Below are 142,655 nucleotides of genomic sequence, written 5' to 3' on the forward strand. Positions count from 1 at the left end.
TTCCTTCCTTCTTTCTTTCATTCCTTCCTTCCTGTCTTCCTTCCTTCCACCCTTCCTTCCTTCCATCCTTCCATCCTTCCTTCCTTTCTCTCTTCCTTCCATTAATGATCCCCCACTAGATTTCCATAGGATACTGGACACTTTGCCAGGGCACTGGGGCATAATTTGATTCCTAACCTCAAGGAACTCCTAGCCTGACAAGGGAAACAGAGAGATGATAGTGGTCTTGGGAATATAGAGAAAAAAACATTTTTAAGATGCATACATTTCTGAATTTCCTCATCTATCAAATGTGAATAATAATCCTTGACTTACAGAGTTGTTCTGAAGATGTTGTCTGGCATTTAGTGGTGGCTCAGTAAGCATTTGTTAAATTTAAAATGTGTTGATGTAGGCTGGGTGCGGTGGCTCATGCCTGTAATCCCAGCACTTTGGGAGGCCGAGGCGGGTGGATCACTTGAGGTCAGGAGTTTGAGACCAACCTGGCCAACATGGTGAAACCTGTCTCGACTCTGTCTCAAAAAAATAAATAAAATAAAATAAAATGTATTGATGTAGAATAAACACGACTTAGTGCCTAAGAAAATAGGGGTTTAAGAAAGGAGAGAAATAGAGGATGATTCCTAGGTTTCTGGCTTTGGTAACAACTGGGTTGGTAATGGTACCAGGTGGGGTTAGAGAAAGAGAAGGGGAAGAAGGTTAGGGGCAAGACGATGAAACCAGTATTGGACACACTGAGTTGTGAGAAAGATGATGGGGGAGGGTGTCCAATAGGAACAGGCTAAAAGTGTCCAGATTGCAGGTGAGACATCTGGGCTGGAGACAGAGACGAGTGAGTTAGGAGAACATGATTCAGGCATAGGTGAGACATAGATGAACGGAAGAGGATTGGAGCCCACACCAGCATTTAAAGGGTAGGTGGGAGGAGCACAGGACCCCGAACAAGTATCACAAGGGAAGAAGAGGAGGAGCAGAGAGTGCTATCACAGAAGCTAGGGAAGGAGAGGGTTCCGGGGGAGAGGAGAGGGTCCGTAGGGTCAAGTGTTTCAGACAGGTGGTGAGAAGCCTGCTGATTTTGGGATCAACATCTGTAGGTATGGGCAGCTCTATCAAGAGTGTGGGTGGAAGCCAGACCACACAGTGTTACAGAGACAATGAAGGGGAAGTGTGTCCACGGACTGCAACTATTCTTCCTAGAATCGTGTAAGTGAAGCAAAGGAAAGGATTTGAATGACAGCTTAAGGAGAGGCAAGCCCATTTTGGAATGGAGACAACCTAAGCAAATTTTTTAAGCTAAAGAAGGAATCAGGGCCGGGCACAGTGGCTCACGCCTGTAAAACCAACACTTTGGGAGGCCAAGGCAATAGGATAACTTCAGGTCAGGAGTTCAAAACCAGCCTGGCAACATGCTGAAACCCTGTCTCTACTAAAAATACAAAAATTAGCCGGGCGTGACACTGTGCACCTGTAATCCCAGCTACTCAGGAAGCTGAGGCAGGAGAATCACCTGAACCCGGGAGGCAGAGGTTGCAGTGAGCTGAGATGACGCCACTGCACTTCAGCCTGGGCAACAGAGCCAGATTCCATCTCAGAAAAAAAAAGATTCAGTAGATTGGAAGAAAGATGAGGATACAAGTTGAAGAAAAGTGAAGGGTTGACCAAGAGCTAGATATTTCCAGCCTCCCTTTGGGCATCTCCTTGCCTGTTCTGTGTGCATAGTGAGAAAGCCTAGACCAATTCAGGCTCTGCCTGTGCTAAAAGGGGGCCCCTTTACCTTTGACATAGGCAGATGAGGGCGTGTGAAGGGGTGTGCCTCAGTGTCCAGGTCTACATCATCCACATTTGAGACTATCCACATATACTCTCATTTCCACCCCTAGACTCATATATACCCTTTCTTTTTTAACTTTTTTACTCTTTCAATAGAGACAGGGTCTCACTATGTTGCTCAGGCTCATCTTGAACTCCTGGGCTCAAGCAGTCCTCCCACCTTAGCCTCCTAAAGTGCTAGGACTACAGGTCCCACCTGGGCTTCCCAAAATGCTAGAATTACAGTCATGGGCCGTTGAGCCCAGCCACATATACCCTTTCTAACACACTATTTATAATAGACATCATGAAGGCATGTGGAATTTTATTTTTGAGTTGGAGTTTCACTCTAGTTGCCCAGGCTGGCATGCAGTGGCATGATCTTGGCTCACTGCAACCTCCGCCTCCTGGGTTCAAGCGATTCTCCTGCCTCAGCCTCCCGAATAGCTGGGATTATAGGCATGGGCCACCACACCCTGCTAATTTTGTATTTTTAGTAGAGATGGGGTTTCTCCATGTTGGTCAGGCTGGTCTCGAACTCCCAACCTCAGGTGATCCACCCACCTCGGCCTCCCAAAATGTTGGGATTACAGGCATGAGCCACTGCACCTGGCTGGTATGTGGAATTTTTATAGAATGTTCTCTTCTATATTATTCACAAGGTTGTGAGGATCAAGAAGTATATCTAAATGCTTTGTAAAAATATAAATGATACAAATGTTAAAATTAATATTTATTAATTAATAATTCTTACTATTATTGATAAACAGGCTCCACACCATGTTGGCCAGGCTGACTGTGAACTCCTGACCTGAGTGATCCTATTGCCTCAGCCTCCCAAAGTGCTGGCATTACAGGCCTGACACACACGTAAGCCCAAGAACATACGCAGAGGCTCTCGTACATCCACCTTGCTCATACTGTTTGGCTAGGGCTTGTGTGTCCACATGAGTTCATGAATTCACTAAGACACCCTCACCCACTCCCCTACAGGCCCACACAAATCTTTACAGGCTAACACACTTACACAATGCCCACCACATTCTCAGACCCACACACGTCCAAGTTCACAAACACACTCTCACAAACAAGCATCCTCATACACTGCCATTTAGGCTTATGTGAGTATGTGTGCATGCACACATACCCTCTCACACTCACAGAGGCACATGTGCCCACACAATTAAACTGAGAATATTCCAGCCTAAGGAGGGCTGAGTTGACTGAATATCCATGAGCCAGGGAGAATACCTTGGTTAGCGAGCGAATGATTTCACCGCAGACCTGCAGCTTTGCTCCAGGACGTTTGTTTCAGCAGAGAATCAATGTGTCTGGGGCCAAGGCAGAGACAGAAGGGAGCAGGTTTGAAAGAACAGAACTCTCCTCTCTCCCTCCTGGTCTGCCTCTCTGCAGATGCTCAGGGGCTCCCACGCCCACCCTCCTGAGCAGAAGCTGGGGATCCTCTGACCTTAGACAGCCCTTATCCCTGAGACCAATGCCAGTTATCAAATCGTGTCACAGGATGTCTGCACAAACTCAGCCGCCCCAAGCCCCTTGCCTCCCTTCTCCTGGCTTCTCTGATGCATCCCCCACAGGTGAGCAATACGCAGCTGGGTCCCCACTTGGGTGATCTTAAAAATGAGTTCAGGGAAATGAAGAGCTTTATCCAAGGAGTGGTCTTTCACAAGCCCCCAACAGGTGCCTTGCCATTCCCCATAACAGCTGCTTCATACCCCCACATCTCCAGGCCTGCTGGCATCGCTGTCAGCATACAACCTCACCTTTTTCTGTTTTTGTTTTGTTTTCTGTTCTGAGACAGAGTCTTGCTCTGTCACCCAGGCTGGAGTGCAGTGGCATGAACTCGGCTCACTGCAACCTCCACCTCCCAGGTTCAAGTGATTCTCCTGCCTCAACCTTCCGAGCAGATGGGATTTCAGGCCTGCGCCACCACACCCGGCTACTTTTTGGATTCTTAGTAGAAATGGGGTTTCACCATGTTGGTCAGGCTGGTCTCGAACTCCTGACCTCGTGATCTGCTCACCTTGGCCTCCCAAAGTGCTGAGATTACAGCTGTGAGACAACGTGCCTGGCTAACTTCACCTTTTTCTTTACAGAGAACATAAATAGATTAGGGACCATCAGAAGGAGACCCTTTTAACTTCCTGAGCCACCACCACCATCAGGAGAAGCTACTCACATCTGTCTCATTTTTGTCTTCTCCCATCTCAGAAGGGTGCGGGGCTGACTGCTCACTGATGCTCCACATCCCTCCCCTCCCCCATCGCCTGAAAACTTGCTTCATCAGCAATTGCTCCCCTTTCTCCTGCGTCTTCAGTCTCTTGGTCTCTACTGGATCCTTCCCTTCACATATGGTGCTGTCTCTTCCATCTTAAACAAATGAGTTCTCTTGGCCAGGCACGGTGACTCACATCTGTCATCCCAGCACTTTCAGAGGCCAAGGTGGGAGGATTGCTTGAGTCCAGGAGTTCAAGAGCAGCCTGGGCAGCATAGTGAGGCTCCATTTCTACTAAAATAAACTTTAAAAACTTAGCCGGGCATGGTGGCACACACCTGTAGTCCCAGCTACTCAGGAGGCTGAGGTGGGAGGATCGCTTGAGTCCCATAGGTCAAGGTTGCAGTGAGCTATGATCGCATCACTGCACTCCAGCTCTGTGTTACACAGCATACATAGGTCTTCTTCTATACAGCATTGGCTTCTATCTGCCACTCTCTCTCCTTTCATTCATTGCCAGTTTTCTTAAGAGTTACCTCTACTCCCTCTCTCCTCCTATCACCCCCTCATTCCCCAAATCACTGCAATCTGTCTCCTGCACCCCACCACCCCCCAACACACACAACTGTTCACCAGGGGCCCCAGCTGGACACAATGCTCACTTCTCAGTCCCTGCAGTGGGGACCCCTTAGCAGCACTGAATACTGTTGACCATCTCTTCTACTTGGAACTCTCTCCCCCGGTTGTCTTCTCTCCTGACAAGTCTCGGTTTTCTTGTCCGCTTACCTCTCTGACTACTTCTTATTGCCTCCTTCTTCCTCTGCCCTCTTCCTAGACTTCCTAGATCCAATTAATATTAATTATGTAGCTTCAACCTTCTAAAGAGTTCTTTTTTTTTTTTTTCGAGACGGAGTCTCGCTCTGTTCCCCAGGCTGGAGTGTAGTGGCACAATCTCTGCTCACTGCAGCTTCTGCCTCCCTGATTCAAGCAATTCTCCTGCCTCAGCCTCCTGGGTAGCTGAGATTACAGGCACACACTACCATGCCCAGCTAACTTTTTGTTGTTGTATTTTTAGTAGAGATGGAGTTTCACCATGTTGGCCAGGCTGGACTCGAACTCCTGACCTTGTGATTTGCCCACCTCGGCCTCCCAAAGTGCTGGGATTACAGGCCAAGAGCTCTTAAAGAAGAGAACACTACTTCTCTTTTTTTCAACTGAAACTCTCACTTTGACCTGAAACCAAATAAAAGCCCCGTAACTGGGTTCCCCACATCCACTCCTGCCCTTTTTAACTTACTATCGACACCTCATCTAAATTGTCTTTTAAAAATATAAAACCAGCCAGGAGCAGTGGCTCACACCTGCAATCCCAGCACCTCCCAGGCCGAGGTGGGTGGATCACCTAAGGTTCCAGACCAGCCTGGCCAACATAGTGAAACCTTGTCTCTACTAAAAATACGAAAATTAGCCGGGCGTAGAGGTGGGCACCTGTAATCCCAGCTACTCGGGAGGCTAAGGCAGGAAAATCTCTTGAAACTGGGGGGCAGAAGTTATAGTAAGCTGAGATCAAGTCATTGCACTCTAGCCTGGGCAACAAGAGCGAAATTCCATCTCAAAAACAAAACAAAACAAAACAAACAAAAAAACCCCCACCATAATGCTGAAATGTGGGTGTAGTGAAAACAAAAACAGATGATAGATGATAGCTAGCTGGCTAGCTAGCTAGACAGATGATAGATAAAATACCAATCTAGGCCAGGTGCAGTGGCTCATGCCTATAATCCAAGCACTTTGAGAGACTGAGAAGGGAAGATTGTTTGAAACCAGGAGTTCAAGACTAGCCTGGGCAACATAGGGAGATCTTATTTCTATAACAAATTTTATTTTATTTTATTTTTTGAGACAGGGTTTCACTCTTGTCACCTAGGCTGGAGTGCAGTGGCACACTCTTGGCTCACTACAACATCTATCTCCCAGGCTCAAGTGATCCTCCTGCCTCAGCCTCCCGAGTAACTGGGACTACAGGTGCACACCAACACATCTAGCTAATCTTTGTATTTTTAGTAGAGACAGGGTTTCACCATCCTGCCCAGGCTGGTCTGGAACTCCTGACCTCGAGTGATCCCCCTGCCTCGGCCTCCCAAAGTGCTGGGATTAGAGGTGTGAGCCACCGCACCTGGCCTATAACAAATTTTAAAATTAGCCAGACATGTGGTATGTACCTTTAGTTCTAGCTACTCAGGATCCCAGGAGGTCGAGGCTTTGGTGAGTTATGATTGCACCACTGTACTCCAGCCTGGGTAACAGAGCGAGATCCTGTCCCTAAAAATAAATAAATAAATAGAATACAAATCTGGGCCGGGTTAGGTGGCTCATGCCTGTAATCCCCACTTTAGGAGGCCAAGGCGGGTGGACAACCTGGGGTCAGGAGTTTGAGTCCAGCCTGGCCAACATGATGAAACCCTGTCTCTAGTAAAAATACAAAATTAGCCAAGCGTGCTGGCAGGCGGCTGTAATCCCAGCTACTCGGGAGGCTGAGGCAGGAGAATCGCTTAAGCCTGGGAGGTGGAGGTTGCGGTGAGCTGAGATCGTGCCACTGCACTCCAGCCTGGGCAACAAGAGAGAAACTTTGTCTCAAAAACAAAACAAAACAAAACAAAGCAAACAAACAAAAATAATGCAAATCTGAATGCACCCTTTTGCTATATAAAATCTTTCACTGTCTTCTTTCATTACCTGCCTATAGGATAAGTTCCAAACTCTGAAAGAGGGCTTCCAGGGCCCTCTGTGTCAGACCCCACCTTCTTCTCTAGTTTGTCTCTCACACCTACCCCCTTGCCTTCTCCAAGCCTTTTCCATTCAGCTAAACCCTTTCAGTTCCCCAAACCCAGCACACTATCTCTTGCTTCTGGGCATTTGAACATGGTATTATCTCTGCCCAGAACACCCTCCTGTCCCCGCTGTCCCTCCCTTTATCTAACTCCTACTCATCCTTCAGAGCTCAACTCAGCCATTTCCTCTGCTTACCCTTTGCTCATTTATTCAGAGGTGGCAGCTGCACGTAAACTTTAAGAGCCTCAGAGAGAATGCTCAGTCCGGCCAGGGACCTGCTAGGAAAGGGAAGGAACAGGGGGAAGAGGATTGTAGGGTCTTGTTTTTTTGTTTTTTTTTTTTTGAGACGGAGTCTGGCTCTGTCGCCCAGCCTGGAGTGCAGTGGCCGGATCTCAGCTCATTGCAAGCTCCACCTCCCAGGTTCACGCCATTCTCCTGCCTCAGCCTCCCGAGTAGCTGGGACTACAGGCGCCGCCACCTCGCCCGGCTAATTTTTTGTATTTTTTTAGTAGAGACAGGGTTTCACCGGGTTAGCCAGGATGGTCTCGATCTCTTGACCTCGTGATCCGCCCGTCTCGGCCTCCCAAAGTGCTGGGATTACAGGCTTGAGCCACCGCACCCGGCCTTTAGGATTGTAGGGTCTTAATGGTTTAAAGGGTGGGAGCTGAGCGGCCAAGCTAATGAGAAAATAAGCATTCTCTGAACACAGAGTAATAATATACAGAAAAACGGAAAGTTAATAATGAGAACTTCAGGATTTTTCTCATGTATGTTTAAGTTAAACGTTCTTCTCAGGCGATAATAAACTTACAAAGGGCTTAATAGGGAACACTTGATGACCAGGAAAACGGACTTAATAACAAGTCATTTATTGAGCACTACAGGCACTGAGTGGAGCATGTTATTGTACATGATCTACCACATTGCTAGTAACAAAATAAGCATTGCTCTCACCATTTTGCAGATGAAGAAGATTCAGAGAGTTTAAGCGATTTGCCCAAAGTTCTCACAGTAAATCAGTGCCAGAGTCAAAGTTCGGACTAAATCTATCTGAACCCAAAGCCAACTTCTTGATGTTGACATTCTTTTGCCCACTTTTACTATGGGATGGATTTCAGGGGAGATTCTAATGTGCCAAGAAGATGGGGAGCCCATTGGTAGTCCCCACACTTAATGTCCCCATGACACCCATCCTGTGCACGCTGACAGTTTGACAACTTACACAGCAGCTGGTTTGCTCGGAGGAGATCTCCGTTAATTAAAATAGCACTAAGGGAGCGCAGTGCAAACCATGGCAGTGGGTAATTAATGCAAAGGAGGACCAAGGCATGCAGAAATGCTCAGCCTCTACCTGCCAGAGCCCAGCTTCGCTCATTGCCCCCAGCCTAAAGTTGCCACTTTGTCCCTCTGGCTACGAGCTGCTGCTGCCTGTCCGCCTACTTCCATGGATGGGGAGGAACGACCTGTCCTCTGAGGTCACACCCAGGGCTTCTACTCTTACTGGGCTCTGCACTCTCAGCCCTTTTTGAACTATCTGTCTCTCCCAGGAGATCCAGGAGGACAAGACCAGCCAGAGATCAGCCATTCAGGCCCCAGGGCTTTGGGGGCATCATCTCAGAGGAAGTGTCAATCCTAGCCTGCTCCTGCCCCCATCAAGCTGTCTGTCAGGAGTTGTTGCCTTATGTCTTAGGGCAGGAGCTTGAACCAGTCTGCCTCAGTATCTAGTGTGCTGGGCTGAACTGGACCCAACCTCCTCAATGCCTCTGCCCAGACCTAGGACTTGCTTCCCTGTTGGACCTGGTCCTGAAGCTCACTGCTTTGCTGGGGTCCTGATCCACCTTCCTGTTCCTTCTCTCATTTCATTATCATCATATCTCCAGCAGGTACTCTGCAAAAAGATAGTTCTCCATTTTGCAGATGAACAAACTGAAGTTGAGAGCAGGGAAGTAGCTTGTCTAAGGACAGCAGACATTTCCCTTCTGTTCAGAGGCTGTGTTCTTCTGGGATTCCAGCCTTCAGTTCAGCTGTAACTTGCTGTTCTGTCTTTAATAAACCTTTTGTTTTGGAATAATTCTAGATTTACAAAGAAAGTTATATGGACAGCAAAGAAAGTTCCCTTATACCCTTCGTTCAATGTCTCCATTGTTGACATTTTCTATTACCATGGTACATTTGTCAAAACTGAGAATCTGACATCGTATACTTGATTTTTTTTTTTTTTTTTTTTTTTTTTTTTGAGACGGAATTTCGCTCTGTCGCCCAGGCTGGAGTGCAGCGGCGCCATCTCGGCTCACTGCAAACTCCGCCTCCTGGGTTCACACCATTCTCCTGCCTCAGCTCCCGAGTAGCTGGGACTACAGGCGCCCGCCACCATGCTCAGCTAATTTTTTTGTATTTTTAGTAGAGACGAGGTTTCACCGTGTTAGCCAGGATGGTCTCGATCTTCTGACCTCGTGATCCACCTGCCTCGGCCTCCCAAAGTGCTGGGATTACAGGCGTGAGCCACCGCGCCCGGCCTGTATACTTGATTTTTGAATCAGGAAATTTTTTTTTCCCTCAGGAATGAGCTCCAAATTTCTCTTTTCTGCATCCAAAAGTCCAGTGAGGAGTCTGGATGCATGTAATGTAGCCCCTTCTGCACCATGACACCCACCCTGTGCATTCCTACCTTGCCCAATGTCCCCAACCCCCAAAAACAGAAGGACCATTCAAGGAGGACCAGCTGCAGGCCCAGAGAATCAGATTCCTAGTCAGCATCCTTCAGGTACCTCACTCATCAAGCTCCTCTTTCCATAAGGCTTCAAAGATACCTCTTGCCCACAAACACACTCCTACCCACTAACCTCTAAACTAACTCCACCTTTAATTCTTGTGGACACCCGCCCAATATCAACTCCATCCTCAAAGCTGTCAATAAGATCCAATGAAGCAAATATTTATTGATAACATAGAAATAAATCCAATCCTGTGCTGACCTTAAGCTGCTCCTGGTCCTTTGGAGGAAATAGACACCTTTGTATATGATTAAAGTAGCATGTGGTAAGTGAAGCAGGGTAAACAGTGGTTAAGAGCTTGAGGTCTTCAATCAGAAATTGATGTGACTTTAGCTAGGTGGCATTAATTTCCATGAACATCTGTTTTCTCATCTCTAAAATAAGAGGCTGGGGCTGGGCCTGGTGGCTCACGCCTGTAATCCCAGCACTTTGGGAGAATGACGCAGGCAAATCACTTGAGGTCAGGAGTTCAAGACCAGCCTGGCCAACATGGCAAAACTCTGTCTCTACTAAAAATACAAAAATTAGCCAGGCATGGTGGCACACACTTGTAATCCCAGCTGCTCAGGAGGTTGAGGCAGGAGAATTTCTTGAACTCGGGAAGCAGGGGTTGCACTAAGCCGAGATTGTGCCCCTGCACTCTAGCCTGGGCAACAGAGAGAGACTCTGTCTCTTCCATTGCCTTCTAACATCTATTGTTACTGTTGAAAAGTCTACTGTTAGTCTGATTGTCATTGCTTTTACTTAATATGTCTTTTCTTCTTAATAGCTTTAGATTTCTATTTTTCCTTGATATTCTATAGTTTCAGCTGGGCGTAGTGGCTCATGCTTGTAATCCCAGCACTTTGGGAGGCCGAGGCAGGCAGATCACGAGGTCAGGAGATCGAGACCATCCTGGCTAACATGGTGAAACTCTGTCTCTACTAAAAATGCAAAACATTAGCTGGGCGTGGTGACGGGTACCTGTAGTCCCAGCTACTCGGGAGGCTGAGGCAGGAGAATGGTGTGAACCCAGGAGGCAGAGCTTGCAGTCAGCCAAGATTACACCACTGCACTCCAGCCTGGGTGACAGTGAAACTACGTCTCAAAAAAATAAGTAAATAAATTATATATATATATATTCTGCAGTTTCACTGTGAGGTGCTGGATGTGACTTTATGTTGATTTATCCTGCTTGGGTCATCATGTCTATTTTCTATCTGAGAATTTACATCATTCACCAATTCTGAGACTTATTAACTATCATCTGTCCTAATATTGTCTTTCCCTCATTCTGTCTGTTCTCTCCCTCTGAAATTCCTATTAGTTGTATTTTGAAGGTGTGTCATTTTATTATCCAAGTCTCTTAACTTTTCCCCCCAGATCTTTATCTTGTTGTGCTACATCCTGAGTGATTTTCATACCTCTATATATTAGAATTCAACAATTCTCTCCTCAGTTATATCTAGTTAACTGTTTAGCTCATCCACTGAATTATTTTTTCAAAGGTTACTGTCTTTAAGAATTTACTTCAAATTCATCTAAGTTTTAATAATGTCTTATTTGTCTTATGAATTTGATTATTTTCTTTTTCTTTTAAATATTTTAAAACCCTGTTAGAATCCTCAAAAAAAAAAAAAAAAAAAATAAAAAAACGAATCCAAAACCAGCTAAAAAGTATCATAGGCTGGCGTGCGTTCACCTTCAGCCTGGTGTGGGCCTTTAAACATATAAAAATGGCTTCCAAAAGAGCTCTGGTCATCCTGGCTAAAGGAGCAGAGGAAATGGAGACGGTCATCCCTGTAGATGTCATGAGGCGAGCTGGGATTAAGGTCACCGTTGCAGGTCTGGCTGGAAAAGACCCAGTACAGTGTAGCCGTGATGTGGTCATTTGTCCTGATGCCAGTCTTGAAGATGCAAAAAAAGAGGGACCGTATGATGTGGTGGTTCTACCAGGAGGTAATCTGGGTGCACAGAATTTATCTGAGTCTGCTGCCGTGAAGGAGATACTGAAGGAGCAGGAAAACCAGAAGGGCCTGATAGCCGCCATCTGTGCAGGTCCTACTGCTCTGTTGGCTCATGAAATAGGTTTTGGAAGTAAAGTTACCACACACCCTCTTGCTAAAGACAAAATGATGAATGGAGGTCAATACACCTACTCTGAGAATCGTGTGGAAAAGGACGGCCTGATTCTTACAAGCCGGGCCTGGGACCAGGCTTCAGCCAGCCTCTGCAATTGCTGTGCCCTGAACGGCAAGGGATATGGCGGCTCGGGCGGAAGGCTCCAATTTGTTCTTAAAGACTAGAGCAGCGGGAACTGTGATGATCACTTAGAGAAACAGGCCATTAGGAATCCATTCCTACCATGTCTGCCTCTAAACAAACAATGGTAGGTTAATGTGTCTGTAGCTGCACACACATTGCTTTTATGTGGAAGTATAGCTGTGGAACTCACAATCATACAGAGATTTCAGCCTACAAATTGTGTCTATACATTTCTAAGCCTTTGTTTGCAGAATAAACAGGGCATTTAGCAAAAAAAAAAAAAAAAAAAAAAAAAAAAGAGTATCGTGAGATCCAGTCATGCAGGCTCACGCCTGCAATCCCAACACTTTGGGAGGCCAAGGTGGGCAGATCACTTGAGGCCAGGCGTTTGAGACCAGCCTGGCCAACATCACGAAACCCCATCTCTACTAAAACACACAAAATTAGCTGGTGTAGTGGCTCCATGCCTGTAATCCCAGCTACTCGGGAGGCTGAGGCAGGAGAATCGCTGGAGTCTGGGAGGTGGAGGTGGAGGCTGGCGGGAGCTGGAATGTACCCACTGCACTCAGCCTGGGTGGGATATGAGGAGACTCTGTCAAAAAAAAGAAAAGAAGGAAGGAAAGGAAGGAAGGAAGAAGAAGGAAGGGAAGGAAGGAAGGAAGGAAGGAAAGAAGGAAGGAAGGAAGGAACAAAGAAGAAGATCACTTGGCAAAATTTAACACCTTTTCATGATAAAATATCTGAACAAAGTAGGAATAGAGGCATAATAAAGGCAATATATAGAAAGCCCACAGCTAACATCATATTCAATGGTGAAAAACCAAAAATCTTTTCATGTAAGATCAGAAAAAAGGCAAAGTTGTCCACTGATAGCACTTTTAGTCAACATAGTATTGAGAGCACTGGCCGGGTGCGGGGGCTCATGCCTGTAATCCCAGCACTTTGGGAGGCCGAGGCGAGCAGATCACGAGGTCAGGAGATCAATACCATCCTGGTTAACACGGTGAAACCCCGTCTCTACTAAAAATACAGAAAATTAGCCGGGCGTGGTGGTGGCGGGCGCCTGTAGTCCCAGGTGCTCAGGAGGCTGAGGCAGGAGAATGCAGGACCTGAGGCGGAGCTGCAGGAGCCCAGATGGCACTTGACCCAGCCCAAGGACAGCGTGAGATCTCAGTCCCAAAAAATAAAAGTAATTAACAAGATAAATTAGGAAAGAAAGAGAGAGAGGGAAGGAAACGGAAAAGGAGGAGGAGGAGGAGGGAGGAAGGAAAGAAGAGGAGAGGAGAGGGGAGGGGAGGGAAGGGACAAAGGGAGGAAGGAAAGAAAAAAGGGAAAGAGAGAGAGAAAGAAAGAAAAAGAAAGAAAGGAGAAAGAAAGGAAAGAAAAAAGAAAAGAAAAGAAAGAAAGAAAGAAACGAAAGAAAGAAAGAAAGGTAAGAAAGAGGAGGAAAGAAAGAAAGAGAGAAAGAAAGAAGGAAAAGAAAAGATAGAGAAAGAAGTATTTCCAAATTGGGGGTGGAGGGGGGAAGAAGACGTAAAACTATCTTTGTTTGCAGATAACATTATCTTATTTATTTATTTTTGAGACCAGGTCTTGTTTCAAGCAATTTAGCCTGAATAATAGGGACCACAAGTGTGCCAGCACGCCAGGCTAATTTTTGTATTTTTGGTAGAGATGTGGTTTTGCCATGTTGCTCAGGCTGGTCTCAAACTTCTGTGCTCAAGTGATCCATCCACCTCAGCCTCCCAAAGTGTTGGGATTACAGGTATGAGCCACTGTACCTGGCCCAGATGATCTTACATATAGAAAACCCTAAAGACTCCATTAAAAAAATGTTAGAACTAATAAATAAATTTAGTAAAGTTCCAGGATATAAGATCAACATATAAAAATCAGTTACATTTCTATACACTAACAATAAACTATCTGAAAAGGAAATTAGAAAAACAATCCCATTTACAATTGCACAAAAAAAGAATAAAATACTTAGGAATAAACTTAACTAAGGAGGTGAAAGACTTGTACACTGAAAACAACAAAATACTGATGAAAGAAATTAAACAAGACACCAAAAAAGGGGAAAGACATACCATGTTTATAGATTGGAAGACTTAATATAGTTAAAATGTCCATAGTACCCAAAACCAATGCAATTTCTATCAAAATCCCAAGGACATTTGTTTTACAGAAACAGAAAAAACAATTCTAAACTTACATGGAACCACAAAAGACCACAAATAGCCAAATCAGTCTTGAGAAGAACAAAGCTAGAGGCATCACACTTTCTGATTTCAAACTATGTTACAAAGCTACACTAATTAAAACAGTATAGTGCTGGCATAAAGACAGACATATAAACCAATAGAACAGAATAGAGATCCCTGAGATAAATCCATACATATATAGTCCACTGATATTCAACAACAGTGCCAAGAATACACAAAGGTGAGAGACAGTCTCTTCAACCAATGGTGCCGGGAAAACTGGATATCCCCTGTAAAAGAATGAAACTGCATCCTTATCTTATACTATACACTAAAATAAAATCAAAACATATTAAAGACTTCAACATAAAACCTGAAACTATAAAAATCCTAGAAGAAAACATACAGGAAAAGCTTCATGACATTGATTGTTGCAATTATTTCACAATTGATGATGCACAGGCAAAAACTCCAAAAATGAACAATTAGGATTACATCAAACTAAAAAGTTTTTGCACAGCAAAGGATACAATCACCAGAATAAAAAAGCAACATACAGAATGGAAGAAAATACTTGCAAACCACGTATTTCATAAGGAATTAATCTCCAAAATATATAAGGAACTCCTAAAAAAAAAGTAGTAAAAACACACCACATAACACATTCAAAAAAGATTTGAATGAACATTTCTCCAAAGAAGACATACAAGTGGCAAATAGGTATATGAAAAAATGCTCAAGGTCACTTTTCATTAGGGAAATGCAAATAGAAACCACAACAAGGTATCACTTCACACCTATCAGGATGGCTATTATAAAAAAATGAAAAACAAAGATACACGTTGGTAAAGATCTGCAAAAATTAGAACCCTTGCATGCTGTTGATGGGAATGTAATCTGCTGCAGTGATTATGGAAAACAGCATGGAGGTTCCTCAGAAAACTGAAGTAGAACTACCATATGATCCAGCAATCCCACTTCTGGATATTTATCCAAAAGAATTGAAATCAGGCCGGGTGCAGTGGCTCACACCTGTAATCCCAGCACTTTGGGAGACCCAGGCGGGCGGATCACTTGAGGTCAGGAGTTCGAGACCAACTTGACCAACATGGTGAAACACCATCTCTACTAAAAATACAGTTAGTCAGCTGTGGTGGCACAACCTGTAATCCCAGCTACTTGAGAGGCTGAGGCAGGAGAATTGCTTGAACCCAGGAGGCGAAGGTTGTAGTGAGCTAAGATCACACCATTGCACTCCAGCCTGGGCTACAAGAGCAAAAAAAAGAAAAAAAGAATTGAAATCAGGATCTCAAAGAGATATTAATACTTCTATGTTCATTGCAGCACTATTCATAATAGCCCAGACGTGGAAACAACTTAAATGTTCATCAACAGATGAGTAAATAAAGAAAATATGGTACACACATACAATGGAATACTATTCAGCCTTTAAAAAGAAGGAAATTTGTGGACCTAGGTGAAGGGGCCCAGGCTTGTAGTCCCAGCTACTCAAGAGGCTGAGGCCAGAGGGATCACCTGAGCCCAGGAGTTCAAGGCTGCAGTGAGCTATGACTGTGCCACTGTACTCCATCCTAGGCAACAGAGCAAGACCCAATCTCTGAAAACAAACAAACAAACAAACAAAGTACAAAGAGGAGGAAATTCTGTGTGACAACGTGGCTGAACCTTGAGGACATTATGCTAAGTGAAATTAACTGGTCACAGAATGACAAATACTGCATGATTCTATTTACATGATGTATGTAAAATAGTTAAATTCATAGGATCAAAGAGTGTAATGGTGATTGTCAGGGGCTGGAGGAAAGGGGAAGTGGGGAATTATTAATCAATGAGCATAACTTTTTAGTTAAGCAAGATGAATAATAAGGTCTAGAGATCTGCTATACAACATTGTACCTATAGTCAACAATAATATTGTATACCTAAAAATGTGTTGCCAGGTGTGGTGGCTCACGCCTGTAATCCCAGCACTTTGGGAGGCCGAGGCGGGCGGATCACCTGAGGTCAGGAGTTTGAGACCAGCCTGACCAACATGGAGAAACCCCGTCTCTACTAAAAATACAAAATTAGCCTGGTGTGGTGTCGCATGCCTGTAATCCCAGCTACTAAGGAGGCTGAGGCAGGAGAATCACTTGAACCTGGGAGGTGGAGTTTGCGGTGAGCCGAGATTGTGCCACTGCACTCCAGCCTGGGCGACAGTACAAGATTCTGTCTCAAAAAAACCCTCAAAAAAAACAAACAAAAAAATTTGTTAACAAGGGAAATCATGTTGTGTTCTTACCACAATAAACCACAATAAAATTTTTTAAAATTTTAACCTATTAGATTACACTATTATCTATGATTTGCAGACTGTCTCTCTCTTTTTTTTTTTTTTTTTTAGGCAGAGTCTTGCTCTGTTGCCCAGGCTGAAGTGCAGTGGCACGATCTCAGCTCACTGCAAGCTCCGCCTCCCGGGTTCACACCATTCTCCTGCCTCAGCCTCCCAAGTAGCTGGGACTACAGGCGCCCGCCACTGCGCCCAGCTAATTTTTTGTATTTTTAGTAGAGATGGGGTTTCACCATGTTAGCCAGGATGGTCTCGATCTCCTGACCTCGTGATCTGCCCGCCTTGGCCTCCAAAAGTGCTGAGATTACAGGCGTGAGCCACTGCGCCCAGCCGACTGTCTCTTATAGTATTAGATTTCCTCACTTGTTTTGCAATTTTTTTTTTTTTTTTTTTTTTTTTTTGGTGAGACGGAGATTTACTCTTTTTACCCAGGCTGGAGTGCAGTGGCACGATCTTGGCTCACGGCATCCTCCGCCTCCTGGGTTCAAGCGATTCTCCTGCCTCAGCCTCCCGAGTAGCTGGGATTATAGGCATGTGCCACCACGCCCCGCTAATTTTGTATTTTTAGTAGAGATGGGGTTTCACTATGTTGTCTACGCTGATCTTGAACTCCTGACCTCAGGTGATCTGCCCACCTCGGCCTCCCAAAGTGCTGGGATTACAGGTGTGAGCCACTGTGCCCGGCCACTTGTTTTGTAATTTTTATTTGTGAACATATCTTCTGGGAACTTTTTCTTTACAGGATTCTATTAATTCCTTAGGTTTTGAATTAACTGTGAATTGTTTTGACCAATGTGATTCATTGGCTTTGGATCAATTTTTATCTTGGGCTGGGATTATTTTGATATTGGGGTTTCTATACCAAAAAGATAGTGCAGAATAGTAGCTGTCCAGTCACACATTGCCCAAGACAGAGGTTATGACATCTCAGGACTGACAAGATGGACTGGGCTGAGTGTCCCATTTTCACTTCTGTCCATATTTCCCAGGCAATGAGTAGGTACAGTTTTGTAAGCCAACCTTAACAGACAGGACAGCCCTTTTCCTACCTCCTAGTTTTTTTGCAAGGAGCCCAGTTCTAGCCTGTAGTCTTGACTGCTGCCCTGGCATCTAGTATTAAAAGCTCAGCCCCAGCCATGGCTGTAATCCTAGCAACTTGGGAGGCTGAGTGAAGGATCACTTGTGCCCAGGAGTTCGAGGCTGCAGTGAACTACAGTCATGCCACTGAACTTTAGCCTGGGTGACAGAGCAAGATCTGTCTCTAAAATAAAAAATTTTAAAAAATAAAAACATAAAAAGCCCAGCTCCTTGGCTTAGATCCCAACATCTTTATGGGCTCCATGGCTTCAGTTCCCACTCATTACTGAAGGCATCCACAATGTTGCTTTGGCATCTGAAAATCTGAAATTTTACCATTGTTGCTTTTAGTTCAGCTGTACATTTTTAAAAATTGAACAAAAAAACCCCAAAAACCTTCTATCCTGCATTTCTATGTGTTTGGAGCAAAATACCAGCTCAGTCTGCCATCTTGAGCAGAAGTACGAGGAAGAAATTATTATAAAGATATAACAAAAATGAGCTGGGCATGGTGGTATGCATCTGTAGCCCCAGCTACTCGAGAGGCTGAGCCTGGGAAGTCGAGGCTGCTCATGCCACTGCACTCCAGCCTGGGTAAAAGAAGTGAGACACTGTCTCAAAAAAAAAAAAGATTAAAAAATTAAAAATAAATAAAGATATGATAAGAACATGGAGACAAAGATGTCTCAGAAGACAAGCAAGAAAAAAGTTTCAAGCAAAGGAATCAGGATGGGGCACGGTGGCTTATGCCTGTAATCCCAGCACTTTGAGAGGCCAAGGTGGAAGGATTGGTTGAAGCCAGAAGTTTGTTAGCAGCCTGGGCAACATAGTGAGACTCCGTCTCTACAAAAAATATAAAAAATTAGCGAGGCATGGTGACACACACCTGTAGTCCCAGCTACTCAGGAGCCTGAGGTGGGAGGATTGTGTGTGCCCAAGAGAGGTGGGAGGATTGTGTGTGTCCAAGAGTTGAGGCTGCAGTGAGCTATTATGGTGCCACTGCACTCAGCCTGGGTAATACAGACATGCTGTCTCTAAAAAAAAATTAAAAAAAAAAAAGAAAGAAAAGGAATCTACTGAATTATATAAAAAATTGCATTGTGGGCCAGGCACAGTGGCTCACGCCTATAATCCCAGCACTTTGGAAGGCCAAGAGGTGGGCGGATCACTTGAGGTCAGGAATTCGATACCAGCCTGACCAACATGATGAAACTCTGTCTCTATTGAGAATACAAAAAATTGGGCCAGGTGCGATGGCTCATGCCTGTAATCCCAGCACTTTGGGAGCCTGAGGTGGGCGGATCACAAGTTCAGGAGATCAAGACCATCCTAGCTAACACAGTGAAACTCTGTCTCTACTAAAAATACAAAAAAATTAGCCGGGCGTGGGGGCGGGCGCCTGTAGTCCCAGCAACTCGGGAGGCTGAGGCAGGAGAATGGTGTCAACCCGGGAAAAAAAAAAAAAAGAAAAGAAAATATAAAAAATTAGCCAGGCGTGGTGGTGCACACCTATAGTCCCAGCTACTCAGGAGGCTGAGGCACGAGAATCGCTTGAACCTGGGAGCCAGAGGTTGCAGTGAGCCAAGATCATGCCACTGCACTCTGGCCTGGAGGAAAGACTGAGACTCCATCTCAAAAACAAACAAAAAACAACTGAATGGACATCATTAAATTTGAAGATGTGGAGGGCATCAATTACTCTGGTGAGAGCTGTTTTGTGGAGTAGTGGGAGACAGAAGCCTAACTGAAGAGTGGACAAGAGATGGAGAGAGAGAGGTGGGAAGTCCTCCTTCTGACAAGTGGCTGTGTAGAGAGGAGGCTGGGATGGTGGCAGCAGGACAGGGGTGGGGGAGGTGTCTGTGGGCTGAGGGCAGGGAAGATGCAGGAAGAGTCAGAAGATGCAGAAAGGAAGAGCTGTCCCGCAAAAGCTAGAGATGGCAAGGGTTAGCCACAAAGGAGTTACTGGTTTTTCCCAGAAGGAGAAATCAGAATCCAGGGGGAAAGAAGAAGGATGAGAACAGCACGGAGGTCATTTGAGTTACAGCAGGGGGTGCAAATGAGGGAGTTCACATTCCTGGCCCTGTGGAGTCGGTAGAGCCACGGAATAGCCCTGGTTGAAGGGATGAGGAGGAGCAGAATAGGTAAAGGCTTGAGGAGGGATAGCAGGGAAGGTCTTTAGCAGCTGAGGTGGAAAAGAGGAGAGAGTCTCTCTTTGAAGGCAGAAAGGCCGTGGGAATCCCTCCCACGACCCTGGGCCAGCCTGGAGCAGGTACAAGTCAGGCGGCAGAGGGCCAAGGATGAGGAAATCTGGGCTAAGGGTGAGAAGGCACAGTGGCCCAGGTGAGGCTGGATGGAGTAAATGTTGAGAGAGAGAGAGAAAGAAAGAGAAAGAGAAGGGGAATGGGGAAACCACCCCGTTCAGAGAGAGAGAGAGAAAGAGAAAGAGAAGAGGGATGGGGCAAACCCCCCCGAGAGAGAACGGAAGTAGGAGTGTGAATATTGTGCGAAAGTAGAAGTTTCCAAAAGAGGAGCTTGGGAAATTTTGCTTATATGTAAATTGTTTTGCAGGTCTATTTGACTGGGACTTGATCTGTAAATGAAGCACAAACGAATGAATGCTAGATACAATAGATCAAAGAAAAAGAAAGACAGTGAGAGGACCGGCGCGGTGGCTCACGCCTGTAATCCCAGCACTTTGGGAGGCCGAGGCGGGCAGATCACTTGGGCTCAGGAGTTTGACACCAGCCTGGCCAACGTGGTGAAACCTCATCTCTATTAAAAATACAAAAATTAGCCGGGCGTGGTGGTGGGAGTCTGTAATCCCAGCTACTCGGGAGACTGAGACAGGAGAATCACTTGAACCCAGGAGGCAGAGGTTGCAGTGAGCTGAGATTGCACCATTGTACCCCAGCCTGGGGGACAGAGCAAAACTCCAACTCAAAAAAACAAAGAATAAGAAAAAAATGAAAGCGAGAAGTGGGGCAGAGAGACAGGCAAGTGGGCAGTGGCTAGGTGAATAGATGAACATAAGAACAACTGGACTAGCTGGTCACTGTGGCTCATGCCTGTAATCCTAGCATTCTGGGAGGCTGAGGTGGGAGGATTGCTTGAGGCCAAGAGTTCAGGATCAACCTGGCCAATGTAGTGAGACCCCATTTCTGGGGGAAAAAAAAAAAAAAAGAACAGCTGGACAAACAGACTGACTCCTTACCCCCTAAACTTGGTCCCTCTAAACTCGATTCTTTTTTTTTTTTTTTTTTTTTGAGACATGGTCTCACTCTGTCACCCAGGCTGGAGTGCAATGGGGCTTGATCTCAGCTCACTGAAACCTTGCAACCTCCGCCTCCTGGGTTGGAGCAATTCTCGTGCCTCAGTCTCCCGAGTAGCTGGGATTATAGGTGTGTACCACCATGCCTGGGTATTTTTTGTAGAGACAGGGTTTCACCATGTTGGCCAGGCTGGTCTCGAACTCCTGGTCTCAAGTGATCTGCCTCAGCCTCCCAAGGCGCTGGGATTACAGGCATGAGTCACTGCACCTGGCCTTTCTTTTCTTTGTCTTTTTCTTTTTGAGACAGGGTCTCACTCTGTCACCCAGGCTGAGTGCTGTGGCATGAACACAGCACACTGCAGCCTCGACCTCCCAGGCTCAAGCAATCCTCCCACCTCAGTCTACCACGTAGCTGGGACTACAGGCATGTGCTACCACACCTAGCTAATTTTCGTAGTTTTTGTAGAGACAGGTTATCACTATGTTGCCCAGGCTGGTCTTGAACTCCTGAGCTCAAGTGATCCTCCTGCCTTGGCCTCCCAAAGTGCTGAGATTATAGGCATGAGCCACTGCTCCTGGCCTAGACCCAGTTCGCCTGCCTGCCTGCCTTCCTTCCTTCCTTCCTTCCTTCCTTCCTTCCTTCCTTCCTTCCTTCCTTCCTTCCTTCCTTCCTTTCTTTCCTTTCTTTCTTCTTTCTTTTCTTTTCTTTGAGATGGGGTCTTGCTCTGTCATCCAGGCTGGAGCTGCAGTGGCTTGATCTTGGCTCACTGCAACCTCCACCTTCCAAGCTCAAGCGATCCTCCCACCTCAGCCTCCTAAGTAGTTCAGACTACAGGCACGCACCACCACACCCGGCTAATTTTTTGTATTTTTGGTAGAGTTGGAGTTTGGCCATGTTGCCCAGGCTGGTTTCAAACTCCTGAGCCCAAGTAATCTGCCTGTCTTGGCCTCCCAAAGTGTTGGGATTTCAGGCATGAGCTACCGTGCCCGGCCTACACTCAGTTCTGTTCTCTGCATTTCTCTTCTCTTTCTTCCCTCTGTCTCCTGTTATCAAGGAGCTCAGTGCCAAGACTGAAGTGCAGCTTGGGGGTTATTTTGTGAAGGGCTAGATCTGAGGGCTGGCACTGGGGTGGGACGGGCAGCTTCAAGGGTGCTGGGCCCCTGTATGCAGCTGATGCTGAGGGGGTACGGGGAGACAGAGGTAGGGTGCCCTGGGCATGAAAGCTGCAGAGGTGTCAGAGGTAGAGACTTAATGACAAGCCCTGGGTCCACCTGCACAGATGAGCAGGGCTGGGAGGGAAATTGGAAAAGGGACACGTTCATTTTTCAGCAGAATTCTCTCTCCTTACATACTCTCTCTTTCTCTCAATAAAGAGCTGGAGGCTGTCTCTGTTCTGCCTCTCACTCCATTTCTACAAAGGATCCCTGGAGAGAGGTTGTAAAGACGGCAAAGAGGGGAAGGCATGGGATTGCCTTCTCCACTGGGACTTGCAGCTGTCAACGCAGTTGCCTGGGGGACACCCAGCCAGCCCTGTGGGCTTGGGTCAGCTAGGGTGGGGGCGGGGGAAGGTCGAAGAAGCAGAACAAGGCTGGGAGGCTGCAGGGTGCCCCACACTTGAGCAGGTACTCGGCTGGAACCCTAAGCCTCTGGAGCCCCAGGTTGGCTCCTCAGAGGAGGCCTAGCTGCAGCCCAGAAGACTTCTCAAGAACCCCCCCACCCCAACACACACAGGGCTACAGGAACCCCCACCCCCACACACAGGGCTACAGGAACCCCCCACTAACACACACACAGGGCTACAGGAACCCCCCACCCCCACACACACAGGGCTACAGGAACCCCACCCCCCACACGGGGCCGAGACCCCCCACCCCCACACACACACAGGACCACAGGAACCCCCACCCCACACACAGGGCTCTGTTCCTTCGTTTCCGTTCCTGGGGCCACCACTGGGGCTGGGGCCCCCCATTCCCACTGGGTTCCATTCCATTCCCTGGGCTGGGGCCACCACTGTTCTGGGATTCCCTTCATTCCCACTGGGTTTCCCCCCACAAGGTTCCTGGGCCACCACCTGGAGTTCCAGAACCCCCCACCCCCACACACACAGGGCTACAGGAACCCCCCCACCCCCACACACAGGGCTACAGGAACCCTCCCCACCCACAGACACTCATGAAACCCAGAGCTGTTAACTCCTGCACTGGAGCTTGTGCCTGTAATCCCTGCAACTTTGGAGGCTGAGGCGGGAGGATTGCTTGAGCCCAGGAGTTCCAGACCCACCTGAGCAACATAGGGAGACTCCATCTTTTAAATAAATAAATAAATAAATAAATACTGCTACACTGGGTTCTCCTTCTTCTACTCCAAATCAGGACAGTGGGAGCGCTCAGCTGAACCTCTGGGCCAGGGAGAGGCTGAGTTGCCTCTGAGATCAGCATCTTAGGACGCAATTCCAGGCCTCACAGCCCCAACAAAACTCACATCTGTTCCAGAAGAGTGGCTACATCTAGTCAGAGTTGTCTCAACACTGTTCTAAGAACCAGGGGCATACGGCCAACTCCTGGTACTAGGGAGAAAGCCACTTCCTCCACTCCTCTGCTTGAGTTGGAACTGGCGTTGGTATCCAGTAAATACACACCTGCCCACACAAAAACTGGAGGCTCCCTAACGTAACTACAATCAAATAACAATAATCCCGACCCCAACCCAGAGGTGAAATTGTTGGATCATATGGTAATTCCATGTTTCATTTTTTAAGGAATTGCCATGTCATTTTCTGCAGTTGCTGCACTATTTATATTCCCACCAGCAATGCACAGGGGTTTCAATGCTCCACATTCTTGTCAACACTTGCTATTTTCTGGATTTTTGTTTATTTGTTTTTGGCAATAGCCATCCTAGATTGCCCTAGTAAAGTAGGGCAGTCACTTCTGAATGTGGTCAACATTCACAGTCTTCATTTCCTTAAGTTCTGCTCACTCCATCTGCCTCTCTAATCGGGTTCCCATCTCCATCAGTCTACTGAGCCTTGCCTTGCTGTGATGGATAATGTGCCAACTTGAGTGGACTGTGTGGTTGCTCAGATTAAACATTATTTTCTGCATGTAGCTGTGAGAGTGTTTCCAGATGAGATTAGCATTTGAATCAGTGGATTCCCTAAAGTAGATTGCCCTCCCCAGTGTGACTGGTCATTGTCCACTCACTTGAGAGCCTGAATAAAACAAAAGGCAGAGGAAGGAGGAATTTGTTGCTTTTTTTCCTGCCTCACTGCTTGAGCTCAGTCATCTTGATGGCAGCAGTGGGCCATCTCTGTCCAACGTATTCCGTCTTTCCTTTATGGGCTTCTCTTCTCAGCCCACAGATGGTTGCCATCAGCCTCTGCCTGCTCTGGGAGCCTAAAGCCAGCTTGAGAGAGGTTTAAGGCCAGGCATGATGGCTCACGCCTGTAATCCCAGCATTTTGGGAGCCCAAGGTGGGAGGATCTCTTGAGCCCAGGGGTTTGAGACCAGCCTGGGCAACATGGCAAGACCTCATATCTAAAAATAAAAAAACTGAAAAAATTAGCCAACCGGGTGCAGTGGTTCATGCCTGTAATCCCAGCACTTTGGGAGGCCGAGGCGGGCGGATCCCCTGAGGTCAGGAGTTCAAGACCAGCCTGGCCAACATGGTGAAACAGTCTCTGCTAAAAAAATATATATATATACAAAAATTAGGCCGGGCACGGTGGCTCACACCTGTAATCTCAGCACTTTGGGAGGCTGAGGCAGGCGGATCACGAGGTCAGGAGATCAAGACCATGGTGAAACCCCATCTCTACTAAAAATACAAAAAATTAGCCAGGCGCGCTGGCGGGCGCCTGTAGTCCCAGCTACTCGGGAGACTGAGGCAGGAGAATGGCATGAACCCGGAAGGTGGAGCTTGCAGTGAGCTGAGATCACACCACTGCACTCCAGCCTGGGTGACGGAGAGACACTCCGTCTCAAAAGAAAAAACAAAAAATTAGCCAGGCGTGGCCATGGGCGCCTGTAATCCCAGCTACTTGGGAGGCTGAGGCAAGGAGAATTGCTTGAACCCGGGAGGCAGAGGTTGCAGTGAGCCATGATCGTGCCACGGCACTCCAGCTTGGGTGACAGAGCAAGACTCCGTCTCAAAAAAATAAAAATTAAAAATTAGCCAGGCATGGTGGCACATGCCTGTGGTCCCAAGTACTTGGGAGGCTGAAGTGGGAGGATCACTTGAGCCCAGAAGATTGAGGCTGCAGTGAGCCATGATCATGCCACTGCACTCCAGCCCAGGCAACCCTGTCTTTAAAAAAAGAGACAGAGGTTTAAGCTGAATGATACCGTGATTACAGCCGATATTCTTATCTTCAACAGTATGGCTCTTGGACATGACTGAAATCAAGGTCACCTCCTCATTGCCTACAGGCATTTCCCAAATTCTGACTAGGTCACACTCTGCTAACTGAAGGGCCTAGTGCAGGGAAAGGTGGGACAATCAGTGGCTAGGAGAGACTTTTGGCACAGGCATCATATTCATGAAGAGCCTTCATTTTATACTTTTATTTCCAATTAAATTATACATAGATTCATCTGACTTTTTTTTTTTTTTGAGATGGAGTTTTGCTCTTGTTGCCCAGGCTGGAGTGCAGTGGCGTAATCTCGGCTCACTGAAACCTCTGCCTCCCGGGTTCAAGCGATACTCCTGCCTCAGCCTCCTGAGTAGCTGAGATTACAGGCACCCGCCACCACGCCCGGCTAAGTTTTGTATTTTTAGTAGAGGTAGGGGTTTTACCGTGTTGGCCAGGTTGGTCTTGAACTCCTGACTTCAGGTGATCTACCCACCTCAGCCTCCTAAAGTGCTGGGATTACAGGTGTGAGCCACCACACCCAGCCAATTCGTCTTTTAAAAAATTGTTAAAAGGACTAATTTATTAAGGTGCTATGAACTAAATATTTGTGTCCCTGCAAAATTCATATGTTGAAGCCTAAATCCCCAATGTGATGGTATTTGGAGGGGAGGACTTTGGGGGGCAATAGGTCCATAAGGATAGACCCTCACAAATGGGATTAGTGCCCTTATAAAAAGAGACATGAGAGAGATGAGAGATGATCTGTCTCTGTTCTCTACCACATGAGAACACAGCAAGAAGGCAGCCGTATACAAACCAGGAAGTGGCTTCTTCCCAGACATTGAATCTGCTAATTCCTTGATCTTGGACTTCCCTGCCTCCAGAATTATGAGAAATAAATGTGGTTTAAGCCACCCAGTCTATGGTAATTTGTTACAGCAGCCCAAACTGACTAAGACACAAGGTAAGCATTTAAATTATACCATATTTAAAACACGCTGTTGGCTGGACGTGATGGCTCACTCCTGTAATCCCAGCACTTTGGGAGACAGAGGTGGGTGGATCACCTGAGGTCAGGAGTTCGAGACCAGCCTGGTCAACATGGTGAAACCCCATCTCTACTAAAAATACAAAAATTAGCTGGGCATGGTGGTGCACACCTGTCATCCTAACTACTCGGGAGGCTGAGGAAGGAGAATTGCTTGAACCTGGGAGGTGGAGGTTGCAATGAGCCAAGATCACACCACTGCACTCCAGCCTGGATGAAAAACAAAAACAAAAACAAAAAAACATTGTTTTGGCGTTAGACACTTTTATTATTTTTTTTTTTTGAGACTCTGTCACCAAGGCTGGTGTGCAGTGGCACAATCTTGGTTCATTGCAGCCTAGACCTCCCAGGCTCAAGCGATCCTCCCACCTCAGCCTCTCAAGTAGCTGGCACTATAGGCAAGTGTCACTGGGCTTGGCAACACTTTTTTTTTTGAGATGGAGTCTAGCTCTGTTGCCCAGGCTGGAGTGCAGCGGCCCAGTCTCAGCTCACTGCAACCTCCACCTCCTGGACTCAAGTGATTCTCCTGCCTTAACCTCCCGAGTAGCTGGGATTACAGGAGTGTGCCACCACGCCCAGCTAATTTTTAGTAGAAACGGGGTTTCACCATATTGGCCAGGCTGGTCTTGAACTTCTGACCTCAAGCAATCCGCTCACCTCGGCCTCCCAAAGTGCTGGGATTATAGGCATAAACCACCACACCCAGCCCCAGCAACACTTTTTACATATGCCCTGGACCTTCAAATAAACAAAGGTGGCCTGGGCTCTGACAGCCTACAAGAGGCACTGACTGGCTGCCCCTCCTGAAGACGGCCGCCTCAGTGCTTCACTGTGATTGTCATGCTTCTGCTCCCTCCTCTGCCTGTCCTTCCTTTTCCCACCCCCTAAATTAAAGCCTTCCTTTCCTGAGATGCAGCCTCCACTCTCTGGCTCTTCATCTCCCATTATCTTGCCCACCGCCCCATGTCCACCAACCTTGCTAGGACAAATAATCTCCACATTTCTATCTTCCAAAAACTTTCCTCCCTAGCCTAGGTGTGTATTTCCCAACTGTCTAAAGTTGGTTTTCTGAAAACACTCTTAGGTGGAGACCTGCGGGCAGGAATTTTTTTGAGGAATGCTCTTGGAATCGACACTGTGGGGAGGGAAGAAAGGAGGATTGTGCAGATGAAGTAACTGAATGGTCAGAACAAAAGCCCCCCAAGCAATGCGAAATGAGCTCTGGAAACTGAGTGGCCTTCGGACATGCTTCTCCTTAAGCAAGGGGACCCAGCCTTTATACCCCTACTTCGGTCAGTCACTGGATGTTGATTGCTTGGGAAGGCAGTGTGACCTTGGGCCAGGTGGCTCTCTTCTGCTGAGGGCAAAGGCAGAGGGGCACTCAGCTGAGAACCCTCAGCTACCAACACTCCTAGAAACAGGCAATGAGTGCCTTATCTCTGAAAGGGGGATGTGGGTGAAGTATCACATCATCTCCTACCAGCCACCTGCTGAGCATCTCCACTTGGAAGCCCTCGGGCATCTCGAACTCAGCATGTCCGAGACTGAACTGAATCTGTTCCTTTTCTGTGTTATTTGATGGTAGGACCAATCTCCTAGCCTTGGCAGCTGAGTCAATTATCCTCAACAACTCCTTCTCCTTTACCCTATATCCAACCAAGACTTCATCCCACAGAGGGTATTAGGCTTTGTTTAAACTCCCTTGAATTCATCATCCCCATCTCCTCTTTCCCCACCACTGACCTGGCTCAGCCCTCACCACCTTGTTATGGCATCGTACTTCAATGACCATCTGACAGGTTCAGTGGAAAGAGCCTCTTAGCACGGCACATGCGGAGCAGGTGCTACATGAAAAGTCTGTTGGGATGCCGTAAAAAAAAAAAAAAAAAAATAGAAAGCGTGTGATAATCTCCTAGGAATTAGGAAGGAAGAATAATGATTTTAATAATAAATATTATAATATGTATAACACTACATAGTATGTTTTGTTGTTATATTTATACAATCATGTCTAATAACTATTAATTTTATATTTATTACATTTGCAAGGATGTCTTTGGGAAAATGATTTCACAGTATTTCTCAAGAGCCATAAAGATAGTTTGATCCAGGAATTCTGAGAACCTACCCCAAACAAATAGTTTGAAATATGAGAAAAAATATGAACAAAGATGTTCATTCTGATATTATTCATTATAATCAGCTTAAATATCTAATAGTAGAGAATTAGTTAGATATTTAAGAATGGGTTGTTCAATGAACATTATAAAACTATTAAAAATAATGGTTTCCATGCTATGTAACAGCATGGAAAATTATTGCAATGTTAAGTCAAAAAATTTGGATTAATCATGCTTATGCACTATAATTGCAACTATGTAAAAAGTATTATTAGGGAAAACAATCTGAAAGAAAATGCACCAGCATGCTAAGAGTTGTATTAGAAAAAAAGAAAAGTCATCCCTGGTATCTTCAGTCCCGCTCCCCACAAGGTAATTTTTATCATTGGTCTTTCTCTGATATTGACAACAACGTCTTCTTAGTATGTAAAGCACTGTGAAAGTGCAGCTTCAAGATTCAGTCTTTTAGATCAGGTTGCTATCCCAAGCCCCTCTTATGATCAGAGTAATTCCATTACCCTACTTCTCAAACTTGTAATTGGTGACCTTATAATACTGTTGTGCCCAGACCCTCTGTTCCCCAAAGAAGACCACCAGAGTCCAGAGTCAAAGCCAAGCGGCAAGGATCTTTATGACAAGTTTGAACCTGGTCCCTCCATTACACAGCATACAAGAGGGCCCCGAACAATGCGAGTGTTTGCTTTTTATAGCCCGAAAGTTACAGGGGAACAAAGGAATTCTTTTGGTTCCCGCGCTTTCAGTAAAACTTTGAATGGCTGCCTCCTTATCGGAGACTTTTCCAGGTGGTGTTTGTACTGGGCTCAGGAAGTTTGAGAGATATGTGGTGGGATGGGAGGATGGGATGTGTTTGTACTGGGCTCAGGAAGTTTGTGAGATATATGGCGATATGTGGTGGGATGGGAGGATGGGATGTGTTTGTACTGGGCTTGTTTGTTTTGAGCCCGGGGCTGAGGAATGTGCCCGGCTCCTCTCAATACAACATAACATATAATACATAATATAATTATGATATAATAAATAACATGCCTTAGTATTTCACTTCTTTTTGTTGCTAAATAATATCCTATTTTACGACTTACCACATTTTTTAATCCATTCATCATTTGATGGACATTTGGGTCATTTCCATTTAGGCTATTATAAATAATTCTGCTATGATATCATGCACAAATTTTTGTGTGAATACTGTATATGTTTTTGATTCTTTGGGGTATATATGTACTTAGGAATGGAAATGCTGGGTTCTATGGTAACTCTATGTTTAAACGCTTGAGGAATTGCCAGATTATTTTCCAAAGCAGCTGCACCATTTTACATTCCCACTGGCCAGTTATGAGGGCTCCAATTTCTCCACATCCTCACCAACACTTGTTATTATCTGTTCCTTTGATTATTAACATCCTTGTGGGTGTGAAGGAGTATTTCATTGTGGTTTGATTTGCATTTTCCTGATGGCTAATGATGTTCACTATTGTTCTTTTTTTTTTTTTGAGGCAGAGTCTCACTCTATCACCCAGGCTGGAGTGCAGTGGCACAATCAGCTCACTGCAGCCTCAAACTCCTGAGCTCAAGCAATCCTCTCACCTCGGCCTCCCAAAGTTGAGATTACAGGCATGAGCCACCGCGCCACTGTTATTCATTTTTAACCCAAACCAGTTTGTTTGATTTTTTTTTTTACAAAATAAAGTTTAAATGTTCCCATTATAAAAGTAATTCTTGCATATTATTCTGTATTTGGGGGGAAAGAAACCCGAAAGACTTAAAAAAAATTTAGGCCACACCCAAATAGCACCATCTAGAGCTAACTACCGTAAACATTTCAGTGTATTTCCTTCTAATTTTTTTTTTCTATCCTTTCTAGGATATGGTCGAGGTTATGTGACATTTGCAATTTTGCTTCTGGCTTTTTTACTTCATATAATAAAATAGGAATTCTCCAACCTTTTCCTGAACATTACTGGATATAACAATTTCCTTAGCCATTCCCTTATGAATGGATGCTTGGTTATGTCCAGCTGTATTTAATATTGTGAATAATGCAGTAACATGGCGCTTTGATATTGCTCTTTAATATCTGTGTTCCATTTGTCCAGTAAGGATCAGATCTTTGAAGAATATGTCTTTTCTTCCCTTTCCATCCACCTATATCCTTCCAGGACAATGTTCAGTCCAGAGTAGACTCATTTAAGTCCTTATTATGGTCCTGTTATGAGCATTTGACACATAGCAAAGCATTTAATCCTTGCAACTTCCCTGTGAGGTAGGTAATATTATTATCATCCCTTTTGTCCAAGGTCATTGGCTAATAATGATGCAGAGGCAGAATTTGATTCCATGTAGCCTGGATCCAGAGTCTGAACACTGAACTATCAGTCATCTTGCTTTCCTGTCATGATAGTGGTGGAGGGAATTAAAAATGAGACAGCCAGCCATACCAGCTCTGTGGGTGGATTGGTCCCATATTCAAAACCTATCACCTAAGCTTCATTTGAAAATGGATAAGGGAAGTGATATGGTTTGGCTGAGTCCCCACCCAAATCTCATCTTGAATTCCCACGTGTTGTGAGAGGGACCTGTTGGGAGGTAATTGAATCATGGGGGCAGGTCTTTCCCGTGCTTTTCTCATGATAGTGAGTAAGTCTCACAAGATCTAATGGTTTTATAATGGGGAGTCTCCCTGCACAAGCTCTCTCTTTGCCTGCTGCCATCCATGTAAGATGTGACTTGCTCCTCCTTGCCTTCTGCCATGATTGTGATGAGAGACAGGACTAGCTGGATTTCCTAGGCCAACTAAGAATCCCTAAGCCTAGCTAGGAAGGTGACCGCTTCCACCTTTAAACACGGGTCTTGCAACTTAACCCACACCCGAACAATCAGATAGTAAAGAGCGCTCACTAAAATGCTAATTAGGCAAAAACAGGGAGGTAAAGAAATAGCCAATCATCTGTTGCCTGAGAGCACAGCAGGAGGGACAATGATTGGGATATAAACCCAGGCATTTGAGCCAGCAACGGCTACCCTCTTTGGGTCCCCTTCCTTTGTATGGGAGCTCTGTTTCACTCTATTAAATCTTGCAACTGCACTCTTCTGGTCGGTGTTTTGTTACAGCTCGAGCTGAGTTTTCACTCGTCGTCCACCACTGGTGTTTGCCGCCATCACAGACCCGCCACTGACTTCCATTCCTCTGGATCCCGCAGGGTGTCCGCTGTGCTCCTGATACAGCGAGGTGCCCATTGCAGCTCCCTATTGGGCTAAAGGCTTGCCATTGTTCCTGCATGGCTAAGTGCCTGGGTTTGTCCTAATCGAGCTGAACACTAGTCACTAGGTTCTACGGTTCTCTTCCGTGACCTATGGCTTCTAATAGAGCTATAACACTCACTGCATGGCCCAAGATTCCATTCGTTGGAATCTGTGAGGCCAAGAACCCCAGGTCAGAGAACACGAGCCTTGCCACCACTTTGGAAGTGGCCCGCCACCATCTTGGGAGCTCTGGGAGCAAGGACCCCCGGCCCCCCAACAGTGGGGCATCTCCAATCACGTGGAACTGTAAGTCCATTAAACCTCTTTCTTTTGTAAATTACCCAGTCTTTATCAGCAGGGTGAAAACAAACTAATACAGGAAGTGATAAGGTCAGAAAAGCTGGGGAGTACAGGGCAAGTGATTCAGCTCCAAGCCACAGGATTGGAGCTTCCAACTGTCCCCAGCCTTGCACAGTCCTCTTTTCCCACACAGCACCAGAGAGTTCTTTCTCAAATGCACATCTGGTCCTGTCACTTTCCTGCTTGAGGCTCTCTGTCGTACTCAGGATAAAATCCCCAAACCCATAACTGGCATGCAAGGTCGTCTCTCGCCCCTTCTCTCTCTACTCTTAGCCTGGCTTCTCTCTGCCTCAGTTCTTTCAGGTCCTGCAAACCCCCCACTCTGTTTCATCCCTCTACCTGTTGTGTCTTGGCCTGGAGAGCTTTTCCCTACCTTGCCCCTGCTCACTGTCCTTTGGCCCTGCTCACTCTAAGTCTCTGTTTAAACACTCCTGTCTTCTATCTAGAAAGCCTCATTCAAAGCCCTTGATTGGATTGTGTTCCCTGGTTAAACACATACCTTTCTCTTGACATGAATTACATTTTGTAATTGCTTTTCTTCAAAAATAAAAATTTTTTTATTATGGAAAAATTCAAACATAAGAAAAAAAAGAAGAGTATTCTAATCACCCGACTTCAACAGTTATCAACCCACAGCCAATCTGGTTTCACCTAACCCCCCATCTATTTCCCTCCTCCTGTCTTATTTTTAAACAATAAAACAGATCGTTTTATTTAATCTGTAAATGTTTTATTTAGCAAGTTTCTCTAAAAGATAAGGACTTTCAAAATCATAGTTACAATATCATTATCACGCTTTTTAAAAGGCCAATTATACTTGTTTTTTCTTTTTCAACTTTTTATTTTGAAAATTTTCAAACTTACAGAAAAGTTGCAAGAATAATTCAACAGCCCTAAACCTCTCACCTAATTCACTTATTGTTAACATTTTGCCACATTTGTTCTCTGAGACTAAGTCGCAAATGTTATGATCTTTTATCCTTAAACATTTCCAAATGTATTTCCCCAAAACAAGGAAGTTCTTTGATATAACCAAAATACAGTGATCACATTCAGGAAATTTAAGGTCGATACAATAAAATATCTACAATACAATCCATATTCAAATTTTGCCATATGTCCCAATGATGTCCTTTACAACAGGAGTCCCCAGCACCTGGGCCACAGACTGTATAGGTCAGTGACCTGTTAGGAACCAGGCCGCACAGCAGGAGGTGAGTGGCGGAGAGCAAGTATTACGGCCTGAGCTCCGCCTCCTGTTAGATCAGCCGCAGCATTAGATTATCGTAGAGCCGCGAGCCCTACTGTGAACTGCACATGTGATGGATCTAGGTTGTGTGCTCCTTATGAGAAAGTAATGCCTGATCTTGAGGTAAAACACTTCCTTCCAAAACCAAAAATCCCTCCCCTAGTCCACTGAAAAATTGTCTCCTACAAATACAGTCCCTGGTACCAAAAAGGTTGGGAACCACAGTTTCACAGAATTTTTTTTCTTTTTTTTGAGACAGGGTCTCTCTCTGTCACCCAGGCTGGAGTGCCATGGTGTGATCATAGCTCACTGAAGCCTCTACCTCCCAGGCTCAAGTGATCCTCCCAGCTCAGCCTTCTGAGTAGCCGGGACTATAAGCACATGCTACCACATCCAGCTAATTTAAAAAAAATTTGTTTGTTTGTTTGTTTGTTTTTTTGTAGAGAGAGAGTCTTGCTATGTTGCCAGGGCTGGTCTCAAACTCCTGGGCTCAAACAGTCCTACTGCCTTGGTCTCCCAAAGTGCTGGGATTACAGGTGTGAGCCACCGCGCCCAGCTCTTCACAGAAACTTTTTCCAATCCTCCAGTATCCAACCCAGAATCATGCATTGCATTTAGTTGTCCTGTCTCTCTCTCTCTTTTTTTTTTTTTTTTTGAGACAGGATCTCGCTCTGTCACCTGGACTAAAGTGCTAGGCTTAAGTGATCCTTCACCTCAGCCTCCCAAGTAGCTGGGACTACAGGCACGGGCACCAGACCTGGATAATTATTTTTATTTTTGTAGAGACACGGTCTCGCCATGTTGCCCAGGCTGGTTTCGAACCCCTGGCTTCAACTGATCCTCCTGCCTCAGCCTCTCGAAGTGCTGGGATTACAGGTGTGAGCTACCACGCCCAGCCTCCTGTCTCTTTAGTGTCCTTTAATCTGGAACAGTTCATTCCTCTTTCATGGCACTGATATTTCTGAAGAGCACCTGTCAGCTGTTTTGTAGACCGACCCTGAATTTCAGCTTGCCTGATGGTTTCCTCCTGGTTCTGCATTCCTCAGGTTCCGCATCGTGGGTAGGAGTGGTACCTAGGGGAGTCCTCAAGGCTGCATCGGGAGGCAGATGTCCATTGCTTCATCATGATGAAGCTGATTGCTTAAGGTGTCCTATAATTGCTTTTTAAATTTCAAATGATCTGGGGCTTTTTTTTCTGCTAGACTGTGAGCTCGATGAGGGCAGAAGTCATGTCTGTTATCTCCATCTTTATATTCCTCAAGCATAGCAAGCTTAAACTGGAAAATCGAACCTGCAAATGCATGTGCCAGTTAATACCTCTCCCTTTATTCAGCCTCACAGCAGCCCCAGGAAGGACTAATTGAGATCTCAGCTGGGGAAAAGGAGGCTCAGAAAGGGGCAGGCTCCATTACAGTGCTGTTTTCCCAAACTTTTCCTGCCTGGGCTGTTTCCTCCCTTCTAAGACTCTCCCTTTGGATGGCACCTGGGAAAAACCTCCTCGCCACCACCTCCTCTCCCGACTTCCCCCCGAAGTAACGGTTTCAATGGAAACAGAAATTCCCAGAAAGAAGGAAAGCAAAGCGCATTAGCTGTCCAGAGCCTAGGGGCTGGGGGAGAACGGTGGGAGGCCCTATTTGCATTTTTCCCATTAACAAGCTGGAGTTGAGCTAGCTTGCCTGGGGAGATCATTTGAGAGGAAAATCTTTGCATATTTTATTTAAAAGCACGCTGCGTTAGGCGGGTAATAATGCAGAGGGTGGCGATTAGGTGAGGCCTGCAGGGGGTGGGGGTGGGGTTCTTTCCCTTCCTTCCCTCCACTAACCCACCCTGGAAACTCCCCTCAATCCTGGGAACTAGCCTCCCTAAAGGAACAGCCCTTTGGCCTCAGAGGCAGGTTGAGACTCTAGCCTCAGTAATTCCACTGTTTCTTGCTAAGAGAGCCAGAGAGATAGGAGGAACTGCCCTGGGCAGGAAGAAGGACAGAAGGGGGTGGGACAGTAGACCAGAGACCAGTGTCCAAAGCTGAGACTCCAGCCCCGTGCTTCTAAGTGGTGGGGGTGGCCATGTGGGGAAGTGTGGGGAGATGCTACCCCTATAGGGGGCTTTTAAACATGGGAAAGAGATGTTTTGGTGGTCTCAATAATTGGGTAGGCAGTGCTATTATTAGTATTTCCTGTCTAGGGGACAGGGATGCTAATTGGGACCTTCCATTGCCCAGGACAGGCTCACTCAAAGAATTATCCAAATGCCAAAGGCACTCCCATCGGGCCAGCCCTTCCTGTACAAGTGCAGGAGTGCACACACACTCACACACACAAACCCGCGCACGCGCGCGCGCACACACACGCACAAATCAGACCTTTCCTTTAAGCCCTGCCATTCTGTGTTACCATGGACTTAACAGAGTCCTGGATGGTCAAATAGTTGAATAAACAGGTCCCTGCTTCATCACAAGCTGTTGAGTTTGTGCAATTCATTTATCCTCTCTGAGTCTCTATTTCCCAATTTATAAAATAGACACATTGGCTGAGTGTGGTGGTATGTGGCTCCCAGCACTTTGGGAGGCCCAGGCAGGAGGATTGCTTGAACCCAGGAGTTCAAGACCAGCCTGGGCAACATGGCGAAACCTCGTCTCTAGAAAAAAATACAGAAATCAGCTGGGGATGATGGGACACTCCTGTGGTCCCAGCTACCCGGGAGGCTGAGGTAGGAGGATCACTTGAGTCCAAGAGATTGGTCCCAGGCTGAGGTGGGAGGATGGCTTGAGCCCAGAAGGTTGAATCTGCAGTGAGCTGTGATGGTGCCACTGCACTCCAGCCTAGGTGACAGAGAGAGACTCTGTCTCAAAAAATAAAAATAAAATGAAATAAAATAGACATGTCAATGCCTACGTCTCAGGATAGCCGCTGGAAAACAATGGGATATTAGAGGGAAAGGGGTTTATAAAGCGTAAAACTCTGGGCACAGTGGCTCACGCCTGTAATCCTAGTATTTTGGAAGCTGAGGTGGGCAGATCACTTGAGGCCAGGAGTTTGAGACCAGCCTGGCCAACATGGTGAAATCCCATCTCTACTTAAAAAATACAAAAATTAGCCGGGTGTGGTAGTGCGTGCCTGTAAGCCCAGCTACTGAGCAGGCTGAGGCAGGAGAATCGCTTGAACCTGGGAGGTGGAGGTTGCACTCCAGCCTGGGCAAAAGAGCGAGGCTCCGTCCCAAAAAAAAAAAACAAAACAAAACAAACAAACAAAAAAACTAGTGCACACATAGGGGATGTCATTAGAATGGGGAGCAGAGCCCTAGGCTGCTGGTTTAGTAAGGGGCTCCTGAAGGTAGCTGTCCTCTGTGAGAGGTTTATAAGGCCATGGTGATCCTAACCATTCCTGCCTCACTGGGTGAGGGGCTCATATTCACAAGGTCAGCTTCCACAGTTAATGCTGTTTGACCGTGGCTACACCTTCTCCACTGAAAAACAGGGTTGCACCTACTTTATACCAAAAAAACGGAAGTGAAATTAACTTGGAAAATGTTAAATATGATGAAGAGGCAAGGTACTAGAAAACTCCATAATGTAATTTGTCACTTCCAGATGAACCTGAAGAGTCTCCCATTCTCCTCCCGCTGCCTTAGTCTTCTGTCTGTTGGATGGTTACATATTCACTCTTAACTTCTCCATCTCAAAACGCATATGTGCATGAGCCCACACACAGACAGACAAGCTAGAAAGTCTCGTTAAGAATTAGGGGAGTATCTTAGTGTCTCACGTGAAAGAAGTTTTACGGCGGCCGCGGTGGCTCACACCTGTAATCTCAGCATTTTGGGAGGCTGAGGCGGGCAGATCACTTGAGGCCAGGAGTTTGAGACCAGCCTGACCAACATGGCAAAACTCCGTCTCTACTGAAAATACAAAAATTAGCCATAAATTAGCTGGGCATGGTGGCATGTGCCTGTAATCCCAACTACTCGAGAGGCTGAGGCACGAGAATCGCTTGAACCGGGGAGGCAGAGGTTGCAGTGAGCTGAGATTACGCCACTGCATACCAACCTGGGCGACGGAGTGAGACTCTGCCTCAAAAATAATAATAATAATAAAATAAAAATAAATAAATAAATAAATATGGAGATCAACACAGTGATTGTACCTAAGGCATGCAGGGAGTGGGAGCATCAAGGAAGTCAATTCAGAAGGATCTGCTTCTATCTGGATGAGTATGGGAGTTGGAATAAATTCAGGCTAGGGTGGTTCGTGAGTCCTGGAAAGCTGTATGAGGATTTCACACAACCCAGACACAAGAAGCAGAATAGGTAGCAGCTTCTAGCTATTCTGGGGGGATGTGGAGACACAGAGTAGTGTGTCTGTCCTCCCAGAAATGGAACTCACCTAAAGCAACTTCAGTTTACTCACCTGTAAAATAGGACAATGGAGAAACCGCCTCATGGGATGGTTGCAAGGGCGAAACCGGAAGGCTCTGACACATGTTGTCAATTTTTGTCTTACCCTGTATCCCTTAGCTGCCCCTGTCTCCACCTCATTCCCATCCGCTTCTCCATTCTCAGTTCCCATTCCCATCACATCTTCCTCCCATCCTGTCCTAAAGCATTTTAGGAATGCTCACAATGGCTTTTGGGAAATAAAAGAGGGAATCTAGAGGCAGGACTTCCTGTGGAAAATATTGCCAATTTTGTTAACATAAGCAACTTTTACTTTCTTTTAAATTATTAATAATCACAAATAATAAAGATTACCATTTCAGTGGCCTCCATCAAAATTAGTTTCAAAAGAGCACAAAAGGGCCAGGTGCAGTGGCTCACACCTATAATCCCAGCACTTTGGGAGGCCAAGGTAGTAGGATCCCTTGAGGCCAGGAGTTCAAGACCAGCCTAGGCAAAAAAGCGAGACTCTCATCTCTACCAAAAAAAAAAAAAAAAAAAATTAGCTGGGTGTGTGGCACCTGCCTATAGTCCCATCTACCCAGGACCCAGGAGGCTGAGGCAGGAGGATCACCTGAGCCTAGGAGTTCAAGGTTGCAGTGAGCCATGATTACACCACTGCACTCCAGCCTGGGCAACAGAATGAGACCTTTTTTTTTTTTTTTTTTTTTTTTGAGACGGAGTCTCGCTGTGTCTCCCAGGCTGGAGTGCAGTGGCGTGATCTCGGCTCACTGCAAGCTCCGCCTCCCGGGTTCACGCCATTCTCCCGCCTCAGCCTCCCAAGTAGCTGAGACTACAGGCGCCCGCCACCACGCCCGGCTAGTTTTTTGTATTTTTAGTAGAGACGGGGTTTCACCATGTTAGCCAGGATAGCTTTTTTTTTTTTTTTTTGAGAAGGAGTCTTACTCTGTCACCCAGGCTGGAGTGCAATGGCACAATCTCGGCTCACTGCAATCTCCATCTCCCAGGTTCAAGCGATTCTCCTGCCTCAGCTTCCTGAGTAGCTGGGATTACAGGCGTGCGCCACCACGCCTGGCAATTTTTGTATTTTTAAGTACAGATGGGGTTTCACCATGTTGGCCAGGCTGGTCTCGAACTCCTGACCTCAGGTGATCTGCCCACCTGGGCCTCCCAAAGTGCTAGGATTACAGGCGTGAGCCACCACACCCGGCCTGAGACCCTGTCTTAGAACAAACAAAATCCAAAAGAGCACGAAGTTTGATTCACTGTTTAGAAAATAAATGGTCAATTATTGAAATAAAAATATTTGCTCCTAGAGTGAAAAAAAAATCAAGAAAAAAATAACAAAAAACAACACATTTGGTAGTAAAATATTTTGCAATTTACAAAGCAATTTCAAGAGCAGTATTTATTTAATACTCACATTGCTTCTGTAAAGTAGATGATACTTGCTTTCATTATTCCCTTCTTTCGTGTGTGTGCGTGTGCGTGCCAGAGTCTCGCTCTGTGGCCCAGGCAGGAGTGCAGTGGCGCAATCCTGGCTCTCTGTAACAACCATCTCCCCGGTTCAAGCGATTCTCCTGCCTCAGCCTCCCAAGTAGCTGGGATTACAGGCCTGCGCTACCATGCCCGGCTAATTTTTGTACTTTTAGTAGACGCGGGGTTTCGCCATGTTGGCCAGACAGGTCCCGAACTCCTGAGTTCAAGTGATCCGCCTTCCCCAGCCTCTCAAGGTGGTGGGATTACAGGCGTAAACCACCGCGCCCCGCCACGAAGGCTCTTAAGGAAGGTCTTTGTGGATTTGTGAAACACCAGACCCTGAGGAAGACTGGGCCAGCGGGAATGCAGGAAGCAGTCAGCAAAGCCCTTGCAAGCCAAGCTGAGCAACTTAAGCCCCTAGAGAGCCTTGGAAAGATCTTAAATTGAGGAGGGATGGAGCTGTATTTGCCTTTCAGAAGCCCACTCTAGAGTACTGTGTCCCGTGGATGGGAGCGGGTCAGACGGGAACCGTTCCAGGTGTCCAGATGAGATTTGGCGGTGGCCTGAGCCAAGAGGGCATGAGCAGCAGAGGGGCTGAGGCAGATGGGACAGGGTTTAGCACCTGACTGGCACGGAGTGAGGTGGGAGGGCCTGAGGCTCCCCCCACTCCAGGTGATGAGCAGACTGAGCAGGTTGTGGTTGGGAAGATGAGCTCGGCTTCCAACGTGGGAAGCCTGAGGTGCTTGCGGGTGACGTGGGTGGAGCTGGCCGGTGGGCGGGATGTGCTGCAGGTGGGGCTGACGGCAAAGCCCCTGCTGGAGACGGAGGTTTGGGAGCCCCGACAGTGGGTGAGAACTGAGGCCTGCGGTGGAGGAGGTCCCAGGAGTGTGAAGGGAAGCGGTCCCACGTTAGCTCAGGGAGGCGTCAAGGTCTAGGGAGCGGTCCTCGCCCTGAGAGCTGTCACTGAATGTTGGGGGCCGGTGCTAACTCGCACCACTCAAGAACACACCCACAAACCCAGTCCCATCACCAGGTTCCCACCCCAGCTCCCTACCCCCTACAGCTCCGTGGCCCCACCCCGCCCTGCAGACCCGGGTTAATCCTCCCCTCCCCGCTTTGTCCGCCCTCGCGCCGGAGGCCAAAGCCCTGGGCGGCGTGGGCGCTCCCGGCAGCTGAGGTGGGTGGGGGCGGGGGCCGCGGGGGAGGAGACACAAAAGGGGGAGGGGTCCGGGCTGCAGCTGCCCCGGACCCGCGAGGACAAAGGGCCTGCTGGCGGGCCGGCCCCAGCCGTTTTCATGCTTGTTGGGATTAGGGGCAGTAAAGGGCGCTCGGGACTGTGCGGATCAACAGTCGGTGCGGGGCGGCGCGTGGGGCGGCCTCGGCCCCGCCCGCCCCCGCTTTGTGCGCAGCCCCCGGCCCGCGCCACTGGAGGCGCCGCCGGGCTCCGGGGACGCCGCCCCCTTTGTCTGCGCCTTTCGGGGACAAGCCCCGCCCGGGGAGCGCCGAGCACCAGCTGAGCGCCGCGCTCCCGCCAGCTACCTCTTCCCCGGCGCGGAGGCCTGGAGCCCCCTCCTGGGGCGAGGTCATAGCTCCCCGCCACGCCCGACCCCTTCGGACGGCTCCCATCCCACAGCCCAAGCCCCCTTTCATTCACGGTGAGGAGGCCCTCGGGGGACCCAGCCCTCCCCCGGCTGCGACATCTAAGACCTTAGTAGGATGCACCCCCCTTTCTCCAACGCCACCCTCTCCCCCTTCCGCCGGTCTCCACCCGACGAATCTCTTCTCAAATCTATGGGTGATAAATGAGAATGGAGCGATTAGGGAATCGACTGGTTCAGAGCCTACGGGTTGGGGGCAGGAGTAGGGCTGGGAGGAGGGGGGATCTGGGCAAGGATAAGGTTCGGTTGGAGAAGCTTACAGGGTTGGACTGGAAATGCAGCCGCATTTCTGGCAGTCTGGTGCCAGGGCTGGGGTGCGGAAACCTCCCCAGTCTGGGTCCAGTCATTTCTGCCAGGGCTAGGGAGGAGGAGGGAATATGTATGTGGGTCCGTGTCCCCGAGTGTGCATGTGAGTGTGAACGAACCATGGTGCATGTGTACGTGTGTGAACGGGTGTGGGGGCTGGTGCCTGAGCGTCTGCAGGTGCGTGGTGGGCGTGAGCACGTATACCAGTGTGGATTTGAGGTCTGGCTCAGATCCCAGAACATCCCCATCTCAGGCTCCTCTTCTCACCACCTGCATCCTTTAAACTCCTGGGTCTGGGATTCCAGGCCCTTTAGCAATGCTTTTTAATATAAAGAACAACTGCTCCACCTGTCTCCTACCTCTGAGAGCCTTCTTGTCCTCTCCTAGTCAGATAAAAACAATTCACATTTGTGGACTACTTCCTTTGAGCCAGACAGGCTCAGGTCTAAGTCCTTAACATCTGTGAACTTATTTAACTCTCAGGTAACCTGTAAGATAAGTACTCCCATTGTTCCCATTCTACAGTTGAGAAAAGTGAGGCACAACTAATAAGTGGAGGATCCAAGACACCTGGGTCCACTCTACACTAGAAATCACTATCCTCTTTTGCCTCCACTTCTACTGGGTCTTCAGGCTCCTCTTCCTCCAGGAAGCCTTCCTTGACCAGGGCCTTACAGATCTCGCCTCTCCTGTTCCTGTCACCTGTTAATGCTGTGAGTAGGAGCAAACCTACAGCGTTTCCCGTGAGGCTTGAAGCCCTAAGAGGCAGGAAGACAGGTCACAGGCTGCCACTAGGGGGCATTCAGTCTTCTTAGAGATAGCCATTATACAGAGCCCTAACAATCCAGAGCCCACCTATGATATTCTGAAGCCTTCTTCTGCAGTCCTCTAATGCCTTACTCTCTTACTCAGTTCCCAGTTCATTTCCCGCCTCCCTGCACTCAGGCTTTAACCCCATCTACTCTGACCATGCTTGATGGGGCTAACCTAGTTGGTGTCCCTGGAGAACAAGCAAGTTCTCAGTGGACCCAGCCTCACAGGCCTCTCTGCTAATCCCTTCCATGCTTTTGGTCCTGTACCTGCAGCCTAGTCAGGCCTCTGCTGTGTGCCCTGTGTTGGTCTCTGGGTCTCTGCTCCAGTCTCATCCCTATGTCTCCTACTAAGCAAGACAACTCATGTCACACCCAAAACTTGGGTTAGACTTCCTTGCTCCTGGTCATGGGATTTTATTCTGGTGAGAAAGGTCAAGGGGTGGAGGTAGCTGACTGGCCAAACTCCTACCAAGTGCATGAACCTTTCCTATTCTCCTCACTGTCCCAGAGACTAAGGAATCCCCACCCCAATAACTTTTTTTTTTTTTTTTTGGAGACAGTCTCACTCTGTCACTCAGGCTGCAGTGTAGCGGCACGATCTTGGCTCACTGCAACCTTCGCCTCCCGGGTTCAAGCAATTCTCCTGCCTCAGCCTCCCGAGTAGCTGGGATTACAGGCATGTACCACCATGCCTAGCTAATTTTTGTATTTTTCATAGAGACAGGGTCTCACCATGTTGGCCAAGCTGGTCTCAAACTCCTGACCTCAAATGTTCCACCTGCCATGGCCTCCCAAAGTGCTGGGATTATAGGCATGAGCCACTGTGCCTGGCCCAATGACTTTAAGACAATATCCACATATAGAAGTCCCTGACTGAAAACTAGACAGAAAGCCAGTCCTGCATTTCCCCTCTCCTAGGTTACGAGTGGCTTGTACATTAGGCTTTTGGGGTCTTTTTGTGGGGGAGGGGGTTGAGACAGGGTCTTGCTCTCTCACCCACGCTTCAGGGCAGTGGTGGGATCATAGCTCACTGCAGCTTCAAATTCCTGGGCTGAAGTAATCCTCTAGCCTCAGGCTCCTCAGTGGCTAGGACTATAGGCATATACCACCATGACTACTAATTTTTTTTCCCTTTTTGTAGGGATGGAGTCTCAAATTCTTGGCTCAAGCCATCCTGCTGCCTCAGCCTCCCAAAGTGTTGAGATTACAAGCACGAGCTACTGTGTCCAGCCTGCATTAGGCTTTTGGATGCAAGTCTCATCTACCTGTGCACACCACAGCTGCTCAAAGACAAGAGCAGGCTCCTCAGGGCCTCATGCAGGGAAGGCACACAATCTTCTTAATGCATACAGAGCATCTTCACGTCCATTTCCTCATTCAGCCCTTATAGTTACCACAGGGGAGGAAACTGAGTCTAGAGGGTATAGCTCAGGTCTGCCCATAGGAGGTACTGCAGTCACCTCAGCACTTCCCATGATCAGGCCTCGTGGCCAGTGGACCTGATGGAGAACCACAATTCTTGGCTGAGTTGGTTCAGCCACTGGAGTCCTGCCTCTGTTTCCCTGCCCCAAACTCTGCCATCCTGGCTGTGGCTCTATTTTTTTTTTTTTGAGACTGAGTCTTGCCCTGTCGCCCCAGCTGGAGTGCAGTGGCGCTATCTCGGTTCACTGCAAGCTCTGCCTCCTAGGTTCACGCCATTCTCCTGCCTTAGCCTCCCAAGTAGCTGGGACTATAGGCGCCCGCCACCACGCCCAGCTAATTTTTTTTTGTATTTTTTAGTAGAGACAAAGTTTCACCGTGTTAGCCAGGATGGTCTCCATCTCCTGACCTTGTGATCCACCCGCCTCAGCCTCCGAAAGTGCTGGGATTACAGGCGTGAGCCACCGAGCCTGACCATGTGGCTCTGTTCTTGCCAATCTCCTTCCCAAACCCATCACCCCCCAGGGCGTCCCTGACCTTCAGTGACTGGCAGGGGTCCTGTAAACATATAATTCACCACATATTCCCTTGGTCTCACCTTCATCTTTTTCTCAGCTCAGAGAGCTCTTTTCTGGAAAGAAATATTAGGCAGCTTTATTTTTTAAAAGTCCCCTTTCCCTCTAAAGATGACATTCAAATTTTAGATTCAGCCAGGCGCGGCGGCTTATGTCTGTAATCCCAGCAGGTTGGGAGGCTAAGGTGGATCACTTGAGGCCAGGAGTTAAGAGACCAGCCTGGCCAACATGGTGAAACCCCGTCTTTACTAAAAATACAAAAAAATTAGCCAGGCGTGGTGGTGCATACCTGTAATCCCAGCTACTCGGGAGGTTGAGGCACGAGAATTGCTCAAACCCAGGAGGCGGAGGTTGCAGTGAGCCAAGATCACACCACTGCACTCCAGCCTGGGCGAAAGAGCCAGACCCCGTCTCAAAAAAAGAAAAAAAAATTTTTTAGATTCAAATTTCATACGAAAAAATGTTTTTCTATGAAAAAGTTGTATGTACCATAAAAGTACGATTTATAATAATCATAACTCTTTAATTTACTATGTGACAGGTATGTTCTAAGTCTTCTATATGTTAGATATTTATTTAAGCCTTGCAGCAACCCTGCAAAGTAGTTATTACTATTGTCCCCATTTTTTTTTTTCTTTTGTGAGACGGAGTCTTGCTCTGTCACCAGGCTGGAGTGCAGTGGCGCAATCTTGGCTCACTGCAACCTCCACCTCCCAGGTTCAAGTGATTCTCCTGCCTCAGTCTCCTGAGTAGCTGGGATTACAGGTGCGCACCACTATGCCCGGCTAATTTTTGTATTTTTTAATAGAGATGGAGTTTCACCATTTTGGTTAGGCTGGTCTCGAACTCCTGACCTTGTGATTCGCCCACCTCGGCCTCCCAAAGTGCTGGAATTCCAGGCGTGAGCCACCATGCCTGGCCTATTGTCCCCATTTTAAGATGAGGAAACTAAAGCACAGAAAAATTAATTGACTTGCCCAAGGTCAAGGAAACATAAAACAATGGGGACAAGGTTCAAATCCAGGGTGTCTGGTTTTAGGGTCTCTGTTCTTTACCAGGGGCTGTGCTCAAAAGAGCCCTCACACATTTAGAAAAGGGGCTCCTGGCCGGGCATGGTGGCTCATGTCTGTAATCCCTACACTTTGGGAGGCTGAGGTTGGCCGACTGCCTGAGCTCAGGAGTTTGAGACCAGCCTGGGTAACATGGCAAAAACCCATCTCTACTAAAAATACAAAAAATTAGCCAACCGTGGTGGCATGTGCCTGTAGTCCCAGCTGCTTGGGAGACTGAGGCAGGAGAAAAATCACTTGAACCCAGGAGGTGGAGGTTGCAGGAAGCCAAGATCACACCATTGCAGTCCAGCCTGGGTGACAAAGTGAGACTCTTTCCAAAAAAAAAAAAAAAGGCTTCTTATAAAAATTCACTCTCTTATGCGCTATTTGACAGAAGTCTCATTGTCAGAAATCTCCATTCAAATTTAGCCTTAGCCTTTTGCCAAAACATCTCTTAGTAAGTGGAATTTGCTAAAATTGGTTCAATACTATTTCTGTTTAAGTGTCAAGTGTGGAGATGACAAGAATTATTAACTGTTTCAGTGAGAAGTATACTTTGTGAGGTTTAAAATAAATATGTTGGCCAGGCACAGTGGCTCACGCCTGTAATCCCAGCACTTTGGGAGGCTCAGGTGGGAGGATAGTTTGAAGCCAGGAGTTTGAGACCAGCCTAGGCAATATAGCAAGAAGCCATCACTACAAAAAAACTTAAAAATTAGCTGGGTGTGGTGGCACATGGCTGCAGTCCCAGCTACTCAGAGGCTAAGGTGGGAGGATCACTTGAGCCCAGAAGTTCAAGGGTACGGTAAGCTATGATTGCACCACTACGCTCTAGCTTGGGTGATAGAGTGAGACACTGTCTCCAAAAATAAAGAATCAGCCGGGCCCGGTGGCTCACGCCTGTAATCCCAACACTTTGGAAGGCCAAGGCGGGCGGATCACGAGGTCAGGAGATCGAGACCATCCTGGCTAACATGGTGAAACCCCGTCTCTACTAAAAATACAAAAAATTAGCCAGGCGTGGTGGCGGGCGCCTGTAGTCCCAGCTACTCGGGAGGCTGAGGCAGGAGAATGGCGTGAACCCGGGAGGCGGAGCTTGCAGTGAGCCAAGATAGCACCACTGCAGTGCAGCCTGGGCCACAGAGCGAGACTGCGTCTCAAAAAAAAAATAAAAATAAATAAAAATAAATAAAAAATAAATAAATAAATTCAAATAAAAATAAAATACAGTATTTCAGATCTGTGAATTTTGGTATCCCTGGGGATCCTGGAACCAATCCCCTCAGATAACAAAGGATGACTATATGTTATAATTACATGTGTGTCAAAACCATCTAAGGACCTGAACTCATAGTCATAGAGTGCCCTTCAGGGAAGTGGTAACACAAGGGTACAGTTTTTTGTTTTGTTTTTTTGAGATGGAGTTTCCCCTCGTCGCCAAGCTGGAATGCAGTGGCATGATCTCTGCCCACTGCAACCTCCGCCTCCCAGGTTCAAGTGACTCTCCTGCCTCAGCCTACTGGGTAGCTGGGATTATAGGCACACGGCCCCACACCTGGCTAATTTTTGTATTTCTAGTAGAGATGGGGTTTCACCATGTTGGCCAGGCTGGTCTTAAACTCCTGACCTCAGGTGATCCACCCATCTCAGCCTCCCAAAGTGCTGCGATTTCAGGTGTAAGCCACCGTGCCCTGCCCAGTGTACAGTTGAGTATGTGCGAGTGTGTATGGTATGTGTCCCTCACAATTCATTTAGGCCCAAAGGTGACACAGGACAAGGACAATCCCATTTGGGGCTCTCAGGGTAGAAGTCAAGTCTCCCATGTCACACTGGGAGGCCCCGAGAGACTTCTCCACCCCATCGGGTCGCCAGGCACAGCAGTCTAAATTCTTCAGTGTCTTTCCCCAAAATCACCTCCCTAGCTCCTAGTCCAGGACCCTACTCAAAAGGGGAGCTCAGATGGTATGGAAAAGAGGCCACCAGACAACAGGTAGAAGAAAAACACATACTCAAGAAATTTAATTCTCTGCCCCAGTTTATTTGTCTTGCGTTGGTCCAAAGGCCGGGTTTACACACTCAATATGTAAGAGCTACAGACAAAAAGTCTTCAGGGCCCACCCCTCACCCCCACTCCCTGGATCTTTCACTCATCCACCTGTCAGGGATGAAACTCTTTAGAGATAGACAGGAAGAGCCCCCCACTTTGCCGATAGGGAGACTGAGGGCCAGAGGCTGCATCAGTGACTTCCATGCCACTGTTCACCCACCAGTGTCCCCTCTTCATACCCCTGCTCACCCACCAGGATCTTGCATTCTCTTGGCTCCCAGGAACAAAAGAGAGCTCAGCTACCTTAGTCGTTGGTTCTTTCCAAGGCTCACCCACTCTGTAACTCACGGAGCCTGCCAATCCCTGTTTGAAGGGCCATGCAGTGAAAGAAGGGGTTAAAATTCAGCATCCTAAGCATTTCCAGAGGCTTAGGCTGACACTGCCCCCTTCCCATCCCAGAAAGCCAACCTCTGGCTCCTCCTGACAGTCCGACTTCAGAGAAATGAACCAAACCAATTCGACATCCAATGCTTCTAAAGCCAGAGAGGCACAGCAAGGTAGAGGCAGAGACAGGGAAGCGATATTTTCCTCATCAGCTTTGGAACATCTTGTCTGTTCCTTGCAGGCTTATTAACATACATTGCTTTTCATCAGAAGCTTAAATCAACAGGGTTTGCGACAGCTCCTTTCCCAGTGGAGAGATGGTTTGTTTGGGAACTGGTATTTTAGAATTCCCGTTCTCCTATTCTTCACAGGGTTCCACTATTGTCATCTCCCCTGTCCCCATCTCCCATGTGCCCAAAGGCAGAGTTCAAGAGGGACAGTCCCCTATGTCCTTCTCTGTCCCCACCCCCACCATCATCTCCATCACTACTCCCGGTTCCCCTTCCTGATACCAGTTCTCCACCCACTGCCAGACAAAATTGCAGCCAAAATGCCATGGCAGGCCAGAGCAGCCACTAAACCTCCTACAAGCAAAGCCAACATCAGGGACGATAGCCTCAGCTGAGCAAGTCTGGGTTAAGTGAGGGAAAGGGAAAGAAGAGGTGGCCTGGGAAACCCCAGGAGAATGGGTCAGCCACAACCCTCAGATAAATGATAGCATGCTAGCCCTCTGTCTCCAGGGAACAGTGGGGCCCAGTGGAGAAGAAAGGCTGCGGTAGGCCATGAGGAACACAAGGTGTGGGTGGATACCCCACAGTGCAGCTGGATATGTATTTGCACACACCTGCTCATGAGTCTGCCTGCAAACACACATGCTCCTAACATACACCTCCCATGCCTGCAGCCACACACGTGCACCCCTGCACACACAAGGGCTCCCTCACATACATCCAACACAAGCCTGCACACTCAAACTCACTCATAGACACACACATCTTCTGCATATACATCCTCATGCGCATATACACACACTGCTGGGTACCTGTCTACACACGCACATACAGATTTCCTCATTCTTCTTACATACTACACACATACATGTTCACTCTTACATGCTCACATATAGGTCTGTAGATAAATTAGCTTGTGTGTGCACATGTGCACACAGCACACTTAAGCTCATTTATACATGTTTATTCACACATTCCTATACACACCAGCCTACATGTTAGCACATACACACTCATGCCTACCTGCAATCATGCCAGCAAATAATTATGTACTTACTAGTGCACAACCTCACACATGCCTGCAAATATACACATACACCCTTGCACACTTGTGGAGACACACCCTTAGCCCTGGTCCTGGGGCCTGGATGGTGCTGCCCTCTGCTGGAGACAGCGAATGAGCTCCTTCCGGTTGTCTAGGATGGTGTCGAAGCTCTCCTGTAGTCGGGCCTGCTGGTCAATCAACTGATGCTGCAGGCCCCGGATCCACTGGAGCAGTGCCAGGCGACGGTACATCACCAAGTGCACGTGGTGCTTTTCTTTCTCCTGCTCTTTGTAGCGCTCCTGGGCTTGTAAGTGCTGCACAGCCTGGGCCACTGAGGGCAGAAGAGGATTGGGAGGGCCAAGGCCTTGCGGGGTCCCACAGGCAGGCTCAGGACTGCTGCTAGGGCTGTTGATACTCAGGGAACTGCTGGCATAGCCATTGTCCTCCAGAGGGGAGCAGACTGTGCCAGGACCACCCATCTTCTCAGGCTCAGCCCCGGGAATCTCTGCCCCCTCTGGGGGGCTGCGCACCCCTTCCTCAGGGGATCCAGGGGCCTGGAAGGCCTGGTTGTCAGAGGGCGACTCAGGGGAGCTCCTCCTCAGGATAGGTTCCACTCTGCCTGGCATCCCATGCCAATTCTCATTAGCATCCTTGGCACTTGCCATGAAGTTGGAGTTGTTGTCTGGTTGGAGCTCGGGTTGACATACTCCAGGAGGTGGGTCCCCCAGGAATTGGCCCCCCTCAGCTAGCCCTGGCTGGATGGCGAACATCTGGTCTGTAAAGGGAAAGCAGGAGACTGAGTCACAGTAGGACAGGGTGGGGTGCCTGAAGTCAGGGCAACTTAGCTGCAGGGACAAGGCTGAAAGCAAGAGCCCGACCACTCCCTGTCAAGCCCTTTCTCTTGACTCTGGTGACACTTCCCCTCACGGTTTTCGTCCTCCCTGTCTACCTGTTCATTCTCAGTCTCCTGCAGAGGGTTTTTCCTCAGTCCTCAGAGCCAGGCTGTCTTCTGATTTTGCACATTTCTCTCCAGAGGACCTCATTCTCTGCTGTAGCTTCAAGGACCATCATATGCTGATGACTCTCAGATCTGTCTTCAGCCCAGATCTAACTGCTATCCAACCCTGCAACCAATCATAGGCTCCTCAAATTCTACATAACGAGTCTGGGTGCGGTGGCTCATGCCTGTAATCACAGCACTTTGGGAGGCCGAGGCAGGCAGATCACCTGAGGTCAGAAGTTCGAGACTAGACTGGCCAACATGGTGAAACCCCATCTCTACTAAAAATACAAAAATTAGCCAGGCGTGGTGACAGGCACCTGTAATCCCAGCTATTTGGGAGGCTGAGGCATGGGAAGCGCTTGAACCCAGGAGGCAGAGGTTGTAGTGAACTGAGATTGTGCCACCACACTCCAGCCTGGGTGACAGAGTGAGACTTCATCCCTCTCCACCCCCTGCCCCCACCACCAAAATTCTATATAACCAAACAAGCTCTCCTTCAGTATCCTCAGCAAGATGGCTCCACCCTCCATCCAGAAGGCTAGGAGCATCCTGGGCTCCTCACTCTCCTTCCTTCTCCCATCTCATTGATAACCACATTCTGACCATTCTTCCTCTTCCAAGCCATTTCTGACCTGGATTATTGCCTCGGCCTTTTCACTGGTCTCTCTGCCCCCAGTTACAAATGTAAATTTCACTTGTCACCACTCAGAATGCCCTCCCTGAACTCCTGCTAAACTTCTATGTGGCCTACAAGGCCCTGTTTGATCTGGCCTCTGCTCACCCTTCCATACCTGCCTTTTGCCACTCTGTCCCTCCCATCATAGCAAACTGCCCAGAGATCTCAAAACACACCATTGTTCTTCTTACAGTATTCCTTTGGCCTATAATATCCTTCCTCTCCCCTCCCCTCAAAGCTCCTCCCTTCTCCACCCAGCAAATTCCTTTTTGTACTTCAAAATCAGCTGTAATATCCCCAGATCTCCATGTACCCATGTCTCTGAAGCTGTCTTGATACTGCCGCAATCAATATTACATAAACAAGCACGGTTAGTTATGCCTTCCTCTGGGTCCCCACTGCCCTGGGTACACTGTCTTATCCAACTTTGTGTCTGTCCCTGGCATACATGGTTGACGATCAGTGAATGTCTATTTAACTGGCAGTTTTGGTTTGTGGCAATGATCTTGTAATAGCAGTTTGTAATGTAGCTTGGACCTCCCCTATATATCCTCCATCATATTCCCCAGAGTCAGCCAGCATAGAGCCCGGAACCAGGCTGTCTGTGCATACAGGTACTTGCTAAGCGAGTGAATGGGAGAAGAGACTGCAGTGAATTTCCATGCTCAGGAAGCTACTCCCGACTCCCCCGGGCTGGAAGAGCTGGGTTCAGTTCCCTCTCCTACCCCAGCCAGGGAGCCCAGCCTTCCCCAGTGACAAGCTTTTCTTCTGAGCCTGCCCACTTCCCTCCCAATGCCTCTGGAACACGGCCACTATCTTGTGTCCCTGTCCCTAGCTTGCTCCATCCTGAGGCCCTGGAGGGAGGGCATACCACACCACTCTTCTCTCCTCCATAACCTGCTTCTAACCAAAATTAGGATTTGAATTGACAAAGGAATTCTACTGACCAAACAGCACTGGGATTAGAACAATTTAAGAGCATGAAGAGGAAGGATATTGTAAGTGGAGCCGGCACTGGGAGGCGCTCCATAGGTGGCATGGACCCTCCCCACCCCCAGCAACGGGCAGAAGTCCTGGGGAGAAGGGTGTAGGAACAGTTCCTTTGTAATCGCCCTCTAAGCAAGGCTTGTGGGAAGGTGCCTACAGATCTCCCCTCGCCCCAATTTTTAATTTTTCCTATACTTGGATGGGGCCATGAAGGAAGCTGGGATGGGGTGGGGGTGGCGCTAGGGATCACAGGGTTCTCAGAAATAGTAAAATAGGAACCCCGACACCCCAGGACTAGGTCTCCGCCCAAATAGGAGGCAGCCTCCTTTCCTGGCCTTGCGGGAGTGGGAGACCACCCCAGGAGGCAGAGACCATCCTTCCCTAGTCTCCTCGGAGGCCGCTGTGACTCCCCGCTTCCCGCGGCTGGGCCCCAAGCCCCCCGCCTCCGACTCACGGCCTAGAGGCGCCCGATCCGGCGCGTCTGGCTATGGCTCCGCCCGGCCCTGGTGGTGTCTAGTCCCTGGGCTGGGGGTTCCTCGGCCTGGGCGTCTCCGCGGTCCAAGCGTGGGTGCGGGGCTCCCGGGCAGCGCGCCCAGCCCCAGGTCCGGACTGCGGAGTCAGGCGGCGTCTGCGCGGCGGGGCGGAGCGGCCGGGCCCACGTGGGCCGGTTCGGTTTTCCGTGGAGCCGCGCGCTAGGCTCTGCGCCGGAACCGCCTCGCCCCCGCGCGGGGCCGCGTTGAACCAGGCCTTTCAGGTCCGGTGCTCTCTCCTATTGGCGTTCGCTGGGCCCTTCCCATCAGTTCACCTCACTGCGGACACCGTGCAATTTTCAAGTGAAATCTGATTAGTCACCACCTTCCGGCTTTAAACTCCTCTATGACTTCCCCACAGCCGGGACAACCCCTAAGGCAGCAGCCGCGGGGCTCTGCGCGTCCGGCCCTCCGTCTGCCTCTCCGGCTTTGTCCTCTACCCTCCCTCTCCGTAGCTACCCTCCCGCACGCCCCTTTCCGCCACGCGGCTTTGGCACGCACGGTTCCCTCGGTCTAGCAGTCTCTTCCCCCTCTCGATTTACTCCTATTTCAGCTCTCTTCTCGGAGAAATCTCTGACTCCCTAGATCGCATTCGTTCCCCCTTGTATGTCAGGGCACGTTCCTTTTCTTCATAGCATTTATCACAATTTGGAATTATATATTTCTTTTTGTGCTACTTGACTAAAGTCACGGAGACCGGGCGCGGTGGCTCACGCCTGTAATCCCAGCACTTTGGAAGGCCGAGGCCGGCGGATCACCTGAGGTCAGGAGTTCGAGACCAGCCTGGCCAACATGGTGAAACACCGTCTCTACTAAAATACGAAAATTAGCTGGGCGTGGTGGCGGGCGCCTGTAATCCCAGGTACTCGGGAGGCTGAGGCAGGAGAATCGCTTGAACCTGGGAGGTGGAGGTTGCAGTGAGCCAAGACTGTACCACTACACTCCAGCCTGGGCAACAGAGTGGGACTCTGTCTCAAAAAAAAAAAAAAAAAAGAGAGAGAGAAAGAAGAAGATCCGGCCTGGGACAGGTCCCAGGGCTGATGTCCTGTACCTGGGATGGGGGCTCTCCACAGGACACAGAGCCCGTCCATGACGCCTGTGCAGTGGGCACTAGTGCTTTTGCCCAGGTGAGGAGGAACAAGGTTATAAAAAGGGTCCTGGCTTCCAAACTCCAGTGAATTCTTCTCAGAGCTCCACTCTACTGAAGCTTGATCCCCCTCTTTTGCACCCTGGGGAAATGTGAAGTTGGGGACCCTGTTTGGAATAAAAGAGAACAGAGTTTAGTAATTGCTGACCCTAATATATAAGGTACCCTCTTCCAGTTTCAACTTGATTCCAAGTCACCATTCTGCACCCTAGATACTAATTGGCAAATTGAATCACACCAAGAAATCCTATATGCAAAAACAGGGAAAATGGAAAAGAAATTTTTATGATTATGATGACTATTTTAAGAGGGAAAAGGAAATAAGAAGAAGGCAGAAGTAATTCAAACTTTGCACACTCCTCCAGCTAAGAAAATACAGGTGGAGATGTCAGCCTCATTTCTACATCAGATCCTGTGGCCTAAGTTCTCTCCCTTCCCTTATCCACTTCAGGTTCCCCTGGCCTTCAGCCTGGGGTGACCCAAATCCAAATCCTTACTGTTGGTTTTTTTTTTTTTTTTTTTTTTTTTGAGATGTAGTCTCGCTCTGTCGCCTAGGCTGGAGTGCAGTGGTGCAATCTCGGTTCACCGCAACCTATGCCTCTCAGGTTCAAGTGATTCTCTTGCCTCAGCCTCCCGAGTAGCTGGGATTACAGGTGTATGCATCACGTCAGTTAATTTTTGTATTTTTAGTAGAGATGGGGTTTCACCATGTTGGTCAGGTTGGTCTTGATCTCCTGACCTTGTGATCCACCCACCTCAGCCTCCCAAAGTGCTGGGATTACAGGCGTGAGCCACTATGCCCGGCCCAAATCCTCACTCTTAAAGGCTCTCAGCTTTGGTGATCTAGGGTTATGCAGTTCTCCCCAGACCACAGAGCCATAAAGTCATCAATTGTTTGTTCTGCCCAGAATAGCCTTTCTCTGCCTCTGTTTGGACTCTGTCTCTCCCAGCTTAACCATGTGGGTCAAATGAAAGCCTGAAGAATCAAGGGATAGGAACTCCACTCCAGGTGAGCCAGTCGGAGTCTGGGATCTTCTGAAATGAAATTAAAGGAAGATGAGGCAGGGAAGAAACAGAGATGAGAGACAGAAGTTCTGATAATGTTGCAGACCCTGTTTCCTGAATCTAAATTTATAGTTTTGTGTGCCTTATTTTGCCAAGCCTAACTTGAGTGGAATTCTTTCACCGACAATCAAAAGAATGTTGATTAATACAATAGCACAAAGTGGTGACCCCAGGGTCTCTGGGTTCCACTCACCCACCTCTCAACCCTTATTAGGTAGCAGTAACTCCCTTTCTCCTTGAAAGCCATTATCAGTCCAGTCTACACTGTGACCACCCCCTTCTATTCCTCTAGTACTACCAGGAGCCTGAAATCCAAGAGAATCATCTTTGTGTTTCTTGGTTAGAAACGTTCCTCCCACGATGCTATCACCATCTTTTTTTTTTTTTTTTTTTTTTCCCAAGACAGTTTCACTCTGTCACCCAGGGTGGAGTGCAGTGGCGTGATCTCAGCTCACTGCAACTTCCACCTCCCAGGTTCAAGCCATTCTCCTACCTCAGCCTCCCGAGTAGCTGGGATTACAGGCACGTGCCATCACACCCAGCTAATTTTTGTATTTTTAGCACAGACAGGGTTTCACCATGTTGGTCAGGCTGATCTCGAACTCCTGACCTCAAATGATCCACCCGCCTCGACCTCCCAAAGTGCTGGGATTACAGGCGTGAACCACCATGCTCGGCTGATGCTGTCACCTTCTGACCTGCAATACCCAGAATCTCAGAGACAGGAAGAAAACTCTTAGTCCTTTGGTACAATCATATAAGGTGCCACAACCACCTCTACCTCTTCTTCCTATGCATTCTGGCTGCAAAGGACAAAACATTATATACATTGATTTAAAGCCTATATTGGGCCTGGTGTGGTGGCTCACACCTGTAATCCCAGCACTTTGGGAGGCCGAGGCGGGCGGATCACTTGAGGCTGGGAATTCGAGACCAGCCTGGCCAACATGATGAAACCCCGTTTCTACGAAAAATACAAAAATTAGCCAGGCATGGTGGTGCGCATCTGTAATCCCAGCTATTCAGGAGGCTGAAGCAGGAGAATTGCTTGAACCTGGGAGGTGGAGGTTGCAGTGAGCCAAGATCGTGCCACTGCACTCCAGCCTGGGAGACAGAGCCAGACCCTATCTCAAAAAAAAAAAAAAAAAAAAAAAAAGAATAGACAGAAGAATGGGCTGTAACAATGTAATGGGCCCTGCAACAGAGCCAGGAGGCAAAAGTAGTAAGCCCAAAAAAGGGTAAGGAAAGGCTTCACAGAGGTGACTTTTTTTTTTTTTTTTTTTTCAAAGAGACGGGAGTCTTGCTATGTTACCCAGGCTGATCTCAAACTCCTGACCTTAAGTGATTCTCCCACCTTGGCCTCCCAACATTCTGGGATTACAGGCATGAGCCACTACACCCAGCTAGCACAGGGGTGATATTTGAGCCAGGCCTTGAGGGATGAATAAGAGCTCACTAAGAGAAAGCAAGAGAAGGCACAGGAGACTGCATTTTCAGAGTGAGTTCAGGAAACACCCCATAGGCCAGTGTGGCTGGAGCTCGGTGGGAAGTGGAGGTAAGGTGAGGCTGGAAGATAAAGTTGGCCCAGTTGTGAAAGTTCTTGACCACCATCCAGGGAGCTTGGGCTCTATCCTGCGGGCAGCAGGGAAATAACTGAGGAAGCCCGTAGTTTCCATATCAGAACAAAGCAAAATCCTGGATGACAAACTACGTTGCTAACTTGCTTTCTTCTCTCTTCCTGAGGTCACATCATCTGTCAACTTCCCCACATGGCTTTGGGAACTTAGGCAAATCAAATCATTTTAAGCTTTTTGGGCTAAATAAAATAATATGCCTTAAAAATTGTTCAATAACATAGCAGTGAACGTTGTTACTTGGGCTCCCAAGACCAGGCACAATCCCAGAGGACCTTTGACATGCCAAAGAGCCTTTAAGGCAGATTAGAACGAGAATTATTCCCCAGAATTGGTTCGTCTTGGGAAAGGAAGGCCTAGGAAGCTGGTGGCCTAGTTGTTTTGTTCATCCATGTCTCTACTGCTTCTTAAAGGTAAAGCACCTCTTTAGTCTATCAAGAAATTACTGTGTGTTTACCTTAGGTAAAATATGTCCATTCCCCTATCTTCCATCTTGGCTATTTTCCCAGCTGTAAACTGACAATTAGAAGTTTTAAAGCATTTCTAGATCCTTGAAGTCATTTCTTTTTCCTCAACAAAATCTTTCCAATATATCCAGTTTGAGATCTCTCTTCCCCTAAACGCTCCACCTAAGGGCTCTGAGGGAACTTCAGGGAAGCTTTTAAAGTTCGGCAGGGCACAGCTGCAAATCCACTGCACCAGATGAACCCAGGAAATAAATCCTTCCCCTGTCCCCGACCCTGTTCCCCTTCTCACCCACCCTTTCCAAGGGAAAAGGGAGAAACAGGTCTTTTCGGAGCTGCTGGAAGAATGAAAGGTCATATAAACTCTTTCTCTCCAGTGCACTCAAGCGGTCACCAGGAGACCAGAAAAGCCAAATCCAAGGTCCCAAGGCTCTTGATCATCCAGGGCCCACAACAGAGGGAGTAAGCTAGATGGAGAAGCTGAAGTGAAGGAGGAATGAGAGAAGGGGGTGCCTGTTCCACCCCCTTCCTAGCAGCTGCCTCTGTGGGCTCCGTAATCCCCATGCCCTCTCCCCCACCCCACCCTCCGGCCGCCCACCTCTCCTCCACCCACCCCATTCATCAGTAGGAGGCCACTGTATCAGCACAGCCTTTCAAGGCCTGACAGTTCCTTTCTGGGTGCCCCCCACATGTAACCACTTAACCCCCAGCACAAAGGGCCAGGCTGAATGGGCTTGGAGCCGGTGGCTCGTGCAGAAGGGGAGGCCTCAATAGGATTTGGGGAGCTGGGTGTATAAACCGCTCTGCTCCAGCAGCCCTCAATGGAGGAGCTGGAGTCGGGGCATGTGCCGAGGGGAGGAGCTCGGCAGCTGCATCCCGCCCATGAACAATGATTTATTCATTCTCCTGGCACGCACAGAGAAGACAGGCTGGGGAAACATGGCCCCACAAATCGCCCTCAGCCTCAGCTGATTCCCACAGCAATCACTGCAGTTCAGAGTGCCCCCTCCCACTTGTAATGTTTTGCCTCAAGCTTACCCTTCCTCTTCCTCGTAAGGAAGTAGACTACATTACGGGAGGCCTTAAGTAGCCTTAAGTTCAGGCAAGCTTTGTTCTTTGAGTTGGTTGCACCCAAACTCAACCTCACTTTCTCTGAAAGCTTCCTGGCCAGGTTTTCCTCACACCCATTTCACAGCCACAGAAACAGAAGCAGACAGAAAAAAAAAAAAACAGTGCATAGCAAAGCCTATCTCAGGATGGCCTCCAGCAGGGAGCTGGGGAGCTTAGCCCAGGAGTAACTGACAGGTGATGGGAATGCAGTAAATGTTTGCTGGATGAGTTAGTGGCTGCTAACAAGAGGTAGTGCGCTTGCTGCTCTCACTCCTCTTCCCAGACCCTTTACTCCTTCCTGTAGCCACATCCATCTGGCTCCAATTCCCAGAAGAATCTCTTGGAAATCTTTTGGGATGAGGGGGCAGAATGAAGACAGGTAAGCAAAGATGCTAAAACCTGTAGATAAACAATGCTGGGCCGGAGTGGGGGGGCGGTTTCAAGAAGTCAAATTGTGACAAGAGGAAATTTGTTCTCGCCCTCTTGCCTCCATATGTCGTGTCACCAGGGCCAGATCACACACACACATCATCATCATAAATAAAACTGAAAATCAATACCGTTAGCAGAACAGGGAGAGCCAGAATGAAGTCACCATCCTCAGACTGGCCCCTGGGCCTACTGGCCGCAAGCTCGTAATTACCTTGTCACACAGAAAACAAATCTATTGTGAGGGGTGGTAAGTGTGAGGGATGGGAGATCCCAGGCACGGAGCTTGCCGGCTGGGGAGCAGGGGAAGGGGTGCAGTGCGAAGACGGATTGGCCTTCAGTGCTGGTGGTGCAGGAGCTTGAGACTAACAAACTAAGGCCTGAACAGTTTAAGAAAGTTTGTTGTTTTAGTCGGGAGGGTGGACACCTTAAGTGATCCTGCCCAATACTGGTGCGGGGCATGAAGTAGCCTGGGAAAAGGCTTCAAGCCCACTCCTGGAGCCTCAGGAGAGCAGGTGGCTAGGATGCTGCTGCCCTCTGGTGGGCATAAAGAGACAGTATCCACACCTCCAACACTGGAAATCCATTGCAAAGGAGTCTCCGTTCTTTGTTGTTCTAAAGGCTTGGCCACCAGGACTAGTGCCTTCACAGCTTGGATTTCCCAGGAAGCCAACTCTGAGAATGTTTAATGCGCTGGATGTTTATTAAGAACCTCCTTTGGGATCAACAGCTGTGGAAGAATGAGAATGAGCAGGAGTAGGCAGAGGAAGAAGCTGATCTACAGGACAAGCCTGTGACAGCCTCAGCCAACTGCACAGGGAGCTCTGAAGCTAGAATGGCCCTTGAGAGTTGATTCAAAATAAGCTAAGAAGGCCAGGCCTTTATACACCTGTTGCCATTTGATGTGGGCTATCCTTGACCTTGGACAAGGTGCTTTCTGAGGCAATTCCCACCCTGAAAGGCTGTCTGCATAGTGCTTCCAACAGCTGGGCCAACAAGGTCTTCATGGAAGGGTCCACCCTCCATACCATAAGTCATCAAATATTTCCCAAAGAAACAGCAGGTTTAGATCATGCCTCAGGCTGCAGGCTCAGTTGGGACAGTCTACAAGTCTCAGTTACCGGGGCTGTTATGCACTGATCCTTGGAAACGGTGAGGGGGGCCTTAATGCTCAGATTCATGGATTCATTCATCCAATGAGCATTTGTTGAGATTTACTGTGTGCCAGGCCTTGAGGCAGACACTTTACAAATTTTTTTTATTTAATCCTCACAACTGTGAAGCTAGTATTAACTCAGATTATTCAGATGAGATCAAGTTATTAAGTAGCTTTCACAGTCCAATGACACTTTGAAAAAATGCCACTTACAATGGGACAAGTGCTATTGCTGCCACCAAAGATTTCTTAGGTCAGAAAGGGTCTTGGCTGTCTTCTGTGTGTGTTCCTATGTGTATGAACGGGATGGCTCGCCTTCTGCTTTCAGCCAGAACATTTCCTCTCTGGCAGCCAAGAGCTGTGCCTCAATAGCCTCCTGCTTTAATTCCTGCCTAAAAATGTTGCTGCCCTGGCCGGGCGCGGTGGCTCAAGCCTGTAATCCCAGCACTTTGGGAGGCCGAGGCGGGTGGATCACGAGGTCAGGAGATCGAGACCATCCTGGCTAACATGGTGAAACCCCGTCTCTACTAAAAATACAAAAAACTAGCCGGGCGTGGTGGCGGGCGCCTGTAGTCCCAGCTACTCGGAGGCTGAGGCGGGAGAATGGCGTGAGCCCGGGAGGTGGAGCTTGCAGTGAGCCGAGATCGCGCCACTGCACTCCAGCCTGGGCGACAGAGCGAGACTCCGTCTCAAAAAAAAAAAAAAAAAAATGTTGCTGCCCAAGGTAACAAAACCACAAGCTTTTTTCTTTTTCTTTCTTTTGAGACAGAGTCTCACTATGTCACCCAGGCTAGAGTGCAATGCTGCAGTTTTGGCTCACTGCAGCCACAACCCTCAGGCTCAAGTGATCTTCCTACCTTAGCCTACCAAGTAGTGGGGACTACAGGCACGCACCACCGTGCACAGCTAATTTTTGTATTTTTTGTAGAGATGGGGTTTCACCATTTTGCCCAGGCTGGTCTCAAACCCCTGAGTTCAAGCAATCCCCCCGCCTCAACCTCCCAAAGTGCTGGGATTACAGGCATGTGCCACCATGTCTGGCCCAAAACCACAAGCTTTACAAATTCCTGGTTGTAGCTACAGAGCAAGCCACCATTGCTCAAAAGGAAGCTGGGCTAGCTCCTTCCCTGGAAAGTCAATGGAGAGATAGCCCTGGATCCTCAGTGTTCTTTTAGCCGTCTGATCATCAGAAGGTTGAGACGGTAAGTTCTTCCCTAATGTCTAACCTCCATATTTGCTGCAACTGTTTTGGGACAATAACGCTGAAGGGACAAGAGGCACAGGTTTCTGCTTCAGAAAACTGTCAGTACCCTGTACCTCTCACTAACCTGCCCACTCTGTGTAAGGGGCTGAGGGCTGGAAAGATAGAGAAAACTGTCAGCTGCTGTTCTTCTATAGCCCTGATGGGTTCTCATCCTTGGTCAATTAAGACATCCAGCAACCAACATTAAGATCTTAATTTTCTCATTTAGATTCTAATCATAAATAACCTGAAGGAAAATGAAAGAGGGAGTATGCTTGGAAGTCATGGAACAATTTCTGGGTCTAACTACAGAGACATTCACTCAACCTCACCCTCCCCTCAACCATACACATAGACACACACACACACACACACACACACACACACGCCTTCCCTCCTGGGCCCCCAGAACCTAATTTTTCACGTTTGGAAAACCCAGATGATTTTTGCCTAGGTCCATCTGGTTTTCCAAATAACCTGTCTTTTTGATAAATAACGTAAGTTAAATTAGACAAGACAAACAAACAGAAGGGTGGGCAGTCAGCCTTTTTCCTTCCCTCAGCCTCTGAGAAAAAGAGATGAGGGCTGAAAAACCCAAACCATGGCTCACTCCCAACCCTGCCCCAGCACTTTCTACCCCTTGGACTAGGCAATAATTCTCCAGCCTGGAGCTGGGAGCTGCCTCTTCAGCCCTACCTCTAGCCCACCAGCCATCAAGAATACCACGGACTATGGTTCTCTCTAAAATGAAGGGAAGGAACTCCGGTGTCCAGCCCCATAACCCCTTCCAATCACCCTTAGGCTGTAGCTACTTCAAACTCCCTTTTCCCATTATGAATCCCACCACAGGGAAGAACTAAATCAATAAACTGAAAATGAAAAACCTTTAAGGTGAGAGAATAGAGGACAAAAAGAGGGGATGGGAAGGATGTGGATGATACAGACCAAGACGATACAACTACTGGGGACAGAAACCAGGCACCTTGGTCTCAAAAGGTAAAATCTGAGGTGACACCAGCCATACACAAGCCATGTCTATCTTCCCACTTCACTGGAGAGTCCAAGCATACACGCAGGCCTCCATTTCTACTGCTATAACAAGTCTCAGCACATAGCTAGCCACCAGTGGTGGACTATGGAGCTTTGTTGGGGCTTGGCTTCTCCTTCCCACTCAGCTCTACCCATTCCTCAGCAGTGGGTTAGCCTGCATTAGTGCAGCCTCTGAAATATGCACATTCACTTCACATTAATTTTTACCTTTGATCCTAACCATACCCTGTGAGCTAAACCAAGTCATTTCACATGAGCTCCATTTTCCAGCTGAGGAAAAAAGTTGAGAATGACTTACCCAAAGTCATGATGCTTACAAGCTGCAGAAAGAGCAAGGACTAAAGCTCTCCACCTCTATTCTGTCCTACACTAGAAAGCTCCTCTGTATATAATTCAACTCCATGCTTTTCACCATTAGCTCTTCCAGGTCTCCCATGACTCACTGCTCAGAAAATTCATTGAATTATTTTATGTGCCAGGCATGGTGCTACCCAAAGCATACATTTTTCAACTAAACAGATATGGTCTGTTTTCACAGTGCTTACAGTCTAGCAGGGAAAGCAAGCCTCAACAAACACTAAGGTAACACATCATGATGATAGACCCAAAAGGAAACTTAAGGCTGTGTGAGGTGGCTCACACCTGTAATCCCAGCACTTTGGGAGCCCGAGGTAGGTGGATCACTTGAGGTCAGGAGTTGGAGATCAGCCTGGTCAATGTGGCAAAACCCCGTATCTACTAAAAATACAAAAATTAGCTGGGCACTAAAAATACAAAAATTAGCCAGGTGTGGTGGCGCATACCTGTAACCCCAGGTACTTGGGAGGCTGAGGCAGGAGAATTGACTGCCCGGGAGGCTGAGGTTGCAGTGAGCCAAGATCACATCACTGCACTCCAGCCTGGGTAACAGAGTGAGAATCCGTATTTTTTTTTTTTTTAAAAAAAGGAAACTTAAACAGAGATAGCCTAATTAGAGAAAGGAGTGGTAATGGTCAGAGAAGGCTTCTCTGAAGAAGTTAGACTTAAGCTAACACCTTCCCCGTCTCTATCAAAAATACAAAAATTAGCCGGGCATGGTGGTACATGCCTGTAACCCCAGCTACTTGGGAAGCTGAGGCAGAATTGCTTGAACCGGGGAGACACAGGTTGCAGTGAGCCAAGATCGTGCCACTGCACTCCAGCCTGGGCAACAGAGTGAGAATCCGTCTCAAAAAAAAAAAAAAAAAAAAAAGAGAAAAGAAAAGGAAACTTATACAAAGGTAACCTAATTAAGAAAGGGATGTTAATGGTCAGAGAAGGCTTCTCTGAGGAAATTAGGCTTAAGCTAACACCCTGAAAATTATGCATCAGTCAGACAAAGAGGGAGGATGTAGAGGAGGGCATTCCAGGAAAAGAGGACACTTTAGATGCTCCTGAGGCTGCATGTCATGAGAAAGAAGAGTAGACAGGAGGTTGGGAGGCAGAGCTATATCATGTATCGGCCATGAGGAGTTTGAACTTTGAGTGCAGTGGAAGACATTAAAAGATTTTAAGTAGGGAAGTATCATCTTCCAAATTATATTTATATAAAGGTCACCTCTGGCTGCTGTGCAGACTGGATGGAAGGGAAGCCAAAACAGAAGTGGGGAGGTCAGGAGGCTATAGTAGGACCCTGGAAAGAAATTATGGAATCTTGGACCAGGGTGCTGGCCATAGAGCTGGAAGAAATGAGCTGATTCAAGATGCAGTTTGGAAGTAGGTAGAAATAACAGAACTTGGAGACTGTCTGATTACAGGATTAAGGAAGGGGTCGAGAATGCTCTTCAGGTTTCCAGTCTGAGTGACTAGATATATGGAGGTACCTTTTACTGAAATGGCAAATACAGGAGGAAGAGCAGGTTTTTAGAGAAAATCACATTTTCATGTTAAGTTTGAGATTTTTTTTTTTTTTTTTGAGATGGAGTTTCGCTCTTGTTGCCCAGGCTGGAGTGCAGTGGTGCAATCTCGGCTCACTGCAACCTCTACCTCCCAGGTTCAAGCAATTCTCCTGCCTCAGCCTCCCAAGCAGCTGGAATTACAGGCATGCGCCACCATGCCCGGCTTATTTTGTATTTTTAGTAGAGACGGGGTTTCTCCATGTTGGTCAGGCTGGTCTCGAACTCCTAACCTCAAGTGATTCGCCTGCCTCAGCCTCCCAAAGTGCTGGGATGACAGGTGTGAGCCACCACGCCCGGCCAAGTTCGAGGTATTTGAGAAACAATGGGCCTTTAAGAAGTGGCCTACAAAATATGATATAATTGTGATACTGGTAATTTCTTTCTTTCATTCTCAAAGGAGGTGAATTTCTTTTTTTCTGGGAGCTACTGGCAATTTCTTATGCTTACAGAGTGGCACTTGACATAATGCACTGACATACATTTTCCAAATGAAGCCCCCTAGCAACTCTGAGACAGCCATGACTTACTATCCTCATTTTATAAACAGAGGCTGTGAAAGGTGTAGTGTTATTTATTCAAACTGTGGTAGGCACCACTACATTCCAAACTGTGTGCCAGGCCATGAGTAGGATATAAGGGTAGAAGATACAATACCATCTCAAGGATGACATAATCAAATAGTATCATGGGAACACTCCTCCCAGAAATACTCTTCTCTATCCTTAGGTGCACAAATCTCAGGACAGGATGCCCCAAGAGTGATGAGACAACCCTAGGAGATAAAAACCAAAAACACTCCCTAAAAAGTCTTTCAGCCTGAGCATTAGAAACTCTCAAAGTGAGCAGAAGTTTGTAGAGAAGCAGTTGAGGAAATGAGGGATGCCAGAGATCTGAGCACCTTGTCTCTAGAGCTTTGGTGAATAAAATCTTACGGTTTATGGAAGAGACCCTAGTATGGCTGTGCAATTGTGAATTAATAAGATGAAATTAGAGACCCGTTTAAAGAGGTTAATACCATGTATCCCTACTCAAGCGTATGGAACAAGGAAGAAACAAAAAGATTGACTGACACTGAGCATACCCTATCTCCCATCCTCATGGGCTCTGATCCTACCAAATATGTAATTTCCAAGCTAGTGGAGCTGAGTCCTCCTGCGAGCCATAGTGTCAGGTCCTGGGGCTTCAATTTCATTAAAACATAGCTGATACTGCCGGCTCAGTGCTTTGGGCAAAGGGCATAAGGGTCAGATCAAAACTGTCCATTTCAATGCTGTTATCAAGATCAAGGCTTAGCTTACTTTATAGCAGCCATCCTGGCATAAGGAAAAGTAACCCAGAGTTTAAGGCTCAAGTTTTCTTTCTCCAAAGAGGGCTTTCTCCCAGGAGCCTCAATCAGAAACCATTTTCTTTCTTCCTTTTTTTTTTTTTTTTGGGGGGGGTTCTCACTCTGTTCATGCTGGAGTGGCGCGATCTCAGCTCACTGCAACCTCCACCTCAAAGGTTCAAGCAATTCTCCTGTCTCAGCATCCCAAGTAGCTGGGACTACAGGCGCCTGCCACCACCACGCCTGGCTAATTTTTGTATTTGTAGTAGAGATGGGGTTTCACCTTGTTGGTCAGTCTGGTCTCCAACTCCTGACCTCAGGTGATCCAGCCACCTCGGCCTCCCAAAGTTCTGGGATTACAGATGTGAGCCACCACGCCAGGCCCAGGAACCATTTTCTCCCTGGATTTCTCAGGCACAAATTTTCTTTCTTCCCTTTCTTTCCTTTCTTTCTTCCTTTCTTTCTTTCCCTCCCTCCCTCCCTCCCTTTCCTTTTTTTTATAGAGTCAGGGTTTCACCATGTTGCCCAGGCTGGTCTCGAACTCCTGAGTTTAAGCAATGCACCCACCTCAGTCTCCTAAAGTGCTGGGATTACCGGCGTGAGCCATCGCCACCTGGCTGAATTTTCTTATCCTCAGTTGTCAATTCCAATTGTCTTTTCCATCTCTCCCTAAAAGACATGTAGGGAAACAAGAGGGGAGAAATATCTAGCCTTCCTGCTCAGTTCTCTTTGGCCCAGCAAAGGCCACCTTGCCTTGGGCACTGTTTAGAGAGTTCAAAGAAAGAGGCAAAAACACTTATCTTGAACCCATGGATAAAATGAAGTACACACAAACTCAGTTAAAGAGAAAGGCCAATCAAAGCTATAACAGGCTGGGCATGGTGGCTGAGCCTGTGACCCCAGCATTTTGGGAGGCCAAGGTGGGAGGATTACTTGAGGCCAGGAGCTCAAGATCAGCTGGGGCAACACAGCAAGACCCTGTCTCTACTAAAATAAAATAATTAACTGGGCATGGTGGCATGTGCCTGTAATGTGGCCCGGCTCTTCCAAAGGTTGAGGAAGGAGGATGCTGAAGCCCAGGAGTTCAAGGGTACAGTGAGTTATGATTGTGCCATTGCACTCTAACCTGGGCAACAGAATGAGACTGTCTCTAAAATTTTTTTTTTTTTTAAAGAGTTATAATAGAAGGTACCATTTATATAAACTCAATTATCCTCTTCACCTGAGCTGAACCCAAACCACTTGGTAAGTTAACTTGATCAATTCACTAAGACTGAGAATCCAGTGAGGGGACAATTGCAGCAGCCTCTCACTTTAGACCCAGAGGGTTTCCCTGGGATGGAGATAACCTGAAAATGAAATGCTCTTCAAGGTTAGATAGGCACTGACCTAAGAATGAACATTGAAGCTGGACAGCAAATCTTCAAGGCATTAAGATTTATTGAAAAACTACATACATATTAAAACATCTTTATACACATTTCCCCCATTATAAGATTACAAATATACAAACATAAGTATTGTCAAAGTCAACATCTTGAGTATTAGAAAACTGGCTGGGTGCGGTGGCTCACACCTGTAATCCCAGCCCTTTGGGAGGCTGAGACGGGTGGATCACCTCAGGTCAGGAGCTCAAGACCAGCCTGACCAACATGGCGAAACCCCATCTCTACTGAAAATACACAAAATTAGCTGCGTGTGGTGGTGGACACCTGTAATCCCAGCTACTCGGGAGGCCAAGGCAGGAGAATTGCTGGAACCTGGGTAGCCTAGGAGACAGAGCCAGCCTATGTTGAAAAGAAAAGAAAAAGAAAAAGAAAAGAAAAGAGGAAAGAAGAAAGAAAAGAAAAACTGTAGAAAACCTACAACCTAATTGCATCAATTAAATTGGTGTTCCCATCTCCCAATAAAATACTGGCACACTCTCTTCCACCTTCCCAAGTCCAGGTCCTGACACTGAAACCACAGTATTCACATGGAATGTTTTTCGAAAGCAGCATTGATGCTCAGTTCTGAGGGGAAAAACATTTGTCTAAAATTCTAAGAAGCTTGTGGTAGTTCAGGGCAAATGGAGAATGATGGCAATTCTCTTCAATAATATTTTTTTTAATTCCATGGTGGTCTTCTCTCAAAATTAGTAATGAAATACTGAAATGTCGATTGACTAGTGAGGGCAATGTATGTAAGCCAGGAGAATGCAATAAATAATGGTTATGTTTCTTCTTGTCAGACCCAGAAGGGAGGTCTTTGAACAACAGTGCTTCAAATTGAGAATTCAGTCCCAGAGAAGGTCTCTCTGCCTCATAGACTGTGGTGGACAAACACTGGATGTAACGCTTTATCTTCATCCCCAAGCTCCAGAAAATTAGAGCCAGTCTTTCTGACTTGGGTACCAGTTTAAGTCCTTATTAAGCAGCAAAAATTAATTCAAAATGTGATGCTGGCTTGGGAAGAAGCATACAGGAAAATGAAAGGGGTAAGAATAACACAGCAGCCCATCTATTGGTTCCTAGGTCCTCTGTCTAATAAATCTTGCTTTTGGCTGGGCACAGTGTGGTTCATGCCTGTAATCTCAGCACTTTGGGAGGCTGAGGCAGCTGGATCACTTGAGGTCAGGAGTTCGAGACCAGCCTGGCCAACATGGCCAGATCTCAACCTGTCTCTACGAAAAATACAAAAATTAGCCGGGTGTGGTAGCATGCGCCTGTAGTCTCAGCTACTTGGGAGGCTGAGACAGGAGAATCACTTGAACCCGGGAGGCAGAGGCTGCCATGAGCCAAAATGTGCCACTGCATTCCAGACTAGGCAACAAAGTGAGACTGTCTCAAAAAAAAAGAAAAGAAATCTTTCTTTCACTGAACCCTGGTCATCATGGTACATATATCATGGGTGTAAAGGAGTCATTGTGGAACTGGTTTTCACTGTTTAATCTGTAAGGTCACACTTTTCCCTACTCTTCCTCTTCCAACCACTTCTATCACAAAGAGATATTAACCCAGAAAGCTGCTAGGATAAAATGTCAAATGTTTAATGGAAGAAGTGAAACCTAACCCAAGGCCAGGTGTGGTGATTCATGCCTGTAATCTCAGCATTTTGCGGGGCCGAAGCGGGTGGATCATTTGAGGTCAGGAGTTCAAGACCAGCCTGGCCAACATAGTGAAACCCTGTCTCTACTAAAAATACAAAAACTAGCTGGGCATATTGGCACATGCCTGTAATGCCAGCTACTTGGGAGGCTGAGGCAGGAGAATTGCTTGAACCTGGGAGGCGGAGGTTGCGGTGAGCCGAGATCATGCCACTGCACTCCAGCCTGGGCAACAGAGTGAGACTCCATCTTAAAAAAAAAAACAAACCTCACCCAAGTATTCCATGAGTTGTTGATGTTGTAAATACTGCAGAACTGAGATCAGTGGCCAATCCAGGGAATAATACTAGGAAAAGAGATGTCCAGAGCTGTGCAGTAGAAAGAACAGGAATTTCTGTCTGCAATCTTATTGCATTGATTATGAAGGAAGGAAGGATCGTTGGCTTGAGTGTCAATTCCAACTTTCAGTGCTAGGAACTTCTCAAAGCAGTCTCAATGTAGATTTTGGCAACTTTGATGGTGTTAGCTCTCCAAGTATTTGAAGATGCTTCGCTTCAATCCTGAAGTGCTATCTTCTGTTTTGAGGCGCTTAGGTGAAGGAGAAGCCATGAAAGATGGACCCCTTCTCTTTACCTAGAGAGCAGAGGGAGTCAGAGCCAGCTTAAGACCTTCATACAAGTACTTACCTTCAATTAGCTCTCAAGCAACTCATAAATTGTGGATGATTAACAACAGAAAAAAAGAAAGATAAACTTTCTAGGCAAGTTTAAAAGTTGATTACCTACTAGGGGTAGCAATTCTCTTGTACCTTATCGGGGAGTGCAAAATTTCAACATTGCAGCATAAAGAGGTTAAGCCAGAATTTTTGTTTTTAAATGTAAATAAATAAATAAATTCTGGTTTGGAAAGCCACCATATTAGTTCTCAAATTCCATACCTGAGACTTAGACGATTCCTTTGCCGCCTCAGCCTTGACAGGAGAAAGTGTATGAAAGACAAAGTTTCTTGAATTTCGAGGAGCACTGGGGTTACGGTCAGAGAGAGCAGCCAGTTTCTGAAGCACAGCTTTGGGCTGGTTTAGCAGTGAGCCTGTCTTCACCTGAGGAAAGAAGAGTCATCTGGTATCAAATCCCAAGTGCCAACTAAAGAATGAAAAGTCTTTCCCTCCCTGCTTCCCCCTAGATATTGAGGGTACATATTCCTACCCTATTCAAATAGAAAAGAAATAGCAGACTCTTTGACATTAACTCTTTCCCTGCAGCCACCTCCTTCCTCTAATGACAGAGGCTATTCCCTAAGCTGGACCTGGGCGTTTATAACCTGTAGACTATGATGTCAGATTAACAAGGTTCCCAACCAACCTGTTGAGCACTTCCCGGTCTGATGGCTTCAAAAGGATTTCTGAGCAAAGACTTTGATTCCTGAATAACCATAGGGCGACTGGCTGGAAAGAAAAGACAGAGAGGCCTATTCTGGGAAAAGCTGATTAGAATTACTTTTAACTCTAAACAAGTTAAGAAATCTTATAACTAAATCAATATGCTAAAGCCATGGGAACTCTGTTCTATATAATGGTGACTTTGAAACTCTAATAATTGGCTCCAAGAAGAGACACAACTAAGTTGAACAGTAATCATTTAAGAAAAACAGAAGTGGTAAGTGTATGGAATAGTGAAGAGCTTTTTGGAGTTAAATATTCCTGGATTCAAATCCCACCTCTAACACTTGGGTATACAATCCTGGACAACTAAATAGAGAAAGCCAGAATTAACTACTCTGAGCCTTAGAACATAAAGTAAAACCAGCCACATATACTCACAAATACAGTCTCTACTGCCCAATAGTCTAAGGTCTAAGTACACGGTCTCCCACCACCTCTGAGAAACCTCTTTAAGACAGTATTAGACACAAGCTTATGATTAAGCTGCAATAGCTCCTGAAGGTTACAGTCACCTCCAAAGCTCTACCACTAACAATCCAGGGGGCTAGACCCTAAGGAGAAACAAGAGCTCACCATTCTTCTGCAGTGCTTTGGCTGTAACTTTCTTGGCCAGTATCATAAACTGACTGTCCTCCCCAATTTCTTCTTCTTCTTCAGCTGTAATTTTCCCCTGCTGTGCCTGAAAAAAAAAATTATACAGCATTTAAAAAAGTCTATAGCCTTCCTAAATAGTATGGCCTGGATTGTGAATCTAGAGTTCCTGGGATATTTGTTTTCCTTTTTGCAGCCTTTGCTGCTTTAGACAAAAAAAATTAATCTTAGACAAACACGAAGAGAACTGTCCATGGTATAGCCTTCTCAAAACACAAAAGATAGCTCGAGGATTAAAAAAGATAGCAATATGTTGCCTAAGATTTTGAAACTATCATGACAAGCTAAGTGACAGTCTCATAAACTAGGGTCAGAGTAGATGAACTCCTACCATGTCCCGAAGCCACTGCTCTCGTTCAATTCGCTCCTTCCTCCACCTGGCTTCTGACTCATCAAGCTGTTCTTCAGTCTGATCATCATCAGAGTCTCTGTGGAACAAGTCCATCTGGGAAGCATCATCTAAACAAAGAGTGAAGGTAATCAGCATTCGGCAGTCCTCACAGGAGAGGGTGCTTGGACAGACAAAAAATAAACCCTTATCATTTACTACATAATGATGTAAACTTTTCCCATCCTCTAACAGAAAACAGCAGTTACAACTAGGTCTTCACATAGCCTGTTATAGTTTTGCTTGCCATTTGCCATCTGAAACTGGACAAATGTGAATTATAACTGTTTGCCTTTTTTTTTTTTTTTTTTTTTTTGGGATGGAGTCTCGCTCTGTCACCCAGGCTGGAGTGCAATGGTGTGATCTCCACTCACTGCAACCTCTGTCTCCCAGGTTCATGCAATTCTCCTGCCTCAGCCTCCTGAGTAGCTGGGATTACAGGTGCATGCCATCACATCTGGCTAATTTTTGTTACTTTTAGTAGAGATGGGGTTTCACCATGTTTTTCAGGCTGGTCTTGAACTCCTGACCTTGTGATCTGCCCACCTCTGCCTCCCAAAGTGTTGGGATTACAGGCGTGAGCCACCACACCCGGCCCATAACTGATTGCTTTTAAAGACAACAACCAGGATACCTATGTTTTTCCATCGAAACTTTCTCATTCGCCCAGGACCATCGCTGTGCAGATCCCCATCAGCAAGGTACCTCTCTTGGTATAAACGTAGCTGTCGCTTATCATCATCCAACATAGTTTTCCTGCAACAGAAGAAATAGGGTGCTCAAAACAAGGACCATTCTGGCTGGTTATAGGGCTTGTCTTAAGATGTACCCTATTACTCAGAAGGGCTTGTTGGGATACTGACATGTGTATTTTCTTGATTTGACTTTGTAGTTCCTCATCAGAAGGAAGTACTTCATCAATTACGTCCTCTTCATATTCATCAATTTCTTCCCCATCATACTCATCTTCACTTCCCACATCACTTCCTGACACCTCTGCCTCATCCTCCAGGTATTTCCTCAACCTCCTAGAAAGCAATTTTGAGGATTAGAAAATGCAACAATGAATATACTCACAGAATATGGAAGCAGAGAAAAGCAGAACACAGAGCCACTTCTAATAATAATAAACATAATACATTTGATAATATTTAAATTTTTTTGGTAATAGTGTCCTACTTATGATGGTTTGACTTGATGATTTTTCAACTTTACGATGACATGAATGTGATATGCACTTAGTATGCTTCTCAATTTACGATGGAGTTACAGCTAGATAAGCTGAAAGTGCATTTTCAACTTAGGATGGATTAATCAGGATATAGCCCATTGTAAGATGTGGAGCATCTGTATTTAAAAGTTGATCACTTAATATGTCTTGTGTGCTAATAACTGTGCTTTACAGGCATTAACATATTATCTTAGGAATGGATACTATTATTCTCTTCATTTTACAGTTGAGGGAATTGAGCCTCTGAAAGATTAAATTTACCCAAGGTCACATAGCTAGAAGGTAGCAGAGCCTGGATTCAACTTAGATTGGGTGATTTGAAAGCCAGAAAACTCTTGATCTCTTCTACATGTATTAGAATACCTGCTGGAAGGTTCAAACTATTTTGTTTTGCATTTGAGCACACCAGCTTTACGAGACAAACTAGAGATGGTGTGGTGTAGAAAGGTAATAAACTGGGACCTTCTTACAGCCTAACAAATCTTGACCCCCACATCAGAAGGAAGACTGAGGCTCAGAGCTCCTGGTAATCAAAACGACTACTAGTTACTTCTTTTGACTTCAGCTCCCCCTGAGAACAAATCTGTTGTCACCCTGGATTCAAAGTCATCTTGGTCCCATGTGGTCCAAAATGGCAGAAGTTTGGTGGCTTTCTAAAAACTGATTTTTATCAAAGACCTATACTTATACTGTATTTTTTTTTTTTTTTTTTGAGATGAAGTCTTGCTCTGTCGCCCAGGCTAGAGTGCAGAGACGCCATCTCGACTCACTGCAACCTCCACCTCCTGGGTTCAAGCGATTCTCATGCCTCAACCTCCCAAGTAGCTGGGATTACAGGTACGTGCCACCATGCCTGGCTAATTTTTGTTTTTTTTAGTAGAGACGGGTTTCACCATGTCGGCCAGGGTGGTCCTGAACTCCTGATCTCAGGTGATCTGTCCGCCTCAGCCTTCCAAAGTGCTGGGATTACAGGCGTGAGCCACCACGCCCAGCCTACACTGTATTTTCTTAAAGCTAAGTTGTTCTAAATCCTAGGGTTCCTGGAAAATTCCTTCAGGGGCCACTAGTCACTAAGTTTCCCAAACTTCCCACTTACTGTCTTTGAACAGTTCAACTTTCATCTGTTATTCTTTAAAAGATTTTATTTGAACAAACAGCTCTGCAGATAAGAACCACTACCTTAGAAAAATCTATGGATGACCTAAAGCTGTATGAGAGTTAATTTGGCAGGTGACAAATTAGAACCCAAAGTGAATCTTAACAGAATGAAATTATGGGATAAAAGCAACCATATAAATCTAATAGGGATCAATATGATGTCCTATATGTGAATTCCAAATCATTCACATATAATATTAAATACCTATAAGAATTGTCTTTATAAAACTTTTTAACATCATAGGAAAATGTTTCTGGATATGCTAATTAGAAAAAAATGCAAAATTATACACATAAAAAGACTGTACAAATCTCAACTATATAAAAATATATGCATAAAAAAGATTAAGAGGAACTAACTAACTTTCATTTATATCCTGGATGGTGGACATGGATAACTTTTTATTTATATCTCTCTGTATTCTTTTTTTTGGGGGGGTTGGGAGGGAATGGAGTTTCTCTCGTCGCCCAGGCTGGAATGCAATGGCACAATATCAGTTCACTGCACCCTCCAACTCCCAGTTCAAGCGATTCTCCAGCCTTGCCTCCTGGGATTACAGGCACTGGCCACCACGCTTGGCTAATTTTGTATTTTTAGTAGAAATGGGTTCTCGCCATGTGGGCCAGGCTGGTCTCGAACTCTTGACCTCAGGTGATCCACCTGCCTCCAAAGTGCTGAGATTGTAGGCGTGGGCTACCGCACCTGGTTTGTATTCTTTTAAATATCCTAAAATAAATATTTTACTTTCATGACCAGAACAACATATCAAAAAAATAAGCTGGGCCGGCTGGGTGGGGTGGCTCACGCCTGTAATCCCAGCACTTTGGGAGGCCAAGGCGGGCAGATTGTGAGGTCAAGAGATCGAGACCATCCTGACCAACATAGTGAAACCCCGTCTCTACTAAATATACAAAAATTAGCTGGGTGTGGTGGCACGCGCCTATAGGCTCAGCTACTCGGGAGGCTGAGGCAGGAGAATCACTTGAACCCAGGAAGCGGAGGTTGCAGTGAGCCGAGATCATGCCACTGCTCTCCAGCCTGGAGAGCAAGACTCCGTCTCAAAAAAAAAAGGCTGGGCCTGGTGGCTCATGCCTGTAATCCCAGACTTTGGGAAGCTGAGGCAGGAGCATCACTTGAGGCCAGGAGTTTAAGACCAGCCTGGGAACAAAGCAAGGCCCCATCTCTACAAAAAGTAAAAAGAATTAGCCAGGTGTGGTGGCACATGCCTGTAGTCCCAGCTACTTGGGAAGCTGAGACAGGAGGATTTAAGTTAAAAAGTGTCAAACTGGCCGGGCGCGGTGGCTCACGCCTGTAATCCCAGCACTTTGGGAGGCCGAGACGGGTGGATCACGAGGTCAGGAGATCGAGACCATCCTGGCTAACACGGTGAAACCCTGTCTCTACTAAAAATACAAAAATTAGCCGGGCGCGGTGGCGGGCACCTGTAGTCCCAACTATGTAGGAGGCTGAGGCAGGAGAATGGTGTGAACCTGGGAGGCGAAGCTTGCAGTGAGTGGAGATCGCGCCACTGCGCTCCAGCCTGGGCAACAGAGCAAGACTCCGTCTCAAAAAAAAAAAGTGGTAAACTATTAACTTGACTGTTAGGGGAGATTTTACCTAATCTAAGTTGAATCCAGGCTCTGCTACCTTCTAGCTATGTGATCTTGGGTAAATTTAGTCTTTCTGAGGCTCAGTTCCTTCAACTGTAAAATGAGGAGAATAGTACTCACTCATAATTTTTTTTTTTTTGAGATGGAGTCTTGCTGTATTACCCAGGCTGGAGTGCAATGGGGCAATCTTAGCTCACTGTAACCTCCGCCTCCCGGATTCAAGCAATTCTCCTGCCTCAGCCTCCCAAGTAGCTGGCACTACAGGCGCCTGGAACCATACCTGGCTAATTTTTGTATTTTATTTTGTATTTTGTATTTTTAGTAGAGAGGGTTTCACCATGTTGGTCACGCTGGTCTCAAACTCCTGACCTCAAGTGATACGCCTGCCTTGGCCTCCCAAAGTTCTGGGATTACAGGCCTGAGCCACTGCACCCAGCATAAGATAATATGTTAATGACTGTAAAGCACAGTTATTAGCACACAGGACATATTAAGGGATCAACTATTTTTTTTTTTTTTTTTTTTTTGAGACAGAGTCTTGCTCTGTCACCCAGGCTGAAATGCAGTGGTGCAATCTCGGCTCACTGCAACCTCCGCCTCCTGGGTTCAAGCAATTCTCTCTGCCTCAGCTTCCCGAGTAGCTGGGACTACAGGCGCCTGCCATCACATCTTGCTAATTTTTATATTTTTTAGTAGAGACAGGGTTTCACCATGTTGGCCAGGCTGGTCTTGAACTGCTGACCTCAGGTGATCCGCCTGCCTCAGCCTCCCAAAGTGCTGGGATTACAGGCGCAAGCCACCATGCCTGGCCTAGTGACCAACTTTTAAATACACCTGAAGGAATGGACATATTAATAACACCTACATTTGCCTTTTCAACTTCTCAGATCGATTCAGGAGTTCTTCTTCATCATCATCTTCATGGTCTTCCAGTGCCAGGTCTTCATTACCAGAGTCACTGTGTTCATCCTACAAAATCAGCATCATATCCAAATTAAGCAGAATAAAATGTGTCCTCCATGAAAAAAGGATTTATAAACATCTGCCCAAACACCTCATTCTACGAAATTGTTTCTGATAAGATGCCAAATTTAGAATTCTCAAGAACTGAGGGGAAAAAAACACTTGAGGGCAGCAATACATGGAGTTCAGTTGTGATTACTTTGTTCCCTTCATACTCACCTCATCAGTATCAAACTCATTATCATTTGAGACGAGCTGGAAGTCTCCAAATTCCTCCTCCTCGTCTTCCTCTTCCCTAAAATGTAAATCAATGAATCAATAAATAAGTTGTTGAAAGCAAACTACAAGTAGTCAGCCAAGTTAGGAATTTTTAAAAATTTTGTGTAATTTTTTTTTTTTTCCCTCTGAGACAGTCTTGGTCTCTTACACCACCTGGAGTACAGTGGCACCATCTCAGTTCACTGTAACCTCCACCTCCGGGGCTCAAGTGATCCTCCCACATCAGCCTCCTGAGTAGCTGGGACTAGAGGTACAAAGCCACCATGCTCAGCTAATTTTTGTATTTTCTGTAGAGATAGATTTCACCATGTTGCTCAGGTTCGTCTTGAATTCTGGGCTCAAGCAATCTGCTCGACTTGGGCTCCCAAAGTACTGGGATTCTAGGTATGAGACACCTCATCTGGCCAAATTTAAAACTTCTATTATCACCAAAAATCTCTTCAAGAAACAGGAAGAAAATTTTTTAAATTTTCAATTGTAGTAAAATACACATAATATAAAATTTGCCTTTTTAACGATCTTTCTATGGTTCAGTAGTATTAAGTACATTCATATTGTTAAGTAATCTCCAGAACTCTTTTCGGCTTGCAAAACTAAAACTGTATACCCATTAAACTGTCCATTTCCCCATACCCTCAGTCTGTGGCAACCACCATTCTACCTTCTGTCTCTATGCATTTGACTGCTCTAAGTACCTCATGAGTAAGTGGACTCATACAGTATTTGTCTTTTGGTGACCGGCTTATTTCTTTTAGCATAACATCCTAAGGTTCATCCATGTTGTAGCAAGTGTCAGAACTTCCTTTTTTTTTGAGACAGGGTCTTGCTCTGATGCCCAGAGTGCAGTGGCACAATCATGTTATAGGGATGGGGTTTTGCCATATTATCCAGGCTGCTCTCAAACTCCTAAGCTCAAGTGATACACCCACCTCAGCCTCCCAAAGTGTTGGGATTACAGGTGTGAGCCACCATGCCCAGCCAGCATTTCCATTTTAAGGTTGAATATTCCATTGCATATATATATATATATATACCGCATTTTGTTTACCCATTCATCTGTCAATAAACATAGGTTGCTTTCATGTTTTGACTACTTACTGTGAATAATGCTGCTTTGAACATGGGGGTGCAAATATCTGTTCAAGTCCTGCTTTCACTTTTTTGGGGTATAGACTAAGAAGTGAAATTGCTGGATCATATGGTCATTCTATTTTTATTTTATTTATTTATTTATTTATTTTGAGACACAGTTTTGCTCTTATTATCTAGGTTGGAGTGCAATGGCATGACCTTGGCTCACTACAACCTCTGCCTCCCGGGTTCTAGCAATTCTCTTGCTTCAGCCTCCCAAGTAGCTGGGATTACAGGCATGTGCCACCATGCCCAGCTAATTTTTTGTATTTAGTAGAGACAGGGTTTCACCATGTTGGTCAGGCTGGTCTCAAACTCCTGACCTCAGGTGATCCACCGCACCTGGCCTCTATTTTTAATTTTTGAGAAGCCATCATACTTTCCCTAGCAGCTGCACTATTTTACATTCTCACCAATAGTACACAAGGTTTCCAATTTCTCCACATTCTCACTAACACTCTTTAGGTTTTTTGATTAAAGTCATCTTAATGGGTGTCTCACTGTGGTTTTAATTGGTATTTCCCTATTAATGATATTAAATATCTTTCATGTTCTTGCCTTTTTTACCCTGTTCTACACCAAAGCATTATAATTTGCTTACTAGGCATATATGAGACTCAAATCCACTGCAAGATTCTCAGAAAAGGTGCAAAGCCCTTAAGATGATCAGTTATTTTGATTTTATCAAAAGGCCAGGCCTTCCCAAGTTCCCAGCAATCTGAGACTTACTTGTCTGTTGGAAAAGAGCCTGAGCAAAGAGCAAGTGCTTCTTCCATTGGATCACCCATGCTGCTCTCCTTCTCCTGCTTATTTAACTCTGATGAGGCCGGAGTGGAGGCATCTAAATCACAACGAGGAAAAAATGTGTCACCAAGGAATGATAGCTTTATACTCTTTTCGCAGCCATCTAAAGTCATGCCAGCTCGATACGGTTCTAAGGTAAGCTTGCCAAGAAGAACCTACCATCTATTCATTCAACAAATCCTTATTTAGTGCTTACTATGTGCCATATGTGCCAGGCCACCAGGGATACAGTAATGAACAAACCACTATCCCAGATCTCATAGAGCTTATGTTCAGTCTAGCAGTTGTGTGCGTTGGGGGCAGGGGACAGGAAGTAAGTTAACATTTATGTGAAATTTATTATACATCAGACACTGTTCTAAACTTTGTACATACATTAATCATAAATGATATATCATATGGGCAAAGCTAAAGCAGTCTTTTTTTTTTGAGACAGAGTCTCTCTCTGTTGCCCAGGCTGGAGTGCAGTGGCACGATCTCAGCTCACTGCAACCTCTGCCTCTGGGGTTCAAGCAATTCTTCTGTCTCAGCCTCCCAAGTAGCTGGGATTACAGGCACGGGCCACTGCGCCCAGATAATTTTTTGTATTTTAGTAGAGACAGGGTTTCACCTTGCTACCCAGGCTGGTCGCAAACTCCTGAGTTCAGGCAATCCACCCGCCTTGGCCTCCCAAAGTGCTGGGATTACAGGCATGAGCCACCGTGTATGGCCTAAAGTAGTCTTAAGTTGATACTTTACCACTCTAAGAAAGTAAAATTTCTAAATGTCAGGGCACTAAGCAGTGAATTCAATTTATATAGATTCCATCACAGTCCTGTTTTCTGTGAACTTTTCACCTGAGGTTAAGGGGCTTCTTTTCTTTCTTTCTTTTTTTCTATTTTTAGGCAGGGTCTCTGCCACCCAGGCTGGAGTGCAGTGGTGTGATCTCGGCTCACTGCAACCTTCACCTCCCAGGCTCAAGAGATCCTCCTAAGTAGCTAGGACCACAGGCACGTGCCACCATGCGTAGCTAATTTTTTTTTTTTTCCCGTACAGATGGGGATTTGCCATGTTGCCCAGGCTGGTCTCAAACTTCTGAGCTCAAGCGATCCATCCAACTCAGCCTCCCAAAGTTCTAGGATTACAGGCGTGAGCCACCCCACCCGCCCAGGGAATTCTTTTCAAGGACACTGATACTTGGGTGTGGTAAGCCTGATGCTCTCTGTTGGATATTTACCCTGAGAAGTGAATTTTCCTGAACAAAGGTTCAGAAGTTCCTCCATGTTCTCTTTCTTGTCACTCTTCCTGGGTAGATGTTTTTCAGTCTGAGATGTAAACTTTCCAGTACACAAATCCAACAGCTCATCCATGTTGGCATCCATGGCATTCTCATCCATACTGGCCAATGGCAATCGAGTCTTCAAAGCTTGGTACTGATCCCTGTGGTTTCTAACATTTAAGAACCTAAGAGCCAATGAGCACAACGAATAGTGTAAAAAATTCCTCAGAGAAATGGCAAAGTAGGGGGTGAAAAACCTCTGAATTCATTTCCAACACCAGTTAAAAGCTGAATCTCAAACCAGAAAGCAAAAGATTCAAACTTTAGGCTTGTGTTAATCTAAAGAGGGAGGGAAAAGTTTTGTGAAAGAATAAAATGTTACTCAGAAGGTAAAGTGTAAAGGATAACTTTTAGCTTCAGATGTTAGAGCAGGGCTTGGCATTATGTCCTGTAATGTGCCACCAGTCTGTGAATTCTCAGCCTTACCCAACAATAATAACATAGCAGGATGGATACAGGGAAATTTGATGACCTTACAATACAAGACCTATGCATTTCAAGTAAGACAGAAATTGAAGGACCAGAATGTTAGCAAGAGCTATTTATGTTTATTTTCTGGACAGACTTTGTTCAAACTTATAGAATGTAATACTAATGGTCTGTACACCTTCTCTTTCTCAGAAGAGAAAGCACAGATGGAGTGACAGAAGCTTACTTATTTTTAAACAAAATTAAGCAGTACCCAGAACCATTCCCGCCCACAGAAACACAAAACTACCTACCCATCTGCATCCAACAGTTGGCTCTGAGTGTCATCTTCTAAACAGAACTGGAAGTCTCCTGCTCCTAGGAAAAGTGTCTTAGGCTCTGGGGAGGCGTTATACAGATCCTGGGAATCCTCTATGGGAAGTGAAGGCTCAGACAGTTTCCCTGAACTCTGGCACCCAAACAAAAACAAACAATAACAAAACATTTTACAAGTGTCATTCATTGTCATGACAACAACAGAAGTTGCTATTTGCAATATTTAAGCTACTCTCAGGAAACTGCAATTGAGGAGGACAATACACAGCCATGAGAAGCATAAAGAAAAATACCTCCAAGAAAGTAAGAATACTGGATGAAGCTTGTTTTTAATACACAAAGGGGGTGGATTTTTTAAACTGAACACACATAAGCTCAGTACCAAAGTGGTGGGAGTTGGTTGGCTGGGACAAACTTTATTTAGCAATGTGGGAAGCAAAGAGAGGAGGAGATTAGAAAAACCATTACCATCTTACCTTAGAAGCTGAGCTGACCAAACTGCCTCGAAATAGCCCAGGGGAAGGAGATCTGAATCCTCCTGCTGTAGGGAAAAAACTGGTCCCACGGCCTGTTTGTCTGTTGCAAGGCTGATAGGATGGAATCGTGGAGCCAATCAGCTCAAAGCTGCTATTGTGGCTGCTCTCCTTCGTTAGCAATGAACATGAATCATCCTCATCTAAAGAAAGAGAAACACCTTTTAAGTCCATGATTACAGAAATAAGGTGGATTTGTTTAGGAAAAAGAGTTGAGGATGAAACTGTCAGATAAAATTCATAGGCAAACCCCTCAAGTTATATGTTCCAAAACATTAAGTTAAAGGTAAATTACAGTACTAAGATAGCATTATATAATCAGGGCTTATTACTCTGAGCTAAGTGACACTTGAAAGTTCTTTTTTTTTTTTTGAGATGGAGTCTCGCTCGGTCGCCCCAGATGGAGTGCAGTGGCGCGAATTCGGCTCACTGCAACCTCTGCCTCCTGGGTTCAAGCGATTCTCCTGCCTCAGCCTCCCAAGTAGCTGGGACTACAGGTGCATGCCACCACACCCGGCTAATTTTTTGTATTTTTAGTAGAGACAGGGTTTCACCATGTTAGCCAGGCTGGTCTCGATCTCCTGACTCATGATCCGCCTGCCTCAGCCTCCCAAAGTGCTGGGATTACAGGTGTGAGCCACTGCGCCCAGCAGAAAGTTCTCTTCTTTCTCTTATCCTTCCTAATGCCTATGATCACACTCTTTATTATCCAATTAATTATTATTATTATTATTTTTTTTTTTTTTTTTTTTTTGAGACGGAGTCTCGCTGTTGCCCAGGCTGGAGTGCAGTAGCGCGATCTCGTATCACTGCAAGCTCTGCCTCCTGGGTTCACGCCATTCTCCTGCCTCAGTCTCCCAAGTAGCTGGGGACTACAGGCGCCTACCACCATGCCTGGCTAATTTTTTGTATTTTTAGTAGAGATGGGGTTTCATGTTAGCCAGGATGGTCTTAATCTCCTGACCTCGTGATCCGCCCACCTCAGCCTCCCAAAGTGCTGAGATTACAGGCATGAGCCACCGCGCCCAGCCTATCCAATCAATTATACATCTTCCTTTGATCTACATATAGAAATATTTCATTGCTCACTCAATCAACACACATTCACTAAGGCCATTATGTGCCACCGTCTACTATAAATAAACTGCAAGTAAGTTTTCAAAAAATAGACCAAGAAAAATATTCTAATTCATAAACCCCTTTCACTGCCACATATGAAACTGGGAAGTGACCAGATTTTAAAAAATGGGAACTTACAGTACTGCAGTCCTTAAATATCAAAGCTGAGGGACAAAAGAAATGTCAAGTTCTGCACAAGAATCACTACTTACCCAGTTTGCTAGGCTGTTTGCCTGAGTTTTCATCTGTTTCTGATTTTTCTTCAATAGGAAAGTAACTATAAAATAAGAAAGTAAATTGGTTCAGTATCTGTTCCTAGTTTTTACAGGAGGGGCAAATCCAAGGCAATTTTAAATTTTCTTAGAGAGAATCACTTACCCCATCTTGGAAGAGCTGTCCTTAAATAGAAGTAAAGTAGAATCTGATGAGAGAGACTTGGGAACAGAGAGAAAGCCAACTGCCTTGCCAATTTCACTACTGCCATCATTATTTTCTTTATCCATTTCTTTTTCATCTTTGGTTTCTATTTCTTCACTACTAAGAAGGAATTCTGCAGTCTTTACCAATCATGCCACCACAAAACAAAATAATACAAGTCAAAAACTTTAAAAGCAAATACAATGTTAGCTTGAAATATGGCTGATTGGTTACTGATAACATCTTAAATTCAAAAAGGCAAACTTGAAGGAAGTTCCATATGACCATTATCAACATAATTTTCCCTGACACTTCTAGAACTTTTTTGTATTTTTTTTATCCTTTACCCTCCCAAAATTGCTAAGATTATAAAGGACGACTGGATTATCATTTTACTGAGGCAATAAGAGGTTAATTAATCACTCTAAGATTGCAGGATGACTACTGATCTCAAACCAAGCACAGACTGAGACAGTCTATATAGCTCAGCCATTGTTTTCTTTCTCCTTTACCCAAAACTAAATATTAACTCAAGTTTCTGGGCGTGGTGGCTCATGCCTGTAATCCCAGCACCTTGGGAGGCCACAATGATGGGAGGATCACTTGAAGCCAGGAGTTCGAGACCAGTCTGGTCAACATAGTGAGACCCTCATCTCAAAAAACTTTAAATAAATAAAATAAAATAAGTGATCCCAGCATACAAAAAGGAAAGCTTTTTTCTTTTCTTTTTTTGAGATGGAGTCTCACTCTGTCACTCAGGCTAGAGTATAGTGGCGCAATCTTGGCTCACTGCAACCTCTACTGCCCGAGTTCAAGCAATTCTCCTGCCTGAGTAGCTGGGATTACAGGTGTGCCACCACACACAGCTAATCTTTGTATTTTTAGTAGGGATGGATTTTTACAATGTTGGCTAGGCTGTTCTCAAACTCCTGACCTCAGGTGATCCGCCCACCTCAGCCTCCCAAAGTGCTAGGATTACAGGCATGAGCCACCCTGCCCGGCCCAAAAAGGAAAGCTTTTTAATACTTAACAATCGTATCATCACCTGTTTTCCCTAGGCAGAAAACAATACTATGGAACAAGGGCAAGAGGCCCCTCTACAAATGCCTTCTTCAACAAAAAATGAAAATAACTCAAAAGGTCTCTGCCTCCCTGAGAATTTACTCCAGACCTCGATCTAGCCAAGGTTAGGACTGCTTTTTAATCTGATAGAGAAACCTAAATAAACAACAAACATAAAATTTCCTACAAATACAAAGCCATTTTTAATATTAGCATTATTATATTAAAATATAAACAAACAGGTGGAAGCCCAGGCAATGGTATTCTGTCAGTACCACTGAATATCTGTATTCAGATACATAATGATGATCTACGGATATTCAGTGGTACTGACAGAACTGAAGATACTAAGATTTAGGGATATGTGGGGTAGTTACCCTTACCATGCCCTTAAAACCTCTTATACAATTGAACATGCTTATGCTTTTATATAAGTCTGACTTTTTCTCTCATATTCACCATGACAAGGTAATAAAACAACATAATTGCCAGAAACCTCCTGATTTCCATCTTCTTCCTCTTCTTTCTCCTCCTCTTCCTCTAGTTCTTCCTCTTCTTCCTCTTCTTTCACTGCCTCCTCTTCTCCATCTTCCTCAGACTCATCTGTCATTTCTTCCTCTTCCTCCTCCTCTTCCTCAAATCCATCTTCATTATCTAATTTAAACAGTGCTTGGCGCTTCTGGCGCTCCTCAAACCTTCGGAGTTTCATCGCCTCTTGCAGTTTAGCTTTTAACACCTGAAGCTTTTCACCTGAACAGAAATATGTAGAAATGCTTTAGACGTAATACAATAATTAGGTATGCATTTCAGGTAACTCCAGAAGTATTCTAGTCACATCCCAAAAGGAAAATCTGAGACTCTAGTATTTCTGGGCCTTTTTGTTATTTGAACACAAGAGTATTATTATTAATTGAAGTATCGAAGAGAATTTCTGCACCCTGGATAGTATACTCCTCAGGGATTATAAAATAATTGTTCAAAAGAGAGAAAAGAGGGGTAGGGAGTAAAGCTTCGAAAGTCTGTGGCTCAAAAGCCTATACTAAAGAAAAATAGGCCATGCATGGTGGCTCACTCCTGTAATCCCAGCACTTTGGGAAGCTGAGGCGGGTGGATCACAAGGTCAGGAGATCAAGACCATTCTGGCTAACACAGTGAAACCCCGTCTCCACTAAAAATACAAAAAATTAGCCACGCATGGTGGCGGGCACCCGTAGTCCCAGCTACTCGGGAGGCTGAGGCAGGAGAATGGAGTGAACCCGGGAGGTGGAGCTTGCAGTGAGCCAAGATCACACCACTGCACTCCAGCCTGGGCAACAGAGCGAGACTCCATCTCAAAAAAAAAAGAAAGAAAAAAAGAGAAACAACTCAAAAGTAAAATGAGCTAATGATATGAACTGCCAGTTCACAGAAAAATAAAAATACATTGTTAATAAACAAATTAAAAGTAATGCTTAACCTCACTTCTAATTAAAGAGCTACAAATCAAAATAATAAGATACATTTTCAACATGTTAGTTTGGCAAAAATTAGGAGGTTTGATAATACCTATTATTGAGAGGAAACAGGAACTCATACACTGTGATTCAGAGTGGTACAACCATTCTGAAAGACAACTGGATGATATATATCAAAATGTGATATATATCATGACAATTCCACTGCAAGGAATTTTGCATCTAATATACCACCATATATCTGGCACTATAATATAATATAACACTGTATGCAACAGCAACAACTGGAACAAACATCAGTCAATAAGAGTATGGTTTAATGAGTCATGTTGTATTCATTCAATGGAATATTATGCAGTCATTTTAAAAAAAGCCTCAAGGCCGGGCGCAGTGGCTCATGCCTGTAATCCCAGCACTTTGGGGGGCCAAGGCGGGTGAATCACGAGGTCAGAAGTTCGAGACCAGCCTGGCCAACATAGTGAAACCCCATCTCTACTAACAATACAAAAATTAGCTAGGCATGGTGGTGGGAACCTGTAATCCCAGCTATTCGGGAGGCTGAGGCAGGAGAATTGCTTCAACCCAGGAGGTGGAGGTTACAGCGAGCTAAGATTGTGCCACTGCACTCCAGCCAGGGCAACAGTGCAAGGCTCTTTATTAAAATTTAAAAAAAAAGCCTCAAAAGCAATATAAAGTAGATCCTGAGCTCTGGAGTTAGGTGGTCTGGATTAGACCACTGGTCTTACCATTTATTAGCTATGTGAACTTGAGCAAGTGGCTTAAGTGCTCTGCATATCAGTTTCTTCACATACAAAATAAGGATACTAATGTTATTTACCTCATAGGGTTGTAAGGATTAAATAAGATAAAACATATAAAGAACCTAGAGCAATGCCTGACAGGGAGTAAATGTTCAATGTCACAGACATTCACAAAAAATGGTATATGGATAAAAATACTCCTATAAGGACATAGAAGAAATTGTTAATAGTTATCTTTGGGAAGACTAATTTTTCATTTGATAGCTTTTTTCAGTGTTTAAAACTGTTTTCCAAGTGATATATTACTTGTGATTTCAAGGGGGGGGCGGTGAGAGCTGTCCTTAATACATTTCTAAAACACAAAGCAGAATGCATGTTATGATCACATTATTAGGTGGGTTGTTTTGTTTTGAGACAGGGTCTCACTCTCTCGCCTAGGCTGGAGTGCAGTGCCACAATCATGACTCATTGCAACCTCAACCTCCTGGCTCAAATGATCTTCCTGTCTCAGCCTCCCAAGTATATGGGGCCACGGTGCATGCCACCATGCCTGGATAATTTTTTTTTTTGGTAGAGATTAGGGCTCACTATGTTGCCCAGGCTGGTCTCCAACTCCAGAGCTCAAGAGATCCTTCTGCCTTGGCCTTCCAAAGTGCTCGGATTACAGGCCTGTGCCACTGCACCTGGCCCTGTTTTTGTTTAAATACATATACATATGTGCAAAGAAGAGAGTTTAAAAGGATACACAATATGGTTATAGAACCTGTCTCTGATAGAAGATTAAATTTTTCATTTATTCTATATATTTTTCTATAATGGGTATTTGTTTTTTATAATAAGACAAATGATAATTTTTAAAAAATAAAGCCAGCTTGTCCACCCCACACCTCTAGGTGTGCTACACGTGAATCATGCCAGAGATACTGCTGTCCAAAGTCTCCAAGGAAAAAGATTCTACGACTTTTCATTATAAGGTTTTCAATAGCCTTGAAGATCTGTTAGAATACAAAGCAAAAAGCAAAAAACAAAACCTGTGGGCTCAAATACCTGGTTTTGTGTGGCTTGCTCCATCCAACTTCTTAGGTGCTAAAGTCACAGGTACCACATCTGCTTTTAGCTCTTCCTTTCCATCAGTGCCCACGTCTTTCACTATGACGTTCACATTCACTGTGTGACCAGCCCTGGGTTTGGCTGCTGGATTAGCATGCTTCCAGAAACGCTGCTTCAAGGCTTCCAGTTCTAAACCCAAACGCCAACCAGTGTGTCAGTTTGCCATGTTCAAAACTCTTTCCTTTAAGACTTATAAGCTAAGTTTTTTTTAGCTCAACAATGATGAGGAAAACCACACACAGAGAAACGAAAAACCCCTTGCTATTAACTCCTGAGTCAAATTCATACAACCTAACCCAAACTAATGGACTGCCACAACTATTCTTCCTCAACGTTTCAAAAATCAGACTTTAAAAAATCAGACAGAAAGGTATACCTGAAATTTCTAAATATGTGCAATTCTTTTGAACATTCTTTAAAAATTCTCTAAAAGTATTAAACTGGTAGGAAAAAAGATTATAATCTCATCTATTCAAGGGCTAAATTTTTCATGGGTTTCCGTCTTTTTAAAATTCCCTATTTGTTATTGCTGTTTTTTGTTTTTGTTTTGAGACGGAGTCTCACTCTATTGCCCAGGCTGGAGTGCAACGATGCAATCTCAGCTCACTGCAACCTCCATCTCCTGGGTTCAAGTGATTCTCCTACCTCAGTCTCTTGAGTAGCTGAGATTACAGATGAGCACCACCATGCCCAGCTAATTTTTTTTTTTTTTTTTGGAGACGGAGTCTCGCCGTCTCCCAGTCTGGAATGCAGTGGTGTGATCTCCTCAACTTTGGGAGATTGCCAGGCTCCACTTAGGTTCACTCTGTACGCGTTGTGGCCTGGAAACTCTCCAGAAGGTAAGCTGGGGCAATGATAGGACTCACCTCATTTGTTTCTCTTCTCTCAGAGCTTACTGTTCTATTTTGCCTGTTAAATGCCTGAAAAATTTACTTCATATATTTTGTCTGACCTTTTAGTTGTTTAAGGCAGGAAGGCAAATCCAGTCTCTGTTACTTCATAATAGCCGAAAAGTTTCGTTTTTGTTGTCTGAGCTCAGCTTCTATAACAAGGGTCAGCAAGCTGTAGCTCACAGGCCAAATTCTAGCTGGTAGCCTGTTTTTGTATTATCCACAAGCTAAAAATGGCTCTTGCTTTTTTATTTTTAAAAATTTTTTTTGAGACAGGGCCTTGTTATGTTACTCAAGCCGGGGTGCAGTAGCACCATCACAGCTCACTGCAGCCTTGACTCCTGGGCTCAATAGATCCTCCTGCCTCAGCCTCTGGAGAGGCTGTGACTGTAGGCCTGTGCCAGCAGACTGGCTAATTTGACCTTTTTTTTTTTTTTTTGAGATGGAGTCTAGCTCTGTTGCCCAGGCTGGAGTGCAGTGGCGCAATCTCAGCTCACAGAAAGCTCCGCCTCCCGGGTTCACGCCATTCTCCTGCCTCAACTTCCCGAGTAGCTGGGACTACAGGTGCCCGCCACCATGCCCGGCTAATTTTTTGTATTTTTAGTAGAGACGGGGTTTCACTGTGTTAGCCAGGCTGGTCTCAAACTCCTGACCTCAAATGATCAGCCCACCTTGGCCTCCCAAAGTGCTGGGATCAAATTCCCTATTTTGAACGTTTCATTATTGGCAATCTTACCAAATATAGGCAAGGTCAAATTTTTTTTTTTTTTTTTGAGACGGAGTCTCTCGCTTTGTCGCCCAGGCTGGAGTGCAGTGGCCGGATCTCAGCTCACTACAAGCTCCGCCTCCCAGGTTCACGCCATTCTCCTGCCTCAGCCTCCCGAGTAGCTGGGACTACAGGCGCCCGCCACCTCGCCCGGCTAGTTTTTTGTATTTTTTAGTAGAGACGGGGTTTCACCGTGTTAGCCAGGATGGTCTCAATCTCCTGACCTCGTGATCCACCCGTCTCGGCAAGGTCAATTTTTTTAAAGAAGGGAAAATAAAATGACAATCCAGTCAGTGATACAATTAAGCAGCACGACAGTAATAAGTTTTTTGGTGAAAACTGTTACACTAGTACAATTGGTACAATGAGAAAGGAAATATTGTAGCCCCAGTACCACATGCTCAACTTGTATACAAAGTTTAGCAATCCAACAGTGATATAAATTTACCCCTCTTCCCCACTGCAATATCTTAGAATTTCCTTCTTTCTCCCTCAGCCAGCTGTTACCTCTCTGCTTAACACTTCATATCGTAATGGAATCTGTGATGATAGCTGGCAGTTACAAGGAGAAAGTTCCTTTGGAGTTGATGCACACTGGATATTTTCAGGTGGCCTTCTCATCCATGATAAAATCGTTTTTTTTTTTTTTTTTTTTTTTTTTGAGACGGAGTCTCGCTCTGTCACCCGGGCTGGAGCGCACTGGCCGGATCTCAGCTCACTGCAAGCTCCGCCTCCTGGGTTTACGCCATTCTCCTGCCTCAGCCTCCTGAGTAGCTGGGACTACAGGCGTCCGCCACCACGCCCGGCTAGTTTTTTGTATTTTTTTTAGTAGAGACGGGGTTTCACCGTGTTAGCCAGGATGGTCTCGATCTCCTGACCTCATGATCCACCCGTCTCGGCCTCCCAAAGTGCTGGGATTACAGGCTTGAGCCACCGCGCCCGGCCCAAAATCGTTTATTTTTAAATGGAGTCTTGTTCTGTCACCCAGGCTGGAGTGCAGTGGTGCAACCTTGGCTCTCACTGTAGCCTCAATCTCTCCAAGCTTAGAGGTGATCCTCTCACCTCAACCTCCTGAGAGTAGCCAGGACTATAGGCATGTACCACCACCCCTAGCTAACTTTTTTTTTTTTTTTTTTGAGACGGAGTCTCACTCTGTTGCCCAGGCCAAAGTGCAGTGGCACGATCTCAGCTCACTGTAACCTCCATCTCCTGGGTTCAACCAATTCTCCTGCCTCAGCCTCTCTAGAAGCTAGGATTACAGGCGTGCATCACAACACCCAGCTAATTTTTTATTTTTATTTTTAGTACAGATGGGGTTTCGCCATGTTGGCCTGGCTGGTCTTGAACTCCTGACCTCAGATGATCCGCCCACCTCGGCCTCCCAAAGTGCTGGGATTATAGGAGTGAGCCACTGCACCTGGCCAATTTTTGTATTTTTTGTAGAGATGGGTTTTGCCGTGTTGTCCAGGCTGGTCTTGAACCCCTGGACTGAAGTGATCCACCCTCCTCAGCCTCCCAAAGTGCTAGGGTTACAGGTGTGAGCCACTGTGCCCGGCCACTTTTCATTCTTCTTTTTAGAGACGGGGTCTTGCTCTGTTGCTCAGGCTGGAGTGCAGTGGTGTGCGATCACAGCTCACTGCAACCTTGACCTCCTGGATTTAAGCATTCCTTCTACCTCACCCTCCCAAGTAGCTAGGACTACAGGTGCATGTCACCACATCTGGGTTTTTTATTTTTGTAAAGACAAGAACTCACTATGTTGCCCAAGCTGTTCTCAAACGCCTGGCCTCAAAGCGATCTTCCCACCTTAGTCTCCCAAAGTGCTGGGACTTTAGGCATGAAACTTTGGTTAATTTTCTAAAATGTACTCAAATCATACTTCAGTATTTTTGTGACTAGCATCTAGATGTGTGTTTTTTTTTCCCCTAGATGGTCTTACTAGAAAAAGAGAAAAATGAAGGAAATATTTTTATCCTGAGCCCCCAACATTATTAGCAGCAAAAACCCAACTCTAAAGGATGCTATGTTTACATTGCAAACAAAAGAGTAGAGAGACAAGCTTTAAGTCTGCCTCCTATTTTGCAGTGGTTCAGTAAAGCTAAAAGCAACAGGTAGTGGCAGGGAAAAGGGAACAGAAATAGGCAGGTTATTATGGATGCCACTAGAGCAAGAGAAATGGTTGGGTGGGAAGATTACCTGGGACTTAAAATAGCAGTCAGCATGAGAACTGTTCTCATTCACATTACTCTTGTCCAGAAAGTAGAATTAGAGGCAGGGATTATTCCATATGCTATTGCAAGCAACAGAAGTAATGTATTTCTGATGTCACAAAATTTAAATTTACATGCATTTTTTCATGGAAACCTTATCCTATATGAGGTAAGGAAACTGAGCTGTTCCCACTGTTTTTACTCTTAAACCCTTCCAATGCATCCACCACACCAGGTACCAGATTTAACTTCCTAAAGTGAGTATCTGATTGAACATTTCCTTTGCTGAAAACGTTTCAATGGTCCTCTACTTACAAAGAGCTAAAGTCCAAGCTCCTAGCATGGCATAAAAACCCTGAATGATCTGGGCAATGATCACCAATGTCCTTGCTATCTTCACTTCAGCCAGGTAGAACACTCTGTGCTTTTTATTGTCTCTGACATCTGCAGGTTCAACCCCTCCACCAAAATAGTCCTCCCTCACCTCTCTGCCTTGGTATCTCTACTGAGCTCCTTTCAGAAACTTCCTTGACTTCTAGGCTCCAAGTAAGGTACCCTTCCTCTAGGTTCCCAATGCACCCTCAATTACATACCTTGATTGCAGCACTTACCATCCAGTATTGTAATGGTCTGTTTGCCTGCCTATCACTCCTATTATATTTTAATTTCTTTAAGAGCAGGGAGTGTTTTACGTGTATACACAGCACCAAACACAGTGCTAAATACAATTTATTGCATGAATGAATGAATGTTGATTCTAACTTCATGTATATTATGGCTGGTCTGGAAACCCGAATTTCACGTCAATTATTTCTAAAGGAAAACATGTTCCAAGTTAAAAAGTAAGTGCTCACCATATGCCAGCCACTATGTAGGTCCCTTTATAAGCCAAGTATAATGCTGGAAAAATTACCTAACCTCTCTGAGCCTCAGTCTCTTCATTTTGCAAAATAATACCTCGCGCTATGAAAATTAAGAAAGACAACTAACAAAGAATGTACCAGTGTCTAATATAGTTGGTACTCAAAAAACGTTTCTCCCTTTCCTATCAGTCTAGGACTGTTTAGGTAACTTTTAGTCCCATAGAACAGAAACTTTCCCTCAGTGTTCCAGACAACAGCTTATTCTCATGCTTCTTTGCTAATGGAGCTGTGCTAGTTCTGTTACACACCTCTGCCACCTCAACCTCCAGCCCTGGTCAAACTGACTTTCACATCTTCCCAATATGCACTACCATGCAGAGCTCTTTCTATCCTTCTCCTCATCTCCAAAGTCAACCCATTCAGTTATCAAACTCACTGAGCATATTTTACACACCAGATACAGTGGCTGACATAGCACCTACCAACAATAAGCTGTTTAATGAAAGAGAATCTTTGTGTGTGTGTGTGTTTTTTTTTTTAATGAGACAAGGTGCTCTTTCTATCCTCTCCATCTCCAAAGTCAACTCATTCAATTAACAGACTCACTGAGCATATTTTACACACCAGATATAGTGGCTGACATAGCACCTGCCAACAATGAGCTGTTTAATGAAAGGTAATTTTGTGTGTGTGTGTGTGTGTGTGTGTTTATGAGACAGGGTCTCATTCTGTCTCCCAGACTAGAGTGCAGTAGTGCAATTTCAGCTCACAACTCACTGCAGCTTTGACGCCCCAGGCTCACACAATCCTCCCACCTCCGCCTCCTAAAGTGCTAGAATTACAGGCATAAGCCACTGACTGTGCCCGGTTTAATGAAAGAGTCTTGATCGAGTGTAGTGGCTCACACCTGTAATCCCAGCACTTTGGGAGGTCAAGGCAGGCAGATCACCTAAGGTCAGGAGTTCAAGACTAGCCTGGCCAACATGGTGAAACCCCCATCTCTACTAAAAATACAAAAATTAGCTGGGTGTGGTGGCGGGCACCTGTAATCCCAGCTACTTGAGAGGCTGAGGCAGGAGAATTGCTTGAACCCAGGAGGCAGAGGCTGCAGTGAGCTGAGATCGCAGCATTGCACTCCAGTCTGGGTGACAAGAGTAAGTGAAAGTCCATCTCAAAAAAAAAAAAGTCTTGATGTGAACCATTTCACTAATAATAGTAGAAGCAGCAACAACTTTTTGAGTGCTTCTTTAAACTATCCATTTGCATGCATTATTTCAACACATCTTCACCATAGCCCACAAGCCATAAAGCACTTTTTTCTTTCTTTATTTTTTCTTTTTTTTTGAGACGGGATTTCATATGCTGCCCAGGATGGCCTTAAACTCCTGGGCTCAAGTGACCCTCTTGTGCCTCAGCCTCCCCAGTAGCCGGAACTACAGGTGCACACCACTGTGCCTGGTTTTCTTCTCTTTTTAAAAAAAAAGATGCTTGAAGAGGTCAAATGACATATACAATGTTAAACAATTACTATGATAGTCCAGATTCAAATCCTGGTCTTGCTACAAAGTCTAAGCTCTTTTTTTTTTTGAGACGGAGTCTCACTCTATCGCCCAGGCTGGAGTGCAGTGGTGCGATCTCAGCTCACTGCAAACTCGGCCTCCCGGGTTCACGCCATTCTCCTGCCTCAGCCTCCTGAGTAGCTGGGACTACAGGCGCCCGCCACCGCGCCTGGCTAATTTTTTGTATTTTTAGTAGAGACGGGGTTTCACTGTGTTAGCCAGGATGGTCTCGATCTCCCGACCTCGCGATCCACCCGCCTCAGCCTCCCAAAGTGCTGGGATTACAGGTGTAAGCCACCGCGTCTGGCCACAAAGTCTAAGCTCTTAACCACCATGCCATACTGCCTCAAGGCAGAGTGGGGAGCATCAAACTCTATCTAAGGGTCAGGAAATTTATTCAACATGGTAATACTTGAGTTCAGTGTTGAGAGATCATTCATTCATTTGATAAATACAAGTGCCTACAATGTGTCATCCACTGAGGAAGCACTAGGGATAGAGTAGGGAACAAGGCAGGAGATCCCAACTCACAGTATAAAGGGAAGGCAGTGAACAAGTAATTACATCCACCTATTCTTCAAGCTGTCCTCTAACCATTCATTGGAAGAAATTTATCCCTCTCTGAATTCCTACAGTATTTTATTCTAAATGTTCTTTAAGAAAATAATACTTTTCCTTTTTCATGTTATTTATTTTCCAATTATCAATGACATATTCATTATCAAAGACATCATTTACCATTTTCTCCTTTGTACTTCTTATTTGCATACTTCTTATCTCCCCCATTAGAGTAAAAGCATCTTAAGTATACCTTAAATATCAGATTTATGTTGGTATGCCCCATAGCAACTTACTCATAGTAGATACTTTAATATTCGTTGAATGAGTGAAAACAAAAGAAATTCAGTTTCACAGATAATTTAAGTGAACCAAAATGTTTCTCTTTAGCAGTAAAAAATTAAACAATGTTTTCATCAATGTCTTAAGATTTGACTCAGGCCAGGCACGGTGGCTCACGCCTGTAATCCCAGCACTCTGGGAGGCCGAGGCGGGCGGATCATGAGGTCAGGAGATCGAGACCATCCTGGCTAACACAGTGGAAACCCCATCTCTACTAAAAAATACAGAAAATTAGCTGGGCGTAGTGGCGGGCGCCTGTAGTCCCAGCTAGTAGGGAGGCTGAGGCAGGAGAGTAGTGTGAACCTAGGAGGCGAAGCTTGCAGTGAGCCAAGATCGCACCACTGCACTCCAGCCTGGGCGACAGAGCGAGACTCCATCTCAAAAAAAAAAAAGGAAAAAAAAAAAGATTTGACTCAGGATTATAGAAAAAACTTAATTTCAGATTGGAAAGGCAGAAATAATAAATTCCTAAATACCATAACACAATAGCAATGTACCTCCTTTTTATATTAACTATCAACAAGCTTTTTTTTTTTTTTTTTTTTTTTTTTTGCGAGGGCTTTTTCTTTTTCCCCCCCTGGTGTGGGGTGGTGCGCTCTCCGCTCACTGCAACCTCTGTCTCCCGGGTTCAAGTAATTCTCCTGCCCCAGCCTCCCAAGTAGCTAGGACTACAGATGCATGCCACCATGCCGGGCTAATTTTTGTATTTTTAGTACAGACAGGTTTCACTATATTGGCCAGGCTGGTCTCAAACTCCTGACCTCATGATCTGCCCGCCTTAGCCTCCCAAAGTGCTGGGATTACAGGCGTTAGCCACTACACCTGGCCAACAGACTTCCATTTTAAACATGGCTTAGATCATTCTGATACCCTGCCAAATTTCTCTAAAAGGGATTCTGCCCATATCTGGAACAACTGCAGGATAAGATCACATGTGGTTATTGGTTTCTCCTATGTTCTCTCTCCTCAACAGTCGTCAATAATCAAAAGCTACCAGGATAATCACACCAGGGAGACGCCCCACAGTTTAAAGGATTACCTCTGTTGGTTTCAGGTTCATCAAGTATCACAAAGGAATCTTCATCAGCACCTAGCCGTGGTTTAATGGAAACATCTACTCCCAGTTGCTTAAGTCTATCCAGAGTAAACCTTCTCACTTTTTCAGGTGGCACAACTGCTGATGATTTATTTTGCTGCCCAGGCTCTTCCACTTTCTCATCTGTTTCTTCTGGATTTTGGGGGTCTTCACCCTCCAGGGCATGAGGTTCAAATGCTACAAGCCCTCCAACCTGACATTCCTCACTGTGATTGTTCCCAAGGAAGTTGGATTCCTGTTGCACCACCGAGCTGTCCCCAGGTGAAGGTCTAATGTCACTCTGCTTCTGTTTCTCCTGAATTTCTAGCTCTTCATTTTTTACCAAATCCTTCCCGGAAGACTCATCTGATCCAGTAATGATCTGGGTTTCCTTTGAAACCACAGGGAGTGCATTAATTTCCACTTCATTTTCTGCACCCGTTGTCTGCTCAGAACTTTTACTGTGGTGATAACTGTTCATTTCAGTGGTATTTGCAGTGTCTGTGATTTCTTTGTGATGGCTTGACTGATATTTAGATGACCTAGAGAAGAGAAAATGAGCTGGAGTTGAAAATTATCCTAAATGTGAAACATTCTCATCCCTTAGTATACATCAGTTAAATCAGTTTTAAGGGAGTGAGAAATCTGAACTTTTCATGCCAGATGTTTGCTACAAAACTAAATGTTCATGAAAATAATAATAATAATTTAATATAATAACAAGAGTGTTCTTACTTCAATAGTGCCATGGCATTTCCCTGGCAAGTGGGCCGGGGTTTACGTTTGAAGAAATCGTGAATGGTTTTATTCTCAGGCATATGATATGGAAGGTTAAGTGCAGACTCTATAAAACAGAATAAAACAAGCAAATATATATACTGTATATTCTGAAATGTCACTTCATATTCAGTTAACCAAACATAATAACCAACGCCATCACTAGAAATAGAAAACTCCCCTTTAACAAAGGCAGAGGAGCTAAGTACAAAAGAGTTCCCTGAAGACCAATGGCTTTTAAACCTAGATGTGAAATCAAAATGATCCAGAAAGTTTTTTAGAAATACAGATTCTTGGATCCCATTTCAAACCTACTGAATCAGAATCTCTGTGGGGCCTAAAAATTTATATACAGTAGTCCCTGCTTATCCACAGGGATACATTCCAACACCTGCAGTGGATGCCTGAAACTGCAGATAGTACTAAACCATGCAGTGTTTTTTTCATCTGATAACTGAGAGGGCTACTAACTGACTAACAGGCAGGTAACGTATACAGTGTGATACACTGGACAAAGGGATGTTTTTTTTAAATTCCATGGACCATGGCTGACCACAGGTAACCAAAACTGCAAATAAAGAGGGACTACTACCTCTCCAAAGAATCCTAACAGAATCAGTCCACAGACAACCATTAAATTTCCTCCTTACCCGCATTACAATTCTGAAAATTTCTTCAGTTTATACTAATGGTTCCAAGGGCTTTAGAACAATGGCCTTTCACCAAGATAAATTCTAAACTTGATATTATAACCTGAGTTCACATTAGAAGTGTTAAAAAAATAAAAGTCCTCAACATCCAAGTTGAGCTTACCAAGAAACATTGTGATTTTGCCTCAAAGTTTACTGGGTTGCATTACCTCGAATAAGGCGCTGAGTCTCACTATGCAGTTGTTTTAATGCTTCTTTACTTAATTTGGCTGCCTTTCTTTCCTTCAAGAAAACAAAAAGTGAGACTACATTAATTACATGAATATCCAGAAAGATAGATATTCATCCCTCAAGAGTTTGTTCTCTCCAAGAAAAGAGGAAAGGAAATAGTAAGCCAAATGCAGTGTAAACTCAAGGAATTCATTTAAAGTCTTAGAGAATACATTTGAGTCTCAGAGAATTCGTTCAATCCAATCCATATTTTGTTCCTACTATGTACAAAGCAATATGATGGGTAACAGAAAAATATGATAGACAAAATAAAATATTTATTCCTAAGCAATCCATAAACTCCTGTGTAAAGAGATCAATGTGACTAATATACAGGGCTCTACCTCACCTTCCTCGTGGTTCCTTTTGATAACTCACTTTCTTCCTCAAATGAATAGACCTCACTCTCCAAAGATGGTTCCGTTTTCTAAAAGAAATGGCATGTTGATTATTAGGACAAAAACAAAATTCAAATAAGAGGATGATTTAGTTGAAGTCTACTTTTGTTGTCCAACACCACATCATGCTACATTAATAAATCAATAATCATCGAATAGAAATTATTAAACACACAGCATCCTATTATGCTTAGAAAACAAATTAGATACCTCAAATGGAGTTTGGAACCTTATTTCTTTTACCTCTGCTTACATCTTTCCCTAAAGAGGGATAATAACTCGCAGGAAGCTAAAAAAAAAATCTTAGGAAGAAAAATTATGCTTCCAAATACTCGGGACAACAATGTTTTGACTGATGCCTCTCTTTGATACCCTTCCTGAAACGCTATAGGGTTCATTTCTCAAAGGCTATAGGACTGCAAAATTTACATCTCTTCCCTATTATTTACCTGCATCTTACTACACCGTCAAGTATCTTAGTCTTTTTTTTCAGCATTCCTAAAAGGGTAATAACAAAGAACTAGTTTCCAAATAAGTTAGCACGTCTATCACTTGTACTGCAAGTCTCCAAAATTAACAGCTGAAAACTTAAGTCAATTGACACGTTTTTCTTCAGTTAAAAAAAGAAAAAATTAAGGTTCCAACAGTAAATTAAAAATATAGCAAAGGTCAGAGGCAGTTGGTTAACTCTTACTGCAATCATGTTTTACTTGCCTTGTGCTTTTTTACTTTGTTTTTTACAGCTGCTCTTATTGATTCTATTGACTCTTCATCTTCCAATGGAGAGTTATTTTCATCCTCCAACCCAGTTTCAAAAAGGTCTTTATCCATAATAAGACAGCCACTGTCATTAAATGGCTGTTCTACATCATCTTCCTAGATAATACATAAACAAAAAGCATAATCCAATCATTTAAAAATCCAATATTTCACAACATCATATGGCAATTTGGATCAGGCCAGAAAAAGCCCATGTTTCATCAACAGACAAGCATATAAAATCTAGAACATCCTCACTGGTTCCTAACTCACACTTATCCTTTGAAGTCCAAGTTGTGATTTTATGCAACTGTCTAAAACTAACTTAATAAGCAGTAAATTTTTTTTGAAAAGTCGAATACTTGTTAAGCAACTAGTTTATAAATCTGAGGATGGTTTTTCTAGTTAGCAAACAAGACTTCTGACTGACAGATGCATTAAAAAGCCTTCTTTCAGTTAATATTCATCAGCTCAGAGACAGCAAAGAATTACTCCATGTGCTCATAAAGAAAATAAGAAACCCATTTATTTGGAAATGTCCTCTGCATACCCAAAATAGAATAAGACCAATAAGTTTTATTTTTTTGTTTTGTTTTGTTTTGTTTTTGAGACAGGGTCTCACTCTGTCATCCCCGCTGGAATGCAGTGGTACAATTACAGCTTATTGCAGCCTCGACCTCCTGGGCTCCAGTGATTCTCCCACCTCACCCTCTCAAGTAGCTGAAACTACAGCTGGGACTACGGCCACCACACCCAACTAATTTTTAAGTTTTTTGTAGAGACGGGATCTCACTCTATTGCCTAGGCTGGTCTTGAACTCCTGGGCTTAAGTGACCCTCTGGCCTCAGCCTCCCAAAGTGCTGGGATTAGAGGTATGCACCTCTGCACCTGGCCAAGACCAGTTAGTTTTAAATAACATACCCTATTATTCTCAACACAAAATAGTCAATTCAAAGCAATATTTGGAAAGCAGAAACAACCTCAAGTACTAACAGCAACCTTTTCTAAAATGTTAACCTACCCAAGCAATAGCAAATTATTCTTTTTTTTTTTTTTTTTTTTGAGACAGAGTCTCCCTCTGTAGCCCAGGCTGGAGTGCGGTGGCCGGATCTCAGCTCACTGCAAGCTCCGCCTCCCGGGTTCACGCCATTCTCCGGCCTCAGCCTCCCAAGTAGCTGGGACTACAGGCGCCCGCCACCTCGCCCGGCTAGTTTTTTGTATTTCTTAGTAGAGACGGGGTTTCACTGTGTTAGCCAGGATGGTCTCGATCTCCTGACCTCGTGATCCGCCCGTGTCGGCCTCCCAAAGTGCTGGGATTACAGGCTTGAGCCACCGCGCCCGGCCAGCAAATTATTCTTTAAAATGTACCTGGTTTTTTGTTTCCTTCTTTTTCAGCTGTCTAATTTTTTCCATTTTTCTCTCCTCTTTCTCAAGTCTTCTTTTCGATTTTACTTTTGCTTTTCCTGCAGTTCCTTCTTTATCATTTGTGTGCTTTTTAGAACTCTTTCTGTCAATGGTAAAGTCCGTAGAGTTTCCAGACTGAAGACTCAGCTCTAAGCAAGGTTTCACTTGTGCTTCGAGATTTTCCTGATACAAAGACTTCTCCATGTAACTTTTATCACTGTCTGCCAGAGTTTTGTAAATCCTTTTGACTTTTGTATTTTTCCCAGCATAAAAATTCTCTTTATTTTCCTCCTCGGCACCGTCATAGGTAGTTTTCTCTGGAGAGGCATTTGTGTCCTCTGTTTCGGAATCACTGTCTTGTAGAACCTTCCTGTTTTTCAACTTCTTACTTACAAATATCTCTTCATCTGAATCTGGAAGAAACAATTTTCTTTTAATTATACCATCATTTGATCTTCCTCCTAGTCCCACTACTCCTCAAAAATATATTCAGTTATACAAGTGATATATTACATTGTGAAATTATATAACTACTATTAAGAACTAATTGTAGCAAAGCAAATCTAAAAATACATTTTGAAAAACATTTTCCCTGGGAAAAATGTCTCTTACTGGGAAATGTAATTTTATGTATATTTACAATGTGTGAAGTTGTTCTAATCCTCTGGCAGGTGTTAAAATTCCTTTTATTATAGGATGGATGCAATTAACCAGGCAATGTGGTAGCTATTAGACAATCAACAATATAACATAGTTTCAAAAAGGTACAAGCACTGTTATTTTGCTTTTATCATAAAACAAACAATAAGGATGGGGCATTAATGTAATAAATCAAGAGAATAATGAAATTAATCCAATCTACTTACAACTGAGGCTCCTGCATACTATTCCTAAAAATAAAATTACTATTACAAACCTCCTTCACTCAAGGGTCCAATTGTTTCACAGCTGCCCTGTCCACTATCTGAAGGACTATCTGCTTCCTCTTGTGAAATGACTTTTGGATCATTGATTTCCAGCTGAACCTAGAAAATGACAATATACTTTGTATTAACCAGCAGGTGACCGAAAGCTCCAAGTACATAATGACACACAAATCATGGGATCATCCACCTGAACTAAGGAAAGAACCAAATACGATGGTTCCTTGAAGGGATGACATTTAGAATTACTGGACAACAAACAAACAAAAGTTCATTTTTCACCTTTGAAGGATGCTAACAGAACCAACTCCTTTAGTAATGGTAAAAGAATGAAAAGAATCAAGCACTTATTATGCCTTTTCTGTGTGAACTGTTCCCCATATATCCATATGATTGATGAGGGGAAGTTTCTATTTAGAGAAATATCTTAATGAATTAACAAATGATAGAATTAGATTATCACAGTTTTATCAACCCTCAATTAAAAACAGACCTCGGCAATTATCATTAATGGCTGCTAACATTACCAAAAGAGAAACAACCAGACATTATGTGCTGCCTAATAGAAGTACCCAATACTAGCTATAAAGTATTCCTGACAGAACAATCAAATTTGAATCCTATCAAGTCTCTAGATCTAACTACCAAGTTACAGGAAATAGAGTGAATAGGGGAACATGTTGAATAATACCACAGAGATGCAACCTAGATGTGGGAAACTCCACAAGTCAAACTGGGTGGTTTCTTTCTTTCTTTCTTTTTTTGAGATAGGATCTTGCTCTGTCACCCAGGCTGGAGTGCAGTGGCACAATCTCTGCTCACTGCAACCTCTGCCTCCTGGGTTCAGTCGATTCTCCTCCTAAGTAGCTGGGATTACAAGCGCACACCACCATGCCCAGCTAATTTTTTGTATTTTAATAGAGACAAGTTTTCCCCATGCTGGCCAGGCTGGTTGCAAACTCCTGACCTCAGGTGATCTGCCCGCCTTGGCCTCTCAAAGTGCTGGGATTACAGGTATGAGCAACTGCACCTGGCCTTTGCAATATATTGCAAAGAAAAAAAAAGAGGGAGAGAAACCTATAAAGTTAGTTAATACATAAGTAAATGAATATACATGTGTACGTATGTATATTTCCATATATTTATACATGTATGTATATTTCTATATGCTATATTTCTTTTTCTTTTTTTTGAGACGGAGTTTTGCTCTTGTTGCCCAAGCTGGAGTGCAATGGCACGATCTTGGCTCCCTACAACCTCTGCCTCCTGGGTTCAAGCGATTCTCCTGCCTCAGCCTCCCGAGTAGCTGGGATTACAGGTGCGTGCCACCATGCCCGGCTAATTTTTTGTATTTTTAGTAGAAATGGGGCTGGGCGCGGTGGCTCAAGCCTGTAATCCCAGCACTTTGGGAGGCCAAGACGGGTGGATCACGATGTCAGGAGATCGAGACCATCCTGGCTAACACGGTGAAACCCCGTCTCTACTAAAAAATACAAAAAACTAGCCGGGTGAGGTGGCAGGCGCCTGTAGTCCCAGCTACTCGGGAGGCTGAGGCAGGAGAATGGCGTGAACCTGGGAGGCGGAGCTTGCAGTGAGCTGAGATCCTGCACTCCAGCCTGGGCAACAGAGCGAGACTCTGTCTCAAAAAAAAAAAAAAAAAAAAAGAAATGGGGTTTCACCATGTTAGCCAGGCTGGTGTTGAACTCCTGACCTCAGGTGATCCGCCTGCCTCAGCCTCCCAAAATGCTGGAATTACAGGCGTAAGCCACCACACCTGGCCCTGTATATTTCTATATACATAAATGTATGCCTTATATATGTATGTATATCTTAAAATACATACATATATGTATATACACACATATATAAGTATGCTTTATATATGTATATATACACATATATAATATAAACAATTGCAATATGCAACTTCTGATGATGATTCAAAAAAATGTAAATAATTATGCTAAAGTGACATATAAAAATAAATGAAATATCCATGAGTCAAAGAAATCTGAACACTGACTAGATACTTCTTAGGTGTGGTAATAATATTGTAGTTATCTTTTTTTGGAAAGCCCTTGTCTGTTAGATAGGCACACTAAAATATTTATGGTTCAAATAATATGATATCTGGGATTTTCCTCCAAATAATCCCGTGAGAGGAAAAATGGGTAGTAGTATGAATAAAACAAGATTGGCCATGATTTGATAATACAGGTTGAACATCTCTAATCTGAACCTGAAATACTCCCAAATCCAAAATATTTTAGCACTGACATGATGTCACTAGATGAAAATCCCACACCTGGCCTCATATGATGAGCTGCAATAAAACCTTTGCTTCATGCACGGAATTATTTTAAAATGCTGTATAAAATTACCTTCAGACTATGTGTGTAAGGTATATATGAAATATAACTGAATTTCATGTTTAGACTTGGGTCCCTCCCCCAAGACATCTCATTAAGTGTATGCAAATATTCCAAAACCCAAAATGAATCTGAAATTCAAAACCCTTCTGGTCCCAAGCATTTCAGACAAGACATATTCAAACGGTAGTTGAAGTAAGGTGATGGGTTCATTATACCATCCTTTCTACGGTTATATAGGTTTGAAAATTTCTAAATAAGACAGTTTAAAAAGTCGCAAATAAAAACCTAAGGAGAGGTGTGTTAGGTGACTTGATCAGTTAGTAACCAAGCTAATCCCAGATGCCAAGTCTGCCTCCTTGGAGTTCTCAGGGCTCTGAATCAACTTATTAATAAAGGGAGAAATATGAACATCAGTAATGTAACAGGGTACAAGGCCTCACCCGAGTGGTTCCTCAAAAAATCATTAAATTGGCCAGGCATGGTGGCTCACGCCTGTAATCCCAGCACTTTGGGAGGCCGAGGCAGGTGGATCACGAGGTCAGGAGTTCGAGACCAGCCTGGCCAATATGGTGAAACCCCGTCTCTACTAAAAATACAAAAATTAGCTGGGCATGGTGGTGTGTGCCTGTAGTCCCGGCTGCTCAGGAGGCCGAGGCAGGAGAATCACTTGAACCCGGGAGACAGAGGTTGCAGTGAGCCGAGATTGCGCCACTGCACTCCAGCCTGGGCAACAGAGCAAGACTCCATCTCGGAAAAAAAAAACATATCTATATATATATATAAAAAATTAATTTGGATGCTTGGCAAAATTTTTTTTTTTTTTTTTTTTTTTGATACAGCATCTCACTCTGTCACCCAGGTTAGAGTGCAGTGGCAGGATCATGGCTCATTGCAGCCTTGACCTCCAGGCCCAAAGGATCCTCTCACCTCAGCCTCCCCAGTAGCTGGGACTAGGGGCGACGCCCGGCTAATTTTTTTTTTTTTTTTTTGTAGAGGCGGGGTTTTGCCACGTTTTCTACGCAGGCTGGTTTCCAAATCTTGAGCTCAAGCAATCTGCTGGCCTTGGCCTCCCAAAGTGCTGGGATTGCTGAGAATTAATATGTATGCACTGACGATCCTTTCAACAATCCAAAGCACTGAAACTGTTACTTCTGTTTGTGAATGTGGAAACCGAATTTAGGTAACCAGACAGCTCAAGGAATAGGGCTGCTTTGAATGACGATTCTCTTCTAGGCAATTTGCAGCAACATCAAAGGGCAGGGTGACATTTGACGTTGGGGTGGGGTGAGGTCTCAAAAAATTCAGTAATCAAAATAAATAACATATTAATGCAATATTTTTTAAAAAATTAAATCAATAATCTACGGCTCATGAGGTAAATAATACACCCGCTTTTGTAGATAAAGTTTATTGGAACCAGGGACGAGATTAGGGTGAGGTGAGTAAGGCAAGGTCGTGCAAATGACTGGTCAGATCTTGTCTCTGTTTAAACGTCTGATATTTTGTTCAATATCAAATCATAAAAATTTTTTGCATTAATTTCGGTTTTTTTAAAAAAATTGCATTAAAATATGAGTTCGATGATTGAGTGTTTTGGCGCCCCTTTAAATTTTGCTCCTAAGGCGAGAGTGCCTTGCCCGAATCTGGCCCCAGAAAGGACATAGGTCTGGAAACATCTATTTTTTACGCCCAATTTCGCCAGGGAGGTGCGAGCCACCAGCCAGGAGCCCCAACGGTGACTTCCCACTCGGGGCCCCGTAGGAAAACGCAAAGGGCCTCCGCGCGATGTCCTCCAGGACCCCTCCCAGGCCCAATGTGGAACCCCCTAACACCCTCGTCCTCTCTTTGCGGAGAATCCCGCCCCGCACCCCTGCAGCCCGGTTCGGCCAGAGCCTCCTGGCTTTCAGGGCACCCTGAGGGGAGGAGCTTCCGCGACAGGAAACGCGCCAAAGGGGAGGGCTGGCGGCAGGAACCGGCTGAGGAGGGGCTGGGCTGCCGGCAGCGCGCGCCGCAGAGACCTGGAGCTCCCCGGCCACGGAGCCCGAAGCGCGGGAAGCCCGGCGGCGGGACGGGACGCCCGGTCGGAAGCCATCCCGACCGAGTCTCGAGGCTGCGGGAGCCGACGCGGTGAACGCCGGGAGCCGCAGTCCTCCCGCCCGGGCGCCCCGGGTCAGCGGGGTCTACCCCGGCCCACCTAATCCCTCGGTGCCGGGCCTTCGCAGCCCCGGTGGGGGGCGTGTGCGTAAACTCACCTCAGAACCCACCTCGCCCGTCATGACTCCTGCCTCCCCGGTGCTCCGTTAGGGACGGAGCTGTCTCTGGTTCCCTCAGCCGGAGAGCAGCGGCTCCCGCCGTCTCCAGCCCGGCAGCGCTGTTCGAGCTTTCCCGCCCAGCCAGAGTGGAGGTCCCACCCCCATGGTTTGCACCAATCCAGAGGGGATTTTCCAGCGAGTCCCCGCCCCATTCCGACCCACCAATCACGCAGCGCCTCCGGCCGACCTCAAATAACCCAGGCTGGGTCGCAGCTGCTGGTAGCGGCGCCTCGGGGAGCTGGAGGTACACTGGGGCGGGCAGTAGGTACCAGGCGAGCAGTGGTCTTTGACCATTGACACTTGCCAAAGCAGGAAGTGCGGTTGGAGGGGTGAGTCTTCGGGGGGAAGTGAGCTGGGAAACGGTTCCTGGGCACCTGGGAGTGTCCTGTACCTGAACCTTTTTAAAGGGATTCCAAGGTCCCCGTGGGATTTTCTCCACTGACTTCATTTCTGGAGCAGCTAGATCCTGTCTGCCTTTTGTACACGACACTTACCACTGAATATATATATACACACACACACACATATATACACTCTCACACATATACACACATAGACACACACACATATATGTACACACGTATATATGCACACACACACATATATATGTATACACACACACTTTTTTTTTTTTTTTTTTTTTTTTTGAGACGGAGCCTCCCTCTGTTAGCCAGGATGGAATGCAATGGCGCGATCTCGGCTCACTGCAACCTCCGCCTCCCGGGTTCAAGAGATTCTCGTGCCTCAGCCTCCCGAGTAGCTAGGATTACAGGCACCCGCCACCAATGCCTGACTAATTTTTGTATTTTTAGTAGAGACGGGGTTTCACCATGTTGGCCAGGCTGGTCTCGAACTCCTGACCTCAAATGATCCGCCCCGCCTCGGCCTCCCAAAGTGCTGGGATTACAGGCGTGAGTCACCGCGCCTGGCCCACTTTTATTTATTAAAGACCTTTAGTCTTTAAAAACTAAAGTGCAATGACCTGATATTGGCTTATCGCAACCTCCGCCTCCCAGGTTCAAGCCATTCTCCTGCCTCAGGCTCCTGAGTAGCTGGAATTACAGGTATATGCCACCACACCCAGCTATTTTTTTTTATCTTTAGTAGAGATGAGGTTTCACCGTGTTGGCCAGGCTGATCTCGAACTCCTGACCTCGTGATCCGCCCGTCTCAGCCTCCCAAAGTACTGGGATTACAGGCATGAGCCACCGCACCTGGCCTATCCCAAACAATTCTAATCCCAGTTTTGCCACTGTGCTGGCCATTATTTTTTGCCCCTCCAGGTTAATTCTCTGTCCTTCCTTTACCCTGTTTTGTGTTAAGGCAAGGCTGACTTCTCTAGACTGTATTATCCCAGCTCCCTTGCCCTCTGGCTTCTGGTTGGGTCAGGCCCCTGTAAAGGCACTTTATAAGGTGACTGTAAGGAGATGAGAGACCACCAGGAAAGAAAGATCAGAGTATTTATTGCTCACTTCACCCTCCATGGTCATATCCACTGCCAGCCCAGCTTGCCCAGGACTTTCCTAGTTTTAGCACTGAAAGTCCTGCATCCTGAGAACCTCCTCAGTCACAGGCATACCAAATAGTTGGTTCATCACCCAATCCACTGGCCTCCTCTTCCAAATTTCCAGCTTTAGCTGGGTTCAGAAAAAAGCTCCCTTTCCACATCTTAATTTCTTTACCTCCCCATCATCTCTCAACCCACTTCTGCCCCCACCACCAAAAACAGCCCATCATCCATCCTCTTCTCTTTTTGTGTCCTGGTTTATCCACCTTTTCATCCACTTTACTATTAATTTCTACATCAATGACTCCCAAATATACATCTATGGCACTCCCCATCAAATGTGGAGGGCTAATGTTTGTTGAAGCCTTACTCAGTGACAGAAACAGTTGCAAGGATTTTATAAGTGTTATCTTATTTAATCTTCAGAGTAAACTTGTAGGTAATATTATTATCTCTTTCTTAGAAGATGAGAAAACCAAACTTTTAAAAGGCTAGAAACTGGTAGAGCTAATTTTCAGACTCGAGGTGACTTCAGAGTTCATACCCCTCAGAGAGACCCTGCCTGAGCATCCTCTGTGTTCTCCCTCCTCCTGTGCTGCTTTCCCTGCTAACACTTCCCTTTGCCTGAAATTTTATTTATATCTATTTGTCTGTTGTTATTCCAAGAGGACAGGCACTTTGTTTTCTTTGCCTCTGTATCTTTGCAACCTAGAATTATCTTTCTTAAACTTGAGCATGCATCAGAATAATCTGAAAGGCTGGTAAAAACAGCGATTGTTGGGTCCTAGTGCCAAAGTTTCTGATTCAGTATATCTGAAGTGGGGTCCAGGAATGTATACTTCTTTCTTTCCTTTTTTTCTCGCTGAGTGCAGTGGAATGATCACAGCTCATTGCAGCCTCAACCTCCCAGGCTCAAGCAGCGCTTCCACCTCAGCCTCCCAAGTGGCTGGGACTATAGGTGTGCACCACCATGCCCAGCTAATTTTTTATTTTGTAGAAAAGGGGTGTTACCATGTTGCCCAAGCTGGTCTCAGACTCTTGGACTCAAGCAATCTGCATGTCTCAGCCTCGCAAAGTGCTGGGATTATGGGCATGAACCACCATGCCCCACAGGAATGTATATTTCTAACAAATTCCCTGGTGATGCTGGTGTTGCTGATCTGGAGACCACACTTTGAGAACAAAGGGCTTAGAACATCCCAGGTTCAAGGTAGGAAAACTGATGAATATTTGTTGAACTAATTAATTCATTCACTTGACAACCTTTTTTTTTGAGACGGAGTCTCACCCTGTCGCCCAGGCTGGAGGGCAGTGGCACAATCTCAGCTCACTGCAAGCTCCGCCTCCCGGGTTCATGCCATTCTTCTGCCTCAGCCTCCCGAGTAGCTGGGACCACAAGCGACCACCACCACACCCGGCTAATTTTTTGTATTTTTAGTAGAGATGGGGTTTCACTGTGTTCGCCAGGATGGTCTCGATCTCCTGACCTCGTGATCCGCCCGCTACAGCCTCCCAAAGTGCTGGGGTTACAGGCGTGAGCCACCACTCCTAGCCAACAATTTGACAACTTCTTGAGCTCCCTCTGAAAGTGAATAAATAAATAACATTCCTTATATTAGTATTTTAAAATATCTTTGGGGAGCACCTCTTCACTCATCACAGAAGCTAAGAGAGAAAGCTCCAATTTGAACAATGGGTGGACAGGGGTAAGCTAGGAAAGGAAAACCTTTTATTCATTTTTTATTGTGATAAAACATATATAACAGAAAATTTACAATCTTAATCATTTTAAAGTATGGAGTTCAGAAGTACATTCAAATTATTATGTAACCATTCTTCAGAATTCTTTTCTTTTTTTCTTTCTTTTTTTTTTTTTTTTTTTTGAGACGGAGTCTGGCTCTGTCGCCCAGGCTGGAGTGCAGTGGCCGGATCTCAGCTCACTGCAAGCCCCGCCTCCCGGGTTCACGCCATTCTCCTGCCTCAGCCTCCCTTTTTTTTTTTTTTTTTAAATGGAGTTTTGCTCTTGTTGCCTAGGCTGGAGTGCAGTGGTGCTATCTTGGCCCACTGCAACCTCTGCCTCCTGGGTTCAAGCAATTATCCTGCCTCAGCCTTCCAAGTAGCTGGGATTACAGGCTCCCACCACCATGCTCGGCTACTTTTTTGTATTTTTAGGAGAGATGGGGTTTCACCATGTTGGCCAGGCTGGTCTCGCATTCCTACCTCAAGTGATCCACCCACCTCGGCCTCCCAAAGCGCTGAGATTACAGCTGTGACCTAACGTGCCTGGCCTAGAACTCTTTTCATCTTGCAAAACTGAAACTCTATGCCCATTAAACAACAATTTCTCATTCCTCCCATCCCCAGGAAACCTTTTATTTTACACATTTTACACATTAACTTGTGCCAAGATAAAGTGAGTCGGTATTTAGAATTAGCAACCTGTATTCTCAATTTTGGTGAATGGAACCATAATCTACTCACCAGTTCAGAAACCTGTGAATCACCTTGACCTCTCTGTCCTTTCATTATTGTAGTCATCCAACAATCCTTGTTTATCAAGTTGATAAGTGGCAACCAAGGAAACATCTGGAGTGCTGGCTTTACGGGGATTAGTCTGAACCTGTCCCATAGAGGGCTTCATGAACTTAAGTAAGCAATGTAGTTTCTCAGAAACTTGTTCTTTTTTGGAGGTTGGGCACAGTGGCTCATGCCTGTAATCCCAGCATTTAGGGAGACCGAGGCAGTCAGATCACTTGAGGCCAGAAATTCAAGACCAGCCTGGCCAACGTGGTGAAACCCTGACTCTACTAAAAATACAAAAATTAGCTGGGCGTGGTGGCAGGCACCTGTCGTCCCAGCTACTTGGGAGGCTGAGGCAGGAGAATTGGTTGGACTTAGGAGGCGGAGGTTGCAGTGAGCTCAGATCATGCCACTGCACTCCAGCCTGGGTGAGAGAGTGAGACTCTGTTTCAGAAAAAGAAAAGAAACTTGTTCTTCTTTTTTGTAACTAGAAAACACTGGATGAGAGCATGATTCTCAAGTAGGTTTAATGGGCAGGGCACCAGGAAGTATAGCACTTCATAGGAAGCATTTTGCAATACTGATGCTATTAATCTGGTCGTTCGAATGAGGAAACATTTTAACTAGTAGGATATATTATTATATCACAAAAAGAAAGTTAAAAAGCAATTCTCACATTACAAGTCTGGGGAAAAATCAGCCATGGAACTTAACATGCTCAGCCAATTCTAAAAGTGCTCTATTTATACGTGCTCCTTGGCAGACAAAAGCAGAAACCAAAGGCTTAAGAAAGTTTGGAGGAAGATAATTGACTGAATTGTGTCTTTTATTTCTTTTTCTGCAAATTGAGGAAGGATACCATGTTACATTTTTAGTACTGCTATTCCTCTGGAGTAAAGTTTGAGAACTACCTGCTTTTCCAAAGTCCTGGGCCTCCAAATTACCTTTGTCCCTGGAGAAACACTGCCACTGTGTGGTAGACCTTGGTTATGCCACTCTATCCTAAAACCATTTGAGACGTAGGGGTCATTTTAAGATTTATTCAAGTTATTTAAATGTTCCTATGGTAGGGTAAAATAGCCGCATCTCCCAATATCTTATTTTAAAAATAATTTTGGCCAGGTGCGGTGGCTCACGCCTGTAATCCCAGCACTTTGGGAGGCCGAGGCTGGTAGATTGTCTGTGGTCAGGAGTTCGCGACCAGCCTGGGCAACACAGTGAAACCCCGTCTCTACTAAAAATACAAAAAGAAAATTAGCCGGGCGTGTCAGCGTGGCGGCTGAGGCAGGAAAATCGCTTGAACCCGTGAGGCAGAGGTTGCAGTGAGCCGAGATCGCGCCACTGCACTCCAGCCTGGGCGACGGAGTGAGACTGTCTCAAAAAAAAAAAAAAAAAAGTCATTCCATACAGTTATGAAGCTTCTCTTAGAGAGTACCCTGCTTGAAGGTCAGAGCTGTTTTTCTTGTTTATCATAGTAGCCTCTGACTTTTAAAATGGTACAGGGCCTCGGTGCAGTGGCTCAGCTTGTAATCCCAGCACTTTGGGAAGGCTGAGGCAGGTGGATCACTTGAGGCCAGGAGTTCAACCAGAATAAGAGGAGTTAGACCACTTGTTTAAGTGGGAGATTATGGGAACCTGAACTAGATCAATGGTAGTAACAATGGAGAGAAGAGGATGGTGAAACTCTGTCTCTACCAAAAATGCGAACATTAGTCCAGTGTGGCGGCACACGCCTGTAATCCCAGCTACCCTGGAGGCTGACAGGCAAGAATCACTTGAACCCAGGAGTCAGAGGTTGCAGTGAGCCAAGATTGCGCCACTGCACTCCAGCCTGGGCAACAGACTGAAACTCTGTCTCAAAAAATAAAAATACACTGGGCACGGTGGTTCATGCCTGTTATCCCAGCACTTTGGGAGGCCGAGCAGGTGGATCACTTGAGGCCAGGAGTTTGAAACCAGCCTGGCCAACATGGTGAAACCCCGTCTCTGCTAAAAGTACAAAAATTAGCCGGGTGTGGTAGCAGGCACCTGTAATCCCAGTTACTTGGGGAGTCTGAGGCAGGAGAATCGCTTGAACCTGGGAGGCAGAGGCTGCAGTAAGCCGAGATATCGCCACTGCACTCCAGCCTGCGTAGCAGAGTGAGACTTGGTCTCAAAAAAAAAAAAAAAAAAGAAAGAAAGAAAAGAAAAAGAAAAGAAATATAATAATAGAATAAAGTAAAATGGCACAAGGCTGGGCACAATGGCTCATGCCTGTAATTCCAGCACTTTGGGAGGCTGAGACAGGAGGATGACTTGATCTCAGAAGTTCAAGACCAGCCTGAGCAACATAGTGAGACCTCATCGTTACTAAAAAAATTTTTTTTTAAATTAGCTTAAGGCCGAGGTGGGCGGATCACGAGGTCAGGAAATCCAGATTATCCTGGCCAAAACGGTGAAACCCCATCTCTGCTGAAAATACAAAAAATTAGCTGGGCGTGGTGGCACACGCCTGTAATCCCAGCTACTCAGGAGGCTGAGGCAGGAGAATCGCTTGAACCCCGGAGGTGGAGGTTGCAGTGAGCCAAGATCATGCCACTGCACTCCAGCCTGGGCAACAGAGTGAGACTCCGTCTCAAAAAAAAAAAAAAAAAAAATTAGCTGAGAGTGGTGACGAGCGCCTGTGGTCCCAGCCACTCAGGAAGCTGAAGTGGGAAGATCGCTTGAGCCTGAGGCTGTAATGAGCCATGATCGCACCACTGCAGTCCAGCCTGGGCAACAGCAGAGCGAGACCCTGACTCAATTTTTTTTTAAAAGGTATATGGCCTGAAATATAGTGGGTGCTTAATAAATAATTGTTGAAGCCAAGTGCAGTGGCTCACACCTGTAATCCCAGCACTTTGGGAGGCCAAGGCAGGTGGATCCCAAGGTCAGGAGTTCAAGATCAACCTAGCCAAGGTGGTGAAACTCCGTCTCTACTAAAAATACAAAAAATTAGCCAGGCATGGTGGTGGGCACCTGTAATCCCAGCTACTTGGGAGGCTGAGGCAGAGAATTGCTTGAACCCGGGAGGCAGAGGTTGCCAAGATCACACCACAGCACTCCAGCCTGGGCAATAGAGTGAGATTCGTCTTAAAAAAGGAATAATTAAATAATAAATAATTGTTGAATAAGTGGTTAAAATACTGGGGACTAAAAAACAAAAAAAATGCTAAGACCTTTTCCCAAGGTATAACAGCACATGCACACACCATCAGCTAGTCTGTGTGCAGAAGCTCCCTTACCACGACACTGGGCAAATCTGAAGTATCTATAAAATATTGATCCACTTGAGCACCTATTTTAAGCCTGTACTAGATACAAAGAATATAAAGACAAATAAAATACAATCTTGTTCTCAGAGAGCTTCCCACTGCAGTCAGAGACAGGCAAGCAAACAAGCACGTGCGACATGGAAGTGTGTACAGGTAGCTGTGGGAGGGAGCTACTTGTCCTTGAGGGAGGGACAACTGACCATGCCTGGGGTAAGTCAGTGGGGAGATGACTCCTAAACTGAGTTTCTAAGATGAATTGAAGTTCTCCAGGCTGGTACAGGGAGGAGAAGGCATTCCAGGTATGTGAAGGGGCTTGAAAAAACATGTTGTGTTTGAGAAACTAAAAGTAGGTCAGTGTGACAAGAGCATGGTGTGGAGGTGTGGCCAGAATAAAGGCTAAACATGTTATGAAGAGGTTAGGTAATGAAGGTTAAACCAGGAACAAAAGGTCTGGAATGCTATGCCTAAAATTTTAGCTTTTAGACAGTATGAACGGAACAGATGGGGTGTGGGGAGGGGTTTTGTTAAGGAGAGTGATATGACCAGATATATGCCTGAGAAAGATTATTCTAGCAGCATATGAAGCATGGATTGGAAAGGGATTAGACTGGAGGCAGGAAGACCAGTTGTCTAAGTGGGAGATTATGGAAACCTGAACTAGGTCAATGGTAGTAACAATGGAGAGGAGAGGATGGATTGGAAAAAGAGGCAAAGTTGACAGAGCTTGATGGATGATTAACCTCGAGGGGAGCGGGACAGTGGAGCCGATGTGACTCCAGTGACACCCACATTTCTGGACTGGTGAGTGATGGATTGTGATGCCATTCACCAAAATTAAGAGTGCAGGTCACTAATTCCAAATACAGACTCACTTTAACTTGGTGCAAATTAATGTGTAGAATGAAAGATTTCTCCTTCCTCACTCTCCCCTGTCTACTCATTGTCCAAATTGGAGTCACTTCTGGTGACTAAAGAGGTGGTCCCCAGGCTCAGCCTTTCTCTCCATTCTGTTTCCAAACTGCTATCCCTACAGCACCCCAAACCCGAACTCTTTTGTATTCCATTCACATATTTTCTTTTCTTTCTTTTTTTTTGTTGTTGTTGAGACAGTGTCTCGCTCTGTTGCCCAGGCTGGAGTACAGTGGTGCGATTTCAGCTCACTGCAACTTCTGGCTCCTGGGTTCAAGCGATTCTCCTGCCTCAGCATCCTGAATAGCTGGGACTACAGGTGCCCGACACCACGCCCAGCTAATTTTTTGTATTTTTATAGAGACAGGGTTTCACCATGTTAGCTAGGATGATCTCGATCTCCTGACCTTGTGATCTGCCCGCCTTGGCCTCCCAAAGTGCTGGGATTACAGGCGTGAGCCACGGCGCCCGGCCTCTATTCACATATTTTCTCTTCAATTCGCCTTTTCGCTACCTACCCAGGAAAAGTGAATACGAGAAATTCTTCTACCCTGCTGTGTTCATTTTTTTTTCTCAAGCTTTTTACTTCAGTTTTTGTAAAAACCCAAGTGTTTTCACGACTCCCACCTCCATTAAAGAAAGTTAATGGCTTGGTGGTGACAGTAGTGTTTATTTAGACATTAGCATCCCTAGCACTTGTCAATTATACTTCAATTACATATGCCTCAACCAGTCTTAAGAGACTATTCATTTATGTATGGTTGGGGAAAAAAAATTCTACCACATAAGGACAAACTGAGTCTGGTCCATTCCTACTTTTTTTTTTTTTTTTTTTTCCGAGACAGAGTTTCATGCTGTCGCCCAGGCTGGAGTGCAGTGGCGCGATCTCGGCTCACTGCAACCTTCGCCTGCCGGATTCTCCCGCCTCTGCCTCCCGAGTAGCTGGGACTACAGGCCCTGCCACCACACCCGGCTAATTTTTGTATTTTTAGTAGAGATGGGGTTTTGCCATATTGGCCAGGCTGGTCTTGAACGCCTGACCTCAGGTGACCTGCCCACCTCAGCCTCCCAAAGTGCTGGGATTACAGATGTGAGCTACCACGCCAGGCCCATTCCTACTGCTATTGCATTTCAGCTCCTGCTTATAGATTGGCTAATATTTGACCCCCTTCAGGAATGCCAGATAATTCAACTATACCTAGAAAGGTAGAGCCTTATGAGAATACAGTAACTCCTTCAAACACAATATAGTTGGGATAGAGGAACACTTAGGAACTTCTAAGACAGGAGGTGTTATTGGACAGACAATATAATTTTGTGCTTACTGTAGGCCCAAAGGATGGTTTTACCAGTGGTATTCAACCAGGGGATTTATCATGATTGTCAGAATGGCCCAGACTCTATTGGCATTTTTGTGTAAGACCAAGGTTGCTAAATGTCAGCGAGAAACATTACAATAGGCAAAGAGGAAAAGGATAAGTATTTTAGGCAGAGAAAATAGAATGCATAAAAGCATGGAGACAGGAATGATACTAAGATACTAAGGGAGGTGTCCAACTAATGACTTTAGTGGGGACTAGTAGATGATGATGGTAAGGAAAGTAGGGAATAAGATCTAAAGATTGTTTGTTTAAATCCAACTCAATAAGCATCTACAGAGTGTCTATTTGGAGCCTGAATATCTGCTAGACTCATGAGATATCAGAGAAAACAAGACAAGTTACTTTTCTCTGAGGATAAAATATCATTACAAATAAATAAATTGTGGAGTAGATTGTGATGAGTGTTATAGAAAAGATATGAGGTACTTGCTCCGGAAGCAGGATCATAGCAGACCTTGAATATGAAGAATAGAACTATAAGACATACAGTCATTCATTCACCACACAAACTTTTACTGAACATTGTAGTAGACTGAGAGAATAATCATGGCTGTGTCCTCTCCCTTTTTCAATGTGATTTTGCTGTACCTCCCATCTAATTCAACATCTCTTAAATCTGGGCTGTCCTAGTTACTTGCATTAATAACAGAATAGGCTGAGTACAGTTGCTCATGCCTGTAAATCCAATACTTTAGGAGGCTGAGGTAGGTGGATAGCTTGAGCCCAGGAGTTCAAGACCAGTCTGGGCAACATAGCAAAACCCTATCTCTACAAAAAATACAAAATTTAGCTGGGGCTGGTGGTGCATGCCTGTGGCCCCAGCTACTCAGAAGGGTGAGGTAGGAGGATCACCTGAGCCCGGTGAGGTCCAGCTACAGTAAGCCATGATTGCACCACTGCACTCCAGCCTAGGCAACACAGCAAGACCCTCTCTCCCACTCCCCGACCCCCCAAAATCAACAGAATGTATTGCAAGTAGCTTTGTACTGGGCACAGTGGCTCACGCCTGTAATCCCAGCTACTCAGGAGGCTGAGGTGGGAGGATCACTTGAGCCCAGGAGGTCAAGGAGCAGTGAGCTGTGATCACACCACTGCACTGCAGCCTGGGCTACAGAGTGAGACTGTCTCAACAATAACAACAACAACAAAAAGAAGGTAGCATTGTATAGTTTCTGAGGCTAAACCTTAAGGGATTTTGCAGCTTTCAGTTTCATTATCTTAGAGCACTGCGGCCATTAATTTTTTTTTTTTTTTTTTTTTTGAGATGGAGTTTTGCTCTTGTTGCCCAGGCTGGAGTGTAATGGCACGATCTCGGCTCACCGCAACCTCTGCCTCCTGAGTCCAAGCGATTCTCCTGCTTCAGCCTCCCAGGTAGCTGGAATTACAGGCATGTGCCACCACGTCTGGCTAATTTTGTATTTTTAGTAGAGATGGGGTTTCTCCATGTTGGTCAGGCTGGTCTCGAACTCCCAACCTCAGGCGATCTGCCCACCTCAGCCTCCCAAAGTGATGGGATTACAGGAGTGAGCCACCACGCCTGGCCTGTGGCCACTATTTAAGAAACCAAGTTATCCCACTGAATGGGCCACATGGAAAAGAATCAAGACACCTCAGCCAACAGCTAATTGCCAGACATGACCATCCTGGATGACCCAGCCCCATTTAGCCACCAGATAAATACAACCATGTGAGTGACCAAACATGAGACCAGGAGAACAATCAACCAGCTAAGCCCAGCCAAATTACAGAATCATGGGCCGGGTTCTGTGGCCCACACCTGTAATCCCAGCACTTGGGAGGCCGAGGCGGGCAGAACACTTGAGGTCAGGAGTTCGAGACCAGCCTAGCCAACATGGGGAAACCCTGTCTCTACTAAAAATACAAAAATGAGCTGAGCGTGGTGGCACATGCCTATAGTCCCGGCTACTTGGGAAGCTGAGGCAGGAAAATTGCTTGAACCTGGGAGTTGAAGGTTGCGGTGAGCCAAGACAGCGCCACTGCACTCCAGCCTGGGTGACAGAGCAAGACTCCATCTCAAAAAAAAAAATAAATAAATTACAGAATTACGGGCTAATAAATGATTGTTTGTTGTTTAGTATGGTTTGTTATGCAGTAATGCATAATTAAAAGAAGCTCCTATCAGGGGTTAGACATTGTTTGAATGAAGCCTTCCAAAAGTATTATTTAGCTGACACAAGAAACCTATAGAATGGGTAACTGTTATTATCCCTGTTTTTATAAATGGAAGCTGAGACCCAGAGTAGGAGAGAGGGTTTATTATTCAGAATCACAGAGCTAACTAATAGCTTAGCTGGGATTTGAATCTCATCTCTCTAACTCCAAGTCCAATGCTCTTTTCACTGCTCCAGGATGCTGCTTTGCTGTAATTACAGATGCATGACCCTATTATCTTCTTAAAAGATAGATATCAACTCTTGTTAGGAATGCCAAGTTTTAGAAGGGTGTTGGATATAAGAGTTCCCAATATAAGAATATGTATTTGATCAATAAGCCCAGATGCTACTAGTAATACTCAGAAAATCACCAAATGTAATGCCTGACACAATGATGCTATAATTTTTCCTTCTAATGGAACCAGATGAGACTTACATATTGTGACCATTAAATACGGTATGGTTATCACAGCCCCTCTGCCATTTCTTATATCTACATGTCTGTATTGAGAGAGACAGATAAACAAATGCAAATGTCCTTCTTTTTTTCATTTTTTTCTTTTTGAGACAGGGTTGCCCAGGCTGTAGTGCAGTGGCACGATGTCGGCTCACTACAACCTCCGCCTCCTGGGCTCAAGCCTGCCTCCCGCCTCAGCCTCCCAAGTAGCTGGGACTACAGGCATGCACCACTACATCTGACTAATTTTTGTGTTTTTTGTAGAGACGGGTGCTTACCATGTTGCCCAGACTGGTCTCAAACTCTGAAGCTCAAGGGATCCTTCTCCCTCGGCCTCCCAAAATGCTGGGATTACAGCATGAGCCACTGCAATTGGCCGCAAATGCCCTCCTTAAAGTTTCTTTATTTGGAAATCCTTCTTGCTTGTTTTGTTTTGTTGTTGTTTGTTTTTTTCCCCCAATATGAAAATCTTGTTTAATTGGGGTGCTTGGTCCATTTCCATTTCCATTTCCATTTAATACAATGTGCTTGGGTTTGTCTATCATAATATTTTTAAAAACCTTTTCTTTTTGATTTTTTTTTTGAGATGGAGTTTCGCTCTTCTTTTCCAGGCTGGAGTGCAATGGTGCGATCTCAGCTCACCGCAACCTCTGCCTCCCGGGTTCAAGTGATTCTCCTGCCTCAGCCTCCTGAGTAGCTGGGATTACAGGCATGAACTACCACACCCAGCTAATTTTGTATTATTATTATTTTTTTTTTTTGAGATGTTGTTTTGCTCTTGTTGCTGAGGCTGGAGTGCAATGGCACGATCTTAGCTTACCTCAACCTCTGCCTCCTGGGTTCAAGCAATTCTCCTGCCTCAGCCTCCAAGTAGCTGGGATTGCAGGCATGCACCACCATGCCCAGCTAATTTTGTACTTTTAGTAGAGACGAGGTTTCTCCATATTGGTGAGGCTGGTCTTGAACTCCCAACCGCAGGTAATCCGCCTGCCTTGGCCTCCTAAAGTTCTGGGATTACAGGCGTGAGCCACCACACCCGGCTAAGTTTGCATTTTTAGTAGACACGGGGTTTCTCCATGTTGGTCAGGCTGGTCTTGAACTCCCAAACTCAGGTGATCTGCCTGCCTCGGCCTCCCAAAGTGCTGGGATTACAGGCATGAGCCACCGCACCCAGACTTTTTCTTTTTGATTTTTATGAATACATAATAGTTGTACATATTTATGGAGTACATGTGATATTTTGAGACAAGACTACAATGCGTAATAATCAAATCAGGATAATTAAGTCTATCTTCTTGGTATTTGTCTTCTCTTTGTTTCATCTGTTTCTCCTTTCCTGCCTTTTTTGGGTGAACTTAATATTCCACATATTTTCTCTATTGATTCTTAGCTACACTTTTTTTGTTTTGTTTTGTTTTGTTTTGTTTTGTTTTGTTTTGTTTGAAACAGAGTCTCATTCTCTTGCCCAGGCTAAGCATAATCCTGGCTCACTGCAGCCTCAACTTTCTGGGCTCAAGTGATCATCTTGGTTTAGCCTCCCAAAGTGCTGAGATTGCAGGTGTGAACCACCACATCCGGCCTTACACCTCTTATAATAGCCATTTTAATTTATCATAGTCGGCTGGACGCAGTGGCTCACACCTGTAATCCCAGAACTTTGGGAGGCTGAGGCAGGAGGATCACTTGAGCCCAGGAGTTTGAGACCAGCCTGAGCAACATAGCTAGACCCTTTCTCTATGAAAAAAAAAAAAAAAACTTGCCACAGTCTACTTTCAAATAATACTGTGCTCCTTTATGAATAATATAAGAAACCTTACAGTGGTATTTTATTTACCTACCTCCTGTCCTTTGAATCCTTGTTATATATTTATTCTGTAAATCTCACAATATGTTATATACATATATAAATACATAAGATATACTTTATTAAAGATCATTTTTGAAAAGGTCTTTTATATTTATTCAGATATTCACCATTTCAAGTTTTCATTTCTTCCTGCAAATCTGAACTTTCATCCGGTATCATTTCCTATCAGGTTCTAGAACTTACTTTAGCATTGCTTATAATACAAGTCTGCCTGGAACAAATTCTCTTAGCTTTTGTCTACCTGCAAATATTTTTATTTTATTTTTGAAGGATATATGTATATTTTTTTTCTTCTAGTACTTTAAAGGTGTCATCCAGGCTGGGCACGGTGGCTTACACCTGTAATCCCAGCACTTTGGGAGGCCAAGGCGGGCAGATCACCTGAGGCCAGGAGTTCAAGACCAGCCTGGCCAACATGGCAAAACCCCATCTCTACTAAAAATACAAAAAATTAGCCAGGCGTGGTGGCGGGCACCTGTAATGCCAGCTATTGGGAGGCTGAGGTGGAAGAATCACTTGAACCCGGGAGGTGGAGGTTGCAGTGAGCTGAGATCGCACCACTGCACTCCAGCCTGAGCGACAGAGCGAGACTCTGTCTCAAATAAAATAAAAAAAATAAAAGTGTCATCCATTGTCCTCTGGTCTCCCTTGTTTTTTCCTCTGCCTCCCTTCCTCCCAGACCCCAGTTTTCTGGTCTCCATTTCTGATGTCATTCATTCTTTGTATCGTTGTTTTCCTATAGGCACTATGTCCATTTTCACTGGCTACTTTAAAAATGTTATTTTTAATCTTTGGTTTCAGTAGTTTGACTATATGTCTAGGTGTGGTTTTATATGCAGTTATCCTGCTTAGGATTTGCTAAGCTTCTTAGATCTGTGCATTCTGTCTTTCATCTATTTTAGAAAAATCTCAGCCATTATCTCTTTAAATACTTCTTTTGCTGATTTTTCTCTCTCCATCTGGGACTCCAATTACACATATGTTAGAATGCTTAATATTGTCTCCATTCTTGGACACTCTGTTCCATATTTTCACTCTTTTTTTTTCTCTTTGTACCTTAGTTTGGATAATTTATACTGACCTGTCTTCAAGCATATTGATTCTTCCCTCTGCTGTGTTCAGTCTGCTAAGCCCATTGAAAAACATTTCATTTCTTATTTTTCATTTCTAGCTCTTCCATTTGGTTCTTTTTTATAGTTTCTACCTATTTGCTGAAATTCCATCTGTTCATGCATTTTATCCACCTTTTCCACTAGAACCTCTACATATTTATCAGAGCTATTTCAAAGTCGTTGTCTGATCATTTGAAATCTCAGCTATCACTTCATCTGCTTCTAGTACTGCTTTCTCTCTTGACATGGCCATACTTTTTTTGTCCTTTGTGCGTCTTTGTGTGTTCTTTGTGTTTTTTATTATATGCTGGGATATTTTATGTAAAAGAACTGTAGAAACTAACAAAAATTTTAAAAAAGGGGAAGCCCCTTTTTGTCAGCTCACTATTGTGGGGGAAGTTAGTCAATGCGATCTGTAGTGGAGCTGGATCTGAGCTTTGTCGTAGCTTTAGTTAGATTCAGTTCACCATTGACTTCACATGTTTTGAGGGTATATGAGGACTCCTTTCAGCATGGCTTAGACTCTGAGCACCAGCAATATTCTAGTAAACTCTTTATGCTTTAAAGTGGGTTGCCTGTGTGGGAGGATGGCTTGAGGCCAGGAGTTTAAGACCAGCTGGGCAACATAGTGAGACCCCATCTCTACAAAAAATTTTATAAAATTAGCCAGGTGTGGTGGCACGAGCCTGCAGTCCTAGCTTGTTGGGAGGCTGAGGCAGGAGGATCTCTGGAGCCCAGGCGTTTGAAGTTACAGTGAGCTATAATCACACCACTGCATTCCAGCCTGGGTGACAGAGGAGATCCTGTGCCTAAAAAAAAAAAAAAAAAAAAAAAAAATAGGGCCGGACGCAGTTGGCTCATACCTGTAATCCCAGCACCTTGGGAGGACGAGGCGGGTAGATCACCCAAGGTTAGGAGTTCAAGACCAGCCTGGCCTACATGGAAAAACCCTGTCTCTACTAAAAATACAAAAATTAGCCAGGTGTGGTGGCATGCACCTGTAATTCCAGCTACTTAGGAGGCTGAGGCATGAGAATCACTTGAACCTGGGAGGCAGAGGTTACAGTGAGCCAAGATTATGACACTGCACTCCAGCCTGGGTGACAGAGTGACAGAGTGAGACTGTTTCAAAACAAAACAGCAACAACAAAAAACAAACCAAACAAACAAACAAAAAACAACCGGCCGCCAACTTTCTGAACTGCAGAAGGTCTTTTTCTATTTTACAGCTCAGCTGCTAAATTTGGGGATCATCTGAGATTTATTCTCACCCCTGATTTTCTGTGCCTCAGGACATCTCTCTCCACCTTGCTGCCCTGTGTCTAGCTTTTGCAAGGCGGCTTCTGTACCCCTGGCTAATGCCTGCAGTGTCCCTACTGTTTTATTTTATATTTTATTTTATTTTGATTTTTTGAGCCAGAGTCTTGCTCTGTTGCCCAGATTAGAGTGCAGTGGCACAATCTCTGCTCACTGTAGCTTCCACCTTCCAGGTTCAAGTGATTCTCCTGCCTCAGCCTCCCGAGTAGCTGGGACTAGAGGCGCACGCCACCATGCCAGGCCAGTTTTTGTATTTTTAGTAGAAACAGGGTTTCACCACATTGGTCAAGCTGGTCTCGAACTTCTGACCTCAAGTGATCCGCCTACCTTGGCCTCCCAAAGTGCTAGATTTGCAGGCGTGAGCCACCATGCCCAGCCTCACCTTTTATTTTATTTTATTTTATTTATTTTATTTAGGACAGAGTCTTGCTCTGTTGCCAAGGCTGGAGTGCAGTGGCACGATCTCGGCTCACTGCAACCTCCACCTACCAGGTTCAAGCAATTCTCCTGCCTTAGCCTCCTGAGTAGCTGGGATTACAGACGCCTGCCACCACGCCTGGCTCATTTTTGTATTTTTAGTAGAGACAGGGTTTCACCATGTTGGTCAGGCTGGTCTCAAACTCTTGACCTCAGGTGATCCACCCACCTCAGCCTCCGAAAGTGCTGGGATTACAGGCATAAGCCACTGTGCCTGGGCACCTTTTATTTTTTAACAGATACATACATAAGTAGATTAAGACTTTTTCCTTCATATCCCCAATAAGAAAAAAAGGAAATTGTAATAGAATTTACTATGGACCCACAGACTTTGTCCACTGGGAAAATCATGAAAATGAGAATGACCCTTCCTTCTAGTTGGTACCACAACTCAGACCAAGCGTTCAAGTACTCAGAGACTCTGCTGCAAGGGTGCAGGCACCTCTATCACTAACCCCAACTACAGAGAAGCAACACGACCTCTGGGATTCAGAACTATTCAGATGGTGGAAGAATCTCATTTTTAAACAAAGGGCTAAAATCAGTGAGGGTACTATCAAGATATGGTTTAGGTGTTAAATATATAGAATATAAATAGTATATAAAAGCCTTTGGTTGGTTTCTGAGACTTGGTATCCTAAAATTTTCATCTTATGAATTAGACAAAACAAAATGCAACCTAAGAAGAGAGGCAGCATAGATTAGGGGTTGTGCACATGGACTCTGGAGTGACAGCCCCTTGCCCTAGGCTTATATTTAACTCCTTTGCGCTTTGGTTTCTTTAGCCATAAATTGAAGATAATGGCAGTACCTCCTTCATAAGGTTATTGAAGATTATATAGTTAACATGTAATTATTTATTTTATAAATTAATAGACAAGCATGTAGAATATTACTGGCTTATAACAAGCATTATGAAAATGTTTTAAATTATTATCAGCACTAACTTTGGCAGATTTAGAAACACCAGGATGTGTATATAATAATGTAAGTTAAGATTTGGGGCCCAGTGCCGGGCACAGTGGCTCATGCCTACAATCCCAGCACTTTGGGAGGCCGAGGTGGGCAGATCACTTGAGGTCAGGAGTTCAAGACCAGCCTGGGCAATGTGGCAAAACCCCATCTCTACAAAAAATACAAAAATTAGCCAGGTGTTGTAGTGCATGCCTCTAGTCCCAGCTACCTGGGAGGCTGAGGTGGAAGATCACTTGACCCTGGGGGGCGGAGGTTGTAGGAGCTGAGATCACAACACTGCACTCCAGTGTGGGTGACAGAGAGGGACCTTGTCTCAAAAAAAAAAAAACCTTCGTGGCCCAAATTGCCTTCACCCACTCTATACACATGTTCTCAGCCCAAAGTTTCCAAATATTTTATCCATATAACTTAAAGATGCCTTTTCCTAACTACCCTCACTTTAAGGACTTAATACAATTGTACATATATTTCTGCTATATGGATCTCAGACACTTAAGGCTTGGCAACAGGGAGGAGACAACCTCAGTTGGCTCCTTGGGAAGTAGGACATGCCTCCATAGTCAGATAGCTGGAAAACAGATGGATGGACTAGGCAGAAATGCTTCTGGACCATTTCTAGCCTCTGGGGAAAAAAAAAAACAAGGAATACTCTGGAACTCCAGAGGTACCAAGAACTCCAAGGAATGTGCTTTTATAGGGAAGAACTTATATCTTTCCTGAAATTGTGATCCCAGAACTTTAAAAATTGCTGGACATTTGATAATCTCAAAATACCCCTGTTAAGGAGGAACAATGGTGGTTTGAACACATATGTTTATCTCCTCTTTTTCCTGGAGCGCCAGAAAAAATGAGAGCAAATGAATAAAACCAGAATAAACCCACGAGAATAAAGAGAGTGGGAGAAAAACATCGGAGGATGAGAAGATGGAAAGCTAAGTGGAAAAATTAGCTGTGGCAGGAAAGCTATATACCAGGTGTCTGCAGAGGTGGTGCTCATGAGAAGCTAGCCATTTCCTGCCACAGAACTCCAGCTAGGCTCAGATACTAGGGGATCCAGGAACCCAGGAAGAAGAATGGATGGAAGACAAGAGGACTGGTTGAAAGTCTCTATAAGGATTACTTAGCCTCTACAGCCCTCTAGGACCTAGCACCTATCAGGAGTCTGGCAGGAGTCTAGAGGTTTAGTCTGTGGAGCAACCGAACCAAAGGGGAGCCTTGAGAGAAAGAGGGAGTGAGTCACAGGAAGTCTACATACTGAACCATGAGACACACCCTTCTCTGCCCATTCCTACCCCAGCCCCCACAGTCTCCTTATCCTGGTGGCTAGGCTGCTCCCTCCCTAGGCATGCACATGGGGAATTCTCTGGAGAAACTAACAGCCCCAGAGAAATGACCTAAAGTTGGAGCTTCCATTATGAAAAGCTACCAACGGACAAACCTCATACATAGATACCTAATTCAAATCAGTCTTTTAATACCTGACTCTTTGATGCGAATGGACAAAAAGGACATTTAAGGAAAGCCCGAAAATAAATGAGGGAGACGAAGACAAACAAAAAGAAAAATATACTATTAGAACATGTAACTCTCTTTGTTTCTGGGGTTTCACACACTTTTCTCTGCTTTCTACCTCCCTGACTGATCCTCTCCAATCTCCTTTGCTGGATCTTCCTCACCTCCTTGATCTTTACATGTTGCAATGCCCAGGACACAAGGACCTCTTCTTTTCTCCATCTACACTCAGTCTTTTAGTGAGCTCATCAGCCTCATGGCTCTAAATATTCTTTATATGCCGTTGACTCTCAAATGTATATTTTTAGACCAATTTATCCTCTGACTCCAGACTGTATATCTCTATGCCTACTCAGCTTCTCCACTTGGTGACCTTACAGGCACCTCAATACTTTTTTTTTTTTTTTTTTTTTTTTTGAGACAGAGTCTGGCTCTGTTGCCCAGGCTGGAGTGCAGTGGCGGGATCTCAGCTCACTGCAAGCCCCGCCTCCCGGGTTCATGCCATTCTCCTGCCTCAGCCTCCCAAGTAGCTGGGAGTACAGGCGCCCGCCACCTCGCCTGGCTAATTTTTTTTGTATTTTAGTAGAGACGGGGTTTCACCGTGTTAGCCAGGATGGTCTTGATCTCCTGACCTCGTGATCCGCCTGTCTCGGCCTCCACAAAGTGCTGGGATTACAGGCTTGAGCCACCGTGCCCGGCCGGCACCTCAATACTAATGTGTTCAAAATATATTACCGGCTGGGAGTGGTGGTTCATGTCTGTAATCAATTCCAGCATTTTGGGAGGCCAATGTGGGCAGATCACCTGAGGTCAAGAGTTTGACACCCGTCTGGCCAACATGGTGAAACTCCATCTCTACTAAAAATACAGAAATTAGCCCAGTGTGGTGGTGCATACCTTTAATCCCAGATACTTGGGGGGCTGAGGCAGGAGAATCACTTGAACTTGGGAGGCAGAAGTTGCAGTGAGCTGAGATCATGCCACTACACTCTAGCCTGGGTGCCAAAGTGATACTCTGTCTCAAAACAAAACCCAAAGTATATTACCGATCTTCTCCCTAAGAATCTGTGTCTACTAAAGTCTCCCTCATCTTAATAAATGTCAACTTATTAATAATTTTTTTTTTGTTTTGTTTTGAGACAGAGTCTCTCTCTGTCCCCTAGGCTAGAGTGCAGTGGCACAATCTCGGCTCACTGCAACTTCCGCCTCCCGGGTTCAGGCAATTCTCCTGCCTCAGCCTCCTGAGAAGCTGGGATTTACAGGCACACAGCACTACGCCTGGCTAATTTTTTTGTATTTTTAGTAGAGATGGGGTTTCACCATGTTGGCCAGGCTGGTCTCGAACTCCTAACCTTGTGATCTGTCCACCTCGGCCTCCCCAAGTACTGGGATTACAGGCGTGAGCCACCGCGCCTGACCAATAAATAAATATTAATAAATATCTTTCCAGTCGCTCAAGTGAAAAATGTTATGTATTAGTTTGTTCCCCCAAAAGTGTTCAAGTACAAGCAATTTATTTTAGAAGTAGGAGAGTGGGAAATGACATGTGGAAGGGACAGCAGCCAATAAAGGGTATGTTATTAAGCTAGCTACCACTGATTGACTGGATCTCAATCCTTCAGGGAAACTCTAGGAAATAGTGTAGAACAGGTGGCTCACAATTATCCCACCTGAGGGAGAAGAGAGCCAGGAGTATTTATACCCCAGCTCCTGAGAATCACTGGTTGAGGGCTTCCCCCAGGCAGGATAATTTCTCAACACTTTCAGTCTAAGGTAAGAACTGTTAGAGTGGCATTCCTTTTGCTCTTCTGGGAAAGGCCTCAGGCTCAGAAATGCAGATATCTGGGGCACTGATAGCACTGAAATTTTTGAATTATCTTTTTTTTTTTTCTTTTTTTTTGAGACAGAGTCTCACTCTGTTGCCCAGGCTGGAATGCAGTGGCCGGATCTCAGCTCACTGCGAGCTCCGCCTCCCGGGTTTACACCAGTCTCCTGCCTCAGCCTCCCGAGTAGCTGGGACTACAGGTGCCCGCCACCTCGCCCGGCTACTTTTTTTTATTTTTTAGTAGAGACGGGGTTTCACCGTGTTAGCCAGGATGGTCTCGATCTCCTGACCTCATGATCTGCCCGTCTCAGCCTCCCAAAGTGCTGGAATTGCAGGCTTGAGCCACCGCACCCGGCCCTGAATTATTTTTAATACCTCTCCTTTTCTCACACCCCGTATTTGGTCTGTTGTCAAATTCTACCTTCAAAATGTAGTCAGATCCATAGTGATGACCTTCACTCAGGCCACCAGCAACGCTGACCTGAAGCCAAGCACTAGTCTGCCTCGTGTGTCTCCCTGCTCTCACTCTCGCTCCCTGATAGTTTCCTAGGACTGTATAACAAAGTACCAAAAACTGGGTGGCTTAAAACAACAGAAATATATTGTCAGGCCGGGTGCTGTGGCTCACGCCTATAATTCCAGCACTTTGGGAGGCCGAGGTGGGAGGATCACCTGAGGTCGGGAGTTCGAGACTAGCCTGAGCAACATAGAGAAACCCTGTTTTAGAAACCCTAAAAATACAAAATTAGGCAGGGCGCAGTGGCCCACACCTGTAATCCCAGCACTTTGGAAGGCCGAGGCAGGCAGATCATGAGGTGAGGAGATTGGAACCATCATGGCAAACATGGTGAAACACCGTCTCTACTAAAAATACAAAAAATTAATTAGGCACAGTGGCGCACACCTGTAGTCCCAACTACTTGGGAGGCTGAGTCAGGAGAATCGCTTGAACCCCAGAGGCGGAGGTTGCAGTGAGCAGAGATTGCACCACTGCACTCCAGCCTGACGACAGACTCCACCTCAAACAAACAAACAAACAAAAAAATTAGCCAGTCAGGGTGGCGTGTACCTGTAGTCCCAGCGACTAGGCAAGCTGAAGCAAGAGAATCACTTGAACCGGGGAGGCAGAGGTTGCAGTGAACCGAGATTGCGCCACTGCCCTTTGGCCTGGGCCACAGAGGGAGACTCCATCTCAAAAAAAAATGTTTTGTCTCACGGTTCTGGAGGCTAGAAGTCTGAAATGAAGGCGCTGGCAAAGCCATGCTCCCTCTGAAACCTCTAGAGAAATCCTTGCCTCTTCCTAGCTTCTGGTGGTTTGCCGGCAAACTTTGGTGCTCCTTGGTTGATAGATGTTATTCCAATCATCTGTCTTTACATGGTGATCTCCTTCTGTGTCCTTACGTAAGTCTTCCCTCCATGCATGCCTATGTCTGTGTCCATATTTCCCATTTTTATAAGGACATCAGTCCTACTGGATTAAGGCTTATTCTAATGACCTCATCTTGACTACATCTGCAAAGACCCTATTTCCAAATAAAATCACATTCTGAAGTACAGGAGGCTAGGACTTCAGCCTATCTCTGTTTAGGTACACAATTTAACCCATGACACTCCTACCCCCCATAATCTATTGTGGTCCTTTTAAAGCTCAAGTAAGGTTATGTTACCCCTGCTCAAAACCCTCTAGTGGTTTCCTAACTCAGAGAAGAATTCCTAATTCCTAAAATGGTCTACAAGGCCCTAATTGTCAGCATAACCATCATCTTCTCTCTGACTTCCTCTCTTATCATTCTCCTTGTTCAGTGTCAGTCCACTGTCCTTACTGTTCCTGTTAATCCCATAGTGAACCACCATCAAACAGAGAGTTAAGTGAAAGTCTATATATTGAGTGATGATACCCTCAGCCGTCTTCCCTCACTTACTTCTGACAATGCTACCAGCCAAGTTTGTATCTTCAATGTAGAGATTGGAGGATCTTTACCTACGGAAACTTACTAGGCTAAGAGAAATGCGTACAAACTCAGATAGCTGAGAGTCCTCCAACGATAGTATCCAAACAGATAATCTTATGAATGAAGCCCACCAGAAAATAAGCCATTCTCCAGTCGACTTTTTTTTTTTTTTTTTTTTTTGAAACAAGGTTAGGCTGGAGTCCAGTGGTATGATCACAGCTCACTATAGCCTCGACCTCCTGGATTCAAGTGATCCTTGAACCCCCACACACAGCCTCCCATATAGCTGGGACTAGAGATGCACCACCATGCCCAGCTAGTTGTTGGTTTTGTTTTGTTTTGTTTTTTTGTTTTGTTTTTTTTTGAGATGGAGTTTCACTCTTGTTGCCCAGGCTGGAGTGCAATGGCACTATCTCGGCTCACTGCAAACTCTGCCTCCCGAGTTCAAGTGATTTTCCTGCCTCAGCCTCCCAAGTAGCTGGGATTATAGGCATGTGCCACCATGCCTGGCTAATTTTGTGTTTTTAGTAGACAGGGTTTCATCATGTTGCCCAGGCTGGTCTTGAACTCCTGACAGGGTCTCACTCTGTCGCCCAGGCCAGATGCCTCACTGCAGCCTCTACCTCCCTGACTTAAGTGATTCTCCCACCTCATCCTCCTGAGTAGTTGAGACTACAGGCATGTGCTACCAAACCCAGTTAATTCACAATGTATTTATTTTATTTACTTATTTTTTGAGTCAAGGTGTGGCTCTATCTCCTAGGTTGGAGTGCAGTGGTGTGATCTCGGCTCACTGCAACCTCTGCCTCCTGGGCTCAAGCTATCCTTCCACTTCAGTCTCCCGAGTAACTGGGACTACAGGAGTGTGTCACCACGCCCAGCTAATCTTTGTATTTTTTGTAAAGACAGGGTTTTGCCACGTTGCCCATGCTGGTCTCAGACTCATCAGCTCAAGAGATTCACCCACCTCAGCCTCCCAAAATGCTGGGATTACAGGTGTGAACACCCAGCCTGATTATCTTTTTTTTTTTTTTTTTTTTGAGACGGAGTCTCCCTCTGTCACCCAGGCTGGAGCGCAGTGGCGCGATCTGGGCTCACTGCAAGCTCCGCCTCCTGGGTTCATGCCATTCTCCTGCCTCAGCCTCCAGAGTAGCTGGGACTACAGGCACCCGCCACCACGCCCGGCTAATTTTTTTTTGTATTTTTAGTAGAAATGGGGTTTCACCGTGTTAGCCAGTATGGTCTCGATGTCCTGACCTCATGATCTGCTCACCTTGGCCTCCCAAAGTGCTGGGATTACAGGTGTAAGCCACCGCGCCTGGCCCAGTCTGATTATCTTGATATGAAAATATGAATGTTTCAGATAATAACCTAAGTATTTGTACCAATGGACTTCAGTTTTACTTTCATTTCTGTTGCACAAATTTGTACTTACTGCCTTTAATCTATATTATGCAGTCTAGTAATAACACCTCCATACATACCAAATAAATCTAGATATAATCAGTTGTAAAAATATTTTTAAGCCAGGCGCAGTGGCTCACACCTGAAATCCTAGCACTTTGGGAAGCCAAGTTGGGCCAATGGATTGAGCCTAGGAGTTCAAGATCAGCCTGGGCAATGTGGTGAAACCTCATCTCTACAAAAATGCAAAAAATTAGCCAGGCATGGTGGTGCATGCTTGTGGTCCCAGCTACTTGGGAGGCTGAGGTGAGAGGATCATTTGAGCAGGGAGATAGAGGCTGCAGTGAGCCGTTATCATGCTACTGCACTCCAGTCTAGGTGACAGAGTGAGACCCTGTCTTAAAAAATAAAAAAGTAGGCTGGATGTGGTGAGTCATGCCTATAATCCCAGCACTTTGGGAAGCCAAGGCAGGTGGATGACTTGAGGTCAGGAGTTCGAGACCAGCCTGGCCAACATGGTGAAACCCTATCTCTACTAAAAATACAAAAATTAGCCAGGCCTGGTGGTGGGCACCTATAATCCCAGCTCAGGCACAAGGATAGCTTGAACCTGGGAGGCGGAGGTTGCAATGAGCCGAGATTGGACAATAGACTTTTTTAAAGTGTCATTTTTGTTCTTTGTAGTTTTCATTGCTGATTGCACACCTTTTCATGTCTTCTTATGTGAATTCTCATTTTTTCTACTGGATTGTTAATCTCTTACTATGGAACTTGTAGTAACTCTTTATAGTTAATTTTATGATGGTTTTTGTGAGAAGTTTTAATTTTTCATGTAACTAGAATATCAGTTTTTTTTATGGTTTCTAAATTTTAGGTCTTGTTCAAAAATGCCTCTCCTTTCCCTACCCCCAACTTGAAAATATTCTATATTTTCTACTATTATTTTATTATTTTGTTATTTTATTATTATTTTATTATTTTGTTTTTGTTTAATCAAACTGGAATTTATTTTGTGTATGATATAAAGAATGATTGGAACATATCATTTTTTCCAAACGGATAACCAGTTGTCCCAACAATATTTGCTATAGTCATTCTTTTCCTTTCTAATGTGAAATGCCATGTTTATCATGTACTAAAGTCCACCAGGAAGGTAGGTAGGTAGTAGCTAGATAGATGGACAGATAGATAATCTGGATTTGGAGATTTTACTGTTTTTTTTTGTTTGTTTGTTTTTTTGAGACCGAGTCACGCTCTGTCACCTAGGCTGGAGTGCAGTGGTGCAATCTCGGCTCACTGCAATCTCCGCCTCCCAAGGTCAAGCAATTCTCCTGCCTCAGCCTCCTGAGTATCTGGGATTACAGGTGCCCACCACCATGCCCAACTAATTTTTGTATTTTCAGTAGAGACAGGTGTTTCACCATGTTGGCCAGGCTGGTCTCGAACTCCTGACCTCAGGTGATCCACCCACCTCCATCTCTCAAAGTGCTGAGATTATAAGCATGAGCCACCATGCCCGGCCACACTATTGATTTTTTATATGGTAATTTTATACGTAATCATTGTATTAATTCTCATTCATTCTAGTAATTTTCAGTTGGTTTGTTTGGATTTTTTCTTTTTTCTTTTCTTTTCTTTTTCTTTTTTTTTTTTTTTTGTTTTTTTTTTTTTTGTTTTTTTGAGATAGGGTCACCGCAGCTTCTACCTTCCAAGCTCAAACAATCCTCCTGCCTCAGCCTCCTGAGCAGCTGGGACTATAGGTGTGTGCCATCATGCCCAACTGATTTTTGTAGAGATGGGGGTCTCACTGTTGCCCAGCCTGATATCAAACTCCTGGGCTCAAATGATCCTCCCATCTTGGCCCCCCAAAGTGCTGGGATTACAGGCATGAGTCACTGTACCTGGCCTCTTTTTCTTTTCTTTTCTTTTTCTTTTCTTTTCTTTTTTTTTTTTTTTTGAGACAGGGTCTTACTTAGTCACCCAGGCTGGAGTGCAGTAGCACGATCATAGCTCACTGCAGCCTTGAACTCTTGGGCTCAAGTGATCCTCCAGCTTCAGCCTTCTGAGTAGCTTGGACTATAGGAGTGCACCACTAAGGCTGGCTAAATTTTAAAAAGAGGGTGCAGACAGAGTTTCACTCTCTGTGCCCATGCTGGAGTGGGTCTGATAAGTGCGATCGGCTCCACCGCAACCTCCAGCCTCCCAGGTTCAAAGTGATTCTCCTGCCCTAAAGCCTCCCTGAAGTAACAGGATTACAGGTATGTGCCACCAAAATGCTATTTTTTTTTTTTGTATTTTTAGGTAGAGGCCAAGGGTTTCTCTCCATGTGTGTCAAGGCTGGTCTCGAGACTCCTGACCCCTCCAGGTGATCTCCGCTCACGGCCTCCCAAAGGTCACTGGGATTGGGCGCTTGAGGCTATGCCCGGCCTTTTTTTTTTAAGCTCTATACAAAGCTTGGGCTGGAGTGCAGTGGCCAGATCTCAGCTCACTGCAAGCTCCGCCTCCTGGGTTCATGCCATTCTCCTGCCTCAGCCTCCCGAGTAGCTGGGACTACAGGCGCCCACCACCTCGCCCTGCTAGTTTTTTGTATTTTTTTAGTAGAGACGGGGTTTCACCGTGTTAGCCAGGATGGTCTCGATCTCCCGACCTCGTGATCCGCCCGTCTCGGCCTCCCAAAGTGCTGGGATTACAGGCTTGAGCCACCGCGCCCGGCCACTATGCCCGGCCTTTTTAAAAATTTTTTTATAGAGACAGAGTCTTGCTGTGTTGCTCAGATTTGCTTGGATTTTCTAAGTAACATCTTTAATCTTCAAGTGCAGCTACTGGGGACTTGTATCATCTCTTTTCAAAAATATTTATACCTCTTCTTTTTCTTGTCCTTATTCAATATAATGTTGACTAGCAGAGATGAAAAATTGGCATGCCTTTCTTGTTCTTTATTTTAGTGAGGTTTGTGGTTTGCCATTTTTATTATAACAATTTGGAGGATTGACCCTCATTCACAAGAAGCATGCATGTGTTATCTAACCAAGCTGTTTACTTAGAGATGCCTCATTCAGCAGATGGCAAGACATCATGGAAGAGATATTCTTGGTCCCATACAAATGTCCTGGTCAGGTGACCAAGATGTTAACAGTTTATATGAGGTGAGTTTCATGGAGACTAAGGGGCTGCCCAAATACTTTCTCAGTTACCCCTTATACCTTGTCCTTGCATGGGTAGGACAGCTTGTGCATATTACAGTAACATGTGCAACTTAGCAGGATGCATCTGTATTTAATGTAAAATATTTAATTTAATAGAATACATCTGTATTTAACATTTAGATACTTATTTAACCCTGAATTATTGCCTTTGTGGGATTCACAGTGTGGGCATTCCCTTATGGGAGACCTCCACTACAAACATAATGTTCGCTTTTGGTTTCTGGTAGATACTTTTTATTTTGTTTTGTTTATGTACTTATTTTTTTATTTACTTTTTTTTTTTTTTTTAATTGAGACAGAGTCTCACTTTGTTGCCCAGGTTGAAGTGCAGTGGCATGAACTCAGCTCACGCCTTCCTCTTTTTCAGACAGAGTCTTGCCCTGTTGCCCAGGCTGGAGCGCAATGGCACGATCTTGACTCACTGCAACCTCCACCTCCTGGGTTGAAGCGATTCTCCTGCCTCAGTCTCCCCGGTAGCTGGGACTACAGGCACGCGCCACCACACCCAGCTAATTTTTGTATTTTTAGTAGAGACAGAGTTTCACTATGTTAGCCAGGCTGGTTTTGAACTCCTGACCCCAGGTGACCTTCCCACCTTGGCCTCCCAAAGTGTTGACATTACAGGCATTAGCCACTGCGCCTGGCCTTTTTTTTTTTTTTTTTTGAGATTGAGTTTCCCTCTGTCGCCCAGGCTGGAATGCAGTGGCATGATCTCGGCTCACTGCAACCTCTGTCTCTGTTCAAGCGATTCTCGTGCCTCAGCCTCCCGAGTAGCTGGGATTACAGGCACCTGCCACCATGCCCGGCTAATTTTTGTATTTTTAGTAGAGAGGGGGTTTCACCATGTTGGCCAGGCTGGTCTCAAACTCCTGACCCCAACTGATCCACTCGCCTTGGCCTCCTAAAGTGCTGGGATTACAGGTGTGAGCCACGGTGCCCGCCCCCCTCTGCCTCTCCTTTTTTTTTTAAGATAAGGTTTCACTCTGTTGCCCAGGCCAGAGTGCAGTGGTGTGATCATGACTTACTGCAACTTCTGACTCCCGGGCTTATGTGATTCTTCCTGCTCAGTTTTCCAAGTAGCTGGGACTACAGGCACATGCCATGATGCTGGGCTAATTTTTGTAATTTTAGTAGAGATGGGGTTTCACCATGTTGGCCAGGCTGGTCTCAAACTCCTGACCTCAAGTAATCCACCCACCTCAGCCTCCCAAAGTGCTGGGATTACAGGCGTAAGCCACCGTGCCCGGTCTTTACCTCATCTTCCTCCACCTCTAACAACATTTCTGATCTGCTTCAAGATCCATATTGTCTGGTTTTACCCCGAATCCTCTCTGTCTCACTGCTTTGGTATCATGGGGACTCCTATTCCTTCACCTCCTCTTCTTCTTTACCCTCCTCATCAACCTTTTTTGTTATCCTTTCCATCTCCTCCTGCTCTGCTTTCTCATTGCCTTCCTTCGTCTCCTCCTCTTTACACCTTTAAGTCATGTTTTCACTCATTTATACTTGCAGGAGGGCGATGCAGGACTGGGAAAGGAAAGAAAAATAAAGTGTTTTGTTTGCTGTTATAGTTATCTATTGCTGGGTATCAAATTACTCTCAAAGCTTAGTGGCACAAAGGAACAACCATTTTATTTTGCTCATGGATTCTGGGAGTCAGAAATTCAGAAAAAGAACAGTTGAGGCCAGGTGCAGTGGCTCGTGGCCATAATCCCATCACTGTGGGAGGCCAAGGCAGATGCATCACGAGGTCAGAAGTTTGAGACCAGCCTGGCCAACATGGTGAAACTCTGTCTTTACTAAAAATACAAAAAAAAATTATCTGGGAGTGGTGGTGCACCCCTGTAATCCCAGCTACTCGGGAGGCTGAGGCAGGAGAATTGTTTGAACCCAGGAGGTGGAGGTTGCAGTGAGTCAAGATCGTGCCATTGCACTCCAGCCTGGGCAACAGGGCAAGACTCTGTCTGAAAAAGAGGAAGAAGGAGAAGGAGAAGGAGAAGGAGAAGAGGAAGAGGGAGAAGGAGAAGGAGAAGAAGAAGAAGAAGAAGAAGAAGGAGGAGGAGGAGGAGGAGGAGGAGGAGGAGGAGGAGGAGAAGAAGAAGAAGAAGAAGAAGAAGGCAGAGGCCGGCGCGGTGGCTCGCTTCCGTAATCCCAGCATCTTCTTTGGGAGGCCGAAAGACGGCGACTGAGGTCAGGAGATCGAGACCATCCTGGCTAACACGGTGAAACCTCGTCTCTACTAAAAAATACAAAAAACTAGCCGGGCGAGGTGGCAGGCGCCTGTAGTCCCAGCTACTCGGGAGGCTGAGGCAGGAGAATGGCGTGAACCCGAGAGGAGGAGCTTGCAGTGAGCTGAGATCCAGCCACTGCACTCCAGCCTGGGTGACAGGGTGAGACTCCGTCTCAAAAAAAAAAAAGAAGAAGAAGAAGAAGGAGAAGGAGAAGAAGAAGGAGAAGGAGAAGGAGAAGGAGAAGGAGAAGGAGAAGGAGAAGAAAAAGAGTAGTAGTAGTTGATATGGTTTGTCTGTGCTCTGAAACATTTGGGGCTTCAGCTAGCAAGACTCAAGTAGATGAGGGTAACTCAACTGGGTGGTGGCTGGAATCATCTGGAGGCTTTTTTATTCACATGTCTGGCCCTTAATCAGGGAGAGCTGGAAAGCAGGGCTCAGCTGGGACAGTTGACTGGATCACCTACACATGGCCTGTCCAACGTGGTGGCCTCAGGGTAGTCAGCCTCCCGAGTAGCTGGGATTATAGGCATGCGGCACCACGCCTGGCTAATTTCGTATTTTTAGTAGAGACGGGGTTTCTCCATGTTGGTCAGGCTGGTCTTGAATTCCTGACCTCAGGTGATCCACCCACCTCGACCTCCCAGAATGCTGGGATTACAGGCATGAGCCACTGTGCCCAGCAGTCAGACTTCTTACATGACAGCTCAGGGTTCCCCAAGAGAGTGCTCTACTGAGCAAGGTAAAGCACTAGATGGCCTTTTATCACCTAGCCTTGGACATCACATAGCATCAATTCTGCCATTCTCCATTGGTCAAAGTGGTCATAAACCCATCCATATAAAAGGAGGACATAGACCCTACCTCCTGATGGGTGAAATGTCAAATAATTTGTGGCCCTGTTTTATAAACACTAGAAGTGCTCAGTTCAAATCAGTGATACAGCCTGCCTATATCAGAGAGGCAATCCCTTTCTACTTTTTCTAAAATTGCCTCCCCTGGGTAAACTCTCTCATTTAGTTTATTTCTGCTACAATGCTCATCACACTTTGTAGTGATCTTATTCCTTTGTTTTGGTTTGTTTGCCTTTTATTGTTAGTCTCATTCAAGATTGTGAACTCCCGGAGGACAGGAACCCTGCTTCTCTTGCTCACCCTTGGATTCCCATTACTTAGCACGGGGTCTGGCACATGGTAGATACTCAATAAATAGTTGCTGAAAAAACAGAATAACACATTAGTCAATAAATATCTTCACACAACTTAATAGATTCTATGGGACCACAAACATCATCTGACTTTACCTTTTCATCATCTCAAGCACTCCAAACATAATCTCAAACCCCTCAAACATCATGCTTGAACACCCCCTAAACTTGGAGCCCACTACTTCCCAAGACCTCTTCCTTCTTTGAATCACTCTGGATATTAGAAAGGTCTTTTTAAAATTATAGCTGGGTGCAGTGGCTCACACCTGTAATCCCAGCACTTTAGGAGACCTAAGCAGGAGGATCATTTGTGCCCAAACAAAAATTAGCTGGGCGTGGTGATGCAGCCTATAGTCCCAGCTACTTGGGAGGCTGAGGTAGGAGGATGACCTGAGTCAGGGTGTCGAGGTTACACGAGCTGTGATCACGCCACTGCACTTTAGCCTCGGTGACAGAGTAAGATCCTGTCTCAAAAAAAATAATAATAAATAAATAAATATTAGTCATTTTTCCCAACCTACAGATAAAAGAGGTTTGTTCAGCACTAGGGAGGAAGTGAAAAGGATTGGGCACTTTCTGAGCCCTTTCAAAGTCCCAGGCACTCTGTTAGATGCTTTCCATTCATTATCTCCTTTAATCCTTTCAATAACCCTATGAAATGACTGGTGTCATCTCCATTTTACAGTTGAGGAAGTTGAGGTTCAGACAGGTGGAGACACAACTTAAAGTAACATGGCCTATAAAATGGAAATTGGAGAATTAGAATATAAATCGGAATTTGAATGCAGGCTTATCTCATTTCATAATTCATTTCCTTTACTTCATCTTAAAGAAGAGACAGAAAAATAAATTGGTGTGGTTAAAAAGTGTATAGAAATAAAGGCTGAAAGTAAAAGCAAACATATTCATTGATTGTTTGTCAATGCCCGAGGCATTGCTCTCCTTGCCAGCTATGCCATCTCATTGACAAAGATGGTAAAATCAAATACAGTTGCCAAGTCTCTTTATTCCTGGTGTTTAGACTATGAATATGCAGAAAGCTGCCTATGAAATACAAAAGAAACATTTCTATTCAACCTTGTACTGTAGGGTAATTAAGCAAGAAAATTTTTTTTGAAGTATCCATTTTGAAAAGGAAGAAGTGAAACTATCTCTATCTCTATTTGCAGTTGACATGATTGTTTAATATATATACTTTAAGTTCTGGGATACAAGTGCAGAATGTGCAGGTTTGTTATATAGGTATACATGTGGCATGGTGGTTTGCTGCACCCATCAACCCGCCATCAACCTGTCAATTTGCTGAGAATGGTGGTTATCAGCTTCATCCATATCCCTGCGAAGGACATGAACTGATTATTTTTTGTGGCTGAATAGTATTCCATGGTGTATATGTGCCACATTTTCTTTATCCAGTCTATCATTGATGGGCATGTGGGTTGGTTCCAAGTCTTTGCTATTGTGATTTTTTTTTTTTTTTTTTTTAAGACAGAGTTTCACTCCTGTTGCCTAGGCTGGAGTGCAGTGGCGCCATCTTGGCTCACTGAAGTGTCAACTTCCTAAGCTCAAGTGATTCTCCTGCCTCAGCCTCCCAAGTAGCTGGGACTACAGGCATGCACCCCCATACCTGGCTAATTTTTTGTGTTTTTAGGAGATAGAGGGTTTCACCATGTTGCCTAGGCTGGTCTTGAGCTCCTGGGCTCAAGCAATCCGCTCACCTCAGCCTCCCAAAGTGCAGGAGTTCGAGACCAGCCTGGCCAACACAGTGAAACCCATCTCTACCAAAAATACAAAAATTAGCTGGGCATGGTGGCGGGTGCACATAATCCCAGCTACTTCTTGGGAGGCTGAGGCAGGAGAATCACTTGAACCTGGAGGCGGAGGTTGCAGTGAGCCAAGATCTCACTACTGCACTCCAACCTGGGCGACATAGCTATACTCCATCCCCACCTACCCACTCCCCCAAAAATAAACCCACACTAAAAACCTATTAGAGGTAATCAGTGAGTGCACTGAATCCTAACTAGTAGACTACCAGGGAGCATCATGTTAGATGTAATAAATGAGTTCATTAAGGTTGCAGATGCAAGTTTAATATAAAAAAATCAGTTGCATAATATTTCTAAACACTAGCAATGAATAATCCTAAAATGAAATTAAGAAAACAATTCTATTTACAATAGCATCAAAAAGAAGAAAATATTTAGAAATAAATTTCACCAAAGAATTTTTTTTTTTTTTTTTTTTTTCCTTTGAGAGACGGAGTCTCACTCTGTCGGCCAGGCTGGAGTGTAGTGGCTCACTGCAAGCTCCGCCTCCAGGGTTCACGCCATTCTCTTGCCTCAGCCTCCCGAGTAGCTGGGACTACAGGCAAGTGCCACCACGCCCGGCTAATTTTTTGTATTTTTAGTAGAGACAGGGTTTCACCGTGTTAGCCAGGATGGTCTTGATCTCTTGACCTCGTGATCCACCAACCTCTGCCTCCCAATGTGCTGGGATTACAGGCGTGAGCCACTGCGCCCTGCAGGTTTTCTTTTTTAACACTGAAAATTATAAAACATTGTTGAAAGAAGTTAAAGAATACATAAATAAATGGAAAGATATCCTGTGTTCATGAATTCCAATAAATATTGTCAAGATGGCAATACTCTCCAAATTGATTTACAGATTCAACGTAATTCGTATCAAAATTCCAACAAAAAGGCCGGGCGCAGTGGCTCACGCCTGTAATCCTAGCAGTTTGGGAGGTTGAGGTGGGTGGATCACCTGAGGTCAGGAGTTCAAGACCAGCCTGGCCAACATGGCGAAACACCGTCTCTACTAAAAATACAAAAAATTAGCTAGGCATGGTGGCATGTGCCTGTAATCCCAGCTACTTGGAAGGCTGAGGCATGAGAATCACTTGAACCCGGGAGATGGAGGTTGCAGTGAGCTGAGATCATGAGATGGCGCCACTGCACTCCAGGCTGAACCAGAGAGTGAGACTGTTGCAAAAAAAAAAAAAGAAAAGAAAAGAAAAGAAAACCACACACACACACAAGTTCCAACTGCCTTTCTTGCAGAAATGGACAAGCATATCCTAAAACTCATATGGAAATGCAAGGGACCCAGAATAGCCAAAACAATCTTGAAAAAGAAGAACGAAGTTGGATGACTTGCACTTCCTGATTTCAAAATTTACTACAAAGTTACAGTAATTAAGGCAATGCGATACTGGCATAAGGATAGACATAAGATTGATGGGATAGAATTAACAGTCTAGAAATAAACCCTTACGTGTATAGTCAACTGACTTTCTTTTTTATTTATTTATTTTTTTGGAGACACAGTCTTACTCTGTCACCCAGGCTGGAGTGCAGTGGCGTGATCCTGGCTCACTGCAAGCTCCGCCTGCCAGGTTCAAGCAATTCTCCTGCCTCAGCCTCCCAAGTAGCTGGGATTACAGGTGCCCGCCACCACGCCCAGCTAATTTTGTATTTTTAGTAGAGACAAGGTTTCACCATGTTGGCCAGGCTGGTATCGAGCTCCCAACCTCAGGTGATGCCCCTGCCTCAGCCTCCCAAAGTCCTGGGATTACAGGCGTGAGCCACCACGCCCAGCAGTCAACTAATTTTCAACAACGGTGCCACACCCTGGGCGTGGTGGCTCACGCCTGCTAATCGGGAGGCTGAGGCAGGAGATTGGCGTGAACCCGGGAGGCGAAGCTTGCAGTGAGCCGAGATCGCGCCACTGCACTCCAGCCTGGGTGACAGAGCGAGACTCCATCTCAAAAAAAAAAAAAAAAAAAAAAAAGGAAAGTGAAATATCCAGCAGAATGTTGGAAAGTTTTGCAAATCACCTTATAAGGGACTGGTATCAAGGATGTGTAAAGGACTCCTGCAGCTCAATAACAAAAGAGATAAATTATCCAATTTTTAATTTCTCCAAAGAAGACATACAAATGGCCAGTAAGTACATGGTGTTCAACATCATTAGTTCTTAGGAAAATGCAAACCACAAGGCGATACCACCTCACACCCAGAAAAATGGCTATAATTTTTTAAATCTAAAAATAAGTGTAGGCAAGGTGCAGTGGTTTACACCCATAATCCCAGCACTTTGGGAGGCCAAGGCAGGAGGATCAGTTGAGCCCAGGAGTTCAAGACCAACCTGGGCAACAGAATGAGATTCTGTCTCTACAAAAAATAAAAAATTAGCTGAGTGTGGTGGTGCATGCCTGTAGTCCCAGCTACTTGGGAGGATGAACCGGGAGGATTGCTTGAGCTGGGGAGGTTGAGGCTACAGTAAGCCATGATTGTGTCACTGCACTCCAGCCTGGGAAACAGAGGGTGACCCTGTCTCAAAGTAAATAAATAAATAAAATTAAGTGTTGGCAAGAATATGGGAAAATTAGAACCCTTATACATTGCTGGTAGAAATGTAAAATGATACAGCTACTGAGGAAAAACAGTTTGGCAGTTTGTCAAAAGTTAAACATAGAGTTACCATATGACCCAGGAATTTTACCTCTAGGATTATATCCAAAAGAACTGAAAATGTATGTCCACACGAAAACTTGTACATGAATGTTCATAGCAGTATTATTATAGCCAAAGAGTGAAACAACCCAAATGTCAACCAACTGATGAATGGATAAATAAAATGTGGCATATCCATACAGTGAAATATTATTCAGCCACAAAAAGCAATGAAGGCCAGGAAAGGTGGCTCATGCCTGTAATCCCAGCACTTTGGGAGGCCAAGGCAGGAGGATCACTTGAGCCCAGGAGTCTGAGACCAGCCTGGGCAACATGGTGAGACCCCGTCTCTTAAAAGAAAGATGCAAAAGAGCAAAGCTGCCAATTGAATAGGAGCAGGTGGGCTGAGATTCTATTCAGATGCCAGGTGGTGGCTCGTGGCGAGCTGGTCTAGTTCAGTAGTGTTCAATGCAAGTCTCTGCCCATCTCTAACAAAGTGGCTCCACTTCAATTTATATTGAAGATTTTTATTTGAATAAGGGGTTCCCCTGCTAAAGAAGAATTAAAGCCCCTGGCCCAATTGATAAACCAAAGAAGCTCCTCCTCAACTCCTAAGCTCCAGACTTTGAGGAAAGCTGGCGTGAGGAAAGGCTGGGGAGTCAAAGCACTGACAGAGGCCAGTGGCCCAGAGTGCCCCATGCAGCACTGGTGGCTGGAGCCCTGATTTCTAGCACAGCATCCACTAGTAAGGCTCCCTCTGGCACAGCCTAGCTTCAGGGGAGCATTGATATATTCAAGAAGTTCAGTTCCACTTATATACCTTGATCAAGGATGTTCTTTGTGCCTGGCTCTCACTCCAGAGGGGTGAGCCAAGGCCCTGTCTTCAGGTGGCTCAGGCACAAGACATGTAAACATACTCAGTTCTTGAGGGCTCTGCTCTCCTTTTTTTTTTTTTTTTTTTTGAGATGGAGTCTCACTCTGTCACCTAGGCTGGAGTGCAGTGGCACGATCTCAGCTCACTGCAACTTCCACCTACCGGGTTCAAGTGATCCTCCTGCCTCAGCCTCCTGAGTAGCTGGGATTACAGGCACCCACCACCAAGCCCAGCTAATTTTTTTTTTTTTTTTTTTGAGATAGAGTCTCACTCTGTCACCCAGACTGGAGTGCAGTGGTGTGATCTCGGCTCACTGCAAGCTCTGCCTCCCAGGTTCATGCCATTCTCCTGCCTCAGCCTCCCAACTAGCTGGGACTACAGGCACCCGCCACCGCGCCCGGCTAATTTTTTGTATTTTTAGTAGAGACCGGGTTTCACTGTGTTAGCCAGGATGGTCTCGATCTCCTGACCTCGTGATCCATCCACCTCAGCCTCCCAAAGTGCTGCGATTACAGGCGTGAGCTACCGCGCCCAGCCCGCCCAGCTAATTTTTGTATTTTTAGTAGAGACAAGGTTTCGTCATGTTGGCCCCGCAGGTCTTAAATTCCTGACCTCAGGTGATCCGCCCACCTTGGTGTCCCAAAGTGCTGGGATTACAGGCTGCTTTCCTCTTTTGACTCAGCTGAGATCTTGAGCTCAGTATCTCTCAAAGGACAGCATCACAGCAGCATGGGAGAAGAGGGACATCCCATTGTGACTTTTTGCAGGGGGAACAGTAGGAAGGAAGGAGAACTAGTAACTATCTCTGTGCCAGACACACAGGAGCAGGCACATATATAATTTAACTTCCTCTTCAAGACATCCTTAAGCAGTAGATGATGAGACATACCTGAGACACTCAGAGCGTGTACATTGAGGAACTGGGATTTACACCCAGGACCATGTGATTTGAAAATCTGTGCTCTAGAGAAGCTGGCACCTCACCCAGAGTTTTTCACCTTGGCCCCTCTACTGGACCATTTTTAGCTTCCACAATTTACACATTCACTTATTGATTCATTCACTCCATAAATGTCCACAAATAGACATTTGGTGCCTGGTAGGTTGATAGACAAAGAGAACAAACCTGAATACTTGAATGAGCCCTGCCCTCAAGGATTTTCACTATCATGGGAGCCAGGCCTGGAATGAAACCTAACACCAAAAGTTGAGTTAATTACATCCCCAAAGGAGGCTCTGTGATGGTGTGGCCAGTTGGCAAACGGTATTTATTTATTTATTTATTTTTAATTTTTTTTTTTTTTTTTTTTGAGACTGAGTCTTGCTCTGTCGCCCAGGCTGGAGTGCAGTGGCCAGATCTCAGATCACTGCAATCTCCGCCTCCCAGGTTTACACCATTCTCCTGCCTCAGCCTCCCGAGCAGCTGGGGCTACAGGTGCCCGCCACCTCGCCCAGCTAGTTTTTTGTATTTTTTAGTAGAGACGGGGTTTCACCGTGTTAGCCAGGATGGTCTCGATCTCCTGACCTCGTGATCTGCCCATCTTGGCCTCCCAGAGTGCTGGGATTACAGGCGTGAGCTACCGAGCCTGGCCGGTATTTATTTATTTATTTATTTGAGACGGAGTCTCACTCTGTCACCCAGGCTGGAGTGCAGTGGCGTGATCTCAGCTCATACCGCAATCTCCGCCTCTGGGATTCAAGCGATTATCCTGCTTCAGCCTCCCAAGTAGCTGGGACTACAGGTGCGTGTCACCACGCTTGGCTGTTTTTTTTGTATTTTTAGTAGAGACGGGGTTTCACCGTGTTAGCCAGGATGGTCTTAATCTCCTGACCTCGTGATCCGCCTGCCTCAGCCTCCCAGAGTGCTGGGATTACAGGTGTGAGCCACCGTGCCCGTCCGGCAAATGGTTTTAATATGAACATAAGGATTCAAAGTTTCGTATGATGGGGGCAAATATATTGTCAATTATTCATTCATGCCCTACCCTGTCCTGGAGGCATGTGGGATGTGGAAGAATGAGCAACCACCATCAGAGAGAGCTGCAGGGGAAGTGGCATTCTGGGTCATGGCTTCTTCTCAGCCATAGCAGGAAGTGGAGGGAGGACTTGCTGAGCCGGCCGAGGTTTAGAGGAGTTTATTGACTGCAGAAATTTGGTTTGGGAGGGTTCTGTAGGAATAGTTTTTGGAAAAGGAACAGTGGGTGTCTGAGTGAGAGTGAGTTTTGAAATGAGAAGGTAGATGATCAGAGTAATCAAGAATCACTCTGTTGAGTGAGACATTTCGGTCCCAACTGGAAC

General features: G+C 45.3%; 2 protein-coding genes and 1 pseudogene across 7 annotated transcripts; 1 reads left to right on the forward strand and 2 right to left on the reverse strand.

Moving 5' to 3' along the window:
- Window positions 1-11,312: 11,312 nt before the first annotated feature.
- LOC116275229 lies at window positions 11,313-12,016 on the forward strand (annotated as a pseudogene). The gene has a single exon (XR_004184160.1). The product of XR_004184160.1 is annotated as a protein/nucleic acid deglycase DJ-1 pseudogene (transcript).
- A 34,875-nt stretch (window positions 12,017-46,891) lies between these two features.
- Window positions 46,892-52,240, reverse strand: C1H1orf216 (chromosome 1 C1orf216 homolog). Of its 4 annotated transcripts, none has more exons than XR_002522489.1 (3): window positions 51,701-52,240; window positions 47,390-49,355; window positions 46,892-47,284 (listed from the first exon to the last, which is right to left on the reverse strand). XR_002522489.1 is itself a non-coding variant. In XM_021939287.1 (3 exons), the coding sequence occupies exon 2, from the start codon at window positions 49,348-49,350 to the stop codon at window positions 48,661-48,663; it is 690 nt and encodes a 229-aa protein (XP_021794979.1). In that variant the 5' UTR covers window positions 49,351-49,355; window positions 51,701-52,240; the 3' UTR covers window positions 46,892-47,284; window positions 48,659-48,660. The 4 variants fall into 4 exon arrangements, 3 of the variants coding, with proteins under 3 accessions (XP_021794979.1, XP_003891629.2, XP_003891628.1); XM_021939287.1 differs by having other exon boundaries at window positions 48,659-49,355; XM_003891580.3 differs by adding an exon at window positions 49,530-49,704 and having other exon boundaries at window positions 46,892-49,355.
- Window positions 52,241-52,854: 614 nt separating this feature from the next.
- CLSPN (claspin) lies at window positions 52,855-103,921 on the reverse strand. Of its 2 annotated transcripts, none has more exons than XM_009204696.4 (25): window positions 103,643-103,921; window positions 99,012-99,120; window positions 98,060-98,508; window positions 96,647-96,808; window positions 95,884-95,961; window positions 95,474-95,546; window positions 94,573-94,681; window positions 93,802-94,379; window positions 85,512-85,703; window positions 82,746-82,999; window positions 81,149-81,327; window positions 80,983-81,047; window positions 79,595-79,794; window positions 79,097-79,251; window positions 78,273-78,499; window positions 76,982-77,093; window positions 75,062-75,137; window positions 74,745-74,848; window positions 70,743-70,907; window positions 70,514-70,635; window positions 69,823-69,950; window positions 69,414-69,519; window positions 68,761-68,843; window positions 68,337-68,498; window positions 52,855-53,030 (listed from the first exon to the last, which is right to left on the reverse strand). In XM_009204696.4, the coding sequence occupies exons 1-25, from the start codon at window positions 103,664-103,666 to the stop codon at window positions 52,962-52,964; spliced, it is 3,981 nt and encodes a 1,326-aa protein (XP_009202960.2). In that variant the 5' UTR covers window positions 103,667-103,921; the 3' UTR covers window positions 52,855-52,961. The 2 variants fall into 2 exon arrangements, with proteins under 2 accessions (XP_009202960.2, XP_003891630.2); XM_003891581.5 differs by lacking the exon at window positions 52,855-53,030 and adding an exon at window positions 67,516-68,032 and having other exon boundaries at window positions 103,643-103,918.
- Between the last annotated feature and the right edge of the window lie 38,734 nt (window positions 103,922-142,655).

Source organism: Papio anubis, chromosome 1 (assembly GCF_008728515.1).
Source record: "Papio anubis isolate 15944 chromosome 1, Panubis1.0, whole genome shotgun sequence".
Taxonomy (NCBI): Eukaryota; Metazoa; Chordata; class Mammalia; order Primates; family Cercopithecidae; genus Papio; species Papio anubis.

Coding starts and splice junctions, on each gene's coding strand:
- C1H1orf216 (XM_021939287.1), bottom strand. CDS start 49,350: ATGTTCGCCATCCAGCCAGGGCTAGCTGAGGGGGGCCAATTCCTGGGG.
- CLSPN (XM_003891581.5), bottom strand. CDS start 103,666: ATGACGGGCGAGGTGGGTTCTGAG. Junction 81,328..82,745: donor AAGAAGATGGAAATCAGGAG/GTTTCTGGCAAT, acceptor TGATTGGTAAAG/ACTGCAGAATTCCTTCTTAG. Junction 70,636..70,742: donor CAAATCAAGAAAATACACAT/GTCAGTATCCCA, acceptor CTTCTGTTGCAG/GAAAACTATGTTGGATGATG.